At 36.4% G+C, this 144,179-nt stretch overlaps 1 protein-coding gene across 1 annotated transcript; it reads left to right on the forward strand.

Annotated features, from left to right (window-relative positions):
* The first annotated feature begins 16,800 nt into the window (after positions 1-16,800).
* On the forward strand, positions 16,801-102,410 carry LOC128864367 (lipase 3). The gene is made up of 6 exons (XM_054103989.1): positions 16,801-18,077; positions 87,350-87,527; positions 87,895-88,106; positions 88,200-88,349; positions 88,461-88,619; positions 100,411-102,410. Exons 1-6 carry the CDS (start codon positions 17,832-17,834, stop codon positions 101,527-101,529), a joined length of 2,064 nt encoding a protein of 687 aa, XP_053959964.1. The 5' UTR covers positions 16,801-17,831; the 3' UTR covers positions 101,530-102,410.
* The last annotated feature ends 41,769 nt before the right edge of the window (positions 102,411-144,179 follow it).

Here is a 144,179-nt window from a genome sequence, read left to right on the forward strand (position 1 = left end):
TAACCTTGACAGGAATGGCTGCTCAGGTGTGTGTGTGGTTGTGCTTGCAATTGTCGGTGCGTTTTTGTAGCTTTTGTGCGCTCTCAATAGCCGCTTTTGCTTTTACAGCTGCACTTTGAGGCGTTGTATGTAGCATCAAGCAACGTTTTTGCTGGTTCTCATTTCCTTTCCTGCTCACCTTCATCTTCTTCCCACCTTAACCGTTGTCTTAAGTAAATGCGCTTTTTAAATAATTTCTCAATGATGCATGGCTTTCAGCCACACACAAACACTCACACAATCGCACTCAGCCGCATACACATAAGCCGACGGTTAACTGTGTAGCTGCAGAATCCGTTATGTGGGAATTGCAACTGCAGCAGTTAATGCAGTGTTGCCGCAGTTGACACAATTCCGCTGCATAAAGCCAAGTTGGTGCAACGCGGAGCTGAGAAAAGTGTTACAAGGACTTTCGAATACTGCTTACTGCTGCAAACCTAAAAGCTGTGATTTAAGAGGCCTCTAGGAAATGCAATTCCCAGCAGCGGAAATAAATGCTGTGAAAGTTGTGAATGACTGGAGTTTTTGCTAAATGTGGCGCGATAAAACGCGAGCCTTGCGAAGCGATTCTATTTTCAAAGTGGTGTCTTTGAGCGAAACCCAAGGGGTTTAATCTGGAGGATTGCTTTTCAGCAACCCACTGGTAGAGTTAAGCTTGTCACACTTTTTCGGTTTGCACTTCTCGAATATCAAGTGGTATTTGGCGTTGCATCAACATTACCACAGGGTGGAACTGTTACGTGGAAGGCAGCTATTTTCAATAGCCTGCAACCCAGCGAGCCCAAAAAATGCATTTTACCTACGGAAAATTTAAAGTTAATCCCGCATACCTACATCCGGATCGAACAAGGCGCTGAAAAGTGTGATAAAATTAACTCTGATTTGCTGGATACTGTCGCAAAAGATGTTTAGAGCTAAGTCCGCTATTAAGCCTGCTGCATCCACATATGGACTCGAAATCTCAGGAATAGCTACGGGTTTTACATGGCTTTCTGGAGGTCAAAGACGTAGTAAAAGAAGAGGGAAACGCCTTTCCGGTATCTTTGCATTTGATCGGTTTTATCAAGAGCAAGTTGACGAACTGTCGGCATACCGTTCGTCAACAAAACGGAAGTAATTTTAAGATTGGAATTTAGGAATCTTCTTGTCGAAAATAGAGTAAAAAGAGCGACAATAGAACTCTACTCTTGTAAACAGCTGATAGGACTAAGTTGGGGTCTTTCCCCATCTATCGTATATTGGCTTTACACAGCAATTGTCAGACCAATCCTAACATACGATATACTACATAGTATGGTGGCCAGCTGTAGATAAGTTGTATATATATTAAAAGAACCATGGTACATGTACATTGAATGGCTAGTCTTTGCATCTGCCTGGCCCTTAGGACTACACCCACAGAGGCACTAAATATTATGCTTAACCTTTTACCAATAGAGCAATTCGGTAAGCAAACACCTGCCAAAGCAGCTCTCAAACTAAGAGAAATCGGCCTATTCAGAACGAACCAGAGAGGACACTCTTCCATTTTAGAAAAATTCCCCTGCATTCCTGGCACAATGGATTTCTGTAAGACCAAGGATATCAACTTAAATAAACCCTTCGTCACAGTATTTCCTTCCAAAGAGGAATGGGATAACGGGCTTATTGTTAAGAAAATTGATATAAACATCTATACAGATGACTCAAAACAAGACAACAAAGTAGGTGGAGGGGTTTACTCCGATAAACTTGGAGTTAGCCAATCATTTCGCCTACCAGATCGTTGCAGTGTATTTCAGGCGGAAGTAACTGCCCTAAAAGAGGGGCCTACGGTAATAAAAACGAGAGTATTATCCACAAGTAAAGTTTTCATATACTCGGACAGTCAAACGGCAATAAAAGCGCTTGAATTTAAAACACCCTCGTCAAAAACAGGTTTAGAATGTTTTAAACTTTTAAAAGACGTATCTAAGCGCTACAAAGTGCTCCCTATTTGAGTGCTAGGCCACAGGAATATAGCAGGGAACTACAAGGCGGATGAACTTGCTCGAACCGGTACAACGCTCGATCTCCAACCGGATAAGATGCTGATACCCAAGCCTATAGCCACTTGTAAATTACTTATAGATAGGGAAACCATCAAAAATATAAGTACAAGCAAAGTACGGCAAAACCTCACAACAAGCGAACTAAGCAGACAGACATGGCCGAATTGGAGCAGCGGTCGATCAAAAATCTTGTTAAGAGTTAAGAAAAATGATAGGTGTATCAACTGGTCATTGTTTAATAGGCAGCCACGCTAGAAGGTTAGGACTCCCGTACTTCGAATTCTGTAGAAGCTGTCTTAATACAGAAGACGCCGAAACCTTTTATGTGAGTGTGAAAGCTTAGCTATGAGGAGGCTGCGCACTCTTGATACATCATTTTTAACCAATGTAGCGGACATAGCGCATCTAAAACTAACGAGGCTCTCTGCTCGTTTATTAAAGCTACCGGATGGTTTGAAAAGCAGCACGTAGGGTAAGGATAAGCTCCAGTGGCATCACAATGGACTTGCGAAAGGTGTAAGTGTGTCGCTACGACAACCACCCAACCTACCTACCTAACTGGGAATGTTCTTATCTTTTTAGAGACAACGAAGTGTCTATATCCGAGGCTTGTATTTTTGTACTTTGAGCAATAATTACAATCAATCAGGTTCCTAGCCTCAATCGATTGGATTTTTTATTGACCTTTACTGGTAAGTTATTTTTCCGCCACCCGATTCGGGTACAGACGCGGTTAGAAGTCGCTCCATGTAAGAGAAACAGACACTTCGGATTTCGACATGATCACTTTAAATCAAGCACTTCTCTCTCTAGCATTGCCCGGGGTGAGCCTGCATCATTGGTATGATGCTTCGCGGAGGCCAAGATTGGGGTTTATATCCTACCAAATGTTATAAGGCCACAAGGCAGAAGATGGAACGAATTCTTGGCATCGAGCTCGCAAGATAATTTCACCTAAATGAAAACATAATAACAAAATCCAATTTTACTAGCGTCCTTTTGTAAAAAGGAAAAAATTCCAAATACAAGAAAAAGAAGAAGTGGCTTTAGAAAAGAGTACGCTTGAAAACCTAATCACCAAACCAGCACAGGATTGTGGTAATAAAACAATGCCAGACGCTCCCTGTTCAGGAATTACAGTTACTCAAATAACAACAACAAAAATATGAAAATACTAACTAAGCCTGTTGAATCAAAACCATTCATCTCATCTCAGGTAGAAATGGCGGTCGGTCTCTAAACCAACTCACTTAGACCGTGACCGATTCATTGCGATAAACATAGGTATCTGGCGAGAAGAATTGCGGTCTCAATATACACCACTCAGATGCTTCTTTTCTCAATATTTTTGAATTTTTCATCGCTTTCTATCAGAGCTCCACTCTACTGGCGAGCTGCACGGAGGCCTTTGCAGCTTTGGTATATAACAGGTGACGGCACTCTGAAGTGGTTCTGGGAAATCTAAAAGAAGAAATATAATTTCCGCTAAGAGTGGAAGAATAAACTAAAATCAGCTATTTCTCGACATCATCTGGGTATATAATACAAGAAGAAACTCATCACACTTGCCGAATTTTGAAATCATCCTTCTATGTTGCATACTACGAAGGCAACATCCCATCCGATTTTTGATATCCACTCTACTCAGAGCTCCACTCTACTGGCGAGCTGCTCGGAGGCCTTTGCAGCTTTGGTATATAACAGGTGACGGCACTCTGAAGTGGTGCTGGGAAATCTAAAAGAAGAAATACAATTTCCGCTAAGAGTGGAAGAATAAACTAAAATCAGCTATTTCTCGACATCATCTGGGTATATAATACAAGAAGAAACTCATCACACTTGCCGAATTTTGAAATCATCCTTCTATGTTGCATACTACGAAGGCAACATCCCATCCGATTTTTGATATCCAGATATGATGCACCATGGGATTAGACAATCAACCAGCTTCTGTGATAGAGTTTTTGCACCTCTGACCATTTCGATTGTATACAGGGACGATAATTCTAACAACTAGCGAGTCAGCAGGCCTGAGCCTGCGTCACCGGAACGATCCGTATTTATATCAAGCATAGGACTGTCACTTCGGCAGCATTTCCCAAACACTAATTGGGAATGTTTATATTGCTAAAATAGAAAGATACCAGAGGAACCACTGAGCGCAAAACTCAAGTAAAAACTGTGTAAACTCAATTTTACTTAACTTTGATAGCCAGTCCAACTAAGAAGGCAGCGGAGTTCGTAATGAAAGGTTGTGAATAAGAAACAAGTATTTTATTCTGATGTTAATCACCTGGCATCACCGATGTTTCTGCACCACAAACCTCAATTTTTCTCATATTCGAATATACAAGATTTTAAGGGCACAAATGGAGGGACCTACAGTTTTTTACCAGCTCCGATCGGCAGGTGGTGGTTTAAGCGAAACTTTTCCATAGCGGAAATACACTCGCCATTGTCCGCCGAGGACGACTGCTATTAGAACAACTTTTTCTATCATTTTGGTGTTTCATGCTCGGAGATTCAAATTTATGCACTCCCGAATGATAGTCACGCACCAACTCATTCGACTACAGCGACCGCTTATGAAGGGTTTCAGATATTTGCTTAACTTACCAAAGTCATGGAAATAAAGCTCCATAAATTATGACAAATACTCAAAGTTATTGAGAAAGTTGCGCTCAGAAATATATTCTGAATCCTTGAAGGGCGGGAGGCACAATAGATCTTTCAGATCGTAGTGCTAAATCGCATCATAAAAATAATATACCAAAGCCATCTGATGGGCTCAATTTTATTCCACATTTTCCAGCAGCCATAAGGGAAGATACGCCTCGAATTTCGTCTGCCAGGTACTCTCTAGCAGCTGGTTTAATAGTGTATGTAGAACAGTGGTATAATCCCTATAAGATCGTCTGAATGAAGTGATGTTTGCGTCATAGAATTCCTATGCGGTTCTTTCAGCTGAAATGGCGGTAAATCTCAGGGTAAGCAGCGCACATTAATATTCATGAAAACCCATAAATATGTAAATACACGAAAGGATAGAAATACTTAACCCTAGAAGGGTACTGTGAGTAAAATTTACTCACATAAGGAATAGATTTGTTCGTAAATCTGCAGGTTGGCCACACTGAAAGTCAAGCCACTAGCAGTGCTTGGCCCACTCTGTCATTAGTCGGCTGCCGCAAGCATTGAATGGTGTTGTTTGATTTATCGCGCTTGTGGACAATTTAAAAAAAGTTAGTGAGTAAAATTTACTCATCGGTACCCTTTACGTACTAAATTGTGTGAGTCAAATTTATTAATCAGTAACTTACTACGTGTCTAAAAAATATATTTTGTACTGAATTATGACAATTATGTTTCTGTTTTGTATTATGTTACCGTAAAGAAAACTACAGAGCATACAAATGGCAGGTCGCGGGCTATCAGAACAAAATATTTTGGATGCAATACTTGAACTAGAATCTGAGGAAGAAGACAATTGGAGTTGGAGCTTTGTAACTTTGATGAGGATTCTTGGGACAGTGTTGCAGATCCGGAATATCAACCAGAACCGGAAGAAGTATGGCATCAAAATTGTCATATCTTGTGATAGCGGATCAAAGTATATGTTGGATGCCATTGTTTACCTTGGAAAAGGAAGTGTTCCTCCTGCAATGGCTGCTGGTGAATATAATGTTCTTGAACTGCTGAAAAATGTAAAGGGCACCAATCGAAATGTCACGATAGGCAATTGGTTTATGAGTGTACCACTCATTCAACGTCTCCGTCATGAATACAAAATAACAACTGTTGGCACAATAAAAAAAATAAACCACAATTGCCTATAGAAGCTACAGATATAAAGTTTCAAAAACGAGCCGCATCCACTTCATTGTTTATATTTCATGAGGATTTGACAGTTGTATCATACAAGCCCAATAATAATAAACTTGTATTATTGGCGTCTAGTATGCACAGTACGGGTAGTATTCATGAGACCACTGGAAAACCAGAAATAGTGCATGTGTACAACTCAACAAAAGGAGGAGTTGACAGTTTTGACCAGATGTGCCAAAACATTAACCATGGCAGGAAAACCAGAAGGTGGCCTCTAGCATTTTTCCAAAATATGATGAACATAGCTGCAATAAACGCATACATCATTTACGCGCACAACATGTGCAGCCGTGGGCAAAAGCCAGAATCCCAACTTAATTTTATGTTATCTCTACACAAGGAGTTAACGGAAGGATTTCAAAGTAAAAGATTAGCAACTAATACAAACATGAGCCTGGCGTAGAAAAAATCCATTCAGAATATAGTAGGCGCAAGCCAAGAGGCCCATAGTGCCGGAGAAGACCTAAAGGTGCCAAGAAAGTACTGTAATTTTTAGAGTTATACCAAATGGAGATACACCACCACTTATTGCAATTGTGGATGAGCTATTTGCGGTGAACATGCACGAAAAAAGTGCCCTGAATGTGCTTGAAAAACAATTTTTATGTATTCATAATCGTCAAAAATCAATAATAAAGTATTATTTTTGCTTATTTTACATATTATAATAAAAAATTACACTTATATTATATGCTGGCCTTAAATTTTTTTCATTTAAAACTACTATTTTACAAAATAAATCAGATAATAAGGTAAAAATTCTGAAGTGAGTAAAATTTACTCATCTGTACCTATAAGCGCCTACAATTTAACCGTACCCTTCTAGGGTTAAGTATATTGTAGACACATACACGCATACATACACACACATACATATATGTAAATGTACATACATACATATGCATATTATGTTTCTGCCACTCAATGAGACAAAAGGGATAAAAGCAAGTTCTTGAAAATTGTGGCAGCAAAGTAGGGACTGAGAAAATAGTCGGCAGTATTACATTTTATTTTACGAAAGTACGATAAGCGGCAGCTTTTAAGCAGTACAAGACACAAGGCAAGTCAGATAATAAATTTTTAAATAAAACAAAGGATAGCATATTTCAAAACGTCAGCCTTATGCTTTTGGTGCACTTGAGAAAGTAAACTTGAAATGAGGAAATGAAGGAGAAGAATAATTCATAATAAATGACACAAATTTGCAAGGAACCCAAACGCTTTTAGAAACGCATTATGAGAGAAGAAAAGTTTATATGAACGTAAAAAATATGTGCCAGGGTCTCTCATAGAAATTTCGTTTGAAAAGAAGACTCAAGTGAAAGTAATTTGAACCACAAAAAAAAAAAAATATTTAAATAAAATTCATGCGGAAGATTTTACAAATTAATGGAGACGAATAGAAAAAGTTGCATACCAAAAACTTTTAACATTAAAAATATTATAATTCTTTTTACAAATGCACAATGAATAGAAATGTTTGCTTGCCAGTAATTCTCAACTGGCTTTTGAGATTCGAAACTCATTATTTCGGTGAGAGGAGCACGTTTGCATAAAAATTGTTTGGCAATCATTCCGCACTCAGCAGATTGGGCAGCTCACAACAACAAATTTGAATTCGAGTAAACGCTAATTGAAAAAATAATGGAACTATGCTCGTTATTCTCCTGCAATAGCGAGAGGAAGATTTGACTGCTGAAAGCAGAAGAACACCAACAACAACTTCAATCGCGGGGAATGCTACCAGATATTAAAAAAAGTAAAGCGAAATAAAACTGAGTGAATTACTGAACAAATTTTTAAAAAATGTATATTTTACAAAATTATAAACTTTACATTTTAATTAGAACAGGCCAGAAAAATTTCATGAAGAAAGAACTAAAACTCCGAGACTAAATAACAAAAAAAATGCTAAATAGGCCATATATATATATATAATTGGCACGTACATCCTTTTTAGGTATTTGGCCGAGCTCCTCCTTCTATTTGTGGTGTGCGTCTTGATGTTGTTCTACTAATGGAGGGACCTACAGTTTCAAGCCGACTCCGAACGGCAGATATTTTTATGAGGAGCTTTTTCATGGCAGAAATACACTCGTATTTTTCTTAATTTTGGTGTTTCACCGAGATTCGAACCTACGTTCTCTCTGTGAATTCCGAATGGTAGTCACGCACCAACCCATTCGGCTACGGTGGCCGCCATACTGGAGCTAAAACCACGTAACTCATTGTCAAATTCGCTGAGCGCAAAGTAACGGCACTACGATAGGTGTCATCTTTCCATCATGGATGGTATTTAGGTTGACACACCGCCGCAGGCAGTCGAAGAAAGGAGCACCTAATGACTTTAGTCGTCTAGCTGCCAAACCCGGACATTTACAGAGGAAGCGCTCAACAGGCTCCCCTTAGCTTCTGCAATGTGGGTTAAATGGTAGCCCTAGTTTCTCCGCGTGTGTCCCGATCATCCACTGACCAGCAAACACATCTACGAGTTTGGAAATTGAATGGCGTGGAGTCCCCAGTACTTTCTGAGTCTTGCGTCTTTTGTACTGGAGCCAAAAAGTTTTGGGAATAGCACATGAAGAAATGGAGCTCCACGTGAAGAAATGGTGATCTAGTTACCCAACTGAAGGAGTTCATTTAAGGCGCAGAGAAGGATGCTGATTACCAATTAAAGCATTATACCACGATAAACTTCCACTAGATTGAGTTAATTCAAATCGAAGTAATGCATTTTCCAACTCGAACTCTTCAAAGCCCGAAGAAGCTCGTTGCAAAATAAACTGTGCGAGGTTGCAATAGATTTGCTTTGGTCTAATTTGGTGCCTAGTGCAACATTGTCAGGCCCCTGCTTACTTGTGAAGCTACGCAGGGGCTCTCAATCTCCACTGCCGCCTCTAGGTTAGGTTACGTTATGGTGGTTGCCACTCTCCATGAGAATTTAGAAGAGGTCACTTAGGGCTGAATACCCATTTACACAACTACTTAATTACTTCCCTCCTCGTGGAGCATAGGGCATGTATCCCGACTAATGTCCGTTGGGGGGAAACCACTTCTCCTCTCTAATAAATGATGAAATTTTGTGGTTGCTTGCCAGATACCCAAAGAAGTAAGAGTTTAGTTAGGGATGTCGCGTTCTGGCCCGAGCGGGTCACTTTCACTTCTTGCGACAGAAGTTATTAGACATGTAACCAATTAATGAACGGCCGGTAAAAATTGTTTAGAGACCTAGTTCTATTTATATTCCTTCTAGACCAGACTTATCTAATAACCTTGTCAGTTGGCTTCATGGTCTATCTGCTATGAGCTTGCTTGATGTGGACCCACCTGATCTAGATCTTCTAGGAGAAAACGAGCCAGCAACTACTGGACCGAAAAGTATACAAACAAACGCTAAATGACATTCATCAGGTGACTCTTGCCACCTGCCTAAACTCCCGACTTCTGAATGCCGTCATCAGAGTCCAACCACCACCTATTGCAGATGAAGAGCATCAGCTACCCCGAGAGAGAAGCGTAATTTAGCACAATTACGTTCTAGAAACTGTTACAGACTAGACTCCTACCCATCCAGAATCAACCCCGACATACTCAATATATGCCTGGCATGTATGATGGTACCTCGCACGATACTAACCATCTTTTCACATGTCCCGTCAAACCTATTCACCTAATATCCCCTTCCCATTGGATCCAACCTGTTGAAACAGCAGGATTCCTGGGCCTGCCGTTGGATGAGTTAGACGAAGCCGGCCGGTAACTACTACTAACAGGGTTTAGTAAGCTGCTACAACAATAGCAGAGCTTCCTTCAGAATAAAGGGATGTCCACACACTGATCAGAATTTGATTCATGATTTAAAATCAGTTTTCAGTCAGAGCATTCACGATACTCTTTTCCAGGTGTGTGCCTATGTCCATGGATCCAGACCACGTTTTTAATCTGCATGGATCCGAGATGCTCAAGCTCCGTAAAGAAGATTCAAGTGAAAGTTGGATAGACCTTAGCAACGATGGTACCGGACAATGAAAGAACAGTGGCAGCGTATAGGAAAGCCCATGAATATCCAGTATTTACTGTAGTTAAAAAGCGATTGACATATCTACTGAATGTGAGTTGGGCTTTTAAGACTTGATAGCTTATTGACGGTCAAAGCTGGGGAGCAATTTAGGAACTGAACTCCGCATACCATCCTTGATCTACCATTGTAGAAAATTGTTTTTAAATAAGCTGGTTGTAAGCTAGTAAGGTGAAACTTGATGCATCTCTGAAGTCCTTGTCAGACTAAGTGGTGCTCATCGGCCTTCCATTTGCTCATATTTCAATGGCCTGGCGGGCGGACGTTGTTTTTACAAAATTTCACAATGATCACATTGGATGTTAACGAAAACCTTATTTTGCCGGAAAGATACAAAATAGCAGATAGTGCAAAAAAAAAAAAATTTTAAATTTTATAAAAAAAGAAAAGAAAAAATAGAAAATTTGAAAACCAATTTTTTTAGAACAAACTTTGTACTCTATGCTCTATTAAGTCACAAACACCAAATAACCTCGCGCCGCTGCTGCTCAGATAAGAACCAGATTAGCATGGACAGTAGCTAAGAAGAATGCGAAATGCAAACATAAAGACTTATATATAAAAAATCCCAATAATAGACTGAAGTCAATGTAATCACTGAACCAATCATCGAACCAAATAATCAAACTGACAAGCAACAAATAAACCAATCAAGCAAGCAACCAACCAACCAAACAGTGAATCAGCCACTCGACCAGAGCCACTCAAGAGCCTCTCAACCAAACATCTGCCGCATTACCGCATTCATGTAAACTACAAGCAACAACAACGTAAAGCAAGCGATATTCGCAAGAAAAAAATGCAAACAAAGGCGCGGCAATCATCAAAACAAACGTGAAAACTCAATATATTTTATAAACATATGAATGTATGTATGCCTGTATATATGTATGATTGACTGCATGTATGTATGAATGTATGTGAGTGCTTATGTATGTCTGTAAAGCAAAAGAAAATAGGTGAAAAAGGGGTGAATAGAAGAAAAATAAAATGCAAAGTAGTAAAGGAAAATAGCAAAGCAAAATAAATTGAAAGAAAAATGCTATAAAAAACCAAAAAATGCACAGCAAAGCAGTCAAACGAATGAAATGGAAAAGTTACTAATCGAGAAGAAGCAGAAAATGACAGAAAATAAAGAAGGATGCCATTCGTGGCCTAAGTGCATTTACGGCTACTTACCCGTGGCTAAGGAGACAGACATTTCAAGCTGCCAAGAAATATCTGCGAGCCAAGTGCTCAGTATGTAAATATATTTAGTGCTCATGTTTGTATGCCTGCATGTACTGTATTTGCTAGCTCACAAATACCATTCGTTTCTTTTGCACAATAAAGAGAATGTAGAGTCAGTAAACTGCTGAGATGCACTCAAGTCGACTCACTTATTCCTCCAAGTGTACAATCCTCCACAAACATTAACTATTGAACCCAACAATTTTGGTATGGGGCGGATAATATTTTTATGTGTAAGCTCCATGCTAGTTTTGTGGGTGCCCGGGCACAAACACACATACATACACCTATGTGGTCAATAATAGCAGCGCAGAGAAGCGAGATATTGCAAGGTTTTGACTATTTAATTAGTTTTTGTTTGATTTCTTTTATTTTCTATAAGAAAATAGTTCAAAAACTTTGTGTAAAATTAAAAAAAAAAATTTAAGAATGTTCATCAAACATTAAAACTATTTGGTAAGACTTTTTAGAAAAAAGTATGCAGTTTTATAGTCCCTTTTTATTTGACTTCTTTCATTTGTATAATATATAAAAATAGAGTTCATACTACAGCAAAAGTCTTACAAAACAAAACTTCAAACTTTGTATAAAATTCAAAATAATTCAAAAAAATTAAAACTTTTTAGCAAAAAATTTTACAAATTTCTGGGTATGCAGCTGTATAGTTCAATAAATCTTTTTTATAATATTGTGCAAATACAAAGTCACTAAAAGCTTCGTTGATTTATGAAAGTTTTTTTGTTTGTTTGTTAGTGATGGTCATTATATGGAAGAAAATGCAAAACACCATCAACAAAAAAAAAATTATAAAAAATCAGCGTAATTTTTGAGCCAGTTTAAGCGTACGCAAGATTCAACAGATTTGAATGGGCTATAAAACTGCGTACCCAGAATTTTTCTAAAAATTTTAAACAAAAAATTTTGACTCCTTGATACAAATTTATTAAATTTTTTTAATGTTATGCAAAGTTTGAAAGGTTAGGTTGCATGTTTTATATTGTAATATAAACTATATTTTTATAAAAATCAAAAATTGAATAATAAAAAAATATATAAAAATTAAGTAAATAATTAAAACCTTGCAATATGTCACACTGCTAATATTGTGAACTCAAGTGTACATACATACATACATACACACACACAACCGTACATTTGCACAAGCATATCAAGCAAATAATTACAACAACTGCATCGCTTTGGCACGAGTCAAAATCGCATTGTCATCAAAGCAGCCTCAAGCCAAAACGCCCAATCACCCGGCAGACTTACCTCCATTTCAGGCACACCAATGCACTCAAACCGCAAACGCGTAAGTGCACATGCACTCATACAAATGCTTGTGCGTCGGTAGGTTTTGTACGCCAAATTGGCGCTATGCACTGCGGAATGCCGTCGAACACCTGCTTGCGGCTCGTAAAGCAGGTAGCAGTTGAAGCATGTCGAGATTTCCTATCAGCTGATCGGAGAAAAACAGAAATCGATCGCTTCATACCGTTGGGTCAGACATGTTGCTGCAAGCGGTGTGCTGGAGATGCTGGTGATGTTTAGTAGGTTTTCTTCTTCTTTGCTTTGTAAAGTTTTCTTTGTAAATTTCACACAATTTTTTTTCTTTTTGGTTTTGATACTCACTTAGTTTTGTTGGTTGAAATAAAAACTATGTAGGTATTATACCAAATTGCAAATGAGTTTTGCCAGTATGCAGATAAGTACACAACCTCTACATACAAGCCGTGTGATATTATTGAGCAAGAATGAGTAAATGAAATGCTAAGCTGATTATAACCCTTCCGTCTTATGAACTTTTTATTGCTTCAAGTATAAAACCTAGAAATTCTGTGACATTTACCAACAAGTATTTGGTATACACAGAGTGGCTCTCATAGTCGATTGTGTTTGAGTGTAACCACTATTCGGTGCATCCTGAGCCTGAAGAACGAAGTCTATGATAGAAAAAATTATTTTTGAATAGCGATCGCCTCTCGGCAGGCAATGGCAAACCTCCGAGTGTATTTCTGCTCTAGAAAAGCTTAGAAAAAAATCCGAACTGTTTTTTAGGTTCAGCATAAAACTGTAGGTTCCGCGTAAAACTCTATATGTGCAAATAAATTAAGACACACATCACAAATTGGATGAAAGGCTCTGCCAAATAACTAACAAAGGATGTACGAACCAATAATACCATAAGCAAAGGGGATATTGGATGGGTGCATTGGGTGGCCCATGATGAACAAATCTTTTTGAACCTGCTCTTAGTATAAATTACGTAACTGGATGGCTGGGCCAACATGAAAATTGAAATTTGAAAGGGTCGAGCTAAGAAGCACCGAGAGATTTGGTAACTTCTAAAACACTCTGGCTAAAAAGTCCATTGTTTTTAAAGCTCTGGAAAGTAAAAAGGTAGATAGTGAAAAAGGTAAGGAGAGAACTAACAAAAAGAAAGAGGTAGGGTAGAATAGAGACAGAGACAAAGATAGCTAGTGCTGTGAGAATTTTTCAGAATCTTTGCCAAATCATGTAAATATCCTCCAATTTAACAGAACGAATATTACTCATTCTTATCGGAACCCAAAATTCGTAGCCTTGCTCTAGCAAAGGTAGGACACTCACAGAGAAACTATTCAGTGCTACCCGTCTCCTCTAAGCAAGACAGGCAAATCGGGTCCTCAATGATTCCAATCGTGGTCATGCGGTGACCCCATGGATTGTGTCCTGTAATAATACCGACCATCAACCGAACACCTTTTCTACCAAGTTTAAGAAGAAAGTTCGACAGTTTTCTGTTCGGGCTTGTCACAAACTCCTTACAGTTCTACAGGGCCAACATAAGATTGCACACAGCTTACCACACCGGTTATAGTCGAGAGGGAAATTCGACTATGTTTGGAGGCAGATGCTAACTGATAACATGAGACTTGGAAATACAGATGCCTGCAATCTCTTCCCAATTATAAAGGAGCTTAAAGGTGTCTTGGCTAATTGAGGTTAGAGATATAGCATCGCGTCAGTAAAGATCTTTTCGGCCGCAGTGCTTCTTCGTTACTATCATTAAAATACCTAACACTAAATATCTTATACGAGTATTATCTTAACAGCAAGTTTCAGCGGATCGAAATCAGAGTTCCATAGGTTAGATTGTGCGGTCGCCCTTAAAGAGGCGCACTTAGGCTCTTGGCTCTTTTCGATGCAGCAATGGTATTACAAGCTACTCCTGACTAAATTGTATCAGGTATCTAATATTTATCGAACTGAAATCTTCATGTTTCTTAAAAAAAGTACCTACCGAGCGTTTGAGCTTTTTGCTTAGATAGTGACTAATAGAGGCAGAAAAGGTCTTAAAATATGAAACCAGTCTCATACTCCTCAAAATATTTGCAATTCCTACATGAGCTTCTTATTTCAGGGAAGATCCAGAAGGAGAGGAAAGTTAGGTGAGTGGATTTGAGAAAGCAAGTGAATAGTTGGTTAGTACCGTGCGGCATACCTTTATATATATTTTATTGTATATATTGAGTAAGTCGATGCAGATTCCGATAAAGTAGAATTTTAACCTGCTCCAATTCCAGAACGTAATTGCGCGGGTTTCACGATGTAGCTGAAGCTGTTCGTCTGAAATAGGTGGTGGTTAGGCTCCGATAATGGCAATCGAGGGTCGAGAGCTTAGAAAGGTGGTTAGAGTCTTCCGGTGAGTGCCATTTAATATCTGTCTTATCCAATTGTTGCATTCGTGTTTCGTCTCGGAACTCGTCGGTGCAGCCGAAGAAATATCTCCTGACTCGCCTGGGAGGTGGCTCAGGCTCCAGCAAATGCCTGCAGGGGTAAATCCTACGGTTATCCAAGCACAAATTGTTTGTTAGGCATTTTACTGTGCTTCTTGACCGGCAGCATGGAAGCGCCGTTCGGTAGGTGTTGGAGGGAAGTCATTAGGAGGCATCTCGTGGCTGTCCTGATAGCAGTATGCTAACAAGTTTGGAGCTTTGTTCACTGCGAATAAATAGTACCAGGTGACTAGCAGCATAATTTACTACCGGCCGGCCAATTGTTTTAAATGTCGCCAGCGACATTTCTTTGTCTTTTCCCCAAGTGCGGGAGACTAGCGATTTGAGGATCTTGTCATGGTTTTGGACTTTAGTGACAATTGCCGTTGTATGCGCCGAGTAGGAGAGTGAACTGTCGAAGGTGATACCCAAAATTTTGGGTTTGTGAACGGTCGGTATTGGTATAAGACTTTACTTCATCGAGGCAATATATGCATTCCATTTTGTGGCTCTTTAAAGACATCTAGCGGGTAATGGTGAGAACCTTTAACTCACCTATTTTATTTACGTTAAGCTCTGAGCTGTCTAGTACAATTCAGGTAAAATCTTGTAATTTTCCAATTAAGGGTGATCAGATTGGAGGTACTTTTTCCAATATATCTCCACAACATTTGGTTCCAGCAAAACAGCGCTTCTTGCCCTACAGTCCGTGAAAAAATGGATTTACTACGTCGTTTGCTATCGTTTCGGTGAGCAATTTAACTCTCGTCTCGGACCAGTGGATTGGCCACCAAAATCGTGTGATATCACACCTTTGGACTTTTATTTTGGGGGGTATGTCGGCCGCCGTAGCCGAATGGGCTAGTGCCTGACTACCATTCGGATTTGAAAGAAAGAACGTTGATTCGAATCTCGGTGAAAGAGCAAAATCCAGGAAAAGTTTTTTCTAATAGCGGTCGCCCCTCGGCAGGCAATGGCAAACCTCCGAGTGTATTTCTGCCATGAAAAAGATCCTCATAAAAATATCTGCCGTTCGGAGTCGGCTTGAAACTATAGGTCCCTCCATTTGGTGGAACAAAATCAAGACGCACACCACAAATAGGAGGAGGATGTACGTGCCAATTATATATATATTTATATATATATATATATATATATATATGTAAGGTCTGAATGCTTTGTGGATCAACTAGTTTCGATTGAGGCATTGGAAGCCAGCATTAGTAAAGTTATTACCGAAATACCGACCGAAGTCCTCCAGCGACTCATTCAAAATTGGCCGAATTACGGCGCAGTTGCAGCCAACATTTGAGAGGGACTATCTTCAAAAATAAAATAAATGTCATTAGTGTTTCTACATAAAAAAGAAAGATTGCCCAATCAACTTGAATTTTCGTTGTTTTATTTCAATTTAAAATGCGATACCTCTCAATTAATCACCCCTTATTAAAATTGTGGACTACAAATAATATATTTTAATAGAAACAAACTTTTGTGCAAACAATATTGACAGAAATCAGTTGTTATGTGTCGAATATTTTCTTCTGTTTTATACTGCCACCACCTGTCAACCAAGCACATGCAGCCATCGGTTCGCTGTCGCCATCAAACAAGTTCGCTACTCTGTTGTTCGTGCAAAGCCCCACGAGTTGGAGCACAACAACGCCAATAACAAGAGTCGAGCAGGTGCTTAGGCGAACCAACAACGATCGCCGTCTCAAAACGAAAGCTTTGCTTGAAAAGGCGCTTAGCACCGCTGCAGTTTGTTTGCGAGGTTCGAGCCAAACGGTAGTGTGGGAAATAAATCGTAGAAGCCTTAGAAGAAAAGTTGTGAAAAAGCGCGAAAGGAAAATATTAAATAATCATTGCATTTTTACAACAACAAAGAATCAGTAAACGTAATGTGAATGTGCATTGTTTCGGTGCTGCAAAATTAATGGTATCTTTTTCTATGCTTTCAAATTTGTGGCCTAATTAACGGTAAAGCGAATGCAATAAGCTAATGTGAACGGGTTTGCTCGGCCATGAAGCGCGCGCGCGGAAACCAATTGAAATTAGTGCAAATAATTTGAATATTTGTTGCGTTGAAGCGCGGAAACTCGAAATAGAGAAATTCAACGGAAAACTGCATTTCCTACACCAAACACCAAAAATATCGAAAAATTATAGTGCGTGAAATTTTGAACTATAAAAATAGATTAGAAAAACATCAAATATTATTAAATATTCACATAACGGTAATTCAGTTAAAGCCACAAAGTCAGTAGGTAGTGCTTGGAAGGCGCAAATAAAAATAGGAAGTAGCCAAAACGCAGCAAGAAAATAAACAAAAATTTATAAATAACAAATTTTTTCACAAACAAAAATAAATCACTGAGCCAGCAGAAAAGTGGTGAAGGAAAGTAGCAGCCGTAGTCGCAAACATTCGCCCACTTTGCACAAACTGCACCACCGCCTGCCAACCCACTCTTCGTCTAGCGCGTGGATTGCGTGCCGCGCATGCGCAGCGCTCGTTTCAGTGATTTTGGTTTTGCAAAATTATTATTTCAAGAAAAATTTTTGCCACACTGCGTGCTAATTTTTCACTGTTTACGCGTGCTGTTTTTGTTGTTTTTATGTGTCTTCGAACAAATTTTCTATTTGTACGCACACACTCGCATCTTTGACTTGTGCAACAGCTGTGTACATTTTTGGGCGCGTTTGGCGCGTAGCAGATTCATTTTTTGCTTGTAATAAACTTTTTTCGCGTTACACACACACACACATACTGTAAATAACGAGCCAAAATAAGGCAACGACGACAAGACAACGATGCTGAAAAGTGAAAATACTTGTTACCGGATTTTTGGCCTATGGCCGTTAGCGTGCGCCTTTTTGTTGACACTACAGCTACTCGTCGGCACCGCAGAAGCCTTCACTATACTCTCGCCATTCAGCTACACCTCGTTGAGTTTTAAGAATCTATTAAATTCAGTGCTATTGGCGAGTAATGCGAATTTGGCTGGCGGTGGGCGAAATCTCAAATCAGACGTGCTGGAGGATGCGTCACTGATAACGGTATGTATAGAAACACAGTTGTAGAAACATGATGTGCTGAAAATAGACAAAGGTGGAAATTAAAACATGTTTTTTTTTTATGAGGAGCAAGCATCGAAAGCCTTACCCAGTCAGTGTGGGACTTTAACCCGAACTAAACCTCCTACCCTCAAAGTACCGATCCCCCCGGGCACTACCGGTATTTCGTCGGGAGGCGGTTTGAGCGTCAACGTCAGTTACTCTTCTGATGCAAAATGTCACAAGCTGCATCTGCCTATTACACCACTGTTAAGTCATATCTGAAGAGAACCACCCCTGTCAGATCTATGCGCCCCCTCGCCTCATGTCCCTGTTTCGTTACCATAGAAAAAGTTAGTTTCTGATAGTGGTATCGTCAGTTTACCTGCTTTTCCATCTCTGGATAGGTGTACTGATTCACGTTCTTATTTGGCGTTCGCGCATCCTCCTTGCCTGCTCGCTATGACGGATTTGCTGCTTTATTTCAGCAGCCATGTGTTGAGCTTTGGTCCAATTGTCCTGGCTCTTCAACATCAGTGGCACTAAATTCTCAGACGTGATACTGCTGCCAAGGCTGTCTTCCAGTTTAGCCCTTACTCTTCTGAAGCGGGGGCACGTGAGAAGCACATGTTCTGCGTACTCCTCAACTGCTGGTGTGCACTGCTCGCAGTATGGACTTTCTTCGTGCTTTCTCTGGAGTCAAGCTTCAACGTTGGGGATGGGACGGTGGGTCCACCTGCCTTTATTTGCACTGTCCCATCGCGTCTGCCACTGGTCCACGCAGCGGTGATTTACGAATTTTCTCAGTGCCAGCTGGTCGCATTGAGCTTGGTTGTTCCTCATACGTCTCATTTCGTCCATCTCCTGCGCTATCAAGTCGAGTTAGCATAGACCAGCTATGATGAGCGCCGCATTTTCTGAGACTGTCCTGAAAGCAGAGCAGACTCTAAGAGCACACAAGCGGTATGTGGAGTTACTACTTCGTACGTATGCAGCGTGTTGGAATGCATTGCGCCAAACTGTCGCGTCATATAAAAGGATAGACCTCACTACTGCAGCCAGAGCCTGTCTTGCCTGCTGTCTTGGTGCTCCAATGTTCGCCATTGTTCTAGCCAGGGCTGCTGTCGCAGTCGCAACTTTGTTGTAGCGTATTCCAAGTGGTCTCGGAAGCTAATTCGGTGAAGCAAAACGGTACATGCACCTTTGTGTGTGTGCTTGTCTACAACAATGAAGCTCGGTTTCGCCAATCAATTTAAAACGTAAAATTTTAAATAGAAAATTTAAATACCTGATACATTTTGGAATTGGTTCGTGAAACTTGGCAGAGATAATAAAATTTCCAAAAGGTTTCATATTACTAAAAAATAGACAAAAAAATATACTTTTTGTTCGAGCATAAACTACTTATAATGGAACTGCAAGTCATGGATTAGTCTGTGCATGGAAAATATTTAAAACACAGTTTGTGGAGAAAAGTTTGTACAAAAATAATAAGTAGGTACTTAATTGTTTGGGGTAAATCTTTTTTAATTTTATTTTTTGACATAGACTTCTTTTATGCTTATCCACTTCGTTTAACGCTGTTCTGGTTTGTTGATCGCTTCCGAATAAAATGATTTGTCCAAGTCTGAAAAATAGCCATTCGCTTCTGCAATCAGCTGCTCGTTTGAATAAAATCTTTTTCCCGCTAGCCATTTCTGCGAATTGGGGAACGATTAGAGGGATGCGGTTGAGCCAAGTCTGGAGAATAAAGGGGATATGAAATGAGTTGGAACCCTATTTCCATTCATTTTGCGTCAACATCTGCTGAGGTGTGCGATGGTGCGTTGTGAAATAATAATGAAACAGAAAAATCACTCGACTTTCTCGATTCAAACGAATGCCAAACACAAAGAAATAAACCGATCTCACTGAAACTTGGTGTGTGTTCTTCCACTGGCTATGCTGCTAACTAAACATGATCTCCCAGTAGTGCCATATATCTGACTTTGCACGGACTTTTCAAACGATCCTTGTAAAACTTGAACCAAGTTTCCGAATTTTGGACTTTGAGTAATAGATAAAAGAGTTTTTTGAGCAGGTTAGCGCCTATTTATATTAAAGTAATTTTTACCATTAAATTATTACTCTCCAGATAGAGATGGCGTCAAAATATTTTTAAAAGTCTATTTCCTGCTCCGATTCGCTCATATCCAAATCGAAATGTTCCATTTTAATGACCCAGCGGATGAGCCGATGGAGGATCATTTCTGGGAAGTAAGTCCATTAGTTTTGATATTATTCTTCATTCTAAAGGTATCCATTCTAAGCCGTTCATTCTGAATATCCTCTACCGGTGGAAGAGATCACTTTCAGTAAATCCAATGTGAACAATTACCATAGAATTTGTGTAATGTCTAATGGAAAAATATTTTTTCTCACGATATTTACGCTGTTAAAGTTTCGGCTTTTTGCCTAAAGGCATTTTTTTATTTTTTGCTACCAATTTGATTTTTCTCTCACATATCTCATTTTGCTCCTAAAATTAAGACTAAGTTTTTGATTTTATAAAGTTTTTTGTTAATTATTTTTATTTAGAAAATTTTTTAAAATTTTGAATTATTAGCTTTTAATTTTTTATTCTAAAATTTATTAATTAATAATGCAATAATTTTATATTTGCTTAAATTTTTTAGACCTTTTAGCATATCGATTAATCTGATCGATTAATTGAATATTTTTTCAGCTTTTTAACTTTTCTTGAATATATCTCATTCTGCTTTCAAAATAATTTTTAAGTTTTTAGAACTCAGTTTTTGATTTTTGTAATTTTTTTCCAATTTCTTTATAATTTTGAAAATTTTTTGGAAAAAGTTTTTTTTTCCTTTTTAGTTTTTTCTTTTTTATTCTTAAATTAGTTGATTAATTTTTCACTTCTTCTTCTTAATTGGCACTATAACAGCTCACGCGATTTTGGCCGAGTTTAACAAAGCGCGCCAGTCGTTTCTTTCTCGTGCTAACCGGCGCCAGTTGGACACACCAAGTGAAGCCAAGTCCTTCTCCACCTGATCTTTCCAACGCAGAGGAGGCCGCCCTCTTCCTCTGCTACCACCAGCTGGTACCGCATCGAATACTTTCAAAGCCGGAGCGTTAGTATCCATTCGGACGACATGACCCAGCCAACGAAGCCGCTGGATCCTTATTCGCTGCGCTATGTCTATGTCGTCATAAAGATCATTCAGCTCGTCGTTCCATCGCCTGCGATATTCGTCGCTGCCAACGTGCAAAGGTCCAAAAATCTTACACAGAATCTTTCTCTCGAACACTCCAAGCGTCGCTTCATCGGATGTTGTCATCATCCAAGCTTCTGCGCCATACGTCAGGACAGGCATGATGAGAGTCTTGTAGAGTGTTAGTCTTGTTCGTCGAGAGAGGACTTTACTGCTCAGTTGCCTACTTAGTCCAAAGTAGCACTTGTTGGCAAGAGAGATTCTACGTTGCATTTCAAGGCTGACATTGTTACCGCTGTTAATGCTGGTTCCTTAATAAACAAAGTCCTTTACAACATCGAAATTATAACTGTCAAATGTGACGAGGGTGCCGATACGCGAGTGTGCCGACTGTTTGTTGGAAGACAGGAGGTTCTTCGTTTTGTCCTCGTTCACCACCAAACCCATTCGCTTTGCCTCTTTATCCAGTTCGGAGAAGGCAGAACTAACAGCGCGGTTGTTAAGGCCGATGATGCCAATATCATCGGCATACGCCAGCAATTGTACGCTCTTATAAAAAATTGTGCCTGAGCGATTAAGTTCTGCGGCTCATACGATCCTCTCCAACATCAGGTTAAAGAAGTCACACGACAGCGAGTCACCCTGTCTGAAACCTCGTTTGGTATCAAATGGCTCGGAGAGGTCCTTCCCAATTCTGACGGCGCTGCTGGTGTTGAGCAACGTCATCTTGTGCATAGCCGTATTAGTTTTGTTGCGATACCAAATTCAGACATAGCGGCATACAAGTAACTCCTTTCCGTACTGTCGAATGCAGCTTTGAAATCGGCGAAAATATGGTGTGTGTCGATTCTCCTTTCATGGGTCTTTTCCAAGATTTGGCGTATTGTGCATTGAATATTCTGTCACCTTTTTTTGGAAACAAAATTTTTTTAAATTTTCAATTATTAGGTTTTGATTTTTAATTAATTAGTCCGTAATCTTTTTTGTTGTTGTTGTTTTTTCTGACTTTTTAGCATTTAGAACTTATTTTCTTTTGCCGGTTTGATTTTTGTTTGTTTTTTATTTACTTAAGGCTTTACTTTACTTCAGATTTTTTAAACCCCCTTTGAATATATTAATATTATTATTATATTAAAATATATTTATATTTAATACAATATATATATAAATTTTTTTATTTTAAATTAATTTTTTTGTTTATTTTTCTATAAATGTTACAATAAAATTAAAAAAAAAAGTTTTAAGCAAAAAAAAATATGCTTAACGATTCTTTGCTTAAAACTTTTGTTTCAAATTTTATTGTAACATTTTTTGCAACTCTTTCTTTCTACTTGGAAAAAAAATTAAGTTTTCAATCATTAGCTTTTACTTCTTTTAAATTATTTTTGTTTTCCTAAAAAAATTAATTAAAAATTTAAATTCTTAAAGCATTATAGCATTTCTAATTTTTTTCTTTGCTATGAAGTTAATTTCTTTATTTTTTTTTATTTAAAAATAATGTGTTTTCGATTTTTTAAACGCTAACTGCAAATAGCTTTTTCCTTTTTAAAACAGTTTTTGCAAATTTTTAACACTTTTACGCCTTTTGATTTTTTAGTATTTTTATTTTTGACGTTTTTTGTAACTCTTTCTTTCCAGTCTCATTTTTTAAGTTTTCAATTCTTATCTTTTATTTCTTTAAATTATTATTATTTTTTGTGCTTAAAAACACTTTTTTAGGTTTTTAAAGTTTTTTTGCATTTTTAATTCTTTTTATTTTAGTACGAAGTTTTCCTTCTAGTTTGGAAACAATTTGTTAAGCTTTCAATTATTACCTTTTATTTCTTTTAAACTATTTTTGCTTGCTTAAAAATACTTTGTTTAGGTTTTTAAGATTTTTTGCATTTCTAATTATTTTTATTTCGCTCCGAAGTTTTGTTTTTTATTCACTTAAAAATAGTGTACTTCAAATTGTTTAACTCTCATTGCAAATAGCTTTTTACTTTTCTTGCAAATTGTTTTGCTTTAATACAAATTTTTTAAGTTTTCAATTTCAGATTTAATTTTCTTTTTTTTTCTTTTTTTTTTTCATTGTTGTGCTTTCTCTATTTTTTTATTATATATAATATGTAATTGGAGCTACTTGAGGTTTTGCTTGATTTGTTAATTTTTTTCACGTCAGGCGTTTAGCAACATGAATCCTCCAAAAAGTATTGTAAGCGCATTTTCCAAGGGTGGATACTGCCAGCCGAGGAGCAATAGTTGTTGTTTTTCCTATATTCACTGATATTTCACTTATGTCCACAGGGATCTACTGAAAGCCTTGTATTCAGTGTTTTACGGATTTAGAATAAGAACAACCTGCGTTAAACTCACATTAAGTATCATAATTGAAAGCCCAAAAAATCTTATTAATAGCACATCGGTTAACAAGAAAAATGCACAAGAAAGATTTCTTGAAGCCATATTCCTTCACAGCCCTCGGTTTGAGGAACGACAACCGTTTTTTTTTTTAGATATTTTTAAGAAATTCATTCCATTCACTTTACATCTACCAGTACAGCTCAATCACTTTTCGGTGGACAAATCTCTAACCACTTCAAGTGTGAAAATTAAGTGACGCTTTCGTTAAGTGTCCACATTTGTCATTGAGCTGACAATTAAAGCCCAAAGTCACCAGAACAAAATGACTTTGACCTAATTTAGAGCCATTGTATGCATTTAAGTAGTTTTTAAATAAACTTACATTCAACTGATTTTCATACCAATTTTTATGTACTTACCTATACAATAAATATTCACAGCCATTATTTGATTCACACTGTAGAGCTAATGAGTTTTTCCAACAAGCTTCAGAATTTCAACAGCAGCAAGAAAACCTTCAAATACTAATGACCCATATCAGGTGCTCTTAAGTATGAATTGTCGCATCGGATTGTCGAAGCACCTACCCACACACACACACATATATACATACACATATACATACACATGCATGTACCTAAGCATTTCAAGAGTTTGTGAGTTAAGTAGCTTTGTTGCAAGCGATTCTACTGGTCATTAGCACAATTGTTATTCTTTGGCAGCAGCTAACAGTGGTGCAAGCAAACGAATGCATACATACAAACATGCATAGAAACTAAAAGTCATTCAACTTCATGCCAAGTCTGCGTAGATGGGATCCACACCATGTGACTTTTAGAGCTGTGCCATTTTAGTTTGTTGTTTTCTTCTCTTTTTCTTTTCTTTTAGCTTCACTTCGCTTTAAACCCACTGCAGTTGCGCTGTGAATTTTATTGGTATTATCATGTTTTGTTTTTGCTACACACTATTTTTTCTACAGCAAGTTTTTCGGTTGATTGCAAAGAGCAGTGAAAAGTGTGAATTATTTTTTTTGACATACATACACACACTCGCACACACACATACATACAAATACTTATAGAAAAGTAACGAGTAATAGGCAACAGATCTGGCTGCTAGACAGGCAAACATGGGTACATATTTACATACAATAATACGTAAAGTCGGACCGGCACACAGTGAAGAAGGGTCAGCAAACAGTAATTGCCAGTAAAAATCGTACAAATATTTTTGTGCATTGCTTGCAATTTTTGTCAAAATTGACTTTTTTCAATTTATTTTATTATAAGGATGGAGCTGACATTGTAATACAAATAGTATAAATTGCGGTTCCAAACCCTTTAAAATTAAATAAAATAAAAATCAGTTTAATATTTTTGTCATATTGGTCAAGAGAAACCAAACAGTTCAAGTTCATCTTTTTATGATATTTTATTATTCATTAATGTAGTTAGTAGAGTAAAGGCATCTCCGATCTAAAAAGAGAATATATGAAAGGGCATTTAAAGGTCTTAGAAGACTTCCGACACACTCCTATTCTTTATCGGGGTTGACACATTATTACCCAATTCAACTGACTTCAGGAACTACGGCCTGAAAAAATAATTTTATCACCTTCAAACCCAACACAGATATGATATTTCGTTGTTGTTGTTGAAGTGGTTGAATATTTCCACTGAAATAATCCTAATTAGTGACCAGCACCGGGTAGAAGGGTAGATTGGGTCTAGCTGCATGATCCCCTACTTCGTGAGATGTTTAACCGAGAACATCCTAACAGATCATTCGTCCTTTGGCTTTTGTATGGCGGTCAAGTGTTCCATCTTCTTTCGGCTAAGGCATGATAGTGTGAAGCAATGTATGCTTTTAATGTGTTGAGTGAGGTGGAGACTGCCCCCGCCTCTGCTATTTCTAGTGTCGAATCTTTCCTTGCCAGCTCATCCGCTACCTAACTACCCCGTGTGTTCCTGTGACCGGGAACCCATATCAGAGTTATTTCAAGCCAATGACTAAGAATTTCCAGCTCCTCTCTACACTGTAAGACTAGTTTGGATGAAAATGAGTTGGAGTCCAAGGCCTTTATAGCTGCCTGACTGTCTGAGAAGGTAGCTACTCTTGCACCAACTAAATTTCAATATCGTATCTTCCAATCACCTTCCCTTTGCTCCGTTCGGCTCTCGGTGGAAAACGTAAGCGTTAAACGTAAAGCCTTTCTTGAAGTTAAGGTCGGAGACTGTGTAGTCTGATCTGTTTTTGAGCAGTGACGGTCCGTGTAGGGGGATCTTACAGTGACCGTACGACCTTGTTGTCCAGCTTCCTATGTCTCTGAGTCTCACCGCGCTGTAAGTAGCTATTATTTTAATGTGGAAATCCAGATATGGTATACTGATGGTCCGAAATTAGAAGATCATAGAACAGGGACGGGAATCAATGGGCCTAAATACAAAAAATCGATTCCATGGGTCTCTGCACAATCTTTCAGGCAGAAATGCATGCCACTGCGATGCGTGTGAGGATATATCTCCGCAGAAAAATTAGAGAAACCTCATATTTACATACTTTTAGATAGTAAGGGCGGCTTTGAAAGCTCTTCTATCAACTACAATCACCTCAAAAATGATACATGCCTGCCTAAACCTTCTCTAGGGCTTAGGGAAATTCAACTCAGTATTATCAGGTTGAGTTTCTGGACATGAGGAATATGAGTGAATTGAAATAGCGGACCACTTAGCAAAAAAGGGGCGAACATGCCATTAATTGGTCCTGAGCCTTTCTATGGACAAACAAAGTGCCACATCAACGAACTTCTGAGGAGGTGGGAGGAGAAGAAATTCGTTGAACACTGGCGGAAGTCTATCGGTCAGCGACAAGCGAAACAATTGTTAACGCCGGACCGAGAAATCGAAATGAAAAGCTACTTTTGCTCAGCAGAGAAGACTTTTAGAGGTAGACTGTAGACTGTATCACTTAAAAAAATTGGTCTATCTGAGACCATCCAACTGCCGATTCTGTGAAATGGACACTGAAAATTCAGAAAACATCCTTTGTAAATGTCCTGCACTAGGCAGAAAACGGCTACACGACCCCAAAATGTGCTAAAATTTTGAAAAAGACTACCTCAGCAGGCTTTAGACAATAGATGTCTTTTGGTGGCAGTGCGCAGTAGCCTAATAATAATAATAATAATAATGGTAGAGCCATATGAAATAAACAGAAGAAAGAGTAAATTCAAACTTTTGTCAAAAAATACCTGAGCATGGATTTTGCATCCATCAAAAATTCAATCTTAGCACTTTTTTCAATTGGATAGGTTTTGTAGGTCAATTTTATATTTTGCCATCAGTTGTGTGAATTTTGTGACATAGTCAAATCGAGGAAATGGCTTCTGAAAAGCAACATGAAAGGAGTAATTTCTCCTCATAACTCCGGCAAACATCAGGTCGCACAGAGTCGACAAAAAACTGTAGGCCCTCCTTCTATAGAAAAACATCACGACGCACACCACAAATAGGAGGAGGAGTTTAAGCGTGCAAGCCACGGGAGCCGATGGATTGCCGTCTGAGCTATTCAAACATAGCGACAAGGAGCTGGTAAGGCGCATGCAGCTCCTTTGAAATATATGGTCAGAAGGAAGCATGCCTGCCGATTGGAATTTTAGTTTGCTTTGTTCAGTTCATATAAAAAGTCATATGTCCCAACTACCGCGGAATTAGTCTTCTATATATTACGCACAAGGTACTCGCGAGCGTATTTTTACGAAAGGCTGAAGCACACAATCAACTAACTGATTGACCCGTTTCAGTGTGGCTTTAGACCTGGAAAATGCACCATCGACTAGATATTCACAATACGCCTAGTCTTGGAAAATACCAACGAAAGGAGAATCGACACACACCATCTTTTCGTCGATTTCAAAGCTGCATTCGACAGCACAAAAAGGTGTTGCCTATATACCGCGAAGTCTGAATTTGGTAACCCCGTAAAACTAATACGGCTATGCAAAATGAGGCTGATCAATACCATTAACGCCATCATAATTAGGAAGGACTTCTTCGAGCCGTTTGATACCAAACGAGGTCTCAGACAGGGTGACTCGCTGTCGCGTGACTTCTTTAACCGATGCCTTAAAAGATGGTGTGAGACATAGAACTTAACCGCTCAGGTACAGTTTTTTATAAGAGCGTACAATTGTTGGCGTATGCCGATGATACTCACCTTCGCAACTGCGCTTTTAGTTCTGCCTTTTCCAAACTGCATAAAGAGGCAAAGCGAAAGCGTCTGGTGGTGAACGAGGACAAAAGGAGTTACCTCCTATCATCAAACAAACAGTCGGCACCCTCGTGTGTCGGCACCCACGTCACCGATAATAAAATCAACCTTAAAATCCAAAGGAGAATAACTCTTGCCAACAAGTGCTACTTCTTTGGACTAAATAGGTAATTAAGGGGGGTAAAGTCGTCTCATGACGAACAAAACTCATTTATCATGCCCGTTCTAACGTATGGCGCAGAAGCTTGGACAATGACATTCGATGAGGGGCTCCTAGGGGTATTTCAGGGAAAGATTCTGCTGAAAATGTTAAGCCCTTTGCATATTGGCAACGGCGAGTATAGCAATCGATGGAACAATGAGCTGTATGTGCTTTACAATGACATAGACATAGTGCGGCGAATAAAGATACCGAGGCCTCTCTGGCCAGTTCATGCCAGCCAATTGAATACAAACGCTCCGGCTCTGAAAGTATTCGATGTGGTACCAGCTGGTGTAAGTATAGGAAGAGGAAGGCCTCCTTTACGTTGGGCAGATTAGATGGAGAAGGACTTGGCTTCACTTGTTGTATCCAACTGGCGCCGGTTAGCACAAGAAAGAAACGATTGACGTGCTTTGTTAAACACGACCAAAACCGCTTCAGTATATATTGCGCCAACCCTGAAGAAGAGGAATACGCTTACGAATTCGATGCTAGTTTTTAATAACTACAAATGGCTATAATCAGCGACTCTAAATTTGATAATATTGAATCCGTCAATTTTGATTACGAAAAATTTGCATCGCATTTGTAATCAACGATACAAAAAAACGTCTGACTGATAATTTTTATGAGGTTAGCTGTTAATAATTTGCAGTTCGTTTGTAATCGTTGGAGCTTAAAAGGTTAACCACATTTTATTAAAAGTTCTTTATTTTGAGTTTTGCTTTTTGGAATTTGCATGTTTTGTATAGTGTAAGGTCTGAGTGTGAGTTGAAGTCCCTAACACGCAAGGTTTTAGTGAAAAGGAGAGGAAAATCCATCCAGAGACACATTTTTATAGGTTTTACCCCCAATTTTTTCAAAACCATAAAGAGTTGGCACTTTATGACCCCGGAATCATAATTTGCGCACAAAAATATAATATATCGGAAAACAGTCTCAAACAAACCATTTATAAAAACGTAAACTGAAAATTCCGTCTCGAAGTTTGTGTTGTTGAAGTAGTTGAGTATTTCTTTTGAAATAATCCTAGTCTCGAGGTACATAAGACCTCTTTTTATAACCATAAAAAATAAATTACTAACTTACTGAATTATTTCGATCGAACTTAATTTTCAATTCACCACTTTTGATATGGAACTCACTTTTCACCGAAATAAAAGACGAGGATTGGTAGTATCCTCTCTCAGTAAACTATTGACGACGGTGTACTTTTCAATTTTAATTAAATCGATGATTTTTTTCTTTAGAGCTCTATGACGTAGATATGAACGCTTATTGAAAACCATATAAAAAACCGAAATATTGAAAAAGTCCTATTTATATATAAAAACATTGCGTCTATATTGCATATTAAAAAAACAAACCTGAAAATATGGCGCATATCGTAAATGAAACAAGCGATGTACTAATTTAACTCCACTAGAATGCTGGTTTTGGCCCACCGTGTCGCAGTCAAGTGCGCTTTTATTATCTTTTATTATCCGGCTGTCCGAAATTTTGTGCTGATCGTCTGTCAATAGTTATTGCGTGTGTTGCAGTGCTGACCGCGTCGCCATTTTCATGGCCAATGTTGCGCGCGCGGGAAATCGGCGACTGTTTAGCATTGATGATGTTGCATTTGCGGTTGTGTGATTGTGCTACTGGTCGAGTTTTCATTGTTGTTGTTTATGATGCTTATTTTATTTCCAAGTAGGCGTCATTTTTATTTCTTATGTTTATTGCTCATTTTTGTGGTGGCTTCCGTGAGTGTCATTAACTGCTTAAATAACTGGCCATGGAAGTGGCACTGTATCAATTTTTTTTTTATTCAGTTTTTTTTATCAACTTTGTTTCCTCTGAACTAGTAGATTTAACCCGTTCGTGATTAGAACTCTAAATAATTCTGATTCCTTACGTCATATTAGCGTAGTTTTTCAAATAGCAGCAAGTCAATCAATCCAAGTACGTTGGACTAAGTATAATATTTAACAGCAAATTGGTCTGTCAAGTCTGATTATATGATATAATCTTGAGCAAAAGCTATTATCTCAGCAAAATGCATGCGTGCGTTTTATGGATATTCAAATTATAGATCGAAACATTTTCAAATATATATAATAACCAAAAATTGAACTAAGTTCAATGAGAGTCACAATTCAAGGCCAAAAATATATCTCCATGGCATTACATGATATAATTCTCCCCTATGCGAAACCCATTACATTTGTCTCTAAATTATCACAACACATCACATCACGTCACATCACATCACATCGCATCACATCATGTCACATCACATCACATCACATCTCAAAACATCACACCACGTCACAACACATCACACCACATCGCATCACATCACGGCACATCGTATCACATCACATCATATCAAATCACACCTTCAACCGTGCCATCACTAAGTTCGAAATCGCTAAATAGTTTTCCAGCCCAATTTAATGATGACAGACTGTGGCGGCCCTGTTGTTTTTGCAGCCTCAAATCTCTTCTTTATTATCCAGTGTCGAATATCAAATCAACATGCCAAATTTGGTAGACAGAAAACACACTTTTTTTATTATCAAGCTGAGTGTTGGTTAGTGGAAATCTTGCGCGATTTACTCCCATTTTAAAGTCCTTACTTTCGGTGAATGGATGGATTTGTTCACAAGCAATATTCCCGTGTATGGGACGACATCAACCATACGTGGCAATATATATTTAAAGAACGTTTGAGCTGGCGGCGTCTGCTCTTCTTCGAAAATCATTTAAGAGAAGGCATTAGATTCAGATGCCTCGGGGGCGCGTGGTGCGATTATTATGAATTATTGGTTAGAATATCTGTATTAAGCTGTAAGACAATTTGTATTTGTTGACTAATTTTATTTTAATGAATAAATGAAATAAAATAAAAAATTTGACCCATGCCTTGACAGATAAAAATGGCTGCTTGATAAAAATTTTCTTTCGTACTTCAACTCGTTACAAAAAAATTTTTTTCAAATTCTATGGAAGCCATTCTACAGATTTTTTTTTAAATAATAGATATGTCCTCTCTGCTCATGATGGAAAGAATAATGAGATGCCGCCTATCGTCGTCCCGTTACTTTGGTCTCAGCGAATTTGACAACGAGTTACGTGATTTTAGCACCAGTATGGCCAGATTAACATTTTCGTAACTTGATTTAGCATTTTTTGGTTTTGTTATTTAGTCTCGGAGTTTTAGTTCCTTCTTCATGAGATTTTTCTAGCCTGTTCTAATTAAAATGTAATGTTTATAATTTTCTAAAATATACATTTTTTAATAATTAGATAGCTAAATAAATCACTCAGTTTTATTTAGAGATACTTTTTTTAACATCTGGTGTCATTGCCCGCGATTGCAGGTGTTGTTGGAGTTCTTCTGCTTTCGGCAGCCAAATCTCTCTCTCGCTACTGCAGTGTTGTATAGTTTTGGATATAAAAACGCACTAAAATGCCCATTTAAAGAAAATAAAAGACCAAATTTTTATTGAATCACTTAAGGAACTTTGTATGCGTGGCAAAGTGTCTTTAGAATGTGCGTTTTTTTTTAATAAAAGTGTTATGCTTATGTACAATTTAATTTACGAGTTTTTTTCTGTTAAGCTAGACTATTTTGTTAAGGAAACTACTTTTTTGCTATATTTGAGGTTATGTAACGAAATAAGGTAGTCTTTTTGTAAAAATGTCAGTATGGTCTCTTTAGTATTTTCAGGTATTTTGTGGCTTATTTTTACAATAAATACACCTCTTGATGCCCTATGTCCCACTAAGGGTTGATGACCGTAAGAAACGATTACACCTCTGTGGTTTTAATCCGCATTCAGTAAATTCAAACGCCTTTTAAAATGTTTAAAAAGCTTTTCAATCTAAGGAAGAGTTGAGAGAGGGACATTTAATATTCTTGCATAACCTTAAAAGGAGCAAAAAATTAAATTTACACTTTCAAAATATCAAATTTTGTAAGAACCAACTAATTTTCATTAGCACTAAAATCTTCTCAGAGTGGCCCTTTTTAACCTTCTTTTGTATAATAATACAGTTTTTTTTAGCTTAAAGTTTCGGTAGCTTTAAATTAAAAAAAAGAAACAAACACGAAACTCCAGAATTTTCGCATTTTCGGTATAAAAAGGCACTAAATTTATTATGAAGAGCAAATGGTTGGCAATACTGCACAACTCGGAAAAACGTGACGTCACACACTCTCTGATGGGCGCAATCTTCTTTCTATCATTCTTGCTCTCTGCTATCCAAATGGAAGCTATTCTACAGATTTTTTAAAACAATAGTAGATATGTCCTTTTTCCATCCCAAGAGGCTTTCCGTGAATCCTGTATAACGATAAAGCCACTATGAAACCTTTTATTTTGATTTCATTTTATTTACTAACCATTGCTGCTGGTTACCAAATCGTATCTTTTGAGAAATATGTGTGTAGATATGTATTTTCGGTCATTCTAATCGTTCGACAGCGCCTGGAGGAAAAAAGTTAATCAAAATATTTTAATCGACGGACTTGATGCAGACCACAGATTGCAATATCGGACGTATTTAGAACATTTATTAGGATCCAACACCAGCTGCTAGTTGCCTTAGTCCTGTAATGTAATTTTGTATAATTTTGATTATTAATTACTTTTCATAGAAATAAATAAAGAAAACATTTGGCCCATTGGACTATTTTCTGTTAATTTTTATTTTGCTATCCCGATGCCTACGTACTGCTTTTATATTAAGTGGTTTGAAAATTAATGTCTTTGTTTGTTTACCTGTTTATTAGACAGCTGTAACTCACGCACGTAAAACATAAATATGTATGCCTTTATTTTGCCATGATCACAGCTCACTTTATAGTCACTGACCAGCACACCAGATACTCCTTCATTTCGTAGAAAAAAATCAAGATTGTCAAAGGTAAAATACCTTTTATAATGCTGGCAGCAAAATTTTCTACAACCACCTTTTGCAATTTTCACTTGAAGTTTGTGAGTTTACCCAATTTAACTGTGCCATTCAACTTCAAGTCGTCGATCAAATGACTTTGTTCGGTAATCAATGCGTGCTGAGTCTTACAATGCGCTCCGTTATACGAATTTACGTACATTCAAACACAATTATGAATTGGTAAGGTGAATATAATATATATAAATTCAGCCAATGTAAATTCATAACTAACAATCCCCATTAAAAAATTTGTTTATGAAACTAATGAAATACGACTTTAAAAGGTATTATACAGGTGTGGGAACCACCCTTGAGGGCATATCTGCAACATCTACAAGTAAGGAATTATCAATCGATTAATTATCAGTGTTTGCATTTGCATGCATATCTATGCTCGTACATAAATACATATCAAAGTACGAATCCACATGATTATGCACATCGTTTTGTCTGGGACGTGCCCACTGGTATTCACCTACTTTACTACGATACTTCCGATTCCCCACTTTGCTTCTTTCCATTGCGATTGCATAACACTGCTTTTGCGCATTGTTTTCTTTTCTTTTTTTTTGGCAAGCCACTGCTTTTGAATAAATAATTGGGTAAATGTCAAACACAAACATGCATAAACGCATGCCATGCATACATACAAAGTCCACTGGTCACGCAAAATGTATTTATATTTAAAAAGCAGTTTAAGTTATCACTCGGATATATCAACACTGATTGATTTGCATATGACTCGCAATCGTTTTGCTTCAGAGAAGTGAATAAAATAGGAACGTAATGAATGCGAAATGATAAAAATATATTTTAAATAACAATATTTCATTCAGGGTAAATTAATTACGTAAACTGCACTTTATGAGAGAAAAAGTTAAAAGCAATTAAAGTTGTTAAAGCTAGTAGATTTATAGAATAAATAGCATTTAGTAGAGTACATAATAGTAGAAGTTATGAACAAAATTTTGGCACAATAGGAAAAAGTTTTACTGTACCCAAAAATATCAATTTTGTATCAGTAATTGGTACGAGTGGTTCCCGTCCGTAACTGTAGTAGATGCTGGTAGGCCAAATGTCGTAACTGCCGCTCATGAAAATCCCGGATCATCGGTCGGACCAGCATGCGAGCACTCATTCCATTGCTCAGCAGATTAGTCAGAGAACCAATTGGAATTACTTGCATTACATGGCTGGTATCAAGAAAAAGCTCGAGGTATGGCTGACACACGAATAGACGCACAAAAACCCCATAGATTGAATTGAGGGCTGCGATTCTTTGGTGAGGCACAATGAAGTGGAAACATTTTTAAAGCTAATACTCGTAGTAGGTAGGTAGGTAGGTAGGTACAGTGGTTGTCGGTTGACACACCTAGGCCTGCTGTAGGCCCATTATGATACCACCAGGGCTGTCCCCTCTCCTCACTCTACATTGTTCTCATTGAACCAACCTGTGGCTGTAATAAATCTAACAAGACTTGTTGTTTTTATATTGGCTACTTCTGCCAAGTTATTCAGGGAACTTTTTTCTAAAATGTCGAACCTTCTTCTATCCAGAGCCATGTACCCCCGCATAGAAAGTGTTCTATGGTCTCTTCTTCTTCAATGTCGTTACAGCTTCTGCAATAGTTATTATAGGGCGCTCCCAGTCTGCTGGCATGCCTGCCAATCAGACAATGCCCGGTTAGGACCCCGAGAAGATTTCTCATATTTTTCCTGTTTAGTTTCAGCAGTCGGCTTGTGCGGCGCGTATTCTATTCCGGCCACGTCATTCTATTATTTAGTTGCACAGGTCAGGGACTGAGACCATAGCCTGTTGGCGGCACTGATAGTGTGTTTCTCTATAAGCATCTTACAAGCTGCTAAAGGTATAGGTATGTTCGCTTTGTCTGGTTGGATCGGTAATGTGGTACCCAATCTCGCTAGTTCATCTGCTTGGCAGTTGCCTTCTATGTCTCTATGACCCGGCACCCAGAGCAGGTTTATTACAAAGTACTATGATAGTTCTGTCAGAACGTCGATACATTATTTTACTTTTAGGGCCGATTGGCTATCTGAATATATGTTTATATCTCTTGTTGTGAGGACACTTTTGTTTAGGGCTAGCAGGCCTTCCCTGATAGCCAATATTTCAGCTTGAAATACACTGCAGTGATCGGGTAACCGGAATAAGATGTTGGCATTCATTCCTTCAGAATGCAGGCCTCCACCTACTTGATCATTCAGCTTGGAACCATCAGTATAGATGTTGATTCCGCTTCCATTGTCCATTACCCCATTGTCCCAATCTTCTCTCGTTGGGAAGGTTGTGGTAAAGGATGTGTTTAAATGCAACTCTACTGAGCTACAGAAGTCTGTCATTTGATGTAGGAAGGGGTATTCGTCTAGTATTCTTGAAGATTCTCTCAACTTAAGTGCCGATTTCGCCGCCAGCTGTTTGCTGTAGGCCTCAATCGGTAATAAGTGCAGCATGATATTCATCGCTGCCGTGGGCGTAGTCGTTAGTGCCCCGCTTATGCAGAGACTAGCACCCCTTTGAATACTTTCTAGGCATTCTACTGTTGTTCTTTTCTCGAGTGGTAGATTAGGGTTTGGCAGCCGCATCGCACATAGAGACAACGATGCCACTTAGACCACGAAATGGGTCCGTTGTGAGCTTTCTCGAGTGTTGGCTACTAGACTAAGACACCGTATGTCATGATAGGCCTTACCACTGCATATCCAGTCAACTATTTTTGGGGTTAGGCCCCATTTTGCTCCCACAATTCCTTTGGATGTATAGAGTGCTATAGCTGCTTTTTTTACTCTATCATTAATCGTATGTTTCTACGAGAGCTTCCTATCCAATACTAGTCCTATGTAGCTCGCCTCTTCTCTAATTGATAGTGTGATTCCCTCAAGGGTAGGGGGGTTTAGAACAGGTATCCTGTATTTTCTGGTGAACATGATTAGTTCTGTTTTGTTGGGACTTATCCCAAGACCACTCGATGCAGCCCACCGGCTTACATCGTTCAAAGCATTTTGCATTATGTTGCAAAGGGTATCTGGGAATTTCCCACTTATTAATGTTGCAACATCGTCTGCGTAGGCCACTACGTGTGTCCTCCTTTCCTCTAGATTCTTCAACAATTGATTCATTGCCAGAATCCACAGCAGAAGAGAAAGTACACCGCCCTGAGGGGTGCCCCTCTTGACGGATCTGCGTACCGTTGAGGGGCCCAACGTCGAAATTACGCACTTGCCTAGTAGCAACTGTTCTGTAAGTTTCACAAGGCCCTTGGCGACACCCAAATCAGCCATTGAGCTTGTTATGGCCTCCGGTAGGTATTATGCAATGCGTCGAAAAAAAGCATCGAGGCATCGAAAATTATTAAATTAAATTATTATTTTGGTAAACATAGGCCCAAAAGCGCTTTTCTGTTTGGATTTGTAAATAGTAATGAATTCGGTCAGAGCTTTCAGATTGTTTAACGTTGATCTCGCATTTTATTTTTGATGTACAAAATGAAATCACTCGGTACCAAATCAAAGCTGTAAGGCAGATTGTCCATTAATTCTATGTAAACTGCTCCCGTTTAGTGAACCATACGAATACTGACATGTACGAACTCCCATCAGCAGAAAGGGCAAACTCCAGGCGGCTCAAACGACCAACCCCAACTCAGCTGATAACTAGAATAATTTAAAGCTATGTACATACACTTGAAAATTCATACAAAAACTTAATCAAAAAAATGTAATATTGATAATGATTAATATTATGAAACCCAAGCTGTAGAAAGAATTTCTTAGTGCCACACCACCAGTGCAATTAATAAAGGACGCAAAAAAAAAACAACAACTCTCTTGTGTGAGCCGAGCGCGCATTGTGACGGTAAAGGATGATTCGTCTTTGGCGGTTGGTTTTGCAAACAAATGATTGTGTAAAAGTCAGACTATTTTAAGTTTCTTTGAATATTGGACTTCAGCTGATCAAGTAATTCAAAATGAAAATCGTAATAAAGCATCGGACGAAAATTTTCGCTAGGTAATTCCATATTTGGGCGAGACGAATTTTTCAACTCACTGAAAAAAGAGCAAATAAAGCTCGTAAGCGAAAACGTTATATGTAGTTTACGCTAGAAAATAGCAAATTTTTCGATCACTTGTAGTATTGCGAAGACTGCACCGCTCAAATTCAACCCTCGTATAGTTTCGCACGCAGAATACTGGCAGTCAAGGGGCAAGCGACGCATCAATGCTGCAGAAGCATTGGAGTAGGCTCCTTTTGAAGCAGTCCAATTTTTAAAGATTAACTTCCGTAAACTTGAATCTGAATCGATATGCAGCACAGGGTGCAATGTTCACCCACAAAGTAAATTCTATGTCCTACATAAGTATTCTTGTCCAATTTCAAAAGTGTTGCCCAGCGGGTTAATGTACATACATACACACATATGCAAGTACAATGAATGATGTGTCTTTTAAGACGTAGAAAATAAATTGTTGCAATTATTTGGTTAGTCTTAAAGCAAAACTCTCCATTCACTTGTATTTACATAAGCAAAAGAAGCTATAAAATTTAACCAACATAAAACACTAAAAGTTCAGTGTGCCAATAAAGACATGCATGTGAACAATCACATATATATTCATACACATTCACACATACATGATTGCTGGGACTGTATTGTTCCAGTATTACTTGAGCATTTGTGTGTCTGTGTGTTTCTGTGTGCGCGAATCGACGTCACTGTTGCATGCATGCAAATCATTCAACGCTTGACATTCTCCTTTCAATAAACCCATGTAATTTTACACAATTACTGCTTCCTAGTTGTCACTGTCAATTTAACAACGACAGCAGAGGTACCAGCAACAAAGCGAGAGAAGATGAAGAAAATGCTGCATTTTGTTGTAAATTAAAATCATTTAACTAACTGGCGATACAAATGAGCTGCGGTAAGGAGAGGGGGGGGAAAAAGATAGAAACTAAAAACGAAAGAGCAACGAATTGGGGAAAAGAAATTTGGCACAATTCTACGGCAGTTTAAGAATACAATAAAACCAAATTTAAATTGCTAAAAAACACAAAAATGTAAACAAAGCGATGTAAAAAGTGCGAATGGAGTACTTCTTTTCTTGGATACGTAGAGAAATGTACCTATAATTTTAATTTATTTTACGGGATAGGACATGGGCGTAAACACACATATACGGAGAGCCTGTAATGGCTCATTTTTCGCTATCTATTTATTTTTCTATAATCGATGCGAAATTATGTCTTGAAATTATTTTCCAAAAACTACTAGCTATTTTTGGGTAGGAAACACTAAATATACTCGAATAGGATAGATTTGGAGGATGATTGGATTTAGTGAATTGAGAAAGCACAGTAAATAGGTCATATCCTATCGAAGGTCCTACATTGAAGCAAGTCGAAAGTATTAAGCAAGAAAATTATTCAAATTATAAAAAATGGGCTATTGCGATGGCAATGCTGAAATGGAATCACGTTGAGCGGAATTAAAGTGATTAGTTAACATTACCGAATAAAGAACAAATGTAGGGGAAAACCAATTAGTGATTTACACAAATCCAGTAGTGATATGCGCTTGCTTTTGAGGTGCGTTTCATAATCATAAGACATCCCTAATTTAAAGTATTTTAATTTATAGATTTCAGAGGAAAATAAAAATATTACACCTCGATTAAAGTAACAAAAGTTATCTGTTTCATTAAAGAATTTAGAACCTTTTTCAATACATAAAGAAACATTTTAGCAAAGACGTATTTCCAGGCGCTTCAAAATGATAAGACACTGTTTAATTAAAGTGACAAAAGTATACTCTTTTCGAATTTTTTTTCAGTCGTCTAGAATATTTTAGTATTCTATGGAAGCACCATTTGCTTTAGCGATACAAAATAATCGTTTTTCATCGATTCCACTAGCTTTTTAAGTAAATTTACATCAAGAGAAGCCCATTCTGCCTTAATTGCCGCTTTAAACTCGTTGGTGTGGTCAAATTGGTGATTGCTGGCGTAAACTCTTCTGACTAATATACGCCAAATGCTTTCTATTGGGCTTAGATCCGGAGAACACGCCGGTCAGTCCATAGTTTATATGGAAAAATCGGTCAAATACTGCCTTGTTTCCCTGCTTACGTGGATTTGGTCGTTGCCTTGCTAAAAAACGAAGGGCACTTCCCGATTATCCCGAATAAAAGGAAGGAAACTATTTTTCAAAACGTTTATTTAGTCAACACTATTCATTCGTGATGATGTAAACTGTATATCAAGAGTTGCTTTCGATGTAAATGCACCCCAAACCATAACAGAACCTCCACCGAAGTTGCGCTTAGAAAGTAAGAGGGGACTCTCGCGCAAATCTCTCCAATAACTTAAAAAACCAACGAGTTCACTAAGGTTCCATTTTTTTTCATCCGAAAATATAACCTTTTTAAAACATAATATGAAATTGGGCAAAAATATTCTAAATATCTGTGTCCCAGTTGGTGTCTAGGTGTTTTTCTGCAAACTGAAGACGCGCCAACTTGTGCCGTGGCAAAAGATGGGGTCCTTTTCTTATTTTTGATAATTTTAAATGATTGCACTTCTGTAATGTGCGCGGAACTGCTGTTTTTGTTTTTTTGAAACCTTATTTTGAACAACAGCGGCCAAGTTGGCGGAAGGCTTAGTCGAGTTAGAAGCTTTTCTTATGATTGCTCGCTGTTCTCGACTTGATAATGATAATTTTCTTCCAACGGGCTTCAAAAAGTTGTAATTCTCAGGACTCCGTAAAAACTTCCGGATAACACAACGACTTCTGTTTGTTTTTTTGCAATTAATTTGATTGACACGACTGAATCCTTGTAGGTCAATATTTTCCCACGCTTCTCTTGTGATAATATTTAACCACTCGGCATTTTATGTTAAATTGAATAAAATTATAATTTAAGTCATCCAAAACAACAATCAGCACCTTCTGTCTCTTCAGAAGCTTATTTTCGACTAGTGTCCTATCATTATGAAACGCTGAAAAGACTAGTAAAAGTGCAGCTTCTTGGAAAAAGATAACTGTTCTACAAAATATAGTGAGCTTTCGCACCAGAAACAATTGGTGGAAGTCTTAAGTCTATAACTGTGAAAATGTTAACAAAAGTGGATTTTTCTACGTGAACAATAAAGAAAAATAAAAAAGTCTTCGTAAGCCTACCGGAAAAATATCCATGCCAGATGCATTGAACTCGGCTCCCCAAGCCACCTCATCGTTTGACAAAATAAGAATATTTTGGTTGCCATACGACCTAACGAGGGCCGTAAGATGTCGTACGAAGTTAACTCAAAGAGCAAAATAGTTTTTTGCAGCGCTATGTGACTGGTGATGAAAGATATACCCATTTCGATAAGCCAAAGCAAATCGAAACATAGCTCAAAGATGCGACGATTCATGGACGCGCTGAATACACGCAAAGTTTTTCAATACTAAATTCTTAAACTCCCCAAATGACGAAGTTCAGAATTTGGCAAATCTGGTGGCCAGAAAACTGGATACCAAACATTGGTTCTCACAGATGATGCAATAAGATCGCAATCAATATTGAAATCTGTGAGAGGAAGTGGACCTGGATCGGAAACACTCTTAGAAAATTAGCGCAAGAAATACCAGCGATGACCTTAGAGTGGAGCCGTCACGGTCACAGGATCGTCCTCTGCCTAAAGGGTCCTGGCGGCACAGCCTTCACCAGGAATTATCCAGCAACAATCACACCTGGATGCAAGCTTAACAAACGACCAACGAGAGAAGCAAATGGAAATCATTTAGGCGAGGCAAAGCAACGGAAATCATTTAGGCAAGTATTTCAAGCCTCATAATAGCCGCCTCGGCAAATAATAATAGTGATAACAATAAAAAAACAGTAAAAAAACTTTTTATAATTTGAAGTATATTGGCTTGATCAAGGCTTTACAAAGAAGTTCTACTCCAGCTTGTAGTGGCGCATTCGGTCAAAAAAAATACCAGAAGTTAATCCTATAAAAACCATCAATAAGTGAATACAGAATATTATCTGGGTGTTGAGCGGTATTTAAGACGGATTAAATTAGCCCAAAAAGCCCTGGCAAAAAACGGCAAAATATTTTGTTTTTGTGCAACGCAGAAGGCTTATATTATTAACGAATCTCTGTCTAAGAACTAAAGAAATATCATGGATAAATCACTGTATTCACTTGATATAGTTCCGGCTAACTTTTCTCTCTCCAGAGTTCGGAATGCACCCGTTGCTAATCGATAGAAAAAATATAAAAACATTTTCGATTTGAAAAATGTTTTGATGATTGAATTAATCACAGGCATTAGCGCTTTACAGCTGTTGGAGACGGACTACTTTAGGTAGGTAGGTAGATAAAATGGTTGAGGTGCCACTCTGGCACTCCCCAAGTAGTACTAAAGCGCCGTTTTGATGCCATTATGAGACCTCTAGTAGGAAGACATCTGCAGACAGCTGGAGTTGTAGTTGTGACGGAGTAGATTGATGGGGTTTAGCTTAGCGCACTGCACCAGGCTGTCGAAGAAAGGAACACTCAGTGACTTTAATCATCTAGTTGCCAAACCCAGATATTTACAAAGAAATTTCTCAACACTCTCCTTCCCTGAGAGGCCACTACGGTTTCTGCAGTTGGGATTAAACTTTAAACCAAGTTTTTCCGCATGTGTGTCGATCGACCAATGGAGTCCCCAAGATTTTCTGTGACCTTTGTCTATTGTACTGGGGCCTAATAGTTTTCGAAATAGCACACGAAGAAATGGAGCGCCATCTTTTCTGCGCTTTGCTGAGAAATAAGTTGTATAATTTGCCTTTAACAACAGTCAGTGGGATGTTGATGGCCGATTCGGAGGTCTCTAAGACCAATTCAGTCCTCTTGCTGGCAATCCCATCAGCAATTTCATGTGCTCCTATGTTACTATGTCCTAGAGCCCTGATCAAAGAAATGTTGTCGGAACACCTAAGAGATTTGATCTCCTCCTTACAGGAGTTAACTAGTTTTGATCGCAGCTTGACTATCGGAAAAAATATTGATATCTCTTTCGCTCCAACGTTCCCTAAGCAGTTTGTATGTCTGTAGGGGTGCCTACGTTGTATCTCCAAAGAACGACTTTTGGTTTGTGTCCCCAGATTTGCAGGAGTAGAAAGCTATACTGACCTTCTTTACCACATTTTTTTACCCCATACATATCTTTCAATGAAGTTTTGAGTCAAGTATCACTCCAAGATACCTAACTTTCGATGAAAGCGGAAGAAGGTTCTTTAATTTGGGAAGTCTTAAGTGTGGAGATTTATATTTTCTGGTAAATACCACCAGCTCCGCTTTGTCAAAGTTGACCTAGCGGCCGCAACTGGCAGTTCAGCGACCGAGTACAACCAGTGACCTTTATTTAATATTACTATGGACTGCTTTAATTGGTATACAATAAATTTGAACGTGTAATAAATATTTTGCGTTTCCGGCACTTTTTTGACAGTACGTATGTCTTGATACTCCGTTTCAATGCAGAACAAACTGTTTTCTCCATTTGTATGCCAGACCAATCTTCTATTTGTTGAAGGTTTTGTTCTTTTTAAATACTTAATAGATTTCTATATGTACATATACGTAATAAGGAAAGGTTCCCATGGTTCCTTTGAACCGAATATCATTTACTTTGTCATCGATGCCTCCTACAAAAGAGATGAATGCACTGCCTGACCTGGCACAAAACTTTTTTCATATTCAAATTCAATAACGGGAAGCTGCTAAACAAAACATTGAAAAAAGCAAATCCCGAAATTTTCGAGACCATGCAAACAATGGGATTCAAAAATTCCGGAATATCAGGCTTTACATCATTACTATCTAATCCCTAAAGCCAATTCGGAACTTTCGGGATACCGTTGTTAGTACGGTCACAAAAATTTCGGGACGTTCTTTACGGATTAGATGGTAGAGATGCAAAACCCGATACCCCGAAAAGTTTGGGATTAACATTACGTGTTAGGAGATTGGCCTTTGGAGACAACTTCCTGTAGGACATAGTAGCATCTTGAAGCAGATATCCCCTTCCTTCTCTGTTCCTCGCACTGACCTCTCCATACGCAAAATGTGCTTTGAGGGTTGTGCTAGGGCTATTTTTCCGAGCAGGCCAAACTGGAAAGAGGGGAAAGTCGGTACGGATATAGATACCTCTGTTTTCACTGACGGATCCACAATGGAATCTGGAGTAGGAGCGGGGGCTTACTCTAAGTCAGCCAGCATTTCGGTCTCCTTTAAACTGCCGGAAACGAGCAACGTTTTTCAAGCAGATGTCTTCGCGATTCTGCAAGCATGCAAAATACTTCGGGATCACTGTTGGGAGGGAGACATTAATATTTTTTCCGATAGTCAAGCTGCGATCAAGGCCCTGTCGTCGCCATATTGCAGCTCTCTTCTGGGCAGGAGTTCACCAGAAGGGAGGAGGAACTCAAACATCTCGAACGAGCAGAAAACATGTTCCTTATCTGGGTTCCTGGGCACAGGAACATAGAGGGAAATGAAATTGCCGATGAGCTTGCCAAGAAAGGGTCGACAGAACCGGTCTCAGTTGTCGCTTTCTCTGACATTGCTGTCCCCTTGACCGTTGTTAAAGGGAAACTACACAATTTCTTTCTAAGAAAAGCGCAAGACAGATGGAGGTCTGTCTCATCGTGCGCTATTTCGAAAACACTATGGCCTCAATACGATAGAAACAGAACGCTTAAGGTGATGGGAGTCCCCCGCCATTCAATTTCTAAACTCATTGCGGTGTTCACTGGTCACTGGGTGATTGGTACTCATGCGGAGAAGTTCCAAGGAGGAATTCCCTACAACCCCTATTGCAGAAGCTGTGGGGATGCTCCAGAGAAGGAGACTGTGGAAAACTTTCTGTGCAAATGTCCGGCTCGTGCGGCTAGGCGCTTGTAATTCGTTAGCGTGCCCTTTGGGGATGACTTGAAGAAATTCTCCAGCCTAGATCCCTTTTCTCTCCTCCACTACATTAACAGCACTGGATGGCTGTAGACGGGTTTTTCTCTTCCCTAAATCTTTTCATAGGTAGTGGTCCACATTATGGCTCGTAAGTGCTACTTGAAGTGTACCTGGGGTAGGTACTCTTGCCATCTTACCTACCTACTTACCTTACGTGTTAGATAGTAGGCATGTAAATACCGAAATTTCGTGATCCCGCTATTTTTCTGGTCACGAAAAATTTCAGGATTCCGGGACTAGTAGCCCTACTATATACATACATATCCAATATATACTTTACATAGATATACAAATACGTTGTTTTACTATTGAAGCAAATAAAACAATAAAATTTGGAATTGCTGATCACCGACAGAAAAAAAATTCAAGCAAAATTGTGCCAGGCTGCGCGCAAACAAACCAAGTAGTATCACCAAAAGTAAGAAAAAACTTAAATCCCATTCAAAGCTATGTAAAGTATAACCAGCACAAAATGCACACAAATATGTCTATAAATACAAATATTTCCTTATTTTGTTGCTGGTCTTTATTTCCAGTGCAAGTATCGAATTCACCTGTTTGGTTTTGGGCTGGTGGTGGCATTACTGTTATGTAAATGTGCAACTGGCGCTTTGTAGCGCAAGTGGATTTGCTGCGGGTGGATAAATACGTACCTGTAATCTTATGCAAATGTGGGTGCACACAAGCATACGTAAATATTTGTTTACAATAGTGGTTTACTTATCGCCATGGATGTATTCCAGTGGAGCAAAAAGACTATTTATATATATATAAGTATATGTGCATGTGTATGTATATTTGAGCGTAGTCACTTACAAAACAAAAAGAGCTGGCAGCTATTCTCGTAAATGACTGCTACTGATCATTTACAAAGTATGGGAAAAATTGGAGCAACTAGAACAAGCAATTCACGTACTAAATAGGAAGCTCAACTAGAGCCATGCGACTACATCAACATTTTGCATCACACCATCGATACTGGCGCACGTCGAGTGGCATACCAATTAAGTTTTGCAGGATAGCTAAATTAAGCAACTCCATTTCCTATATAATTCATCAGTGACTCTTCATTGAACTGCAGCTAGCGAAAGAAATAAGGCAAAGTTTCCCTTTAATGCACTGCTCAATTCGACTCGAGAAAAACATAGGGACAGGTTTCAAATATGCTCTGAAATGATGTATACTTAATTAAAGTAAAGGTATAAATAAGTTTTGCCCGGTAACGAATTCGAATTAAGGTTTAATTCTTCTTATTTACTCTGGGTTTCTGTTCAGATTCGAGGAAAGTATAAAGTGAGCTGCAGGAAGAGGACGGCATGGGAAATTAAATATGCATTTTTTATTTTTTATTTTATTTTTGAAGTGAAACTTCTTAGGCGTCGATGGACGAGTGAGAATGGAGAGTAAAATTTCAAGGCCATGCAACGTTTTGGGCATTTTCGTTCCGTGAGAGAGAAAAAGTATATAACGTAGAGGAAAAGGAGTGAGAGAGCTATACCTTAAATACCATATGTATATCTTAGATACACTTTAGGCTGTTGTTGCAGTTGTTGAAGTGGTTGAGTATTTCCACTGAAATAATCTTACTTAGTGACCAGCACCATTTTACTACCACCGTCCTCGTAGAATGATGTTTATTTTGTTTGTTTTTTTGTTCTAAGTCAAATCCATTTAGTGAGGTCCAAGTATAGAAGCAAATTCTTTATCTCGATGTCTGAGATCTCATTAATTTGCTGCAGGAAGGGGTTACCAAAGGAACGGAGTCGTGCCCTAGCTAGCCCTGGACATTCACATACGTAGTGGAAAAGACTTTCCTTCGCTCTTTCCGCTTGACAGCTTCTGCAGATAGGACACTTTAGGTTATTTTTCCTTGTGGTTGCTAATTTCTATTGAGAAATAACACTGCCTACTTTTTGGCGCTTGTTTGTTAGTGCAAACTTGCGGGAAATATATTTTTGGTGCCCACTTTTTGGCATTATATTTCCTTGGTGCCTACTGTTTGGGGCTTTTTTTGGTCCAAATTTTTTGGCGTTTGTTTTTTGGTGCCTACTTTTTGGCGATTTTTTCCATTTTATGGCTAGTGCTTGTGCGTACTATAAAGTGCTATCCATTCCGGCGTCGGATTTATTGGTATTGCCTTGTGGTAATTTGTATCGTTGCTGCGGTCCTAGAATTGCTGCGCTTGTGCGGGTGATAAACGCTCGGAGTATTTCGCGTTCTTGCCACGGTTTGTGTCCGGCGTTTACCTACACTGGTCGACCCTTCTCCGTTTTTTGTAAATTTTGTCTATTTGTATTCTCTGCAAATGTTGTGAATTTATTTAGATGTATATTCTTTTTCTCTCTCTCTCCCTCTCTCATTCTCTCTATCTCATTCTCTGTCTGGTCTTTCCCTCTTTCTTTGTCTGCATTGAAGGTTTCACTTCAGTTATGTGTACTACGCTACACCCACTTTTTTTGTGATAGCTCTAAGCCTAAATAACATCTTAGTTCTTCCACGAAGTTGACTTATGCCATCAAAGAAACAATTTTGCTCAGGCCTTGAAATAGGCAGTAATAACCGACTTCACCTAATCATCATAGGTAGGATTTTCCCTTCGAAGCAGTGATTTTCTGAAATAAATAATAGTCAGAAATGGCTAAATCTGGGCTGAGATGGAGTAGTTAAACATTTCAATGCCACCCATCGCATCATGACTCTTGTGAACGGCCGAATTGTGGAGCAAAAAAAGCATATCTCAATTTCATTTTTTTCTCCTTCTTTTTTTTCTTAATGACATCCTCTAACGGTTCCTATAAGACTGGCTCACTTTTCTTCATTATCGGTGAATACCTTGCCTTTGTATACCAGTTTGTAAAACAGTAGCCGTTCTGTTTTCAGTCAAGATCTTGAGTGTAATTATTTGAGCCGTTGCCGTTTCAATTTTTGAGCCGCTGCATAGACTTCGCCGCCTCACCTCTAATAAATAGTGATGCAACCAAGTTTCCTTCAAAGTAAGTAACCACTTCATAAAAGCAGCCTTGTTCTCACGACGCAGATTCAAAAACTCGTATGAATTTTGATTCCGATTTTCACATCTTGCGTTGACTTTAGATTTACCAAGAGGATCATGGAAGATACTCAAAATGGTCGTAGATAATACAGGGTCTTTGTTTTTTTGTGACGATGAGGTTGGGTTCAAATTCGCACCATATAGTAACCATCGTTACTACGTGTGTGGTGACTCCATTAAAAACATCCGTCCCCTTCTCTTCGATGTTTCCCTCAACCACGTGACTGCTTCCTCATTGTTTCGAGGTAGAGGTCTAAGACGGTGCCCTAAGAAGGACACATTCACTTACACTCACCTGCTGCTTCCAGAGTCGCCTGTTTTGAAAATCATATGCTTAATGATCTCCAGCATAATTTTCAATTTCACGCCTCTTTTTACCGATATATAGTCAGAGAAATTTGCGACAGCATTTCATTTTTATTCACCCATCATCATTTCCTCGATTAATTCTTCAGCTGTAAATATACACATAGCTGGTTGCAGAACAGTTCTCTCTGTGTTGCACCTCTCGCAATTGAAAGAGGTGTGCCACGCATTGCCACGTATTCAGTATCTCCATAAATGCAATTTGGTAGGTTCACTTTTCCCATTCGCCTCTTTGCGAAAGGACCTCTGTCCGGACAAAAGCTATGTGTGGTAATAGTTAACTTCACCGCGCTTTCTTTCCACCCATTTTTTTTAGATCGGATATTAGTCTTGCTGTCCATCTACCGTGCTGTTTAGAGTTCCATCTTGCCTGCCAAAGTTCGAGTGTTTGAATTCTCCCATCTCCATTTACGCTCTTGGGCTGGAAGGTCTATAGAGATGGTTTCGCTGATAACTAAAATCACTGCTTCTGATACTATTTCATATAAGAAAGCCACTCTGAGAGCGCAGATATGTGGAACAGATTGTAAAGTTTTCGCCGGCGTTTCACCCTTAGTGAAAAATTTTCGCTTACTCTGAGTTGGACACTCAGACAACAGTATGTCCATTGTACGGCACTCGGGTTCCCTTTTACCTTTCTTTAAATCTACACGACCTCTGAAGAAATCTGAGTAAATCTTGTGGTGCCAAGGATCCAAAGTGGTCGCTTCTTAACACATCAGGGCCAAACACATCGAGTCCGCCGACCGATCCTCCTCTCCACATGCAGAGTTCACTGTCTGAGATGCCCACCTTTTCCAGCTGCGCACAGTCCCTTCTCCTTAATGATAGGAGGATCTGCGATAGTCGGTCGGACATGACAGGTAACATCAGTTTTGTCCATCTGCAGCTTCTCTCAACCTGCCAAGCTCGCTTTCCTGTCGACAACATGCCGCTTATTTTGGAAACTCTTGTCGCAGCATGACTTATGTGCGCTTAGTAAATTAATCTTGAGTCGACTTGTACTCCATTTTGTCGATAAAGTCTCCTACATACAACATCTATGAGACACGTCTGCTGGTTAGAAAGATTAGCTCTGTTTTCTCTGTTGCCAGTTTTAATCCATGGTCCGTGGATTGACTTAGTTATCTGACGGTATTTCAAAGGTTAATAAACCATTTTGACTAAAATTTGTTATTTATTTGTAGGTGTACTCAATCACCTATTAGTGATTCAATTAATGTCAAGAAGGTTCTGATGATGGGTTATTGGCGTAAGTGTTTTACATATGTATGTCGGAAGTGGCCTACTTTCAGAACTGTGCCATAGATTTGACTGAATAACAAATATTTTGTGTTTTGTTACCCAATCCCCGCGCACTTTGTTGACAACATGTAATTGCATGTTTTTAATTTCTTCGCCCACATTTGCAGCATCGAAAATCCTGTCTGCTTCGATATTCACATCCAAAGCCAAATGACCAACTTTACGCTTGACCACCTGGCGTCTCTCATTTACCTGCCTTTTCTGCTGGCTCATTTGCTTATCAAAAACTCAAGCACATGTTTTTGGTATATTTGTCAACAATTCGCAAGTCATGTTTGTATGCGAACTTGATTTTGCTGTTGTTCATGTCGCTTTTGCAAATTTTTTTTCGACTCAACAAAATTTCCGTCAACTACGTATTTCTTGCGTATATGTATGTATGTATGTATGTGCGTATGTATGTATATATGTGTGTGTGTATGCATATATATGTATGTGCACTGCAAATACTTGTAGTAGGTTAAACTATTCCGAATTTTTGTGGCGCTTCCACTACATTTTGTGCATTTGTAATGATTACATAAAAACTCGCATTCGCAAATGTGACTGAATACAATTGCCAAAGTCATGCGCCAGCAACTTTTTTTAACAAATTCACTACAATTACATTTACATACTTTTATGATGTTTTTGGTTTTTTTTATATTTTTTCTTTCATTTTTTTTCTTCTTTTCAATTATTATTATAAAATATTCGCTGATGATTTTTCCTGGTTTTACTTGAATTTGAGGCCTCCTGTGACGGCTGTGTGCGGCAATGAGAACTTGGTCCTCTGCGGTGAATTTAATTGCATACACGTACATATGCAAATATGTGTGTATATATGACATAATTTAATTGTCACCGTGACTTTGACACTTGAATGCTAATTAATTTATCAAACGCATAATAAATGTTTAGGCAATAAAATATTCATCTAATTATTGATTAAATCCGCATTTGCTGGCGATAAAATAGTCTGCTATTTTTTTTTGTTTTTATATTTAAAACGGTTTAATATGCTATTTACTTATTTTTTGAAAAAGCGTATTTCCGCAGTTTTTTTTAATAACCTTAGCAAAAACTATTTTTTATTTTATTTTTTCATCTCGAAAACCTTTCACTCAATGCAACTTTTCAACTCAAACAACACGATATTTTGAAACACAATAACTGTCTTATCTATGGCAATATACATACCTACATATTTACATATAATAGGGTCTTAACGAGGTCTCTCACTCTGCACAAATTATCTCCTATTCTATGCTTTTCATCACTAGCTTTGATAGCTGGACTGAAAAACTCATTAAGGCAGGGTGAGACAAAATTTCTTCTCAAAATATCTGGTGCCCGTTTTGAATTTTGTCTAAAAATCTACAATCCACCTCACACACATTCGGAGCACTTTAAAATTGGTATATAGATATAAGTATAAGCACACCAAGTCTTTCTCCATCTAATCTTTCCAACGCAAAGGAGGCTTTCCTCTTCCTCTACTACAACCAGCTGATACCGCATCGAATACTTTCAGAGCCGGAGCGTTTGTATCCATTCGGATGACATGACCCAGCCAGCTTAATCGCTGCTCTATGTCTATGTCGTCGTAAAACTCATACTGTATTCCACAAATCTTCAACTTTAAGTTACCTATGAATGGTGAAATAAAGAAAAGAAAATATGGAAAGCCTTATGAGGAAATACCGCATGCCGCCTTGACTTGGAACCCACAAAGGAACGAGAAGAAGGGGCAGACCATTGATGACTTGCCAAAGGACAATCCGCAATGAAACTGGAAAATCGTTTAATGAACTGAGATTTATGGCTAGAAATAGAAATGCTTGGAAAACTTTTGTTGAATCCTTAAGCTCTTAAAAGAGTATGGATAATAATAATAAATGAATGACAGATTTTTTTTGGATTAATTGTCCGCGAGCGGGCCAAAATACCTGCAAGTCACATTCGGGCAGCTTGCGCTGCGTTTCTAGACCTTCTCTAGGCCGTAGTCAAGGCAAAAGGTGGTCATATCGAGCAAAAGTAAATTGATTCTAAATTTTGTATTATTTTCATACATTTTTTACATTGAATTGAATAAAAATAATTTCTTAAACGAAATTTATTGACTTTTTAATTGGTTCCACTTCAAGTGCCGGACTTGTATATTTTAGTTTGGGAAATAAATCCATTATTTTGGCGTAAAATTTTTGCGCAATTGGTTTCAAACTATTTGATGGTATATTTTTACCCCCTCGACGTTGCTATTACTACTAACCTGCCAATCATATTCGATTAATTCTGTGATTTTATCGACATTTTCAATATTTCACCATTTACTTCAACATCAAAAATGCCTGTATGGAATCGACGAAACTAAAATTGCACGTAATTAGCTGTTACAGAGTCTGCACCATAAACACCATTCACAATTTCGGCTTGCATTTTCGCCTTTGTCAAAGAAAAACTGTAAAATGTGCCGATTTTTCTTTTGTTGACATCCATTGTTCACACCCTGTAACTCACATCTGAATGCAACAAACAAAAAACGGCAAAAAATGTTTAGTATGTAATGTCACATTGACGACGAGCAACGAACTTTAAATTGTTTGATCGATGCTTTACGACATATCGATGACTACAGCCATTTACTGAGAAAATAATGGATATCTTCTGCCCATACTAATGTACGAGTATATCGGCGATTTGAAAGTTTACGTTTGAATTTCCATTCAGGTGGGTTTAAGTGTTCACTCTTTTGCTAAATCGGCATAGATCCTTAAATTTTAGATATATGAAGTGTTCACCGGTTTTATATAAAAAATAGCGATGAATATTTTTGTGGAAATTTTAACCCTCTAACTCCGCAATGAATGGGCTATTTTTGTCTCTTTTGTAGGAAAGAATGAGTTATAATTTACCACAGGAATATTTATCATTAAACTAGACTGAATTTCCAAAACACAAAACCCAACCATAAGTTAAAACTTCTATCCATTGGTACTTTTAAAAATGTTCCATACCCTTATGCAGTGTATTTAAACTCATTTTGGGTAGGAACTGAGTGGGCACATCTTCATTGCGTACTCCTAAAATGCCAGGGTAAATGCTCCGAATTGGAAATTTTCAATTACTCGTTTATGACTCAAATGTTTGCTGGGTACTACACAGCGAACGTGCCAGTAGCGTAACTGATTATAGTGATTCACATTAATTAGGGTCAAGTAGGTTTCCTAATAATGTCTAAATAATTAAAGTACTTTTTATTTTTTTTTTTTTTTTTCATTAAGAAGCAAGATAATCAATGCATTATTCACCAGAATTACACGGGTTGGTGATACTAGTGATTCGAATAAAAAAATAAAAATAAATAATTGGCGCGTACACCCTTTTTGGGTATTTGGCCGAGCTCCTTCTCCTATTTGTGGTCTTGATGTTGTTCCACAAATGGAGGGACCTACAGTTTCAAGCCGACTCCGAACGGCAGATATTTTTTTATGAGGAGCTTTTTCATGGCAGAAATACACTCGGAGGTTACCCATTGCCTGCCGAGGGGCGACCGCTATTAGAAAAATGTTTTTATTAATTTTGCTTTCACCGAGATTCGAACCAACGACCTCTCTGGGAATTCCGAATGGTAATCACGCACCAACCCATTCGGCTACGGCGGCCGACCGAATACTAATTGCAATTACAGATTGCAAAACTGCAATTAATTAATTCCTAAGCTTTTAAGGCAGATAGTAATTTTTTTTTGTTTAGTATAAATTTGATTATGCATATTTGCGAAATTCTCATTAATAAACAGAGATTACACCGAACAATTACTGATTATAATAATATTAAAATGCTGACGCTTCAACCATAGCTGGCTTAGGCTAAGCTTCTCCTTCAATTTACTTTGTGCTCCCTCTACTCTTGCTCTGAGTAGAAGCATCGCAGGGTGGTTGGGGAAGTTTATTTTCAATTACCACTGATCAGTGACTCCACATATGACTACCAAATTTGAGTCAGTTTATTAATCTTTGAGATATCGTCAGATAAACCAGTCACTTGGACTTACAGTAGAATCCGTTTATTATGGCTCCGCTTATAACAACCGCCTATTATGACGTAACTACACAACCAACTTTTGTTTTCATATAAAATTCTTTATAAAAAAAGTCGATTATAATGACTTTTCTTATAATGACATGTCGCTTTTAATAACCCATTTTTATTAAAGTATGTCCGGTTATAATGACCGACATAGTACTTAACATTGCAAAGTACATATCATGTTTACACCTTCGGTAATGTTCGTTGATTCCCGACGACGTTCGGCACGTGGCTCGTTTTTGTTTTGAATCTCAATGAGTAATTGACGCTTGAAGGTCACGCATTATACGAGTATCATAGTTTGTCGTTTGTGTTTATAACTACTATGAAAAGAATGTCATTTCCACGCCGTAAAGCATTTACGATTGAGAAGAAAGGTGCAATAATATGCAGATTAGAACATTGAAAATCGAACTCATCCCTTGCAGAGGAATCTGCGTTGGTCATTCGACAGTCTCAATGATTTTTAAAAACAAGAACCGCATTTTTTTTTGTCTCCTTTATTAATTACACCTGTCATATGACTCTACGTAAGGGACCGCATTAAGCAATCGTTCAATTCAAATATTTTGAAACCGAAGAGGCTTCGAAAATGTTGATGAAGCATTAATTCAGTGGCTTAAAACCATCAGAAACACAAGAATACCTATCAGCAGCCCAATGCTACAAGAAAAGGCAAACGTTTTTGCCGCGCATTTTGGTATTCTCGATTTCAATTGTTTTGCAAGCTGGATCAGTCGTTTTAAAGTTCGGCATAACATTGAGTGTTCGAAAACAAAGAACTAAGAAAGTCCAAAAGAAACTCTTGGAAAAACTTCTACGAGCATCTAAAAGATACTTCGGCAACAGCCAGAATTCAAAAATCACTATCCAAAGGTGACTCAAGTCTCATAGGCACACTAAAAGCTCCAAACGGAACTATTACCAACACATTCTCAGAAACACTAGAGCTTCTTCTAAAGACTCACTTCCCAGATTGTAAAAATCATGACTTATCAATCGACAATAGTCTAGGCATGGCCCGGATGAAATATTCCCAGCACTTCTATCCAAAGGCACTGTGGAACTGATCCGAGTCATGGTGAAAATCTTCAGAGCTAGCCTAATATTGGAATACATTCCAAAGATATGGAGGAAAGTGAAGGTAATATTTATTCCTAAGGGAGGTAACCAGCCCCCTGATTCTCCAAACTCTTACAGACCAATCAGTCTATCTCTGTTTCACAAACGCATACACAGTTACCTTTCCTGAGAGAAACGAGTGGAAAACAAAACCCAAATGGATGAATGATGATTCACAAAAATGGTACACTGATGGATCAAAAACACTTTATGGTGTAGGAGCAGGAGTAGTGGGGCCCAGAATCCACAAATCATTCACTCTCACCAGGGACACGACCATCTTCCAAGCGGAATTATACGCAATAATGGAAGCAGCAAACATCATGCAACGTAGAAATCACAAGAGAGTAAAGATCAAAATACTCTCGGACAGCCAATCAGTTCTAAAAACTTTAGATAGCTATACCTACAACTCAAAAACTCTCTTAGAATACCACAAGGCACTCAATAACCTGACATCCAAAAGCAATGTCTCATTAATTTGGGTACCAGGACATGAGGGATATGACGGCAACGAAAAGGCAGACTTTCAAGCCAAAAAAGGGGACGATGTAAATTTCATCGCACCTAGTCCCATGTTTGCATTTAACAAAAACAGCCTAAAACAAAAAGTAAAATACTGGGCCAAAACTACAATAAATCAGCATTGGAACAACGTAGAGGGTCTTAGACACTCCAAAAAGTTCCTAAGTTTCAATGCTAAAAGAGCTAACATGACCCTCACGTTAAACAAAAAGAGCATTCACACTGTCACAGGCGCCCTCACGGGTCACTTCACCGGCAACAAACACTTACATAAATTAGGCATAACTAACACCAGCTGCAGATTTCGCTGCGAAGATAAGGAGTCTATAGAACAACTCATCATCGAATGTCCGGGGCTGACGCATAGAAGGAAAAAGTTTTTAAACAAGTTCATGCTTATAGATGAAGACCTTCAATCACTCCCTCAGAAGGAGCTGGTACAATTCATAAGCATACTTAACAGTCAATAGACAGCATAGGGTGCACAATAGATCAATATGGTCGCAGTGCTAAAGGCCCATACCTTAACCCCTTACTACCATTAACCATTAATCACTGTGGCGGGAAAAATTGTCGGCGAATCGTCGTCTGTTGATCAAAGTTCAACAACAAACTGGTTAACAACTGTGTGGCCGGGGGGCAAATTATCGAAAGAAAGAATAACTGTCATGGTAGCAGCTAATATGAGTGGAACAAAAAAAAAAGAAATTGCTCATTATTGGAAAGTCACAAAAACCCAGATGGCTTAAAAGGGGTGAAATCATTACCTGTCGAGTATGCTAACAATCGTAAAGCTTAGATGACATCAGAACTTTTCGAAAAATGGTTTTGAGATTGGGATCGTGATCTGGTGAAGAAGAAGAAAAATATTTTATTGCTGGTTGATAATTGCCCGGCACATCCAAATGTTACTGATTTAAAATCTATAACACTTGCTTTTCTTCCGCCGGATACAACATCAGTACTACAGCCAATGGATCAGGGAATAATACGGACACTCAAAACGAATTTTAGAAAAAACTTTGTGCTCAAAATGATTAATAGTCTTGGTGCTAATGACAACAACACTTCTACAAAAATAACGTTGCTAGATGCAATTCCGATGGTTAATGATGCCTGGAATAAAACGTCACAAAGTACCATTCACAACTGTTTCAGACATGCAGGATTCATTGAAAGACACGACGGTTTACGTAATCAAATGTCAGAACATGAATTTGATGAAGAAGATGATGCCCCTTTATCTTTGTGGTCACGAAATCTAAATTCAGATTCTTTAGCAGCACCAGCAGTGTGGAAATATTATATTGACATCGATAGCGCTCTCCTCACATCCGAAGAACCCACCGATGTCGATATCGTACAGAACATTAATGCTAAGGAACAACTTGAAAGTGACGGTGAAGAGGATGTCGAGGAAGAACCTACCGCAGAAGAGGCATTAAAAGCTACAGAATTATTATCCCGATTTGTTAACAGCAATATTGAAAACTATAATTTGACCATGGCGATGTCTTCTATACACAATAGTATTGAGACTATTTTTACAATAAAATGGAAAACCAAAAGAAGACAAAGATTACAGATTATATTCATTAAAAAGTACACTTGTATGTGTATAAAGTGTGCGCAATAAACGTGAAATTTTGATTTCATTAGTTACATACTAGGTTTTTCTATTAAAATACATATGTACATACATATTTACGCAAAACTGTTTTTTTTCACAAGATGCTTTGTATGACGTCCGATTATTATGACCTGTTTGTCGATTCCCTTCGATGTCATTATAAACGGATTCCACTGAATTTTAATTTACATACATATGTATGTAGAAAATGGATCTTCCGTTGTTCCTTATGAAATTGAATGAACTCTAGAAACTGCGTACGCACAATTCTTTTCTAGAAATTTTGGCCAAACAGTTTGAAATGTCAATGAAAATTTGTTGGATTTTTTTCAAATATATACAAAGTGTAAAATCTTGATTCACGTACATATATGGCGTTTTTGTTGTATAAATGTATGCTTGCGTGTGTATGTATGTATGTATGTGCATGTATGTACCAACATTTATGCAAATATTTATCTAAATAAATGTAAATCTGAATTAACTATGTACGTAAGTAAGGCTCCAATGTAAATTTGTTATTTGAAATGCAAACATTTGAGAATTGAATACAAATAAATGTCAAAATCATAAGTGAATCTGAAGTGGCTGCAGTAAAGACGCAGAAAAATCAACAGCGACGCATACTAAACATTGCAATATTAGCATCCCAAACCAACAAATCTTCAACTAATAGCAAAAGTTTTGTCATTAAAACTGGAAAAACAAAGCCGAGGCATTTACGTAACAGGCAAATAAAAACGAAAATAATAACAACCACATCGGTCTTGATAACGCAGTAGCTGGCATTGCGATGACCAGTCGATCGAGGTGTGCATTCATTAATAAATGCATATGTATGTGTATGTACGCATGTAAATGCCTATGTATGAGTTCTCTTATATAAATGCGATTGTACAAAGATTGCACTAATATACTTACGTGTAATATTTACAGACATACAGACATACTTCTTTATATTTTCGCACAAGCAATTCTAATATTTATTAATTTGTACACATCTTCCTACATAAAAATCTATAAGTATGTACTCGTGTATGTGCACATGCAGACGCTTGCTTGTTTAACTACGTTTGTGTTTTACCTGATGCTCTTCTTATTTGTGTTAGCTGTTTGCAGGCTCGCTAAAAATGCCACTTCACCTCTGCTTCTTCTTTCACAATTGGCTGAAGTTAAGCAAATACAAGTTGTTATGTGCGTAAATACGTGCATTTGTACACTTGTCTGTACGTGTGAAAACATGAAGAGTATTTGCAAATAGATCATTTACTCAACTTACCGTCACCGCAAATGGGGACGCGCGTAATCTTTTGGAAATTGAAATCTTTTGCGATTTCTCACACTTTGCCGAAGAGGTGCCTTAAAATGTGGTATTAGATAAGCAATTTGTAGGTGGCGCAAAATTAATCATCCAATTTGGTTTTTAAATAACTTTTTTACTAAATACAAAAAAATTATTTTTAGTGATGCAAACCTTATTTGAAAAAAAATCATATTTAAATAAAAGGGGAAAATTATTTTCATGAACGGAAATCTTTATTTTAAAAATATAATATATTAATATATATTAAATAAAAAAATTAAAAAAAAAATATATTTAAATAACAACAAATTTTTTCAGTGATAGAAATCTTTATTTAAAAAAAAAAATTTAAGCAAAAAAAAATTGTTCCGTAGTGGAAATCTTTATTTAATAGGACTATGAATAAGTTCGTTTCGGTTTTACAACAGATGGCGTAACTTGATTATTATTCCATCGATCCACATTTCCAAACATTCATTGGAGAGCTACTGTCGTAAGGCACAAACGTCAGTATAAGTTTTTTATTTGAAGCGTAAACAACAATATTTTTACCACACTTGAAAATGTCGAATTTCGTGCCAAATAATGTGTTTTTGCGGGGAATTCTTCTTCATTATTTTAATATGAAGAAAAAAGCAGCCGAAAGTCATCGTATCTTGGTGGAAGTTTATGGGGAGCATGCTCTATCTGAGCGAACGTGCCAGAAGTGGTTTGCACGCTTTAAAAGTGGTGATTTTGGCTTGGAAGACGAAGAACGCGAGGGTGCGCCGCCAAAGTTCATGGATACCGAATTGGAGGAATTGCTCGATCAAGATCCGGCTCAAACGCAAGAAGAGGTTGCAAAAACTTTGGGAGTTGATCAATCAACCATTTCCAAACGTTTAAAAGCCATGGGAATGATCCGAAAGGTAGGCCATTGGGTGCCGTATGAATTGAAGCCAAGAGACGTTGAACGCCGTTTTATGGCATGCGAACAACTGCTTCAACGGCACAAAAGAAAGGGTTTTTTGCATCGAATTGTGACTGGCGATGAAAAGTGGGTCCATTACGACAATCCAAAACGTCGGGCAACGTATGGATACCCTGGCCATGCTTCAACATCGACGTCGGCGCAGAATATTCATGGCCTGAAGGTTATGCTGTGTATCTGGTGGGACCAGCTGGGTGTTGTGTATTATGAGCTACTGAAACCGAATGAAACGATTACGGGGGATGTCTACCGACGACAATTGATGCGTTTGAGCCGAGCACTGCGAGAAAAACGGCCGCAATACGCCGATAGACACGACAAAGTTATTTTGCAACACGACAATGCTCGGCCACATGTTGCACAAGTGGTCAAAACATACTTAGAAACGCTCAAATGGGATGTCCTACCCCACCCGCCGTATAGTCCAGACCTTGCGCCATCCGATTACTATCTCTTCCGATCGATGCAACATGGCCTGGCTGACCAGCACTTCCGTAATTACGATGAAGTCAAAAAATGGATCGATTCGTGGATTGCGGCAAAACCGACCGAATTTTTCACAAAGGGAATCCGTGAATTGCCAGAAAGATGGGAAAAAGTAGTAGTAAGCGATGGACAATATTTTGAATATTAAATTTGTAACCATTTTACGTCAATAAAGTTTCAAATTTCGAAAAAAACCCGCACGAACTTATTCATAGTCCTATTAAAAGAAGAAAAATATTTAAAAAGGATTTTGAATAATGGATATCTTTAATAAAAAAAATAAATAAATAAATTTAATTAAAAACAAATTTTTTCATTGAAAGAAATCTTTATTAAAAAAAAATATTTAAATAAAAAAAAAATATTTTCAGTAATGGAAATCTTTATTTAAAAACATATTTAAATAAAAGAAGTATTTTTTACAGTAATGGTTACCTTTATAAAAAAAATATATTTAATTTAAATAAAAACAAATTTTTTCATTGGTGGAAATCTTTATTTAAAAACATATATAAAAAAAAATATTTTGAATAATGGGTGTCTTTATTAAAAAAACCCCAAAAAATAAGAACCCTTTTTTTTCAGTGATGGAAATCTGTATTAAAGAAAAAAACGTATTAAAAAAGGAAAATTATTTTGAAGAATAGAAATAGAAATTAAAAAATATTAAAAAAAGGATTTTGAATAATGGATATCTTTATTAAAAAAAGTAAATAAATAAATTTAATTAAAAACAAATTTTTTCATTGAAAGAAATGTTTATTAAAAACAAATATTTAAATAAAAAAAAAAAATTTTCAGTGATGGAAATCTTTATTTAAAAACATATTTAAATAAAAAACGTATTTTTTACAGTAATGGTTACCTTTATAAAAAAATATATTTAATTTAAATAAAAACAAATTTTTTCAGTGATAGAAATTTTTATTAAAACAAAAAAAAAACATTTAAATAAAAACAATTTTTTCAGTGGTGGAAATCTTTATTTAAAAGAATAAAAAATTTATTTAAAAAAAGGAAAATTATTGGTAATAAAGGAAATCTTTATTTCAAAAAAATTTTTAACAAAAAAAGTATTTTAAAGATGGATATCTGTATTAAAAAAATTAATTAAATAAAAACAAATTTTTCCAGTGATAGAAATATTTGTTAAAAAAAAAAAATATTTAAATAAAAATAAATATTTTCAGTGGTGGAAATCTTTATTAAAGAAAAAACGTATTTTAAAAAGGGAAAATTATTTTGAATAATGGCAATCTTTATTTTTAAAAATATTTAAATACAATAAAAAAATTATTTTTCACTGATAGGGTAAGTTAGGTTAGCCTGGTTGGCAATAAGCCACGCATAGACCTTTTGGTCCCTAGCGATACCAGATGGAGTCCGACCACTATGAACACTGAAAGTAGACATCATGGAGGATGTCAGTGCTTTTGGCGAATCTAAGCAGAGCTGGGAGATCCGCTTTTGAGACGTCCTCCAGAACCTCAAACAATGGGCCTCCCAGGCATTTTAAACGCTGATAGAAATCTTAAAAAAAACATATTTAAATAAAAAAAAAATTTTTAGTGATGGAAATCTTTTTATACGAAGTGTGGAAACAAAATAACCAAAATACTTATATCTTTGTTTAAAAAAAATTTAAGAATTTTTTCAGTTTTTCTTTTAATATTTTTATTGGAAAGTTAATAAGGTAGATATAATTTTAATTTAAAAATTCCAAGTTTTCGTTTGAGCATAATTAAAAAAGGTGAAAAAAGGCATGGTTTCAAAGGAATTAAAAAACATTTTTTTTTGTTTATTTAAAAATTTGAAGGAATTGAAAACAAAATGTATCTCTTGTTAACATCTTCTAATCAGAAAGAAATAAAAAGTTAGTTATTATTATTAAGAAAATCCAAGTCTGGCGAATCTTGGAAAAAATTAAAAAAACATATTTTGATTTTAGTTTTAAAAAATTTCAAGAAACATTTTTTGAGTTTTGTTTCTTTACTTATTTGTATAGGAAGAATAAAAAAATATGCAAAAAGATAGATTATATTAGATTTAGATTTGTGGAGCGTTGAACAAGTCCAAGCACTCAGTCAGTAGAGCATTGTACTACACCCGGATAGATATCAGTAGAAAGAATAGAGATAGGAAAGATAAAAAGTGGATGGTAAAAACGGATAAATTAGTTTGAGGTCACTCTTCCACAAATCTTTTGGAATCATTGATGAATTTTAAGAGATCCGGAAGAGGAACAGTATGAACTTTGTCCATACTCAGTGTATCGCAACCCAATATCCTAAGTCTGATTCTGGAAAATGCAGGACACCTACAGAGAAAATGCGCTGCAGTGTCGTCATTCTCAAGACAGGATAGGCATATTGGGCTGTCCACGACCCCCATGGTAGCCATATGCTGACCACAAACGTTGTGTCCTGTGATTACACCCACCAGTACTCTCAGGTTCTTTCTGCTGGGTTTTAGGAGAAAGTTCGCTATTTTTCTGTTTGGTTCTTTCGTAAAGCACTTGGCTACTCTGCATGACTTCAACTCAGATCAACGACCTCTGTTGGTAGACCTCATGAAGTCGTCAATTCATAGTTGAATCGATGCGGAATTGACACCTAGAAAAGATTCAGGGCCTAGTGCCATACTTGCAGAGCCTTCATTTGCCAATTTATCAGCTAATTCGTTCCCTGTAATACCACAATATCCAGGCACCCAAATAAGACTGACTTTGTTGTGTTTTGCAACACCGTTCAGTTTTGTCTTCCATTCACCGACTAACTTCGAATAGCAGCGTGGGTTAGCACGGGCTTTTAGTGCAGCTTGACTGTCACTACAAATTCCAATATTGTTGCCCCGCCACTTTTTCTCAATTAGCCAGTACGCCACATTCAAGATGGCATAGACTTCTGTAAGGAATACCGTGGCCATCTGTCCTGTGGCATAGGAGTACTTAGTGTCTCCGTCTATGTACCATCCAGATCCGCTTCCACCACTGGTTTTTGATCCGTCGGTGTTGAAAGTGTGCTGATATCCCGTTAATAGCTTCTCTGGACTTAACCATTGATATCTATCTGGGATCAAAACATCATACTTCCTACCGAAGCTAACGACAGGCACCCGATTGTCCACCGGCATCGAGAACAGTGTGCACCGCTCTGACAATTGGTGGTACATCTGACTGTGACCAGTGCTTACTTCATTTCCCCAGACTCCGTTTAACTTGAGCCTGTACGCCGCCTTCATTGCTTCCATTCGAATTTGAAGATCTGGAGGTTGCAAGTTCAGAAAAGCATTAAGGGCATCACCAGATGTCATACTCATGGCACCTGTGATACCCAAGCACACATTCTGTAGCCTGTTTAGGGGTTTTACTCTGGAATTAACCATTGTGGCTTTCCACCAGACTACAGAGGTGTATGTAATAATGGATCTAATCAGGGTGATGTACAGCCAGTATATGTAAAAAGATAGGAAAAGAGTAAAAAATGTCGAAGTTCAACAAGATTCAAGGAAAAGTTAAAAAAATTTTAAGTTAAAAAATTAAAAAAAAGAAATTTTTTTTTAGTGTATAGAATTAAAAAAAAAAATTGGAAAAAATTGTATCAATTTTTAAACAATAATTTTATCAGTTTTTATACAAAAGCTGTATCAATTTTTATACAAAAATTTTATCAATTTTTATACAAAATTTTTTGTTTAATTTTTTGTTTTAATTTTGAATCCTTCTTGTTTTATTTTTATTTGATCAAACGAGTTTTTCGAATTTTGGTTTTTTTATTTTTATCGGAAAATACCAAAAAAATTCAATATGAAGCATTCATATGTTTTCTCTTAGACCAACAATTAATTGACTTACAAAAACTAAAAAAAATATACATAAAATTACTAACACATAAAACGTTCGAATTTTTAACCTCTATCCCGCGACAACCATTTAATATTGTCTCCCTCACCTTTTGCACATTTTATGCACCTATAAGTGGGACATCTTCTCTAATTCTCAACGAAATTGAAGCGAAGAAGGTTACAGATGGATACACATGGCATCTTTCCCCCATATTAGAATATTTAAATTTATTTCATTTGACCCCGCGGATCCGACAAAACGTCACCTTGTCATACCGATGGTTAATCATTCTTTTCGCACTTTTCGGATTTTAAATGCTTTCATTTATTAGTCGAATAATAATTTATATACCTGCATTGAATGGACTTATTTAGGATTCTAAGCTTCACAGTCGAATCAGCACAACTCCGCATATTTTCTCAGTTTTTTTGTATTTCCATGTTGCAAAGATAATCGACGGACCATTTAGTGTTGTATTGTTCATTAGCAGCATCTTGAAAATTTTTATTATTAAATCAAAGGCCAAAATCAGCGATAAACAAAAGATAGGTAAATTTACATAAATCACATTAACATTGGCATGCATACACACACGACCAAACCGATGTATGTCAATATGGTTAGGTGTAAGTGCGCTATTCACCTGCTATTCAGGTTGAATCGTCGCGTCACACCCATTTGTTTTACCTACAACAGCAACATTTGAACTTTTTTTACTGACTCTCTGAATGCCTAAGACTTGTTAATGCTTTTTGCTTTCCTTTTTGTGTTCATTTTTATTTGATATTTATTATTAAACATGTCAAACTTTTTCTCACCTTCATCAAACTTTTTTTTGTTTGGGCTCAGTTTTTACTTTACTAATACTTACAGGTCTTATTTACCGCCTTTCGCACTTCCAGCCAACTGAGCGATTCATATCACCACTCAAACGGCAACTAATGATCATAAAACTTTCAATGATTGCCGATTTCGAATGCTTTTTTTTTTTCTTGTTTCGGATGCTGCGAGCGGTACACATATAAATGTAGCCGGGCTTTTGTACAGGCCCTGTTGGGAAATCTATATTTTTAGTGAATTTACTATCGATAGTATTTCGAGTTATTATTTTTGCGTTAAGAGGTGAATTTTTCACTTCGACATCTTCCGTTAGGTTAGGTTATATGGTTCCTTTCAAGAGGACCCAGTTGGACGGTAAATATATTTCGTATGATACCATTGCATTAGGAAAAGGTGAAGAATAAAAGGAAAAAAAGAATACGGTGAGGGTATTTACATTAAGCGTTATGTTTTAGGAATTGTAAATTGTCCCACGGTGTATTAATTTTCAACATTTCACTGCTATTAATAATTTAATCTACATAAGCAAATGCTGGGTGAAAGTGAAATCTTTCTGGCCGCGTGTGAATCGGTAGCAGCAAAGGGAGCTTTAAGTCTAAGAAAGCCACAAATCTTCTTAGTGGTGAAAGCCTTAACTGGTCACTGACTGATGGAAATTCATGCTGTTAGGCAAGGTTTTCCAATAAGAGGAGTTGCTTTGATATTCTAAGGAAAATGTGTGGCACGTAGCGCCGCCTTGTTGAAAATAAGCGTTGTCCAGATCAATACCATCCAATTCTGGCCATAAAAAATTGTTATTCATCTCTCGATAGCGTAATCGATTCACCGTAACTGTTTCTCCAGCTTCGAAAAAGTAAGGTCCACTAAATCCGCCGGACCGTAAAGCGCACCAAACAGTGACACGTTGAGGATAGAGAGGCTTTCAACAATAACTCTAGGATTTTCTGAGCACCAGATTCGACAATTTTGCTTGTTGTTGAAGCCAACGAGGTGGAAATTGGCCTCATCACTCAAGATGCTTTTGCGATGGAACTCCGGATCATTTTCATGCATTTTAACGACCCAATCAGCAAAGACACGACGTTGTTGATGATCGGCCGGCTTGAGTTCTTGTGTTAATTGGACTTTATAAGCCTTACGACCCAAATCTTTATGCAAAATACGGTCTAATGACGTTTGTGGAATGGCTAAGTACAAAGAACGACGAGGAATGGACAAACCTGGGTTTTCTTCAACACTTTCGGCTACAACAGCAATATTTTCGGCTGTTCTTGAGCGGCGCGTCCTCGTCCCAACAGCTCGAATTATTTCTGTATTGTGGTCCGACAAGGTGCTTCACGATGACGCATGAATGATGATGTTCGAGTTTTACGAACCGTCTCTGCCAAATTTTCACCATTTTTATAGTGAATTTTAATAATTTCAATGCGTTGTTTAAGTGTGTCTCGTTCCATTTTTATTAATGGCGTAGTTTCTACTTGTCAAATATCAAAAAATTAGAGCTTCAAAAGTGACATCTATCGAAATAGCGGGCTATTCAAAATAACACCTGTTATTGGAAAACCCTTATTATAAAGTTGGTAAAATTTTTAGTTACATAAAATCTCTTCTGCGGAAGCTATCTTGCAAATGATGCGAAGAAATCAGCTCACCATATACTCTACATGCTTTGGCGAGGCTAAGGAACTATCAGGCACGCAGCGTTTTTCCATCCGAAATTCATGTTCGTTTTCGCTCTTTGTCACTTCCTTTTGCGCTCTACTGTAGTATGTTTGAAGGTACCATACTGGGTGGTTTACTTTTTATTGGTAAGAGTGAGACAATTTCTGTATCTTGTTTCTAACTTAGCGCAAAAGAAGAGGAAGAATAGTCAGAAAACTGTAGTCATTCCCTGGCGCCAACTTTTCTGATTTCACTTTTTGGCAACAGTGGGCAAGTGTTTTTCGCAATTGTTCAAACACCCTAGTGCATATTTTCCTACAGGGTATCCACTTATGTAGCAGTAGAGTAGTACCATTGTTTTTTTCATGTTACACTAATTTTGGGCCAATTGCAATTTTTGTTGATATTGTTTTGTTGTTTGCTTTGGTCTTGACTATCATAAAGCCGGTTCCACACACATTGAATTGGCTCAAATTCACAAGAGATTTTTGATATATTTAATAGTGTCAGTAGCGCATGTTTGTATATAATTATGTATGTATATGTATGTGGGTAGCAGTGAAATAAAAATAGTATCATTTAAATCGATTTTTCATTAAAAATAGAATAAGTGTGCCACTCTCTGTTTTCCGATATTGGAATTGCATTCGATTTGACCTTGATATTGACCTTTGAACAATAATTGTGTGATATTAAAAGCTTTTTTCTAAAGCGGCAATTAACATATTCCGGGCGTTCTCAATAAGTAATTATTGAAAGATTAAATTATTGAAAATTGCATAAAGTTTTTTTTTTTTTGTTTTGTTGCCTCCTTTATTGATTACGCCTGTCGTATGACACTAAGTAATTCTTTCTACAGATTGGATTTTATAACATTAATCATTACACTGCTTTACACACATTCTGTCCTATGAACCAAATATACTTTTTTGGAAAGGGGAGAAAAAATTAAAATACACGTGTATCGGCGATTTTCATGTACACGTCACAATTTTTTTTTCTTGTATTTTATATCTTTAAACGAGCAATTCTTGTATGCATATCTGTATAGCCACACGATCTCAGGATTAGCTTAACGGATTTGAATGAAATTGAGCACACAGACAGTATATCACATTTCTAGACTTTCCACCTAGGTATTGCCACTGACAATGTTTCGCAGGGTTGCCACCTGTTTGAAATTAAAAAAAAAATTGCATGAGATATGCCGATGTGGGTATCAAAAGGAAGGCATTTCACTCCGCATTACAATAGAGATATAAACCCCCGAATTGTTTTATTAATTTTATTATATTAAAATTAAAAATTGTTACACTAAAAATTTTAATGCTTTTAAAGAAACTTAGGCCTTTTATTTTTGCGTTTGTAAGCATTTGTTATTTTAAAATCAGCCGCCACTATATTCCACTGCTTAAAGCGTGATGCAAAGAGTTTGGCTGTTCTCTTTGACAAATTTCCTTCTCGTACAAGGTCATTGAAGTCGGCTTCCGTTACTAAATGCGGCACTGCAGTCCCAAGTTCACTGGGTGTTGGTACAAATTCCGATACTTCTGGTTCCCCGCATCTCGCATTCGATGCAAGAAATGTTGATAGCATTGTTGGTGCTACTGTTGGTTCTCCATCCCTTAATTCGGGAACATCATCAAAAATCTCCATTGAAGCCGCTATACGTTCTTCTGGTGAGTACAGAACCGCTGGAATAACCGATTCTACATTAGCGTAGCGAATTTTGTTGCGGCGAAAGTATTGGTACTCTTTAGTTTGAGTAAAAGTTACACAAAAGTAGCACAGTTCACTGCTGTGCTCCGTACGTGATAGCCAAATTGTTGGTACAGAGTACTTAATTGTTGACCTTCCATCAGTAGACTTGCATAAATTTCTATAGCAATAGTCGCACACGACTTCCCGAGTATACCACAAGTAAGGAACATAAACAGTCTTGAATATTTTCTGAAACGAATTAACCACTGTTTTCGTAATATTTTTAAAATTTTTACTTGGTGCGAATAAGCCACAAACGTAACAAAAGTTATTTCGAGTCGGGCACTGCATTTTTCGTAAGATGAAATATACAGAAAGACGTTTTCGCGGAACAGAACTTAAAACAATTGTCAAAGTATACGTCTCCTAGTAGCGCAACTGTCAGATGATCGGAACTTCCGGAACTGTAACAAACACACAAACGGCACAGAGTGTGTTGTATGAAACAGTAAAGGTGAATAAGTTGTTTATAAATTTGAAGTCCCTTCAAGTTATGCCGAAAATTTAGAAACAAGTTTTTTTAGAAAAAAAAAATTTAAGAAAATCTGAGAATTGATACAATTTTTGTTTTAATTTTACATAATAAAAACATTTCCACGAGTCTGCCTGCAGAAATTCAGCGCGATTGGATCACGGCAAAAGGGTTAAAAATTGATCCAAAGTTTTTCACACAGGCGGACTACGAGCTCTATATTTTATACATAAAAAAAAAAATTCTGACGTGTACATGAAAATCGCCGATACACGTGTATTTTTAGTTTTTCTCCCCTTTCCGAAAAAGTATATTTGGTTCATAGGACAGAAAAAAATGTCGTTTTTGTAACGCAGTGTTATCAATAATACATTTTGGTTAAGTTTTTGGGTGAGTTTACAAGTGTATGTACATAGCTTTAAATTATTCTAGTTATCAGTTGAGTTGGGGTTGGTCGTTTGAGCCGCCTGGAGTTTGCCCTTTTTGTTGATGGGAGTTGCCGCATGCCAGTATTTGTATGGTTCATTAAACGGACAATATGATTTGTGCTGCGTTTGCGGATGATTTCTGCTACTGTATCGATGTTGAGGTCGCGATGAATATCTTCGTTTGGGACGTACCAAGGTGCATTTGTTATAATTCTGAGTATTTTTGATTGTGGTAGTTGAATAATGTTAATGTTACTTTTACTTGCAGTTCCCCAGATTTCTATGCCGTATGCCCAGATTGGCACAATCACAGTTTTGTATATAAGGGTTTTATTCAGCAATGGCAGTTTCGAGCGCCTGCCAAGTAGCCAGTACTGTTGTCGGAATCTGTTTTTTACCTCATTTCTTTTCAACGTGATATGTTCTTTCCAAAGAAGTTTGGAATCAATAGTCATTCCAAGGTATCTTGCTTTGGTGTCTATTGGGATTTGTGAGTGGTTTATTATCAGATTCTTGTGTCTTACTTTCTTGTTAGAATAAACTACATACATGAATTGTTTTGCCACTATTGGTTTGTATACCTCAAGCATTAAACCATGTTAGTGTTTTGTTCAAAATTTGTTGTAACTTGTTTGTTGCTGCTTCTAAGGTTTTATGAGTTGCCAATAGGACGGTGTCATCTGCAAAAGTTGCTATCATGTCGATACTTGCAGGCAAGGGAATATCAGCTGTTTACAGCACATATAGTACAGGCCCTAGTACCCTGCCCTGAGGTACACCGGCTTCCATGAGTTGAATGTTAGAGTATTTGTCTCTATATTTCACATAAAAGTATCTGTTTGCTAAATAGCGTTTCATTAACAAATAGTAGTCGAGTGGAAGATACTGTTTAAGTTTAAGTATTAAAGTATCGAAAGCTTTCGCTACGTACCTGTTCTATTGTTGAATGTTTTCTACGAAATCGGAATTGGTGTGAAGGAAATAAGTTTCGCGCCTGTAGTATGGGGTCAAGGCGGTCAAGTATAAGCTTCTCAAAAAGTTTAGATAATAATGGTAATAAACTTATGAAGAAGCTTCAGAGAAAGACGTTATTTGGTTTGGGTATTGCGATGATTTTAGCAACCTTCCAAGGCAGTGGAAAATACTTCGTAAAGTTGTCATTTTCTTTTGAGCAATAATTTATTGTATTAAATTTTATTTTCCTTATTATTATTATTCTTTTTTTTTTTTTTGATATTTAAGCACCAAAGCCTAATTGAACTCTGAAGGGCTAAACTAAATAGTTATCAGGCGAATGTTGTTGAGAGTCCGCTATAAATGCAATCTGTTGTAAGGTAATATTAATTCCCACCTTAGACCAAAAAGAATTATTTTTAATATAACAAATTCGAAAATAAACGAAAATTCACACTTTAATTTAGCATAATTCAAAAATAAAATCAAAAGTGTCGAAGTTTGGAAACAACTTCATTAAATTTTTTTTAATTTAATAAGTTTAAAAAAATGTTAGAATTTTTATTCAAAATATTTTCATCGGTGAAAACAAGCAGTTAGGCATCATTTTAAAGAGAAAATTTCATGAAAATATACAAAAACATTGTTCAAATTGGCCAAATTTGGAAAAATTAAAAGAAGGATTTATTTTTAACATAAAATAAAATTATATATATAGGGTGGGCCAAGTAAAATTTGCTTTTTGAATCGGCTATAAAAAAAAAAACGAATCAATATTTTTTCAAACTTTTTCTTTTATTTTGAGGATTGAGCATTGCCATTTATGAATGAAAAATAATATCGTTCAAATAACTGCCACGACTGGCTTTACAGCAGGCCATTCGATCAACCCAATTTTTAAGCACATTTTCGATTGTTTGGGCTCCAATTTCATGAATGGCAACTTCGATTTCGTGTTTTAAAGCATCAACCACCTCTGGATGGTTCGCATAGCATTTGTCCTTAACGGCTCCCCACAAAAAATAGTACAACGGGCTTAAATCACAGCTCCGAGGCGACCAATTGATATCGGAATTTCGGCTGATTATTCGGTTTTCAAAAACGGTAGCCAAAGGTTCGAGTGTAACTTTGGCAGTGTGACAAGTTGCGCCGTTCTGTTAAAACCAAATGTCGTCCATGTCATCCTCTTCAATTTTTGAAAACAACTCGTTGAGCATGTCACGGTAACGCTCGCCATTTACTGTAACCGCGGCTCCTCGCTCATTTTCGAAAAAAAAAATTGCCCGATGATGCCGCCAGACCAAAAACCGCACCAAACAGTGACTCGTTGTGGATGCATTTGCCTCTCTACAGTAACGTGTGGATTTTTTGAGCCCCAAATCCGACAATTTTGCTTATTGACGTAGCCACCGATGTAATTCTGAAAAGAAGAAGAAGACTCACCACTTTGGAAATAGGTTTTCAATATTTCCCAATTTTGTTCAAACGTATAGCGTCCCATTTCGTAAATGTCAAACCTTTAAGTAAATTATGAACACATTTGAAATGTCATTTGTGTTACCATTCTCAAAAAATAGGTCATTCAAAAAGCAAACGCTATTTGGCCCACCCTGTATTATATTAAAAAAAAAAAAAATAAACGTTTTTTGAGATTTTGTTTACATATTTTTATTGGAAAAATGGATATAAGAAATCCAAAATTTCGTTTGAGCATAACTGGTGGCCGTTGTGCCGAATGGGTTGGTGCGTGACTACCATTCCGAGTTCAGAGAGTACGTAGGTTCGAATCTCGGTGAAACACCAAAATGAAGAAAAAGTTTTTTCTAACAGCCGTCGTCTCCCGGCAGGCAATGGAAAGCCTCCGAGTGTATTTCTGCCATGCAAAAGCTCCTCATAAAAAAATATCTGGCATTCGGAGCCGGCTTGAAACTGTAGGTCCCTCCATTTGTGTGGAACAACATCAAGACGCATGCCATCAATAGGAGGAGGAGCTCGACCAAACACCCAGAAAGGGTGTACGCGAAAATTTTATATATACGAGGTGTGTTCAAAAAGTATCGCGAATTTTGAATTTTCGCAGGTTACGTATATCGAATTTCAATTTTTTTGTGGCGCTATGTTGTTATTCATGTCTCTCCTTAATGTCGACGAGTTCGGCCATTTTGAATGTTCAGTTAGTTGTTGACAGCTGCTTTGTTTGCACGTGTTTCGGCTCATCTTCGATTTTTACCTATTCAAAAAGGTCAAAGAACCTGTATCAAATTTTGTGTGAAAAACGAAATTAAGTGCTCGAACACCTTCCGAATGTTGAGTGTGTCATACGGAGAAGCTACCTTGGACCAAAGCAACGTTTATCGGTGGTGCAAAATGTTCTCAGAAGGCCGAGAAGATGTGAACGACGAATAGCGTGCCGGACGCCCGAGCACTTCAACAACAGACGAAAAAATTGATGAAGTGAAGAAAATGGTATTGGCCAATCGTCGAATCACCGTTAGAGAACTTCTGAGGACCTAGATATATCGATTGGCTTGTGCCATTCGATTTTTTTAATGATTTGGGCATGAGACGGGTCGCCGCTAAATTCCTACCAAAACTGCTCAATTCCGACCAAAAGCAGCATCGCATGAACATTGCTAATGGATGCTGGACTCTGTCCGCGTCGACCCAAATTTGCTCCAGAGGACTATAACTGGTGAGGAATCGTGGGTTTATGGTTATGACGTGGAAACCAAAGTCAATAATCAAAAGCGCGCCAAGTTCGGTTGAATGTAAAAGTTTTGCTTACCGTTTTCTTCGATTGCAGGGGCATTGTGCATCATGAGTTCTTGCCACAGGGTAAAACGGTCCATAAGGAATGGTATTACCTGCAAGTTATGCGCAACGCAACCAAAAACGCCCGGATTTTGGAAGAACAAAAATTGGTTCCTGCATCACGATAATGCCCCTGCTCACACAACGTTGCTTGTGCGCGACTTTTTGGCTAAAAACAACACACTAATGAGGCCACAGCCTCCGTATTCCCCAGATCTGGCCCCCTGTTACTTTTTCTTGTTCCCGAAACTGAAGAGGCCCATGAAAGGACGACGCGATCGAAGGAGGAGCTGAATAAGATCCAAAAAATTACTTTTTGAAGTACTTCGAAGATTGGAATGATCGTTGGCACAAGTGCATAATATCTCATGGGGATTACTTTGAAGGGACGAAATAGAAAATAATGAATAAATAAATAATTTTTTAAAAACACAAAATCTGCGATACTTTTCTAACACACCTCGTATAAATATATATAATTGAAAGTCGAGAATGTCGAGACTTAAAATTAATTAAAAAAACGCTTTGCGTTAATTTAAAAAAATTTAAAAAAATATGAAAAAATTTAAAAAGTTAAAAAAAAAATCTCAGCACTTTTTCAAAACTCATGCGACTGTTGACTGTTAATTTTTTTTATTAATTTCTTAAAACTAATATTTACCTATGTATATGTTTATCTCGTGTTTTTGAGTTTCTCAAAATAAATTGTTTTTAATAAAGGTTGTCAAAAAAGTCTTGCGGTATTTCCGCAAGCTTGTCTTTGCAAGCGTGTAGTTCTAGTTGTATTCGTCGCATCGGTTCACGCTAGAGCTTTTTGGAAAGCTCTTTTCACGTGCTAACACGTTTTTGATTAATTGTTGTTTGCTTTTAGTCGTTCGTGAGTTATAGCGTCGCAAACATGGGGCAAAATAAAGAGAAAATACGGCATATCTTACAGTACTACTACGATAAAGGCAAAAATGCATCTCATGCTGCCAATAAAATTTGTGCAGTTTATGGACCCGAAACAGTTTCCATTTCCTCCGCACAATGATGGTTTCAACGTTTTCGTTCTGGTGCAGAGGTGATCGAAGATCTTTGATCAACAGAGGCCGAATTGTCTTCCATCAGGACAACGCCAGGCCACACACATCTTTGGTGACGCGCCAGAAGCTCCGGGAGCTCGGATGGGCGGTTCTTTTGCATCCACCGTATAGTCCGGATCTCGCAGCAAGTGATTACCACCTATTTCTGTCCAGGGCGAACGAGCTTGGTAGTCGGAAGTTGCCACAAGAGAGTCCTGTGAAAATTGGCTCTCCAAGTTTTTTGACAATAGGGAAGCGAGCTTCTATAAGAGGGGCATTATGAAGTTGGCATCTCGTTGGGAACTCGTCATCGAACAAAACGGCGCATATTTTATTTAAATCGCATTATTATAACCTTAACTTAACCTTTAACTGTAATCCTTGATTTCTCGAAAATGAATAAAAACGCAAAATAAAAAAATTAAAAAATAAAAATAGTTCTAAATTCGCATAAGTAGTTTTACTTTGTAAGAAATATAGTATTTATATTCATATCAACTAGAGAACGACCGAACATCACTGAAATCGAGACGAACTTTGGCCAATATTTTCAAATTTCTGCCGAAACCGGCTTTTTCTGTGTAGAAGCTACTGGACTATAAAATTTTTGTATAGCTGAAATGGTAAAGTTACTTAAAAGCAATACGTATTATGGTATCAGAGTTCAAATAGTGTATAATTTTCGGTTAAACATCTACTAGAATAATCTACCAAATTTTCGTTTGCATGAACAGTCGCAAAAACGTACAGACGTGCGAAACTAATTTATACACCACCTGCCGCTCAAGTTGTTTAAGAGTCAGAATCAGCTGCTAGAATGAAAGTTGTGGAAACACAAAACTAAATACCCAGTACTTTTTTCTTTAAAAAAATAAAATAATTCAGCAACACAAACAAAAAAAAAAAAAAACACACAAAAAAAAACAAAAAACAAAACCCAAACAATAAAAAATAAATATGCTAATTTACATATACATATATGTGAACCACCGCAACTACAAAAACTGCAGCTATAAAATTATATATAATCACGTTAGAAATGCCAACGCTCAGACATATTGCCACACATCCATCTATCAATCGGTCAACAAGCGAGCGAACGCAAAGAAATTACGCTTGCCGATTCAGGTGTAGGTGGAGGAGGAAGGCTTGTCTGGCGAGCAAAAATCAAACCTAAATAAATATTAAATGCAAAAAAAAATCAGTACAAAAAACACAAAACTAAAATGAAAATAAAATAGAAATTAAAGAAAACAAAAAATAAAAATCCAACAATAAAACACTCGAGACGCCAATTATGGTCAAATAGGCCTTAAATATGCAAAAAAAATTGTCTGAGCGGCACCCGAAGCAGACGGTTAATGGTCGCTAAGTGGCTGACGGCGGTTGATGACTGATGCCCGGCAGTTGGTGGCATGCAACGACCGAATTTTGTGACGTATTCATAGGCATTTACGCTCCATTACCAACACACGTGCATTTATATTTCATATGATTTATGGGTGTATGTGCTATCTGTATGTATGTATATGATTTATGTGTATGTGCAAATGTATTTATTTACGTTGCGCCTCTGATATGTATTTCTTTTTTTTTGCGGTTCGTGAACTTTCGGTTTAGCGCATCCATTTAGTTGAGAAATACTTTTAGTAAATAAAACGCACATAAATGCCTATGCGACCCGCATGCCAATTAACCTTGGCAAAGAAAATGAGGAAATGCATTAAAAATATGACGATTGTGATTTGCTTACAGGTACATATTTTATGGTTGTGTGCGCTTTTTTGGTGCGCGCGGATTAACACAAATTTAATGAACTAGTAAGCAATATTTTTTGTTTATTTAAATCATATAAGTGTAGATTTATTTACAATAATAATGCACGATACATGTCTGCCTGTGCTCAGAATAATAGCAGCGCGACATATTGCAAAGTTTTGACTATTCACTTAATTTTTATTTTTTTTATAAAAATACCAGACTTCGTTCTGTCAAAGAGATTTTGAATGTGGCAGTTTATATTTCGACCATAAGATTTTTTTTACTCTGCTGACCCTCACACACCGCCCTATCATTGTGGTGACGGTTCTGTTCAGGAGAATTAAAGAAAAGAGTCAGCTCAAGAGACCTAAGTATGTTCGCTTTCTCGAAATTCGGCCACCCTTTTGGGACCCACTAAAAACCCCGACTAGGATGCCTGCCAAAAGGCTTCAAACTAAGAGGGGAACTTAAGGTTCAAACGTGATTGAAAAATAATCTAAAGGGATAGTGGGGACCTAAAGGTGAAAAATATTTATAAAGTACGTACGTATTTCAGTAATCGCTTTATTGTATATTAAATCAAGTGAATCATAATTATTAACCAAAATCTGTTTTATTTTTATTGTAGCGCTTTATGATATACGATGTTTTTTGCTTGATTACCTGGTGAATATACGATCAAATCTGAGGGTTTTCCTACACGGGAACAGGCAACATACAATTGACCATGTGAGAAACAGGGGTTTTCTAGACTAATACCACAAACACCCAATGATTGTCCCTGAGACTTATTTATGGGCATAGCAAAAGCAAGCCGCACTGGAAACTGTAGTAGTTTAAATTCAAATGGCACATCAGTCGGAATCATTGGGATGCGTGGTATCAAAACGTCTTCTCCTTTATACTTTCCTTTCAGTATAGTTGCTTTTATCACGTTATTCAATAATTTTTTTATCCCTAACCGTGTGCCGTTGCAAAGTCGCGGTTAGTTGATATTTCTCATCATTATAACTACCGATCCAACCTTTAATTGAAGATTTTGAGGTGACAATCCTGGTAAATCCAGCGAGTTTAAAAATTCAGGCGTATAGGTGACGACATCATCTTGGTTTGTAGTCGAATTAACTGGTTTATATATCCTCAATTCGCCTGTAATTTGTTCTTGAATTTTGAAATTTAATTCGTTTACATCTATGTTTTTTGCAGCCAATATTGCCCGTTCGCTCAACCAATCATGGTTTCTGTTATTTTGAGCAACATCCGAAAACACCTTTTGAATAAGTTCATATTTTGATCGAGTTAACATACAAAAACTTTGAGGAAAGTTAATGCAACCAGTCAAGGTGTCTATAGGAAACTCGCCATTACCAATGTCAATGAGTTGCTTAGAAAATATGTCTCCATATTGGTCATTTTGCAACTCGACACGCATATTCTTGCTTAAGCGTAATACCTTGACATGTTTCCACAAATTGGAGGACTTTAAACATGCATTGAGTTCATCAGCTGACGTTGATATTGGAATCACTGGCAATGTTTGACGAAAATCTCCTGCTAATAAAATCATTGCACCACCAAATGGGTTATGATTGCTCCGTAGATCATGCAAAATATGTTTACCTTTTGGTATTCTTAAAATATGTTTGGTTTTGTTCAGCCCTGCATGATTATTCTTAGATTTCATTTAACTATTTGTGAATGAAATCATTCCTTAACTCGTTCTTAAACTAAACCAAAAGAAAGAGTATTGCGAAGCCAATCAAATCTATAGCTCTTACATTTTTTAACTTTACAATTTGGTCGGGTTCACGATATTATCACTTTTGTGTGAACGCATTAGATCCTTCAACGCGAACACGCACATACACGAACGCGCAATATTTGTATGGGAAAAAGAAAATTGTCGATCAAAGCTAAAATTTTACATTTTTCTTCACTATGCAAAGATATTCTTGACAAACTGTATGTTTCGAAGAAGAATGATGAGTACGCCAATTTTCAATATAAGAACGTGCGGCGGCATGCCTGGCAAATAAAGCGAATCCAAGAATTCAGTTGGATAGTTGACAACTTCGTCTTGATCCTCCACAGTATCGATGGACTTATATGTTGTCGTTTCACTGGGTATTCCATGCTGAATGGTGAAGTTGATGGTATTGACATCGATGTTTTTGGCTGTTAATATAGCACGCGTACTGAGCCACTGATGGTTTTTGTAGTTTTGTGCAATGTTTCGGAAAACTTTTTGCACCAATTCGTCGATGCTTTCTGTGATCTTACAGAAGTTTGCTGGCAGGGTGATACATTGTGTAGATTCATCAATTTCCATTCGCCCATTTCCTATATCCAATAATTGTTTTGCACAATTTTCAGCCGATGCATCTGCAGCGCCACCTGGTAGCGAGTGGCATCAATGAGCATATTCTTCCACCTTCTCCGTGAAAAAATACAATACAATACCAATTTTTGTAATAATGGGCTCAGTAGTTTTTGAGTTCTTCGATGACATACAGACAAACATTCATTTTTATATAAAGGGTGGTTCAGTTTCAAGGGCCGATATTGATTTAAAATAAAATAGAACTTTTTCAGGAAATTGTTGTAATTTCTCCTTACTATGATAATATTGGTATAGCTCAATTACGTGTAGGATAAAACATTGGCCAAATAGCCGCCGCGACCTCGGCGGCACACCTCCATCCGATGGTCCAAATTTTCGATGACGCTGAGGCATAGTTGAGGTTCTATGCCGTTAATGTGCGGAGTTATCTCATCTTTGATTGAATTGTTGCTGGCTTATCGACGTACACTTTTTCTTTCAAATAACCCCAAAGAAAGAAGTCCAACGGTGTCAACTTACATGATCTTGGCGGCTAATTGACATCACCGCGACGTGAGATTATTCGGCCATCAAATTTTGCACGCAAAAGAGCCATTGTTTCGTTAGCTGTGTGACAAGTGGCACCGTCCTTTTGAAACCACATATCGTCCACATCCATATCTTCCAATTCGGGCCATAAAAAGTTCGTTATCATCTCACAATAGCGAACACTATTCACAGTAACTGCCGGACCGGCCTCATTTTGGAAAAAATTCGGCCCAATGATGCCTCCGGCCCATAAATCGCACCAAACAGTCACTCTTTGTGGGTGCATTGGTTTTTCGGCAATCACTCCTGGATTATCATTCGTCCAAATGGGGCAATTCAGCTTATTGACGAACCCACTGAGGTGAAAATGTGCCTCATCACTGAAGATGATTTACTTCGAAAATTGGTCATTCACTGTTGCCATTTCCTGCCACCTTTCTGACCATTGACGACGCTTGAAATGGTCAAAAAGCTTTCCGCAGCTCAAATTCAGTTAATCTGCAATTGAAAAATGTCAAATGAAATGCAGAAAAAGCTTAACGTTTGGGTGTGGTTCACGTTCAACATCGGCCCCTGAAATTTAACCACCCTTTATGATAAACTGCCAATTTATAGTACATCGGAAATGCTCGCTCGATATTACCATTTTTTCCTTCTTCACTCCTCTCAGGAGCATAGGGCCTCAACTGGGTTTGGTTTCGTTAATCAATTTTGATTTCTGACAGGTGATCAACCTGCCGCTACCAGTCCTAAGTAGTGGGAATGCCTACCTGCCGTTCCTTAGGAACAACGCCTTCTTACTGCGCCATCTGTGTTTAACATTTTTCTGCCAGAAGGATCGCAGATGGTTGAAGACTAGATTTGGTATATCTGCGCTATTACCGCGGTTGCCCACTTCATCTTGCTGGCGCCACTTTCGAATTCGAATAGAGGTCGCTGAAGGTTATCATCATTTAAGGTAATATCATGTTTCCTTGACTTGCTCACAGGAAAACGCTCGATGTATGAGTGCCACACGCATTGATTCACAAAAAACTTTTGGATTTAATTAACGCTTGCATTTTTTTATTGAACGAATTATAAAGTGAACTCACATTTGGAGCGGAGAAGAACTGATGATGGAAAACTGATTACATACAAGAACACTAGCCTGGGAAAATAGTGGTTAAGCCGCGGTATACTGGTCATCATTAGCGCCAAGCCCAAAATAATGATCACAAAGATTTTGTGGTATGTTTTTTTTTATGGAAGTGAAAGCGAATCACTCACTATGAGCTGCCATAGAACTCAATTTGGCTCTTTACTGTTAATAGCTAATCAGATTGAAGCAGGTAATCGAGCAGAATTTACCAGATTTATGGAATAGTAGTTGTGTTATGTTACCTCAAGACAGCGCCTGGCCGCACACAGTTTTAAGAACGCGGCAAAAGGTTCGAGAGCTTGGATGTGAGACTCTATCGCACTCTGCCACCAAGCCATTATCATCTTTTCAGGTGTTTGCAATATTTTTTTTCATGTTAGAAAACTGGCTTCAAGAGAGTTTTCAGAAAATGAGCTAGTCAAGTTGTTTTCCAATGCAAGCGGAGTCTTCTTCATTCGCGAAGCTCTAAAATACCTTAAAAATATACGTACAAAATATATGCAAAAGTGGCTGAATAAAAGTATGCATATTTGACTTCAATTTGATTATCTTAATTGTGTAAATTTCATCATCGCAATAAAGCGAAAAAATGCTCAGAAATTTTTACTTGGCCTAACAAAAAGTTTACATTTTCACACAGTAAAAATTTAATTACTTTTATTCGAGTTTCATGAAAACTACCACAAAGCCTGCTACTTAGTACCATTCACTAGCATTTCATATGCATAGAAACGTAAATGCTAGGCCGTACAATAAGTAACAGATTCATTGCTTGCGAAAAACAGCGCAGAAATCATTGATTAACCGCTCAGTAGCTGGCAGAAGCTGGTCTTGGCGAGCAGCAGCATTTGTTTGTGTGTGGCCATCTCTGATTTTTTTTCTTCTTATTACTTTTTGCATTAACACTTCCCTGACACACTTTGTGTTACCATGAAAATGGCACATCGGTAGACAACAAGAAAACCACACACACACTCATGCATACATACATACATACATAGTAAATGCTTAGCAAAAGTTATGAGTAACCCAGCGCTGCTTCACCATTTTTTTTTCTGTTTCTTTACTTTTAGTAGTTTCTGCTGCTTCGGCCTGCATTCTCATGCACGCGCAATAGAGGCAAGCGTCCTTACATGCACCCAAATGTTTGTACAAATGTATGTGTGCATATGTAAATGTGTACATATTTATTTAGTATAGTATTTTGGCAAATGTTTACCGGCCTATTGAGTGCTGGCACTTATTGCCAAAAATGTGCAAAATTGCCCAAAGTGGTTACGTTTATTAGCTTAATTGTAGGGAAACAAAAGTATGTCATAACATTTAAAAATTATGCAAAACAGTTAGCACTGTTTTCTAGTTACTACATCTTAGTTTACTTATTTATTTAGAGAGCTATTGGATTGTTCGCGCTTTAATGTTTTGAAACTATTTATAAAAAAGTGGCAATTCAAGGGTTGATAACTTGGCTAGCCTTGTTGAAGGACAGCCACCATTAAAATATGACTTTTAAAATTGTGGAGAAGTTAGCCAGCCTACAGTTCTGTATTTACAAAATGAGGGACCAGCAATGTTAAGTTGTGGGGTTTTTTTTGTGTCTTTTTTTTGTATTTTTGCATGACTGGCATAAGCCAGCGGTACTTATTTTCATGAACTGGAAATGAAAATGGCCCATGTAACAATAGTGCTACTAATAAAACAGCTTTAGAAATAGCTCCAGTATACAAATATTTTCTTAAAGAATGGTAACTCGGTGGAGGTGATTGCAGAAACGTATGGCTATTTTTTAGACCTGGGCAAACTAGAACAGCGTTGGACGAAGTGTATAAGCCTAAAAGAGATTATGTCGAAAAATTAAAGAAAGGTTTACTCCAATTACATAGTTTTTATTTTTGCGCGGATTTTTTAAACGACCCTCGCAAATGGAAGTTTCTGGACTCCAAAACTAGTTTGATTTATTTTTATCAAGAAACTTTTCCGAGAGACAGACAGAAAATCTATTTTCATTATTTTCAGTTATTACCAAACAAATTTCAAAAAAAATCGCCTTTCCTTTTTTCTCCCCTCTTTGCATTAAAATATTTTTCCGTCAATCGAGTTATACATTTTTGAGTTACGGGCATTTGAATTCAAAACATTATGACATTTTCAAGCTCTTTCGGAAATTTCTAAGTTTTATTCACTCAAAAAGTTTATAAATTTTGTAAAAAAATTTTTTTAAATGTTATTTTAACTTATTCAAGTTTTTTTCAAAACTTTCCGTTTTCATTCTGTTTTTATGAGTAAGTAAACTTTGTAAAAATAAAAAAATGTTTAACATTTTAAAATGAAGGACAATTTTATTGCGAAAATGTGCAGTTTAAGAGCGTCCAAATTCAACAGAAAATATAAAATTTATGACAAAAAAGAGGATGTGTGTAAAGTCGGTTTACTGCCGATAGTTTAACGTGAGAACGTCGTAAGAAAATACTGATGTAATAATTGCAGATTTCAAAACAAAATTTTAATTTTATTTGTTTGAAAGATATTTTGTATGGATATAGAGAAGGAGTTAAATGGTGTACGAAAACGTGTAGTTTAAAAGCGCCCAAATTGAACTCATTTTCGTGTTCAACGAGCCCAAATTAGACTAAAAAAAACACATTTTGAACAAAGTAAATTTTCTTTGTAGACTAGTGTAATTAAAGATTTTCCTTACTCAAGAACATACTTTCTTTCTACCACATAGTTTTCGAGCTAACAGATAACAAATAACAGTTTTGGATTAAAGAAAAAGAGGAGGATCATAAAAATTCCGAAAAAACATTCAATTCCTTCAAAATCATAGGCAATTTTATTGCGAAAGCTTACGGTCCCAAACCACCCAAATTGAACGGAAAATGTAAAATTCATAGCAAATTGATTTCATTTTCGTGTTCAGCGACCTTTCCTTGTAGACTAGTGTAGTTCATGATTTTTTTACCCATAGTATCCCTATAAATTTTCTATAAAAAATCGATCGCTGAGTCCGAAAATTTACATATTTTTTTCTTTTTCCGTCACTCAGTTTTCGATATATGTATTACCGAATAACGGTTTTGGATTAAAAAAAAGGTAGATTGCAAAGATTTCTAAAATCGGGAGATTGAGTTCATTAACTAAAACAGGTCACACATCAAATTAAAGTTGCTTAAGTTTTGTTATCCTTCATTTATGCTTAATTTTTCCTTCCTTTATGCTTAATTTTTCCAATAAAAATATAAGATTAGATAAGTTAGATTTTCAACTCAAAAAAAGTTGAAGCTCAAAAAAAGCTTTTTCAAATACATGACAATACTGAATTTTTTTTACAAATTTCTCATATATTTCTTTTTTTATTTATCTACGATGCGTGGTTGTGCATGTAAGACTTTAAGTCTTTTATAAAACATCAACAGGATGGCCTAACAGTCAAATATTTTTTCACAGGCAGTAAATACGTATAGCTTCTTATAATTAAAGTGAAATAGATACAGAACGATTTTGATGAAAATGTAAGCAAAAAAAAAACATGTACACCTGTGTTTCGCCTTTCAGTCCGGCAAGTTTGGCGAGCACACCAGAACATCTAAACGTATTCCTTAACCCTAGAATATCATACTTATTTTTAATACGTTAACATCACACTTCGTCGAATCGACTACGATAATATTTAAAAGGTCACAACGGATGTCTCCTGTTTAAAAAAGTGATTTAAATTTTATTAATAAATTTTGTTTAATGTATTTTCATTAAAATATAAATAAGACAAAAAAAGTTTAGTTTTTCAATATTATTTATTAAAAAAAAAAGAGGTTGTCTGTAAAGTCGGTTTACTGACGATAGTTTAACGTGATAACGTCATAAGAAAATACTGATTGAATGGTTGCATTTTTCAAAAGAAAATTTTAATTTTATTTGTTTGATAGATATTTTGTATGGATATAGAGAATGAGTTAACATTAACATAACATAATATACTTTAACATAACATAACATAACATAACATAACATAACATAACATAACATAACATAACATAACATAACATAACATAACATAACATAACATAACATAACATAACATAACATAACATAACATAACATAACATAACATAACATATCATAAAGCATTCACCAACAGCTTTCATTTGATACCCATATTGTACATACACAACCAAAGGTTACCCGGGTCCACGTTTTGTTCTATATCTCGAGACCCCAGTCACGGAGCGGCATGAAAAATACTCTGTACTAAAGCATTCACCAACAGCTTCAATTTGATATCCATATTGTACAAACACATTCTAGGGTCCCCGTTTTGGTCTCTATCTCGAGACCCTAGTCACGGAGCGGCATGAAAAATACTCTGGACTAAAGCATTCGCCAACAGCTTCCATTTGATACCCATATTGTACATACACATCCGAAGGTTACCCGGGTCCACGTTGTGACCTTTATCTCGAGCCCTATTTCCAAAATAAAATATAATCCATGTTACTCGTGGATGATGTAGCTTTCGAATGGTGAAAGAATTTTTAAAATTGGTCCAGTAGTTTTGAGCCTATTCATTACAAACAAACAAAGTTTTCCTCTTTATAATATTAGTATAGACAACATATCTTATAAGGTATATGGTAAATATTAAAATACATTTTTTCCTTGATATATAATAAAAAAATTAATAATTATAACATTAAAACAACAGGTATTATTAACAAACTTGGTTTTATTTTAAATTCTTCAAGTAAATCAAATTAATAATAATCAATAAGAAGGCATATGCAAATACAAATACGTGAATTTATATATGTACATATGCGCATATACATACATATATACGCTCACTTAAGTAGGAGAGAGCAAGATGTCGAACGTTGCCGTTCGTTTGCTTTGTTTGCTTTGTCGTTCGTTCCGCGCTTTCGTTTGCAGTTCATGCAATGCAATGAGCAAGGTAACGACAAATGAGCAAGGTAACGGCAATGAGCAAGGTAACTACATATGAGCAAGGTAACACTAATGAGCAAGGTAACACTAATGAGCAAGGTAACACTAAAGAGCAAGGTAACACTAAAGAGCAAGGTAACACTAATGAGCAAGGTAACGACACATTTTTTCGTGCGTGCAGCCTGTTAAATCGAATTATAAGACGTTATCACGTCAAAAATATTTCACATCACTATTTCATTTGCTTTATGTATAAAACAGAACAAAAACAAAACATTAAAAAAATAACAAAAAAATAAAAAATTCATTTATCTTTCTTTTCTTTCTTAAAGCTAATGTATTGAATTAAAAAAAATATATATTTTTGGAATATTCAGACTTTAATTTGTACAAGAGGCACAAAGTTCAACTTTGTGCTCCCCACACAGGCTTTTTCTACAAACTGACTTTGCGCAAACTGACTTAGTCATTCGTCGTTTAAACGAAGGGCAAAATGCACACATTTTTCGTTTCTCGTTTTTTCGTTGTTGACGCATATCGGCATTGATTCCTGTATCAGCCGGCAATATATTTGCAATATTATGGCGAACCGATCTTCTCAACGTTGGCGTATCAAGAAGTCTCTCAGTTACATGTGGTTGAATAAGCGAAAAATGTAATTTTTTCATAAACTCAAGGCAGTCTAGAGGCTTAAGATTTGCTTGAAACATATTATAAGTATAGATGACGTAACTATTTATAAAAGCCACATTCAATTCCACGAGCAATTCCTAGTAGCGCACATTTGGTCAAAAGTGTCCACACCACCTTTTGTTTTATTGTAAAATTCTACCATACATGGCTTATTAGAATTTGGATTTGTTGCTCCTCCTTCATTGCATGATGATAACAAATAAACCATTTTGTTGGGCTTTGGCTTGTAAGAAAGTAGCGTTAATGCATTGCTGTTGCAGAACATTGATGTGCCACATTTACGTCCTTTAGAATTCTTTAGTTCTGTGGGTATTTCTTTTTTATTTGAACGTAGAGTACCGATTAACGTTAGTTTATATGGTTCACATAAAAGAGACTTTGCAAGGAGAATTGATGTGCACCATTTATCCATTGTTATATTTCTGTTTGACCCATAAGCGGTTCTTGTTAATTCCTTCACAATAATACTCACCAAGTGGCATTTTTGTTTTGTTTATGGGGAAGCATCAATCATATACTTCGTGCCGCTGTCACAAATCATTACCATTTTTAGGCCATACTTTGCTGGTTTGTTAGGTATGTAGATACATTCGAAAACTACATTTGCCTCCGAATGCCAGCAGCTGTTCGTCAATTGTAAGGTACAGTTCGGGAGTATAATTGTCACGACATTTTTGAATAAATATCTCCCACACTTTTCTAATTGGGGCAAATTTGTCACCAACTTGCAGAGTGCGTACAGCTTTATCATCAAATCGAAGGCAAGATGAAAGAAATCTATACCTAGCTTTAGTCATTCTGGATAAGTATTGAGCACCTGAATAGGCTCGATCAAACATCTGCTGATAGATGTTGGTCCTCTTAAAAGCAGTTAAAACTAATATTCCTATAAGAGATGATATTTCCTGTTGTGAAGTTGAAGAAAAGTTTCCTTTGTGGCTCATCGGTAATGGCAAGTGAAATTGATTTTCGATTAGCTATCTCCACATTTGTCCATCGAATTATTTCGTTGATAATTTCATTAGTTATGGACATCTGAAAACACTGCACAACTGCGTCCGTGATGTTATTACACTGTCGCGTAGGTCCTCGTACTTGATGCACGATATTCAATCCATTATGGTGAGACTAAGGTTTTATAGTCGACCATTTGTGTCTAACTTTTCCATGTAACATCGATTTTGACAACGGCAGTATATTAAAGTGTTCAAAGACACATCGTCGTCATCTGAATCGATTGGTTCATCTGATGAACTATATTCATCTTCTTCTAACAGCTCATCATCTGATATATTGCTATCCTCCAAATTTTGATCTTGATCATCGTCCAATTCGATTTCGGCATCGCAAATTGCAAAAATTTCAATTTTTTATCAGTTAATCGTGTACCAGTTGCCATTTTAATCCTTAAAGTAAATACTAAAAAACTACATAAAAAATAAACACTATTAAAGCACATGCCAAGTCACTAAAAATTACACAAACATCATACTTCGTCATTTCGACGACGCAAGCACAAAAACTTAGCCAAACAGAACTTGCTGTACATGCAGAGTACAAGAGAGTTCAGCAAACACTGGTGCTATACAAAAAATCAGCAAAAAAACATAAAAAGTAAAGAGAAACACCAAAAACAAAAACCTGCGTCGTCGTTTCGACGAAGTATGATATTCCAGGGTTAATTGACTAAAAAGCTGCCTTACCTTGCGAGGAAGTAACTTAGAATCGCTCATTATTGCAATTTTACAGTTCCTAATCATCACAAAAGGCGAAAATTTTCCTCTTGGTAAAACATAATTTCACTTTCTTTCTAAGCTTTCGTTCTTCCATTCCATTCTCCACTGCATGCCAAATGGGGCCGGGTTCGATGATTCGATTATGTCAACATGAACCCAAATGATAGAAACAACTTTTCCCTAATAGCAATTTCCCCTTGGCAGTCAATGGATAATTTTCAAGTCTAAATTAATATAAAAGCAACCAACGTCCCGATGCAGCGTAGCGCTCTCTATTTGTAAAACAAAATCAAGAAACAAGTACACTTTGAAGGAAAACTTCAGTCAAGCGCCGCCTAACACAAAATCAGATGGCAAATTGTTACTCGAAATGGCCTCAGGTCTACGACGCAGATACCAGCAGCGTCCAAATAAAGTGCAAAACACAGATTGTTATTTAATTTATTTATTATTTAATTTCAATTATTTCTTTATAAAAGTATAGTTAAATACAACAAAAACTTGTTAAAGCAAAGTTCCGAACTTTGTATAAAATTTTTAAAAATTGGGCATATTTTTATCATAACATAAACTTTTTATTTAAAATTTCTAGAAAAATTTCTGGTACGCAGTTTTATAGATAATTGAATTTTGGTTTAACAGAGTGCAAGTTTTAAGTGGGTCAGACATTGCATTGATTTTTGACAATTTTTTCTGTTGATGGTGTTGGGTGTACTCTTCCATATAAAAAATATGTGGAGTGGGTGTTAAATGACATGAATGAGAAAATGCACAAGACAGCGTCCGAAAAAAAATTCTCAAAAATCAGTGAAATTTTTGATGTAATATACTTAAAACTTGCATTTTATTACACTAAAGTTCAATGATCTTCAAAACTACGTACCAGAAATGTTTCTAAAAAAAACTGGGTGTTTTCTTCCACATAAAAAATTAGCAGTAGACATTAAATGGAGAAAATTCACAAGAGCGCGCCCGAAAACAAATTCTCAAAAATCCATGCGTTTTTTGATCTACTTCAGACTTGCACTTTATTAGACTAAAACTAAATGATATACAAAACTGCATACCAGAAAATTTTCTACAAATTCTGAATAAGAAGTTTGAAATTTAGTTGAAAGTTGGTCGAATGTTTCAAATTAGATACAAAGTTTGAAACTTTGCTTTGCTGTAGTCTGAACTATATTTTTATAAAAAAATAATTCAAATTACAAAATCAATAAATAAATACTCAAAACCTGTCAATATGTGATGTACACTTAATTTTGAGGCTGCCTGATGTGGGAACAAAAATAAATCAAGACATTTAAGGTGTCGTGGGCGTTTGCTCCCTTATAACTGAAAACAACTAGAAATTGTCAAAAGCAGGAAACTCCTTAAAGTCCTTAATTCCAAAATATAAATCACTACACTCCCAATTATCTACAAACTCACATCTAAAAACTCACTCATTGTTTTTTCTTGTTTCCTCCCCTCTCTTTGCAGCCGAAATTAATACGCAAGTACGGTTACCCATCGGAGACGCATACCGTTGTGACAAAAGATGGCTACATACTGGAGATGCATCGCATACCGAAACGAGGCGCGCAGCCAGTGCTGCTGATGCACGGAATATTGGACACATCGGCCACATGGGTGCTAATGGGGCCCAAGTCGGGGTTGGGTGAGTTGTCGTCGCAAAAATTCACTTTCCGCCCAACTTGGCAGGGCAAATTTTTTATTTTGCATTTGAAACTTCTATACCATTCTCTCTACATGGCGCACTCTTTATGCCTACTTGTATATTTTCCAAATACATGCATTCACATTTTCCATATACAGTCAGTTCTTTTGCACGCCATCGTCAACTTTGCAGCATTCAGCCCTATGGGGATTTTTTAATTAACTTTCTGTGTTTTTGCCATCCTCGCGTGTATCTTGTATGCATATGAGTGTTTGAGTTGTTGTATTAACCACCATCATCCTACTTCAGAGCCTTCCATCATTTCATTCACCATGCCTTCTCTTTGAATTTTACCACTGGCCAACAGGTTACATGCTCTCCGATCTGGGCTATGATGTTTGGATGGGCAATGCGCGTGGCAATCGCTATTCGAAAAATCACACCAGCCTCAATAGCGATTACCAGGAATTCTGGGATTTTACCTTTCACGAAATGGGCAAATACGATTTGCCTGCCAACATTGATTACATCCTCAGTAAAACCGGTTACGAGCAATTGCACTACGTGGGACACTCGCAGGTGAGTTGCATAGCCGCCCACAGCATAATTCTCTGCTTTGTGGTGAGTTTTTTCTTTTCCTTTTGCCTTACAAGCTTTAATTCTTTTCCATAGGGCACCGCTGTCTTTTGGGTTCTCTGTTCGGAGCAGCCTGCGTATACGCAAAAAATTCTATCCATGCACGCTTTGGCGCCGATAGCATTCATTTCGGACATGAAGAGTCCACTGTTTCGTACTTTGGTTGTGTTTTTAGATTTCCTTACGGTGCGTACGCTCTGTCACATTGACAGCGACGGTGATAGATTACTAACCGCCAGCAATATTTTTTCTGTTTGTGTTTACAACTCTTTGTTACATTGTAATGTCTGCTTTTAGGCGGCGACACGCATGCTGCGCATTACTGAATTTATGCCCAATACAAAGTTGTTTGTGGACCACAGCCAGGTGGTGTGCCATGATAATGCAATGACACAGGATGTCTGTTCGAACATTCTATTCCTGGTAGCCGGCTACAATTCGGAGCAGTTAAATAAGGTATGTATGTGTGTATGTGTGTGCTATAAGAGAGTTGACCATTTTTGCAGAGCGCGTATCTATAGGCACTTTTCTGCATTTTTATTTTTCTAAGAAATGAAAAATTATGAAATAGCAAAGAAGGGAGCCAGCGAAACACTATTTTACTTTTCAAGTAAATGTCAAAGCTTATTTGCTTGTAATTAATTAACTTCTAAACCAGTCACCCGCTTACAATGAAATTTTAGTGAGTTATTTTGAGTACGTCTGGAAAGGTTCACGAGTTCGTTTAGGCCCGCTAGATGGCGCTGTGGTCGAGATATTCTGAAAAATTGCACTACAATCGAACTTAGCCGTCGGGCACCCGGGTCTGGACAGACTTCTTTGATTTTGGACGTGAATTTAACATATTTCTGTTATAGCTAAGGAGTTGAGCTTCCAAGTGGCTTCGTAGAATTTAATTTTCTATCGATTCATGGATATAATCTTTTGAAAAGTATCCTCGAACAAGACGAAGAATGGCCAGACCGGGGTGTTCAACCGAGGGGTCCAACGGAGGGTTAAAAGTACTTAAAATAACTGTTTGTAGAAAAATTGTGCCGATTTTGGTTCTATATATACAGTGCGTTTCATAAGCATGGCACCGGCACAATTTGACAATTCAGTTGTTTTTCATTTACTTTTAATAATTTTCTTATTGGAAGTTGGTTCGTTATTCTATAAAAGCTATGTATGTACATACATAAAGCCAAGAGCCAAACTTTGTGCAGATAAAAATAAAATAAAAATTCCCAAAATTTCAAATTTTTTCAAAAATTTCAGAATGGCATTTCATATATATTTATACATTTACTGATCTGGAAATATGGTATTAAAGTTTGGGGTGCTGCTAAAAAAAGTTATTTAAGTATACTACAAGGAATGCAGTCTAAAATAGTTAGGTTAGGTTAGGATAAATGGCTGCCCTTGCGAAAGGCGCACTTGGACGAATATTCAAAACTTGTCGTTCTGATACCACACAGGGGAAAAGAGAAGGAAAGCAACCAGATAGGACAAAAAAAAGAAGAAGGATCCTTGGAATTAGAGAATGACGACCAACAGTGGGTAATTTACGTTCGTTATTAGCCACTTTAAGCCACTGATGAAATTCACCAGGTGTGTAATATTTAAAGCCGCAACATCTGCAGATCCGCCAAAAAAGTAAGAGCCCAGATGTCTAAATCTTTTCCCCACCAGAGCAGGCCAGCTGAGAAGAAGGTGCTGAGATGATTCCATTTCGTCCTCCAGACAGCTTCTGCAGAAAGGATTTGAAGCAATCCCGAGACTCACCACATGGAGACCTAACGAACAATGTCCGGTAAGGACCATGACTGATTCACCTTGGCACATACCTAACGCAGACATGCATCGCGACCTTGACATCGATACTATTTATTAACGAGACAATGCAAAGCGTTAGCGGAAGACACAGAAGCAGATTATTTACGCACTCAAATCCTCTGATGAGAAGGCTCCCAAATATCGAGAAATCTACCTAAAGTCGGCTTACCCGTCAAACATCAACAGATCTTTCAAAATCTTTGTAGTTTATTATCAACTAATCGTATATATCGTTGTTCGTTAATCAATCCTTGTAAATGCTACGGATATTTCTTCTAATGAGCTTGAGGGCATTGGCCCTTCAATATCACTCCCATTCCATCTCGTTGTAAGTTAAATTACTCATTGCTAAACGATAGGTGCAATATTTTATGAAAATACATAAGACGGCCTGCAAAAAAAGTGTCAAAAATCAAGGACTCTTTAAACATGCCCCGTATTACAGCGGAGTTAAACTGGCACTTATTATGAAAATTTATAACGCTCCACATTTTACGAAGATAATTTTCTCACCTAACTAGCAAACGTCCTCAAATGCGAAAGTAAATGCGATTATTCGAAAGAAATGTATCAAATGCCTCTAAAGTAATGGAATCCCTTTTTCTCAAAAGAATGATGACTTTAATTGAATACCGAAACATAATCCCGAATTACCAGTTCGGCTTCAGGAAAAAATACAGTACCATCGAACAAGTCCCGTCACTCATAAACAGCATACAAAAATCGATATTCCCTTGTCAAACAAGGCGAGCAACAGTCTCAACTATGTGAAAGTTCAGCTGGTGTACCCCAAGGCAGTATTATGGGTCGCATCCTATACACATACGATCTTCTTCTTCTTAATTGGCGCTATAACCGCTTACGCGATTTTGGCCGAGCTTAACAAAGCGCGCCAGTCGTTCCTTTCTCGTGCTAACCGGCGCCAATTGGACACACCAAGTGAAGCTAAGTCCTTCTCCGCCTGATCTTTCCAACGCAGATGAGGCCGCCCTCTTCCTCTGCTACCACCAGCTGGTACCGCATCGAATACTTGCAGAGCCGGAGCGTTTGAATGCATTCAGACGACATGACCCAGCCAACGTAGCCGCTGGATCTTTATTCGCTGCGCTATGTCTATGTCGTCGTAAAGCTCATACAGCTCATCGCTCCATCGCCTACGATATTCGCCGTTGCCAACGTGCAAAGGTTCAAAAATCTTACGCAGAATCTTTCTCTCAAACACTCCAAGCGTCGCTTCATCGGATGTTGTCATCGTCCAGGCTTCTGCGCAATACGTTAGGACGGACATGATGAGAGTCTTGTAGAGTGTTAGTTTTGTTCGTCGAGAGAGGACTTTACTGCTCAGTTGCCTACTTAGTCCAAAGTAGCACTTGTGGGCAAGAGAGATTCTGCGTTGGATTTCAAGCCTGACATTGTTATCGGTGTTAATGCTGGTTCCTAAATAAACGAAGTCTTTTACAACCTCGAAATTATAACTGTCTACAGTGACGTGGGTGCCGATACGCGAGTGCGCCGACACGTACGATCTACTCGATAAAAATATTGCTTAATATTTAAAAAACACATCGCAATAAAAAAATGGATTAAAAAAAAAAATAAAATAAAAGAAAATAAAAGTAGTATGCCAATTTAGTTAACTATGTAGAACCTTTTCGAATCTTATATAAAAGTTTTGTAAATATTTCGTACATCGTGCCAACTCGGCGATCCAAGCACCATAATGTGCGCCCTACTATTCTCCAATATTTCCACGTAAATATATTTCGTACAGAACTAATATAAAGAAGAAGAAGATAAAGTCATTTGACCCTATTTAATAATAAAATTATGCTTTCAATTTATATGAGCCCAAATTAGCATACTCACGTTAAGAGAAAATTAGAAATGAGCGTACGCTAAATTTAATTTCATTTTAAGCTGCCATCAGACACGACAATGAACTTTCAACTAATTTCGCTTTCAAAAATTTCCAATTTTTCAACATCCCGTAACCCCTTGATCGTGAAAATGAAAAAAATGACATATCTATTGGTGGTGCATGGTGTGAACTTACAAAATAATGAATAACTAAATAGCAAGACTAATTCCGTGATCCCGAAATATAATATCGGATTCCGGAATATCCCGGGGTCGTAAAAATGGAAATAATTTACAACCCTTTTGTTTGTTGATGTTTGGTGCAGACTTTCTAAACCAACAATTTCCCAAAATGCCGGGATCATAAAAATGCTAAAATGCAATATAGAGATCTCGAACATATCGGGGTTTTTAAGCTAAAAAATATGTATCGCAGTTGGTGCAAAATCGTGTGAATTTTCTAAAGCAAACATTTTTCACAATCCCGTCATCTCGGGATTGCAATATAGACATCCCGAAAATTTCGGGACAGTACACATCTAAAAAATAAACATCCCTGCTGGTGAAATATGATATAGATTTTCTAAGCCAACAATTTTTCGCAGTCCCGTAAGCCCAGAATTGTAATATCGAGATCCCGAAAATATTAGTTTTTTTTTATCTAAAATATATACATCTCTCTTGGTGAAATATGGCGTAGATTTTCTAAACCAGCAATTTTCATAGTCCCGTAATTCCGGGATTGCAATATCGAGATACCCAAAATCTTGCAAAAATTGACAAAATTACAAAAAAAAAAATGCATCCCTATTGGTGATGTATGGCATGGCTTTATTCAACCAAAGTTATTTTCACGACACTTTCCTTCGTACTACCAATTTTTTGTTTAGTAAAAAAAAGTTGGGTTGGTGCGTGATTACCATTCGGAATTCACAGAAAGAACGTTGGTTCGAATCTCGGTGAAACCAAAATTAATAAAAACATTTTTTCTAATAGCGGTCGCCCCTCGGCAGGCAATGGCAAACCTCCGAGTGTATTTCTGCCATGAAAAAGCTCCTCATAAAAATATCTGCCGTTCGGAGTCGGCTTGAAACTGTAGGTCCCTCCATTTGTGGAACAACATCAAGACACACGCGACAAATAGGAGGAGGAGCTCGGCCAAACTCCCAAAAAGCGTGCACGCGCCAATTATATATATATATATATATATATATACAGGGTTGCCCATATTTTACGGGCCCATCTGGCAACCCTGTATCTTTTGACAGAGACGTCAGATCGCTTAATGACATACCGCGTTGGAAGCGTCAGTCCAAGCAGATTTTTACCATGGAACAGTACAAGTCACGCGGGTGCTCCCAAATTGTTGAAATTTACATTCAACAAAAAAAGTCAATTGTGAAAACTCAACGTGTGTATAAAAAATTAAATAATGTGAAAAGTGCGCCTTCTAAGAACACCATTAAACGTTTGTACGAAAGGTATCACCAAGGTTTGTAGGACCAAGGTGATCGGATGAGAATATTGCTCTTGTACGGGTCAGTGTTGAGACGTCGCCAAGGACATCCCAAAATCGCCGTTCTCAGCATTTGGGCATTGCTCGGACCACTTTACAACGAATTATCCGCATTGATTTGCATTTATTCCCGTATAAGATTCAATTGACGCAAAGATTGTTGCCTGCGGACAAGCCTCGTCGATTGGAATGGACCCAAAGAGTCATCGAAATGGCTGAAGATGAGGGGCAATTTTGGAACAAAATCATCATGTCCGATGAGGCTCATTTCTTATTGAATGGGACGGTAAACAAGCAAAATTGCCGTATTTACGCCACTGAAAATCCTCGCGAAATTCAACGACGAAAAAGTCACTGTTTGGTGCGGCGTTAGTGCGATAACGATTATTGGGCCGTTTTTCTTCGAAAATGAAGTCAAGCTGTTACCGTCAATCAGGAGCGTTATCGCGATATGATAACCACTTTTGTGATGCCAATTACTCATCAAAAGCGTATGAGGCAGTTCTGGTTTCAACAAGATGGCGCTCCACCACACACAGCTCGCACCACAATCGATTTTTTGAAGAATAGGTATGTTTCCTCGTCGTTTGATTTTGACTGGCCATCGCGTTAGCCCGATTTAACGCCACCTGACTTCTTCTTGTGGGGATATTTAAAATCAAAGGTTTATATTAATAAGCTAAAGACCATAGAAGAGCTCAAGAACAACATCCGTGAGGAAATAGCCGCTATTCCAGCCGAAATGTTAGCTAAAACTATGGAAAATGCTGCAAAACGGGCACAATACGCCGTACAGCCTCAAGGCGGCCATTTGAGAGATATCATATCCAAAAGGTGATGCCAACAAATCTGCTTGAACCAAATAAAATGATTATTATCGTCAACATCAAAAAAATTGTGATTTTTTTATTAAAAAAAAAAACACATGGGTCCGTCGAATATGGGCAACCCAGTATAAAAAAACGTTATAGATATACTCGTATATTTTCGTGTTATAAATATTCTTTTTGCAGGTGAGCAATAACAAACGCTACAATCACGCGCTACCAATTTGATTTCAAAAAATACTAAAAAAAGATTTATGGAAAGTGTGAAACAGCCGAAAAGTGATTTCAGAAAGTTATGATGCAAGTCACCTTTTAGAACAAAAATAGAAAGTTATGTTCATGCATCGTGCAACCTTTTACTTTCCACTTCACTTCTCAAAATTCTTCTATAAGACAGACTTTTATTTAAGGATCCTTGTCTGCCACGTCTGACATGCCCCGCGTAATCTCTCATGCAATTACTTCTCGAAATCCTGCAATTAGGCAGGCTTGCAAATGAGCGCCTTCACCTGCCAGCTGTCTGGCGGCACCTTTAGCTCAATCGTCATACGATAATCGTGCCATTTCCCTGCTTATGAATAATTTGTTTTTATCAAAGCAAGCCATCACAAATTACGACCATATGTCAAAGACCTCTCACTGCGGTGACATAATTTCGTTATAAACAATTTCTTTGCACGTACAAAAGTCCACACACACAAGCACACATACGTGAGCATACGAGTGTGTATGTACATATATTTAAATAATGCATAAAGCACTTAGTACACACCCCAACAATTTTGTCACTTAAAATTCCTAAATATCATTAAATTAACTTTCGCTGATGGGTGTGCGAGCGTACAGTGTTACCAACATATAATTGTTTTTTATTTTTGTTTTTGTTTTAGTTTCTGCTCTGCCTCAATGTATGATAGTAAAATAAACAAATAATCGGCGACCACGAGACCGTGGATTATTCGAAAGCAGACATTCATATGTGCAAGTAGGCGGCAGCAAATTTAGTTGTTTGCCTGTAGTACATAGAAATTAGTATTTTGCTTGTGTTGACTGTTGCGTAATTTACACGCAGAGCGCACTTACATAGATTTATGACCAAGCAAAGCATAGCAATTTTCGCATAACTGAAAGAACAAATGAATCCACATAATCGCGAGCTATAGTGGGGGGTCACCTCGAACCTCCCTTCTATTGTATCATCTATAAGCTGCTGCTCTACTGCTATGGAAATTACACGCGTACTCGTATATTAGTACGTCTGATGGTCATCAGCAGTGAAGTGATCCATTGGCTTTTTCTCCTCCTACTACAGCAGTCACATTGCGCAATCTACCAGCACTCGTACTTTCATGCCTGCGGCAGAAGTGATGGATCTTTGTGCCTACATAAGGACAAACATTCATATGAGTATTTGCTATTTGCACTATTGAGTCTATTGTGAGTTTGGGTCATTGCATATTTCGCTCAGCATCAAGCTTTGCATTTTCGAATTTTGCCCATGGCATCAACGCATTTGCATGCAAGCGCTCAATCTCCAGTTTTCAATTTAGGACATCCGGCAGTTGGTGGTGTCGTGCGTCGGTGTTTGCTCCGTTATTGGTGTGTCAATTATGTTGCATTCAGCGCGGCCGTAAATAGAGCAACAATGCCACTTGACTGTTTATGCATCCAAATTACTGTAGGAAATGTCAGAAATGACAGGGGGCGAGCGCGCCTATGAAGCTCTGCCACCATTAAGACCTACAAATTTTGCTAGTATTCAACATTTGCTCGTGCGCTCATTTGTGCAAAATTTTGTGCATAACATTTGAAGTGGTTGACTTAAAAATAAAAAATAAATAAATAATTGGCGCGTACGCTTCTGTTAGGTGATTGGCCGAGCTCTTCCTCCTATTTGTGGCGTGCGTCTTGATGTTGTTCCACAAATGGAGGGACCTACAGTTCTACACCGCCTCAAACGAGAGGAGGTTTGTTTTTGAAGAGGAGCTTTTTCATGGCAGAAATACACTCGGAGGTTTGCCATTGCCTGCCGAGGGGCGATCGCTATTAGAAAAATGTTTTTATTAAATGTTACCTCTCTGTGAATTCCGAATGGTAATCACGCACCAACCCATTCGGCTACGGCGGCGATGGTTGACTTAGTATTCGAAATTAATGATGTAGTTGTAGGTTGTATAAAAACTTGTATCATAGAATTAGCAATTCGCAAAATGAAAGCAAAATATTCAACCTGCAAGCGTTACTTAGATTAAAAAAAAGGTTTATGGAAATCAAAAATGAATTTTAATTTCAGATAATAAAAAATTAATAAAATAAATTGGCACGTACGAGTACACTTCTGTTAGGTGCTTGGCTGAGCTCCACCTCCTATTTGTGGCGTGCGTCTTGTTGCTGTTCCACAAATGGAGGGACCTACAATTTTAAGGCGACTCCGAACGGCAGCTAGTTTTTATGGGGCGTTTTTAATTATCGCTATTCAAAAAACTTTTCTATCATTTAGTGTTTCATGCCCGTAATTTCCAACCTGTGCACCCCATTCAGCTGTGGCGGCGAATCACTTAATAATTTCCTAAAATATATTTTTCATGGAGTCAAAATTCTGTGAAAGATTTATTATAAACACAATTTTATGATTTGAAATACGCTTTATTATTCTGTATAGTCTCCCGGGAGATCTAACGAGATTCCAATTTATGAATTCCATCCCTGAAGTGAGAATCTGGAAGGGCTGCAAAATACGCCTCCACAGCTGTTATGACCTCATCATTTGATGAAAGCGCTTTCCACGCAAGACTTTTTTTACGTCTGGAAACAAATGAAAGCCGCTAGGGATTAAATCTGGTCCACATGGTGGATGTTCCAACAATTCGAGCTTTAATTTATGGATTTTAGTCATTGCCAAACGGCGCATTACCCGGATGAAAACGAATTTTTTCTTTTGTTTTCACAAATTTTTTCTTTTAGCTGGTCTAAAAGGTTACAAGGAGTATCCAAAATTTATTGTTTTATCAGTTTGCAAGTAGTCCACAAACAAAATTTCTTTCATATTCCAAAAAATCGATGCTACCACCTTCTTGGCCGATTTCTGGACACGAACTCATTTCGGAGCCGAAGTAATTGTTCACTCGACTCTTTAGCCTCTTATTTCAATTAAGGATCATGGTGATAGACCCAAGTCTCATCCATAGCGATGAATCAATGCTCAAAATCCACTTTATCCTTTTGAAAATGCTCTAAATTTAGCTGAGAAAGTCGCATTAGAACATGTTTTTATTCTATTGTTAGCGAATGCGGCACCCATTGTTAGCACAGCTTTCTGAAAACGAATACTTCAGTCAAAATATTGCAAGGGCTTCTACTAAATCTCTTTCAGTGAGTGGACGATTTTCCAATTCCTGTATTTTTTCTATGATTTCTGTAGTTGTTGCTGTTTTTAGACGTCCTAGACCTAAATTGTCTTCAAGGCTTGTATGACTACGTTTGAATTCAGCAAGAAAATATGGGTTTCTTCTGTACTAATTGATGGCGAAAAGTCTTTATACACTTTCCACATTCGTTCATAAATTTCCAATTTTAAGATATATTTTGCTTACATCGTTATTCTATTTATGGTTACGACCAATCATAGAAACAAAGCTCGAATAGTTTCTCATAAACACAGAAGGAGTGAGATTTAGGTGTATAAAAATAGTCTGGAGGTACAAAATTTTAAGTGACCATAAAAAAATTCTTAGTAGTTCTTACAAGACCAGCTGGTGTTATACTCTTAGATAGTTGTACTTTCAGAAAATGTTAATGAGTTCCGATCCGTCATCAGCTGCGCTTAATTTGGCGCACAATGTAATGGGTCTACAATTGAGGGGAGAATCATTATGCTCAACAAGTTTGCTGCGATCTGAGTAAGCAATGGATCGTGGCATGCCGCTAGATACTTAGGCTCATCGCTCCTGAATGAAACTGATGACTTTAGGGATATAAGTGTCAGCCAGGTCAATGGATTTGCACTTAAAACAAAGTGGTTTAACGGGTGCAGCAGGTGAACTACTACTGTGGTATCACAATGTATCCGCAATGGTCCCAGTGAGTTGGTTTAACGTCCAACAGCCACTTTTAGCTACCTACCTACCCAAGCAATGGTTCAGTGTGCACAATAAAAAAATACACAAAAGAAGTATTTTTAGCGAGTTAATTTTGTATAAAGAGCAGAAGATCAATCGGAAGCATTACGGCATGCAAAAGTCTATAGAAAGATAGTAAAAATAGCATAGTTTATTATGCAGGATCAAAAATAAAGATAATATTTAGCTCCGTGAAACAAGACTTTGTAAACTCCCAAACATCTTGCGCTTAGCATAAGAATCGCTATTGGTGGCATATGAAACCGAGGACTTCTTCTTCCTTGGAGAAACAAAGTTGAGCAACATTTGACTACACTCGCTACTTCACTAGCTTGACATAAATATTCAGTCACGATTTCAGCTTGTGAAAATGGGTTTGAGAATAATAAAAATCTTGCTACGCCTTTCTTAGCATGGTAACTCACAATCTAGTCATGCGAACGTTTTCGAGTTTGTGCCTTAAGTCTTTTGCCTTCAAATGTAATTTGGCTGATCTGCAAAATAATTTTTTTCTCAACAAAATTTCTTCTTGTTTATATTATATATATACATAATTGGCGCATACACCCTTTTTGGGTGTTTGGCCAAGCTCCTCCTAATGTTTGTGGCGTGCGTCTTGATGTTGTTCCACAAATGGAGGGACCTACAGTTTCAAACCGACTCCGAACGGCAGATATTTTTATGAGGAGCTTTTTCATGGCAGAAATACACTCGGAGGTTTGCCATTGCCTGGCAAGGGGCGACCGCTGTTAGAAAAATGTTTTTCTTAATTTTGGTGTTTCACCGAGATTCGAATCCACGATCTCTCTGTGAACTCCGAATGGTAGTTTATATTAGTTTAGGGAAAAAGGAATCCATTATTTTTGCGTAAAAGCTTTGCGCAAATGGTTTAAGTTGTTTTATGGTCGATCCGTAGCTCCTGGGCGCTGCACAGTGCGGCCGATTCCCAAAAAGCTGGCCAAAAGTCGAAAAAAAAAGTTTCTAGATAGAGTTTTTTTGTCTTTGGGTTGGCTACAGTAATGCCTTGAGTAGTGAAAACCGTTCATAGCAACGTCCTGCACCCTAAGTATCCTCTGTATTTTCAGTCGCAACGTGGCATTCGTTTGAGCATCGTATTACAGTCGATGAATAGTGAAAGTTGTGCACATTTGAAAGATTTTGTAATGGAGTAAATTGAACAAAACCAAATGGAATCATCTTCGGAAGGTTAGTAAAATACGAGAAATCTTTAGTACAAATCAATACCTCGACACAAAATTTTTAGCTGCAGCAATACGTAGATACATTTTTTGCAATTTTTTTATAAAATTTGAGTTTTCAAACTGTATAGTAATACAACGCCGTCATATGCTGCTTTGAAACCTATTAAAGGTTACTCAGAAAAGTAATGGTTACTGAATAAAACAAGATTCAGCTGCTACCACTTGCTACCTTGCGACCCCGAAAACATATAAATTTACATGCATCTTGATTATGTTCTAGAATATACGCTATTTCACGTGAGGGGGTGGCCAATAGGGGTGGAAGGGGGTGGATTTTCAAAATTTTAAGATCAAGTTCGTAATCAGCGACCCCGACAACCCCCGAGTAAGAAATTTTGAATCAATTACTTAATTTTTTGAGTTTTGGCCAGCTTTTCGGGAATCGGCCGCACTGTGCGCTGCTACGACTACCAACATCCCGGTCAACTTCGATTATTTTGTGATTTTATCGACATTTTTATATTTTTGCTCAAACTAATATGTATTGTGAATTATTATTAAAGATGTTACTTCTTACTCTATTGCTATGACCGAGGTGTGGTTCATCTGTGGCCGTGAATTTTATTCCAATATTTGTTGAAATGTAAAGTACCTTTTTAACATAATGTTTTTTTTAATTAGGAGCCTTTACCCACCTGCCTGGTTGCGTTTATTTTTTTTCTAATATTGTAGTTACGCTTGAAAATCATATTTCAATAATGAATTTAGACTCCCGAAACTTAAAAAAATTACTGTGGCCTAAAATTAATTTTATAAATATTTGTAAAAAATATTTTATTGACTAAATCAAAATCTCTTTCATTCTAAATTTTACTTACAACAACTTCATTCTTCTAATATATTAACTTTCAGACAATGCTGCCCGTCATGCTTAGCCACACACCTTCGGGTGCATCCATAAAACAACTCGAGCATTTCGGACAACTCATGAAATCGGGCCATTTTCGTAAATTCGATCGCGGCTACTTACGCAATCAACTCGAATACAATCGCATCACGCCGCCCGATTACGATCTGTCCAAGGTGAAGGTGCCGGTAGCGCTCTACTATTCGATGAACGATATGCTGGTGTCGACGACGGGCGTCGATCGTTTGGCACGCGAATTGCCCAATGTGATTGACAAATATTTGGTGCCCATGGAGAAGTTCAATCATTTGGACTTTTTATGGGCGATCGATGTCAAGTCGCTCGTGTACAATCGCCTTGTAAGGAATATTCGACGCGTGGAGAATTATAAGCAAAAGCAAACGCAACAAATCAATGCGAGCATACAACAGTTGAGTGCGCAGTTGCAGCAACAGCAAATACAACAACAGCAACAGCTTCAACAATTACAACAACAACAGCAGCAAGTACAAGAGCAACATGAACAACAACAGCAGCAATTGGAGGCAAAACTTCAACAAAGGAGCTCAAATATGCAGTCGCGCCTAAATATGAACTTCCATTCGATTTCGAATGCGAATTTAAATTCGAACACAATTGGCAGCGCCAGTCAGCGTGTAAATGTAAATGTGCGCCCATATAGTGCGCTACATTCTGTCTATGCGGCGTTGCCAAATTTCATGCCGACGCCAGCCACTGCGACCGTGGCAATGCCAACGCCGGCGCCGCCACCTTCAGCACCAGCACAGCCAAATGTCGATACGATTTTGATACCAAATTTTCACACGAATCCGCCGATTAGCACGAATTCGAATGTGAATCAAGATTCATCTGTGATAATTACGAATATACATCCGGTTTATAAACCTGAAGGGGACGGGGTTGGCGACGGGGGTGTACATGAGAATGTAAGTGCAGTTGAAGATGTGAATGGGAATGCGAATACGGATGTGGATTCCATGTCTCATTGGTATATGAATTCGAATTCAAATTCGAATACCGAAGTGAATATGGAGGACACTACAACTGTGCCCCTGCCCGAGCATACGACTGTGCCAGCGAATGCTGAAGAAGTGAATGCGTGAAAGGCAAAGCGATTTCCCATAGTTTTAACTACACCTTAGTTATCTGTAAATGTTTTTTAAGTTTATTTTTAGTTTTAGTGCTTTTTATTTATATCTTCAAAACTTTTTCTCATTTTTTAATTACTATTTTTAATTCATACAATTTTTATTTTGAATTTTTTTGTTTTATAAGATTTATGTAAATAATTTTCACAAATTCCACATAAGTTTTAAAACTAGTTTCAGGCCGATTTTTAATAAGTATATAAAATAGGTTTCAAAAGCCACGGAATGAATGTTTTAAAAACCTTTAAAAATTAAACATTTTTTTAATAACTTTTTATTTGGTTATATTGTTTTTTCATTATTCTTTAATACTTTTAATTCTTCTAAATAGTATAAAAATTAAGTAAATGCTAAAAACTTTAACTGGAATTAGCAAAAACTGCATGGAAGGTTACAGAGGATACTGAGATAGGCACCACTAACCTGTTGCACAACATCAGTAGCATCCCAGCACCCAATTTGGAGCTCCTAATTAACGATTTTTAGCTGCCACTGGGTAAGCAGCCATTGCAGCTGTTCCTGGGATTTCTATTATTTAATCTCAATTATATAAAATATTCTAAATTTCAAACCTCGACTCGTCAATGGCGCCTTTTTTAATAAACAAAAATCTACTTCGGAGTGTGGAGCTGTAAAAAAGATTAAGAAATATTCTTTGTACATCTTTTTTCCACATTCTCAATTCTCTTTTTTAATTTTTGAATAACAAAACTATGCAGTTAGAATTTTTTGCATTTATCTCCTTTTTTTTCTTGTTAATTCGAGTTTTCTGCACTTTCTTTAAATAGTCAAGGTAGATACCAATGAAGTGAAACTTTTTTCAATTTAATTTCAAACTTTTATTAATATAACAAAAAATGGTTACGAATTTAATCTTCAAAATAATAGCCGTCGCTAGTGACACTTTTTTCCCATCTCTCAGGCAATTTGGATGCCGCGCCAAAAAAATTGGCCGAGTTTGGCCGCAAACCTATCATCGTGCCATTTTTTGGCTTCTTCATGAGAATTGAAGCGCTGCTCGGAAAGTGTGTGGACCATCGATGCAAACAAATGATAAACGGAAGGCGCCAAGTCTGGTGAGTAAGCCGCATGCACCAGCGGTTCCCAATCGTACGTCTCCACCAATTCCCGGATCGCTCTTGTTCGATGTGGCGGTGCATTGTCATCAAGAACAATTACTTTGTGGTGCCGATCGGCATACTCTGGGCATTTTCGGTGTATAGCGCTGTTAAAATCGGCCAATTGTCGTTGGTAGCGCGCACCGTCAACTGTTTCACCTGGTTTTAATAGCTCGTACCAAATCATACCACGCTGATCCCAGAAAATACACAGCATTGCCTTGCGACCGAAGCCATTTGGTTTGGCCATTGTTTTTGGCTTGTGGCTGGACGGACCATACGATCGTTTACGCTTGGGATTGGAGAAATACACCCATTTTCCATCACCCGTAACGATTCGATGCAAAAAACACTTCCTTCTGAAAAGGGAGAGCAGCATTTCACAAGTGGTTTTTCGGTTCTTTTGCTGCCTTTCACTCAGTTCATGCGACACCCATCTGCCGACCTTTAAAATCATGCCCATGTCTTTCAAACGTTTGGAAATGATTTTTTCGGTCACTCCCAACTGCTCTGCCATTATTTCTTGCGTTTGACCATCATCTTCATCCAACAATGCTTGCAATTCGGCGTCCTCAAACGTTTTCGGTGGCCGGCCACGGTCCTCGTTCTCCACGCTAAAATCACCACTTCAGAATTTTTCAAACCACCTGAAGCACTGTGCTCTACTTAGAGCATGTCCACCATAAGTTTCTATAAGCATTTGATGAGCTTGAGAAACGTTTTTCCTCAATTGATAACAGAAAATCAACGATGTCCGCAAATCGTAGTTTGAAGGCACGAAATTCGACACTTTTAAGAGCGACAAAAATGCATTGCTGTATGAAACGTAACAAACAATGAACTGAATATTGTTGACAGATGACAGACGAAAAAGACAAGACATTTGGGAAGGTTTAAAAATACTGCTAGCGGCATCTGTGGAGTCATAGCTGAAAGTCTCATTTCATAGGTATCTTCCGTCATCTATCTATTTGAATTAAAATTCAATTTTTGCAGTTTTGAATAATACCTTGAAATTTTAGTACTCAATTTTATTTGTTTTTTTGTATTTTAATTTTAACTTTCTTTACAATTTTTTTAATTTTCTCGTGTATTTTAATTTTGAATTTTTTTATTTTTGGTTTTATTTTGGATTCTAATTTTTTATTTTGTATTTTTATCTCCTTTATGTTTTTGTTTTACTTCCATAACTTTTTTTTTTTTCTTTTAAGGGGCTATATACCTTGAGAGCCCGAAAAAATGGACGATTGTCATAATTTTTTTTAAATATGTTTTAGAACTTTTATTCAATAGAGGGATAAATCATACTGCAGGGTAACTCTCGAAGAATACATTTTGGTGTATTTATTTTAAAAATTGTTTTTATTCATTGTTGATATCGCCCCTCCCCCGAAACGCTGTTTTTTAGAAGAGCGCATGACAAGCTCAACTGAAATCAAAAAAATTAACTGAGTATTGGAGAAAAATGTTTTTAGTGAACCTGAATGGTTCATTTACCCAAAAAAAAAATTTTCTCGATATAAAAACCGCTTTGCACCAAAATAAACGATTCTTGAGGGTTAGAAATATTAAAAAAAAAATTAATTCCAGCGAACTATGCAAATATTTATAAAAACTGAACCGTGCAGATTCACGAGGTTGTAACTTCGAATAATTAAAAAAAAAAGTTTATGCAAATCGGTCAAATAGTTTTTGATGAATAATGCTCAACGCGACGGTAATTTTCAAAAAACACTACTTCGAGATAATCGCGTCTAAAGTTTTGCGTGCACTTCATTTATGGATAAGGTCGCGCGCTTCCAGGGTTTGTAACTTTCGTTCTAGTACTCCGATCTTTATGATTTTTTGAATTTATATTTTTAAGATGATAAAGAATATCATGCCATAAAAAAATTTAGATTTTTTAGTCCAACATAAGGTATATAATCCCGTAAATAAGTACTTTAATTTTGTATATTCACTTTTATTATCCGTTACTTGCATTAAATCTTTTGGTTTTTGTAAGTAAGTATTTTTTCGATTTCATTTTTTCATTTTTTTATTTTGTATTTTAATTTTTATTTTTATTTATTTATTTCGTTTTTCGTTTCAATCTTTTTCTTACTTATTATTTTTATTATTTATTATTATATTTTATACTTCGACTTCCTTTTAATTTTTTTTACTTTTATAAATTTATTTATTAATTTTGTTTATTATTTATTTGAATCTCGCTTATTCATTTCTGATTTTATTCCTTATTTTTATTCAGTTTTTAATTTAGTTTTTGTTTTTGTTATTGTAGAGTTTTTTTAAATTTTGGTTTTGTAATATATTTTAATTTTTTTTTATTTATTATTTTCATTTTGTATAGTGATTAAAATTTTTACTATTGCTTTAATTTTAGTTGTTTCACTCTCATTTTTTTCGTCTTTTTATTTTTTTATTGTTTGATTTTTTTTTTTATTTTGCTTATGGTTTAAATTTGTTTCAATATTTTGTATATCCATGTTTTTATTTATTTTATTTTTTAAATAATTTGTTTAATTTTGCATTGCTTGCATTGCTTTTACTGTTAAGTTAGTATTCTTATTTTTTGGCTTTCCATTTATTTTGTTTGTACCAGTTTTCTCTTTTATTTTTAGTTAAATTTTTGGTTTGGATTCTAATTTTGTAGTTTTATTCATTTTTATTGTTTTCGTTTTTGTGTTTGGTATTAAATTTTAATTTTTATTTTTACTTTTGTTTTTTAGTTCCATATATTAATTAATTAATCTCTTTCTTTTCAATAAATTATTTTGATATTTTTATTCTTCTCTTTTATTTTGGGATTTATTTAAGTTTTTGTTTTGATTATTGTTTTTTTTTTTGCCTTAAATTTTTATATTTTTATTTTTACTTATACTTTTATTTATTTTTATTTTAGTTTAATATTTTTTATTCATTTTTTTCTTGTATTTTTATAACTAATTTTATTTTAAATTTAATTTTTTTTATCTTTATTTAATTTAATTTGTTTCATAGATGTTTTTTTTTAATTTTATAATGCACAAATATTGACTGTGATGACAAACAAACAAAAAAAATCCCTCTACCAATCGTCGATTAGTGTATGCCCGCGTAATAATACACATAGCCACATAGATATATGTATATATACATACATACAAAGATATATGCATACATAAATAGTGTACAACAAAAAATAAATACCGAGAAAATAAAAATGCAGTGATTGACATTCGAACATAAATATGAATAAGTACCTACAAGCGTAAAATAATAATCGTCGCTGCTTCGTTATCAATATGACATATAAACTCATGCACACACACACATGCACAATAGTTAGGTTATTCATAAATTTAACAAAACGAATTAGGCTCATCGCCTAAAACTCGATTTATACGCAACTCTCGTCTCTTCCGCCTTTTGATGTCTCTTCTTTCCACTTCCGCCCGCGTTGTGCGATGTATCTCAATGCCGATTTTCTATAAAATAACCGCTTTTGCGTCATCTTTAATATTCATATTTTTATGGCTTCTAATTTCTGCTGAATTTATATTCATGTGGCGTTTTTTTTTATGGAAATGCGAGCAAACAGAAATGCGCATATTATTTCTTGGATACGCCGTAAATCATATCACAATACATGCGCACTCGACAAACTTACCTATGCTTATATACTTACTTCAATTTATTTCTAAAAATTTCTTTGCAATTTATAAATTTTTCTATTATTTTCCAGTTTGATTAGTTTGTAAATACGAGTAGATAAGTTAATTATTGTAGAGCTTGATTATTTACTTTTGTATATTTTTTCATAAGCAATCGAATAAAATGCCGCTGAAGATGCAAACGAATTTTGTAAAAAAAAAAAAGCGCGAATGTTTTATTTGAAAGAAAGGGAGAAAAGGGGTTTATAAAAAGGATATGAGGAAGTTGAAATTAAAGGAGATTTAGTACAGAAAATCTTATTTTTTTTTTATAAATATTTAATTACTGCAATGTTCAATACAAAAGGGTAAAATATATATTTTTTTACCAGTTTATCGCTGTATAGCAGCACCATGAGGCATGCGATATGGATTAGGATTTCTTCGTTGCAGCCGATAACTTGGGAATTGTGAACTTCAAAGCACAAGTAAATACTTTACCGCAAGCAATCTAACCGCGGCCGTCGTAGCCGAATGGATTGGTGCGTGACTACCATTCGGAACTCGGAAGACGTTGGTTCGAATCTCCGTGAAACACCAAACGAAGTTTACGAATATACATATATTTCTGCCATGAAAAAACTCCTCATAAAATATATCTGCCGTTCGAAGTCGGCTCAAAACTGTAGGTCCCTCCATTTATGGAAGAATATCAAGACGCACACCACAATTAGGAGGAGAAGATCGGCCAAAAATTCCCAAAAAGGGTGTAAGCGCTAATTATATATATATATATAATTCCAGATCTAATTCAGTTGCCTGTAATGGATTCACACATCTATCACCATGAGATTTATTTTTAAATTTATCACAATCGAGTTTACAAGTCGACATAATTATAAATACCAATAGGAAAAGAGATTTAATCAAAACCACCCAACTCAATTTAAAAACCTGATCAGGTTTTAAGAATATATCATCATCAACTTTATTTCACGTAGCAGAATAAAATAATAATCAATTGCTAAGACGAGAAAAACAAAACACGTATAATTACAGCAATGAAATAAAAACAAATTTTGGGACCACCAATTTTATTTTCTTATTTTATTTTTTTTTATTTTTTATTTTTTATTTTATAACGTTATTTATTTTTCTCATCATGCCCGTCCTAACGTATGGCGCAGAAGCTTGGACGATGACAACATCCGATGAAGCGACGCTTGGAGTGTTCGAGAGAAAGATTCTGCGTAAGATTTTTGGACCTTTGCACGTTGGCAACGGCGAATATCGCAGACGATGGAACGATGAGCTGTATGAGCTTTACGACGACATAGACATAGCGCGGCGAATAAAGATCCAGTGGCTTCGTTGGCTGGGTCATGTCGTCCGAATGGATACAAACGCTCCGGCTTTGAAAGTATTCGATGCGGTACCAGCTGGTGGTAGCAGAGGAAGAGGGCGGCCTCCTCTGCGTTGGAAAGATCAGGTGGAGAAGGACTTGGCTTCACTTGGTGTGTCCAACTGGCGCCGGTTAGCACGAGAAAGAAACGACTGGCGCGCTTTGTTAAACTCGGCCAAAATCGCGTAAGCGGTTATCGCGCCAATTAAGAAGAAGAATTTATTTTTGGCCGCCATATTGGATCCGCTATTTTGAATTCTTGAAATATGACTCCAGGATCGCAATCAGCGACCCCAGAATCCCTTTTAAAACAGGTTTCAAAAAAATCGAAATAATTTTTTTATTTTTGACCGCCATATTGGAGCCGCCATTTTGAATTTAAAAAATCTGACTTCAGATTCGTAATCAGCGACCCCAAAAACCCCTTAGAAATACATTTTAAACAAATCGAAATAAATTAATATTTTCGGCCGCCATATTGGATCCGCCATTTTGAATTTTGGAAATCTCCTTCCGAAATCGTAATCTGCGATCCTAAGAACATAAAGAATCAGTATTACTTTTTTTTCATTGCTCCTGGTTTTCTTAGGAGCACACAAGATTTTAAATAAACTCTAATTTTTAGTCAGCTTAGACGCCATAATTTGGACGCCATATTGAATTTCTCAATGGGCCAGACGGCTTTCAATAGTGGACATTCAGACGATCATTTTGAGACCTTGGACTTCAAAATCGGCCAAATAGAATTTTGGACCGGCTAGCGTACCGGTTGACGTGGAACGTCCCATATATATATATTATAATCTAACCTATTCGATTAAAAGATTAACTGAAGTATTCAGTGTTCCACCAAAGCTTGCAACTACTAATCGTTATCTGTCAAGAATCAAGTATTTTCTGATACTTAGCTGTATCACATTTCCTGTTTTTTTTTCTTCTAGGTAAAATATGAAACCGAGTTTTTCTGAAAGCCTGAGTTGCATAAGGTGGCGCAAAATTAATCACCCTGTTGGAAGTCTTATAATTTTGGACACTTGTGAACTGAACAGCTGCCATATACAATCAGATAACCAATGGATGGAGTAAAGATTAAATTAAAGATTTCTATAACTCAAAATCATTTTTTTTATTATTCACAAACAAAATTGGATGATTAATTTTGCGCCTTAAGAAAGGTCAAACTAAAAATTCACTTCAAGTCATTTTTGTTTTATTTAGTAAAAAAATTATAGCAAAAAAAATTGGGTGATTAATTTTGCGCCATAGAAAGGTCAAATTTTTTTTTATTTAGTAAAAAAATTATTCGAAAAAAAATTGGATGATTAATTTTGCGCCATAGAAAGGTCAATTTTTTTTTATTTAGTAAAAGAATTATTCAAAACAAAATTGGATGATTAATTTTGCACCACCTTGTGTATAAGAATGTAATTTTTCAGTTTTCCCAAGTTTACGATTTAAAGTGTTTTTTTACAAACTAATTAGGCAAAACATCATCATAAAATGAATAATCTGTCATGTTTTTTTTTCATCATTCGCACCGTAGCGACCATTTTTAATACCAAAACAATTTGCAGACTCAGATTATCGTACCCGAAAACCGCGGTAAAGACCTTTTGATGGAACTTGTATATAAAATTATATAATTTTTTTAAACATGGTACTTCTCTTATAATGAGCCTCGATCTGCACCAAGTTGTCTTAGCTAAATTCTTTCGGTCAAAGTCTTATAACTCCCTCTTTTTTTTCTGATTTTCTCGAAGTTTTAACACAGATGTACGGAAACGTTAACTTTTTTAAATATGTAAAAAAAAAAAAAAATCAGTTTAAAAATAAAAATCAGGCAAATGATCTTAAAAACTCACTAGAGCCAAGTTGCTTTCACTTAACTCTTAGTTAGATCAATTCCCCAGCCATCTACCGAACTGTGTTATTGTAAGTATTACTTTACTAAGATTGAATCTCGTTGCTTAACATATTTGGAACTCCAAAAGAAGCTAAGTAAAAAAATCAAATGGCGCTATATTTTTCTAATGTGGTGTTATTTATTAGAATCCTTCTGCGCCCACTCTTACGTATTAGGTTTCAGGACCCTCCAGTGTAGGCAGCTTCTCTCCATCAGTAGCTGTGTATTCGCGGCATCTATGAAGAAATCATCTACCGATTTCCTTATCCAAAAGTTATTTCAGCTGCTGTTAAACGTCGAGATCTGAAACTGTACATCTAGAAGAAGAATACATCACCTGGATAAAAAATAAGGGGTATTTATTTATTTATTTAGTAAATCTAATACAGCGTTTTTTACAGCCTATATGGAACGAACGGTGTTTGTAAAAATTACATATGTATGTTTCGACTTATAATAAGATACTTGAGAGCTTTTCTTAATATTTAGTTAACGTAGATGCTTATCACTCCAAGCCACGACGTTGTTGAGATTTCATTGAAGATTGTATGAGTCAGACAGTCTTAGTACAGTGTTAGAAATTGTTATGCCATCTGCATATAAAAGAAACTCAGAGAAATGGTCATTGATAAAAATAACAAAGAACCCAAAATGCTGCCCTTAGAGACAGCGGAAGAGGTAATAAAAGGGTAAGGAGGTACAACAACTACACATTCACGATTGAAGGGTATCATTTAAGTAAAATTGAGTGAAACCCAAAACTTATAAGTTTTGGTATTAAGGTTGAGTGGCAGACTTTTTCGAAAGCCTTGGAAATTATCCATATAAGCCGCATTCACTTGAGGGCTATTATTGAAAGCCAATGTGCAAACATCGGAAAAAAAGATTAGTGACAGTTGACCTACCAGTCAGAAAACCATGCTGATTAGTAGAAATTTTACGTTTTAGAGCGAAGTATAATTTTTGGTTTTACAATATACTCAAAGGGCTTTGATACCGTTGGGAAATAGGCCTACAGTTCGCGATGTTGTGTTTATTTCAGCTTCGAATATGGATGTGATAGAAGAGATTTTCCAAGCATCTGTGAATTGTTGACAAGTTAAGGGGGGAAGTACCTTTAGACGTTTCAAAAAATCGATTTTTTTTTTATTGTCTTAACCGATAGGTATATGCTCTAAGAATATTATTGCAAAATTTCAAAAGCCGATCTTGAAAATTATGGAAGATATGCCATTTGAAAGTGGCGCGCGCCGAGCCGACCGAGCGCGCCTGGCGTCAAGGATCCCAGTTGCGCGCGTAATCCGGAATACCGTGTTGTTTTATTTTCCAAGAATTTAGTGTAAAGAACTTTTTCGCATTCTTTACACTAAACTTACATTCTTAAAATACTCTTCTCCCTTCCCTTTCTTCTTCACGCATCTTTTTCGTCAGTTTCTCGGGCTAGTTTCAGTGTTGCCTCGACTCTTGGCGAGTAAAGATGTATCCCAAAGGCACAAAAGACTCCGTGACGCGTAGTTCGATTTCGAGAAAAAGTAAATTTTATGGAAATCGATTTACGAAAAACGTTAAGGACGATCCGAATGCAAGTTCTGCTCGAAAAAAAATTACAAGTTCAAGTGCAGAATCTGTGATTGTGAATGTGCTTCACACGTACAGAATAATCGAATTTTTGACAGTTTTTGGCGCGCTCTCGGACATTCTTATCTGCGCAAATTGTAAAAAAGAAGTGAAATTCGCGGAATGTGGACAAAGATGTTTGGGTTTTAAGATTGTTGTTTCATGTTCATGTGGTCGGAGAGAAATAAATTCGGAGCCAACTCTACGGACGACGTTAGACTGGCGCGCGCAGACCGACGTCACAGCGACTGCACGAAGGAGGCCCGCAGTGCTCGTAGGGAGGCACAACTCGCCGAAAACGAATATTTTGAGGAAGCTGAGGGTTTGCTCTATGAGCCTGGTGGGGCTGATTAGCGTCCAACTTCGGTAAGTTTCTTTTTCCTTGACCGCGAACTTTAAACGGCGTTTTCTCGAAACCATGTTTTTCAAATTGGCGTAAGTGATTACGGAAAAAGTATTGAACCAATTTTCTTCATCAAGGTTTCATTTTAAAGGGCATAAAAAGCTACTCTGGGTAGACTACGGATGAAAAGAAAAAATTATTTTTAGATACTTTTTAACACAAAAATGTTTGAAAATTTTTGCAAGAAATACCAAAAGTTTTTTTTGGAGCCTCATTTTAATGGTTAATCTTCGAATTTGCTAGAGATTGTAGTCTATCTAGGATAAAAAACCCTCCTGAGTAAAATAATGTTTGATTTTATGATTTCAGATGAAAGTTGCGGTCAGGATCGCTTTCGCCGAATTCGATGTCAGCGGCGACACGATTTACGTGAACCGCCATAACTCAATTAATTGCTTATTTATAATAATGTTAAATACGCTTTTTTCTTCTTGGAGCATTGCCCTAAATATATATCATATTAATTTCATGTGCACTGTTTTCATTTTCCCAAAAATAAATCACGAAAAACTGGTTTTCTTCGGCCCTCTAAAGGTACTTCCGCCCTTAACGATCTATTAAAAATTAGCGGAAGTAGATAGCCGAACATACACTTCCACTTTCCATTAACTTTTTATGTGCTGAACACCATCCCAATCAACATCAACAATTGACAGGAGCGAACCGAAATTAACAGGGGAGGCAGATTCCGCTCTGCCAATTGAAATTGATTCTAATGAAGGTTTAAAAGTGGGACAGAGAAATTGCGCAAAAAGGGCAGCAGACTCCTGGGTAGATAAAGCGTAGTTTCCATTGAACAACACATCCAAGGGAAGGATATATCAAACGTGCTACAATGAGTGTTAAATTCTTGGTATTAGTTACTTAAGTTAGTCTTTTTTTTCTTTTACATGGTTTTAAGGAAAGATGACTAAAGGGCCTTGTTGCTCGTTATGAAACATTGACGTTTAGATTTCACCAGAGAAATGAGATGAAAATCGACCGTGCGAGCAGCTTTACTATAAATAAAGGTTCTTTCAAAAGTGACGCGTAAACGTCAATAGTGAATAATTCCTAGATGATGCCTATTTTTAATTACAATAATTTTGGATATTTGTCAAATAGACGGATGTACAATTTTATACGATGTTATAATTATTGAAATCTTATAAAAAAAAAATTATTGAAAATTTTCAAACACTATTATGAAAGTGATCGATCTCTAAGAAGCACATATCGCAAATTTCGTGATTTTTCTTGGTGGAAATTCAACCGAATGGGTGAAAAATTCAAAGATTGGCAAACAAATTTCAAGAAACTGGTTCGATCGAGAATAGAAAAGAATAAAAAAAGGACTGGCAGACCAAAAACTTGACATTCCGTTGAGAATACTGCTGCTGCAGTGCAAAGTGTTGCTGAACAACCTTCACCATCGACATCACAACGTTCTCAACAATTAGGCATCCGTGAAGCGACTATTTTTTTTACTTGTAGATCTGGTGCTCACATTTAAATGATGTCATTTTTCACATATAATTCACAATATAACCTTATATTGAAAAAAGGAAATATGGAAGCCTGAAAAAATCTTAGTTTTTACATATTTTACTTTAAGACAAAATCTGGGCGCGTCTTTTAAAAAACTCTTTATTACTGCTAGCATATTTCCACGAACGCCAAGCGCGAGATTATATTTAAACGACTTTTATCAGGAGGAAACCACATAGTGACTCCCATTGAAAATATCTTAAGGAGAAAAGTAAAAACTGCTTTCGAATATATTCCAGACTTTTTATGAAAATTTGGTAATGCAGGTTGCAGGCTATTGAACCATATGTCAGTATCGGTCTTAGTAAAGATGTGAAAGTTGGACCACTAAGAAAATTTTTTAATGCGAATTTTACACCATCGAACTATATACAAAAATCAGTATTAGTAAAGTTTTAAAAAGCGTAAAGTTGAAAAACTTGGATTATTTGAGTGCCGCTTGATAAGTTTATACAAAAATAAGTTTGGTTTTAAAGATGAAGATTGAAATCGGCTTTAGTATCCCCTGTAACACGTAACTCAACTGAGTTTTAACCTTCTTCCAGAATTTATTCACGTATTTCATACGAAGCCAGCTCAACAGTTCTACAATTTTTCGTTTCCTAAGATTTAATGCCATGGCATATCATTTGCGGCTCAGCCTAAAAACTGGCAACAAAATTGCAACATTCACACCTTTGCCGAATTACACTTTTCTTATTTTTATTTTAAGCGAAAACCCAATCAGCCTAATGAATTTGAGCTTTGCTATGGTGCATTAAAAGCTTAACGCGCTCACGCTTCACTAATAAAGAATGACAGTAAAATGAAGAAGAAATTATTTACTTACTCGAAGTTTGCAACTCACCAACTAACACAAACAAGCAATAAATTAAGTGCACATAGACAAGCGATTCGCGTGCAGAGCAGATGAATGCAGCCACAACATCGACGCACCACTCAATTCTCGATTCATTAAACTTGAGCTTTTAATTGGAAACTTAAGAAATTTACTATGTTGCGCATTCACTCTTACTACGCGTGAAGAGGAAGCGCCAGTTTATGGTGTAGTTGTTGTTTGTTGCAGTTTGTCGAAGTTTGCCAATCGTTTGCGCAGTTCATCTTCACGGCAATTTTTTATCATTTGCTGCAACTTCGGATATTGTTTGGGTAGGTAGCGTCTGCGGCAAGAGCAGCCATTGTGGCCGCAATAACGTCTGCGGCTATTTCTTGGATGCCATCGAACGGGTGTTGGCGCATAAGTGTGTGTGTGCATATGTATGAAAAAAGCAGGTAATGAATCCTAGTAACATCAGGCGCGAACTAGAGACGATAGTGACCGAATCTTCAAGAGCAACAAAAATGAGTCAACTTTGAATTGAATACTTTTGATTTTTTTTTGTAATTTTTTATTTTTTATTGTTAAACTTTTTTTTATTTTGTATTTTTTCCCCCTTTTAATTTTTGCTTTTTTGTATTTATTTATTTTTTTCGAATTATTTGTTTTATTTATTTATTTTTTTTTTTAATATTTTATTTTAATTTTTTTTATTATTTTTTTATTTCTTTTCTTTAGTTTTATTTATTCATAATTTTTTTTTTAATTTTTCTTTATTTATTGTTTTTTTCTTCAAATTTTTTTTGTTAATTTTTTTATTTAGTTTTATTTATTTACCTATGAAATAAGACTTTCAGCAATTAGTCCATAGATGTCGCTAAGAGTGTTTTTAAACCTTCCCAAATGTCTAGTTCTTTTCATCTGTTATCTGCCAATAATATTCAGTTCATTGTTTGTTACGTTTCATACAACAATGCATTTTTGTCGCTCTTAAAAGTGTCGAATTTCGAAGATGATGGTCAAACGCTAGAAATGATGGCAGAGCAGTTGGGAGTGACCAAAAAACTATTTCCAAACCTTTGAAAGACATGGGCATGATTTTAAAGGTCGGCAGATGGGTGTTGCATGAACTGAGTGAAAGGCAGCAAAAGAACCGAAAAATCACTTGTGAAATGCTGCTCTCCCGGTTCAAAAGGAAGTCTTTTTTGCATCGAATCGTTACGGGTGATGAAAAATGGGTGTATTTCTCCAATCCTAAGCGTAAACGATCATATGGTCCGCCCAGCTGTGTTTCCTGGGATCAGCGTGGTATGATTTGGTACGAGCTATTAAAACTGTTTCACCTGGTTGACGGTGGACGTTACCAACGACAATTGGCCGATTTGGCCAGCGCTATATACCGAAAACGCCCAGAATATGTCGATCGGCACCACAAAGTAATTGTTCTTGATGACAATGCACCGCCACATCGCACGAGAGTGACCCGGGAATTAGTGGATACGTACGATTGGGAACCGCTGGTGCATGCGGCTTACTCAACAGACTTGGCGCCTTCCGTTTATCATTTGTTTGCATCGATGGTCCACGCACTTTCCGAGCCGCGCTTCAATTCTCATGAAGAAGCCAAAAAATGACTCGATGATTGGTTTGCGGCCAAAGACGGCCAATTTTTTTGGCGCGGCATCCACAAATTGCGTAAGAGATGGTAAAAATGTGTCACTAGCGATGGCTATTATTTTGAAGATTATATTTGTAACCACTTTTTGTTAATAAATGTTTGAAATTGAAAAAAAAAGTTTCATTTCTACCTGTTTTAAATTTTTTTTTTTTTTTTATTTATTTTTTTTTAATTTTGTATTTGGTTTCTATTATTATTCTATTCTATTAAATTTTTTAATTTTTTTTTTGTTTTATTTATTTCTATTTTATTTTTAATTTTGATGAAAAAAAGTTTTTATTTTAAATTTTGTTTGGTTTATTTTGTTTTATTTATTTGATTTTTTAATTTTTTATTTCTAATTTTTTTTGCTAATTTTTTTATTTCTTTTTCTTAGTTTCAATTATTTATTTATATATTTCTTTTTAATATTTTTTTTTTAATTTGTATTTTTAAAGTTTTTTTTATTTTTTTCCTTTTCATTTTTTTGTTATTTTTTTCGTTTATATTGTTTTATTTATTTTTTTTTAACTTTTTATTTTTATTTTTTTGGTACTTTTTTTATTTCGTTTATTTTAGTTTTATTTATTTATTTATTTATTTTTTGTCTTGCTAAGATATTTCAAATTTGAGAAAGCAAGCAAACTTCATCTCAAATTTCACTTTTTGTATTCGAAGACATGAATCCCAAATCCAAATAACCATACACAAACTAGTTCGGTACCAGTCGACTTTCCGGCCAGGTTTGAACAAAACTACAAGCCACTACATACTACGCCACGATGCTCCTTCCCGTTGCTACAAAAACTTTGCTTCCGCCGTTCTATGAATTGCCTTCATTTGTCGCCGCAGCGCCGTCAATTGTGTCTACCATGCAGTATTCTCTTGTTTGCCTCTGCATTGCATAGTTTCTTTTCAATTTTTGTTAACAACTTTCACCACAATTCACAGCTGGCGCTATTTCGTGTCATTTCGCTTCATTAGAAAGCGGCGGCAAGGCGTCTTGTGGTAGATTTCGCATGGGCATCATTGGAGTATTGAACTGAACAGCTGAAAGCAAAGTGCACGGAAAAGCTCGGAGATACAATAAATATTAAATTCAAGCCATGCCCGTTAAAATATTTGGTGTTGAATAGCTCGAATGGGTCTACATAGTAAAAATTTAAACAGTGGATAAAAATTTAGGTTTTGAAAGCTTTGCATTTTAAAAGTAAAATTTTTAACTTTACTGTTATGAAATGGTATAAATCTGTGAAAATATTAAAACTGTGAACTGTGGGCACTGGCTTTTCGATACTCACAGAGGTCATATGAAAATATCAATCAACCCGATTATGCGCAAAAAACCGAAGTTAAACGTTTTAGATATTTTGTTTACATGGCAGGGGTCAGGCGTAGGCGGAATAGCAAATAAAATTAAGATATTCATTTTCTCTGTTAGTTGATTTAAATGTAGTATTTATTTAATTATATTATTTAGCAAAAATATATTTAAGAATGAAAGGCGCTAATAGCTAAGGCTAAAATATATTTGAAATTAGAACTTAAGCTCAGGTGAAAGGTGGTCTCTATTTTGGTCTCTAAGATTTTGAAAGTATCCAGCTTTACCTTCTTTCTATGCTACTAATGAGAAAATTGCCCAAAGCACCTGCAGTACTCCATTGGAGACTGGAAGATTCATTCAAGTAGTAAAGAAATACCACGGAAAACTATCACCGACAGTCGACAGTGATTAGTTCCAAGTTCAGTTTATTTGATTTTATTTGACCAAGACCCACGTAACTTTTTCTCTTAATCACAAGCAAAACACTAAAACTGGCTACTCTATTTCTGATATCCACAAGCTGACCTTTGAGTGCAACTTTCTTGACTTTTTAGATGTTTTTTGTCAGTCGCAGGATCGGATATATGAGTTAGAGACCTGAAAAGAAATGATGTGTAAATAGCTGAAGCGAGGTAAATTTCAATGAGAAATATTCTGGATGAGTTACATTCAAATACCTACAGCGAATCAGTGATTAACCTTCGGAAATATATAGTCTGGTTTCTGGGTCTGAATGTTGGTTAAATTTTGTCGGCCTGTGTAATTAACGCTCTAGTGAAGGACGAGCATAAAACTTTATGCATATTTTACGACTACTCCGATATTCATTTCGCTGATTCACTGATACGCTTCGCTAAGGCGGTATTTCTCGCTGATTCGCATTATGTATTTGGGAAGTTAAGAGAAACCCATTACGAAACTTGAAGAGATTACTGAGCACCATCTACAGTATTGTGAAAGCAAAATAAGAAAAACATCCGAGTGTAGCGTTTTCAAGTGATCAGAAAAATGTTTTCCAAAATTTTTGAAAACTCATTTTTTTTAACTTTTTGCAAAAAAATATAAGGAGAAAAAATATTGTTTACAAAAAACTTAAAAATAAATATTTTTTTTAAGTTTTTTTTTAATTTTTATTTAATTTTTAATTAAAAAAAAAATTAAACCAATTCATATAATTAAAAATATTCTTTTTTAATATTTTTACGCACATTTTGTTTTGAAACATTAAACTTCGTAAAGTATTGTATTTTAAAAAACTAAAAAAATTCTAAACGTACTTTACCTAACAAAATAAAAGAAAAATTATTATTAAACGTATTTTATTTGAAATATTAAAAAAAACTTCTTTAATGCATTTTATTTTAAAAAGCAGCATCTAGGTTATTGTGAAAGCAAAATGAGAAAAAAATCTGCGTACAGTATTTTCGGAGGCGACCAAAAAAAATTTTTTCTCTAAACATTTCGAAACAAAAATAAATGTTTATTATTTTTTTTTTATTAAATGTGTATTATTTTTTTCCGTCAGAAAAAAAATTTTAAATGTGTTTTATTTCAAACAATATTTTTTTATTTTTTTAAAAATTGTGAAATATTGCATAAAAAAAGTCTGAGGCGTTTTTCAAAAGTGTCCACAAAAATTGTTTTTCTAAACACATCGAAAAATGACACTTCTTTTTCGAACTTTTTTACGTATGATTTGTTCTAATTTTTTTTTTTGAATTTGTTAATGCATTTTAATTAAAAAAAAAGTTAAAAATAACTTTTTTAAGTGTACTTTATTTAAAAAAAATTAAGTCTATCTCATTTTTAATAGTTAAGCCAAAATGCTTTTTTCAGTATATTTTATTTCAAAAAATTAAAAGAATATTGAAGTGTACAATTAAAAAAAAATGATTTATTAAAAAAAAAGTGTGTAAGCAAATTAAAAAAAATTAACTACCTCATAACTTTTTTATGTATCCATTTCGTTTAAAAAAATTAAAAAAAAGTAAGCAAGTTCGTGTGGATTTAATTTAAAAAAATTTAATTATTTACTAATTAAAAAAATTAAAAATTTTTTAGTTTTAATTCTTTTTAATAAAACAAATGATTTTAAGCGGGTTTTAATTTAAAAACTTGTGAAAGAAATATAAGAAAAAAATCTTAGGTAGTGTTCTTCAAAAGTGATAAAAACAATGTTTTTCTAAACATTTAACTAGGTAGCACCGACGAGCCGTTTTGATACCATAATGTGGACCACCAACTACGCAAAGAAACATTTTTTGTGAAGAGAAACTTTCTACAATCATCCAGTGCTGTTGATGTAGTGAAGGAGAGAAAAGGGATCTAGGCTGGAGAATTTCTTCAAGTCATCCCCAAAGGGCACGATAAGGAATTACAAGCGCCTAGCCGCCAGAGCCGGACATTTGCAGATAAAGTTTTCCACAGTCCTTTTCTCTGCAGGATCCCCACAGCTTCTGCAATAGGGGTTGTATGCAATTGCAAGCTGCTCCGCATGAGTACCGATCACCCAGTGAGCAGTGAACACCGCAATGAGTTTGGAAATTGAGTCGCGAGGGATTCCCATCAGCTTAAGCTTTCTGTTTATATCGTATTCGGCCATAGTGTTTTCGAAATAGCACACGATGAAACAGACCTCCATCTTTCTTGCGCTTTTTTAGAAAGAAATTGTGTAGTTTCCCTTTAACAACGGTCAAAGGGACACCGATATCTGAGAGGGGGACAACTGAAACCGGTTCTGCCGACGCCTTCCTGAGCCCAGGAACCCAGATAACGGAAATGTTTCCAGCTCCTTCGAGATGTTTGAGTTCCTCCTCACAGGAGTTCACCAGAAGCGAGCTGCAATACGGCGATGACAGGGCCTTGATCGCAGTTTGACTATCGGAAAAAATATTAATGTCTCCCACCCAACAGCGATCCCAAAGCATTTTGGAAGCTTGCAGGATCGCGAAGACCTATGCTTGAAAAACGCTGCTTGTTTCCGGTAGCTTAAAGGAGACCGAAATGCTGGCTGATTTAGAGTAAACCCCCGTTCCCACTCTAGATTCCATCTTGGATCCGTCAGTGAAAACAGAGGTATCTAAATCCGTGACGACTCTCCCCTCTTTGCAGGCTTGCCTGCTCGGAAAGATAGCCCTAGCACAACCCTCAAAGCACAGTTTGCGGATGGAGAGGTCAGTGCGAAGAACAGACATTTAGAAAAGAAAATGTTCATAACTTTTTTACGCATACGTTTCGCTAAAAAAATTAGAAAAGAACTTCTTTAGGTGGATTTAATAAAAAAAAAAACAAAAACCAAAAAAAAATTATTTGTATTTCATTTTAAAAAATAAAAAAACAATCTTAAAATTTGTTTTAATAAAAAAAAATTTAAGTATGTTTTATTTAAAAAAATTGAAAATAAATGTTTTAGGTGCTTTAAAAAAAAAATTAATTTTAAGTGTGTTTTATTAAAAACACAAAAAATATGAATAAAAGAAACTTTAAGTGTCTTTCATTTGAAAAAATTAAAAAAAAAATTTTTAATGAATTTTATTTAAAAAAACGTGAAAAAAAATTTAAGTATGGTTTCTTCTACAAAATTAAACTCATTTTTTTAAGTGTATTTTATTAAGAAATTGAAAGAAAAATTTGAGTATTTTATTTTATTAATTAAAAAAAAAATTTAAGCATATTTTATTTTAAAATATTAAAAAATACAAATTAAGTATATTTACTTTAAACAGTGAAAGAATAAAAGAAATATTTTAAAACTTTGTTTAAAAAAATTACTTATATCTTATTTTAAAAAGTTAAACAAAAATAATTTTTTCAGTGTATTTTTTTAAAAAAATTAAAAAAATATTGAAGTGTGTATATTAAAACACAAGTGTTTAAGCACGTTTTATTTTAAGAAATTGTGAAAGCGAAATAAGAAAGAAATCTTAGGGCTGAGCTTTTCCAAAGTAACAAAAAAAAGTTGTTCATAGCTTTTTACGTTTACGTTTCGTTAAACAAATCTATACTAATATTATAAAGAGGAAAACTTTGTTTGTTTGTTTGTTTGTTTGTTTGTAGCGAATAGGCTCAAAAACTACTGGACCGATTTTAAAAATTCTTTCACCATTCGAAAACTACATTATCCAAGAGTACATGGATTACATTTTATTTTGGAAAAAAATTGGGCTCCGTAAGATATTTGGATTTTTCGGACACAAACTGAAAAAAATCTTATATATAAAATAAAGTCAACTTTTTGTGTGTGTTCGCTAACCGGCCGTGTCTGCACCGAATTAAACCAAACTTACACACATTGTTAAGAAGATATCGAAGATGGTTTCCGTATAGTTTGGATACCTATTGGTGGATAGGGCTCGAGATATAGGTCAAAACGTGGACCCGGGTAACCTTCGGATGTGTATGTACAATATGGGTATCAAATGGAAGCTGTTGGTGAATGCTTTAGTACAGGATATTTTTCATGCCGCTCCGTGACTAGGGTCTCGAGATAGAGACCAAAACGTGGAGCCTAGAATGTGTTTGTACAATATGGATATCAAATGGAAGCTGTTGGTGAATGCCTTAGTACAGAGTATTTTTCATGCCGCTACGTGACTGGGGTCTCGAGATATAGGTCAAAACGTGGACCCGGGTAACCTTTGGTTGTGTATGTACAATATGGGTATCAAATGGAAGCTGTTGGTGAATGCTTTAGTTCAGAGTATTTCCATCCGCTCAGTGACTAGGGTCCCGAGATAGAGACCAAAACGTGGACCCAGGTAACCTTCGGACGTGTATGTACAATATGGGTATCAAATGGAAGCTGTTGGTGAATGCTTTAGTTCAGAGTATTTTTCATGCCGCTCCGTGACTAGGGTCTCGAGATAGAGACCAAAACGTGGAGCCTAGAATGTGTTTGTACAATATGGATATCAAATGGAAGCTGTTGATAAGTGCTTTAATACGGGGTAATTTTCATACCTATTGATGACTAGGGTCTGGAAATATATGCCAAAACGTGGACCCGCCGAGTCCTTGCACCGAATTAAACCAAACTTACACACATTGTTAAGGAGGTATTGAAGATGGTTTCCGTATAGTTTGGATACCTATTGGTGGATAGGGCTCGAGATATAGGTCAAAACGTGGACCCGGGTAACCTTCGGACGTGTATGTACAATATGGATATCAAATTGAAGCTGTTGGTGAATGCCTTAGTACAGAGTATTTTTCATGCCGCTACGTGACTGGGGTCTCGAGATATAGGTCAAAACGTGGACCCGGGTAACCTTTGGTTGAGTATGTACAATATGGGTATCAAATGAAAGCTGTTGATAAGTGCTTTAATACGGGGTAATTTTCATACCTATTGATGACTAGGGTCTCGAAATATATGCCAAAACGTGGACCCGCCGTGTCTTTGCACCGAATTAAACCAAACTTACGCACATTGTTAAGTAAGTATTGAAAATGGGTTTCGTAAAGTTTGGTTGTAATTCGGAGCACTGGCAACGGGTACAGCGTTCTTTTGAGCCAGCAATAATGTCGCTTTCTTTTTTAACGCTTGGGGCGGAACTGAACTGTCAAATAGACAGTGTGAGTTACAATGTGTCAATATTTCTTTCTGATTTGGATGCCATAAGGAAAAAACGTAAGTGCAACATGTAAAAATTGTTTGTGAATTTTTTTGGAGTGGATTTTGGAACAGTGAATAATTTCTTACGAAATTTGAGAATTTAATGTGAAATCCGAATGAAATTATGTGTTCGTGGAAGAAACAATTTTTTTCGTGTTTTTTTTTTTGAAAAATATAAATGGATAATGGTTAAAAAAGCTCCAATGCTTAATAAAACATATAAATTAAAACGAAAAATTCATGGATGATCAGGAAAAAAGACGATTGTTTATTCATATGCGTTGATTTCAAATTTAAAAACAATCTTCTTTTTTCCTGATTTTCAATTTATATTTTATATTTACTCAAAAACAAATAGAAAAACAAAAAATATTGCTTATGCCAAAGCGCTTGAATAAAGAATAAAGAAATAAATAATATGAAAACCATATATTTTCTGTTCTAAACCATATCTATTCTATTTTAGTGTGCCCAGCGAAGGAGGCCGGGTTTGCTAGTATTACAATATAATATTTATGTTCCAAAATTCAAAAAAAAAATATTTTAAATTTCTTTTAATAAAAAAAATTTTAAATCTTTTATTTCACAAAATTGAAAAAACAACAAATATTTTTAAATGTATTTTATTTGAAATAGCTGCAAGAAAATAGTTTAAATGCATTTGGTAAAGTTGTACTTATCACTATATATTATAAAACAAAGCCGCTTTTTCTGTCCCTATGTCCACGTAATCGCTTAAATCTTTAAAACTACGCAACGGATTTTGATGCGGTTTTTTTTAAAGATAGATTGATGGAAGAGGAAGGTTTATATCTATATAATGTGAAGAAATATATAAAGGGGGCGTGGCAATCGGTCAAAATGTGGCAAAAAAACATAATTTTTTTGTTTTCACGGCCATAAATCATAAACGAATCAACCAATTAAAATGAAACTTTCTTAGAGTTTAACTTTGAAATATTTACTTTCGTTCTGCATCAAAAAAAAAATTGATATATTTGTTATTTAACCAAAATTGTTTAAACAAAAGCAGCTCTTTTTCCAAAAAAAGCTGTTTGTGTGTTTGTTCGCTGTCAACCGAATGAAGCAACAGGCGTTAAGCGATAATCTCACCACACCTCATTAATGTTGAATTACATCGTATGGTGACGTATGTATGTATGTATTTACGAATCGCTCGCATTATTTCATTTCGGACGTATGTACATATGTATCTATGTATGTACTGAATTCCATGTAATTATATGCACATACAATTTTACAGCGAAATAAAACGCTATTTTCACGTTCTATATTAGTAATTCCCACATAATTAACACGTTCCCTGTCTGCTGAGCCACATATGGTTCAGGAAACGTGCGCCTGATAAGCACTGATACGTTCCTGAGCCATATGTTCGTCAGGGGGTATATAAACCACATGTGTTTCATGAACGTGCAGAAGCAAAAATGTCCCTCTACGCTCATGGACCATATGTGTTTCAGGTAGAAATACCCTACATCCGTTTTTTTTAATTATTAGTATTATATAAAGCTATGACTACAAAAAAACTAATTATTCAAAAAACGCTGTTGGACGTGTCGGTCAATTTTGCATTTTTGTATTGGGACAGGGAACGTGTTAAAATACAGTTTTTGAATAGTTTTTATTGATTCGGAGCGCGTTTAGTTTGCTATCGATTCCATACAATAACATTTTTTGTCATTTACTTTTTACGACAACTAATAGCTTATTTTCGAAGTGATTTCAGCAAATAGGTACATCATTAATCCTTAACCAATTAAATACCTTAAATACATTGTTATTTTTATATAGATCTATGTATATGACTCTTTACAGCATATAATTGAAAAAAATATTTTTCAAGATATTACATCAGTAATTATCTTTTGTTTCTAAATGGTAAGTATTTACATATTTTTAACTGCGGCACATACTAATAATATGACAATTTGTGGATAGGTAATCATACATATAGAACTGAGTAAATTTTCACAAAAATTATAAAGTCATGGCTGGAAGACGTCGTCGTTCGAACATAGGTCGTAGTACAGTGGATGCCAGAAGACTACGTTCAGCAAGAGATGAAAAATCGTCAACGGAACGTGAGGCTCGCCGCAGTCAGATGCGGGATAGATATAGAGCTGAGAGAGAGAGGGAATCTTCAGTAGAGCGTCAGGTTCGTTGCAGGCGGGATCGAGATAGGCATACGGTTCAGAGGGACAGAGAATCGTCAGCAGAGCGTGAGGCTCGACTCAGTCAGCTTCGGGATAGATATAGAGCTCAGAGAGAGGGAGAATCTTCAAGAGAGCGTGAGCTTCGCCGCACCCGAGATAAGGACAGACATCGAATAAAGAGAGCCAGAGAATCATCAGCACGAGTTACTAATTCATGGGTGAGTAAAGAAAATTCGGCCATGAATTATGATCCTTCGATTTCTTACAAGGACGACCGAATAGTATCAATAGGTACTATGTCAGTAGTGTGTGAACATTGCTTCGCATTGAAATTCAAGGACGAATCGAAAGGTATGTGTTGTTTACAAGGAAAAGTCAAATTAGAAGAAATTCTCCCTCCACCTGAACCACTTCACTCTCTTCTTACGGGTGATCATCAGAAATCTAATCATTTCATGCGCTATATACGCCATTACAATAACGCATTTCAAATGACCTCTTTTAAGAGTAAGCAAGTCGTTGAGCGTGGCTTCATGCCTACATTTAAAATTCAAGGGCAAGTATACCACTTAGCTGGGAGCTTGCTACCACTTCGACCCGATGATCACAAATTCCTGCAAATATATTTTATTGCAGATCCAGATACACAAGCATCTACGAGGTGTTCAAGTGTTGCACGGCCAATTGATAGAGATTTGATTAGATCTCTCCAAGATATGTTACATTCTCATAATTGCTACATACAGTCTTTCAAAACTGCGATTGAGAGTGTTCCAGCAGATACTCCTGACTTTAATGTCGTAATCCATGCAAATAAAGTTCCTGTTGGAGAACACAGAGGACGATACAATGCGCCTTCCACGAGTGAAGTAGCAGTGGTGATAGCCGGACAGCAATTTGACAAAAGAGATATTGTATTGCATAGTCGTGATGATAATTTGCAAAAAATTTCAGAGTTACACAGATCTTATGACAGCTTACAATATCCTTTGATGCTATGTCGTGGAGAAAATGGTTATGCTATTAATATTTCTCAAGTTGACCCAATCGGTGGTACACCTCTGCGTAAAACAGTGTCATGTATGAACTACTATTGCTACCGTATAATGACAAGACGTAATGATTTCAACACTTTGCTTAGATATGGAATGTTAACAAACCAATACTTGGTAGATCAATATGCTAAAATTGAATCTGAGAGATTGGCCTACATCCGTAATAATCAAACTAAATTGAGAGCCGAAAATTACGTTCATCTTCAGGATGCTTTACAGGCGAATGAACACCACAACGGCATTGGGCAGTTGGTTATACTACCTTCATCATTCACAGGTGGACCTCGATATTTACACGAAAAATCGCAAGACGCCATGGCTTACGTCAGAAAGTACAGCAAACCTGATTTATTTATAACTGCAACATGTAACCCAAATTGGTCGGAAATCAGAGAAAATATTAACACCAATTCACCACAAGACAGATACGATATAGTTAACAGAGTCTTCCATTTAAAAGTACAGAAAATTCTGCACCTCATTAACAAGTCTCATATATTCGGTCCGCCGCACTGTCATATGCACACAATAGAATGGCAGAAGCGTGGCTTGCCACATGTACACCTGCTGGTGTGGTTAGTGAACAAAATTAGACCAAACCAAATTGACAGGGTTATTTCAGCTGAATTACCGGATAAAGATGAAGATCCTATCTGTTAGCTATTAAGCACGTTGTTTAGCGTTAGGCGGTTCAAGATTTATTAAAATGTAATATAATGTTACAGTATCATATTGGAAAGTGATAACGGAAAAACCTAGTGGAGAATTAGGGTTGTACTTAACATAGTATATAATCTTACATATACATTAGGGTCGCTCTTAACATATTATAGTATATGATCTTACATACTCCGGCTCAACCATAATTCACACCATTTTTGAAAAAAATGTATAACTAAACAATTTCATTGAATTCTATATCTATACTGGTCAATAACTTTTTACAAAATTTTTCATGTTTGATTTTACTTAAACTTTTCGTAAAACCATCTGCTACATTATCTGTAGTGGAAACATATTCAATTTTTAATTCTTTTAGACTACATTGTTCTCTAATATAGTGAAACTTAATATCTATATGTTTGCTCCTTTTCTTAGTTGACTCGTTCTTCGCCAGAAACGCAGCTCCTTGATTGTCACAGTAGATGACCGTTGGAAACTCGACGTACCGCTTGAATCCTATTTCTCTTAGCAAATTTCGTTGAAACATAACTTCTTTCGCCGCTTGACACATAGAAATGTATTCAGCTTCAGTTGAGCTTAAGGCTATTACATTTTGCTTCTTTGATTCCCATTGTATCGGTCCATTTCCAAACATAAACACAAAACCACTGCATGACTTTCTATCTGAAGTATCAGATGCCCAATCGGAATCTGAGTAACATACAAACTCATCAGAATTAGAATATCGCAAACTCATGTTAACAGTGTGTTTTAAATAACGTAAAATATGCTTCGCCACAAGAAAGTGTTCGTGGTGAGCATGGCTGCAAAATTGCGACAGCTTCGAAACAGCAAACGAAATATCAGGCCTTGAAATAATTGACAAATAAGTTAAGGCACCCATTAACGACTGGAACTTTTTAGTATAGTCTCCGACACAGTTAAGATTCGTGCATTTCTGTAATACACACCCACTAGGAATCGGTGTAACTGCAGATTTACAATCTGACATACCCCATTCATCGAGCAGTTTTTCGATGTACATTTTTTGATGAATTTTAATTTCACCCCGATTTCCATCTCTTTCGATTTGCATTCCAAGGTAGTGCTGTATTGGACCTCTATCTACAGCTTGTACGATTTCATTCAATTTATTTAAAATATTCTTAATTGATTTTCTCGAACTACTTGCAACTATTAAATCATCGACGTAGACGCCTATTATATTGATATCTTTTAGACTTATTTTATAAAAAACGCAGCAGTCTGACTTCGACCGATTAAATCCCATTTTCATTAATATATCATTTATTTTTTCTGACCAATCTCTGCCGGCCTGCTTTAAGCCATAAATCGACTTTTTCAAGCGACAAACGCTTTGCGGATTTTCTTGGTCTTCAAACATTATCGGTTGGCGCATATATATTTCTTCTTTTAGCTCACCATTCAAATAGGCTGCAGTTATATCAAAGTGGTGAACCAAAAGCTGATGTTTAACTGAGAGAGCTAATATTAATCGAATAGTAGCATGTCTCACAACAGGTGAGTACGTATCAAAATAATCTATATTTTCTCGCTGAGAACAACCTTGCGCAACAAGACGGGCTTTATACTTCTCAACACTCCCATCAGTGTTTCTCTTTGTTGTGAAAACCCATTTGCAACCTATAACATTTTTGTTCTCTGGTAGGTCTACTAAATCCCATGTATTATTTTTCATTAAAGTTGACATTTCCGATTCCATAGCATTTTTCCAATGTAATGCATTTTCACAGCTTAAAGCTTGTTTTGTGGTAATCGGATCATTCTTTACGCAAGAAACTGAATTTAAAACATTCACACATGGATCAATTGCAAATACTTTACGTGGTCTTCCAACAGTACCATTTCTTAAAAACTTCGGCCTTCCTCTTTTGATACGCCCTTGAGGATTCACAATTTGTTCTGGATCAGAATCACCATCTTCATTTTGTTCAGATGGTACAACCTCATCTTCCTTATCATGACCACTAAAGGTAGGAACCTCACTTACATTATCTTTGTCTTGCTGATTAAACAATAGTAATGTATCATTGTACGATAATTCGTCATTTTTAACAGTAGTAAACGTCTGCTCAAAAAATATAACGTCTCTTGCCACGATAATAGATTTCGTACGAACATCATAAAGTCTGTATGCCTTACAGTCTCGTGCATACCCTACGAATTTAACAATATCACCTTTTCGTTCAAATTTCGATTTGCCAAGTTTCTTATTTAATGCGACCGCATCGCAACCGAACACCTTCATGTAACCAACGTAAGGCTTTCGACCTGTCCAACGTTCAAACGGAGTGGTATTTTTCAAAACTTTCGTTGGAGAACGATTTCTAACGTAAGTAGCCGTGTTGACTGCTTCTGACCATAAACTGTGTGATAACTTAGATTGCTCTAGCAGGCACCGTGCCATTTCAACAACGGTTCTATTGTAACGCTCTGCTATGCCGTTCTGCTGCGGTGTGTACGGAATCGTTTTTTGGTGAATTATACCTTTAAAGTTTAAATATTTCAACATGTCTTCATTTACGTATTCCCGGCCGTTATCAGTTCTCAAAACTTTTATCTTCTTCCCGGTTTGATTCTCAACATTAGCAACAAAATTTTTAAAACATTCAAGTGCCTCTGACTTTTGCTTTAAAAAATAAACATGTGCATATCTCGTATAATCATCAATGAAAGACATAAAATAAAGGGAACCACTTTGCGACTTAACTCTCATCGGGCCACATAAATCTGAGTGGATAATTTCTAATGGTTGTTTTGACAAAACCCTTTTATAACTCAAAAAACTTGTTTTCTTTATTTTACAAGTGGCGCAAATCTCACAATTGAAAAACTCTGATTTAATTAGCTTCTCTTTATCTTTAGTCATATTCTCATTAAAGAGCTTAAGCAAATCGCAACAGTTAATGTGACCAAATCTCTGATGCCAGATTCTTAATTTATCATTTAATATTCCCCCTATTTGCATGGCTGAATTCTCTTTAGGCTTGTATAATTTAGCTTCATATATATTGCTTTTCAATGGCGCATTAAACAATATTTCATTATACTTATTTTTAACAACAGCCTTGCCATTCATAAATAATACTTTATGACCTCTCTGAATAATTTTTGCCACAGACAAAAAATTTGAATGTAATTGTGGAACATAAAACACGTCTATTAAAGTAATGCCAGAGAACTCTGATTTTAATTTTACATTACCAATAGCTTCAACTCTTACTTTCTCACCAGTCGCCAGCATAACTTCATCACTGCATTTTCTTAATTTAACGAAGAAATGTTTCTCACAACACATGTGACTGGATGCACCGCTATCGAGTATGAATTTATCTCTTTTGTCACTTTTCGCACTGCCTATCCCCAATACTGCATTACCTGAATTGTCTTTCCTTTTGCTTTTGCTTTTGCATTGAGTGCTTATGTGACCTTGCATACCGCATATGTAACACCGACGCCTCTCTTGACCTCTATGTGACTTCTGCTTCGCTGCATTAACGGACAACACGCGCTCTGCTTCTAGGTTGATGTTGTGTTCAGCTACACCGTTTGATGCACGACGATGCTCTTCTTCCAGCAGCTTAGATTTTAACTGTACCAATGTTGGAAGTTCGTCCCTCGCCTCGATCGCAACAACAAAATTTTCCATCTCCTCAGGTAGCGCACACAGCAACAAAATAGACAAGAGGTCGTCTGGAATCGATATTTGAAGCTCACGTAGGCTTTCAGCGATTGAACAAAAATTGTTGATTTGTGGGCTTAACTTTTCACAACGTCGAATTTGGAAACGAACCAGATTTTTAAATAATGACACCTTTCTTGCTGGTCCACGTGCGTTGTAAATTTCATCGAGCCTCTCCCAAGCCGTCTTAGAATTTTCACAGTCCTTAATATAAATGAGCTCTGAACTTTTCACATTTAACGTTATTAAGGCTAACGCCTTTTTATCGAATTTACTGAAATTGGCCTTATCGAGTGCGGTCCAACTTTCTACGCAGATAGTCTCAACCGGATACCAGCAGTCTAGCGTAATTAGCAGACTTTTCATTTGGACGCACCAAACGGAATAATTTTCACCGTCTAACTTTTCAATGTTTATACCGTTCATTTTAATTCACACAGAATTTATTTGTTCACTCAAAAATTTTTATTGTTCACCAAATGTTTTTTGTTCACACAGAACTTATTGTTCACACAGAACGTATTTCTTTTCTTTTTTGATTCCACAAATATTTTTAGCGACACACTCTGGGCCCATAACCCTGTTAGCTATTAAGCACGTTGTTTAGCGTTAGGCGGTTCAAGATTTATTAAAATGTAATATAATGTTACAGTATCATATTGGAAAGTGATAACGGAAAAACCTAGTGGAGAATTAGGGTTGTACTTAACATAGTATATAATCTTACATATACATTAGGGTCGCTCTTAACATATTATAGTATATGATCTTACACTATCCTATACGAAATCGTAAAGAAACATATGGTACACGGCCCTTGCGGGACTTTAAACCCGAATTCTCCATGTATGCGAGATTCTAAATGCACCAAAAAATTTCCGAAGTTGTTCCAAACTCAAACAATTACTAGCGATGATGGATACCCCAAATATCGTCGACGATCGCCAGAAGGGGGTGGGCAAATTGCTACCGTCCGAAACATTGATATTGACAACCGATGGATCGTTCCCTATAATCCGCTCCTTTTGAAAATTTTTGATGCCCACATCAACGTGGAGTTGTGCAATTCAATAAAGTCAATCCAATATGTTACTAAGTACATTAATAAAGGCAGTGATCAAGCCACTTTCAGCATACAATCACCAAATGAAGTGGAAATATATCAGTCTGGACGTTACATCTGCAGCTCTGAAGCTGTATGGAGGATTTTATCATTCGAAGTGCACGACCGGTCTCCCACAATTGTCCACCTTGCAGTTCATTTAGAAAATGGACAAAGGGTATATTTTACTGAGAACAATATACAAGAAGTTATTAATAACCCGCCGGATACAACATTGACAGCATTCTTCAAGTTATGTGCTCAAGATGATTTCGCGAAAACACTGACATATGACAGAGTTCCAAATTACTATACATGGAACCAGAGTTCTAAAGCTTTTCAACGGCGAAAAAAAGGTACTGCGGTTGATGGTTTCCCCGGAGTAAAAAAAACGGATGCTCTTGGCAGAGTCTATGTGATTCATCCCAACAACAGCGAATGCTTTTATCTGAGAATGTTACTTCATATTGTAAAAGGCCCGACATCCTTTGCTCACCTAAGAACTTTACAAGGTGTTGTTTACAATACTTATCAAGCAGCATGCAAAGCTATGGGGCTCTTGGAAGACGATTCTCACTGGGAAAATACATTATCAGAAGCAGCTGTTTGTATATTAGTTCAGCTACATCATTAAGATATGTATTTGCCGTCATAGTAGTGTTTTGTCAAGTAACTGATTCTGTTAGTCTATGCAATAAATTTCAAGAAAATATGGCCAGTGATATTCTGATTCGGCGACGGCAAGAGTCAAACTCTGTTGATGTACAATATGACCAAAACATATTTGACGAAGCATTATTTGAATTAAACAAAATAGTGCAATTACTTTCGGGTAAAACGATCAAGGATTTTGGGCTGCCGATGCCAGCTAATACTACTAACTCTGATTTAACTAATAGTGCCGAGTACACAAGAGAAACATCATACGATCAAACGAGACTTTTACAAAATATAGCTCAAGATGAGCCACGATTAAACATCGATCAGAAAAAAGTATTCACTGCATTACTATCAACAATTGATAACAATGAAGGGAAATTGTTTTTCCTTGATGCCCCAGGAGGCACAGGAAAAACATTTTTAATCAATCTGCTTTTAAAAAAAGTGAGATCTACCGGAAAAATTGCGTTAGCTGTTGCGTCATCCGGCATTGCCGCTACTCTTTTGGAAGGAGGCCGAACCGCGCACTCTACATTCAAGCTCCCGCTGAAAATCGCAACCGATGATGATAACAGCGTCTGTAGTGTTTCTAGACAGAGCAATACAGGAAAATTGATGCGTGACTGCTCATTAATAGTCTGGGACGAAGCTACCATGTCAAACAAGACGTCTGTGGAAGCACTGGATAGGACAATGCGCGATTTGCGCAACAAAAATGCACCTATGGGTGGATGTACAATTCTGTTCTCAGGAGATTTCCGTCAAATCCTACCAGTTGTGACTCGAGGAACACGTGATGACGAAATAAATGCTTCGCTAAAAAGATCCCACCTTTAGTCGTATGTCAATAAATTAGAGCTTAAAACTAATATGAGGATTTCGTCATCTTCACGTGAGAACAGGCTATTTCCAGAGATGCTGCTAAAAGTTGGCAATGGAGAATTAACACAAAGTGAGGGAAGGATTAACCTAGAAAACCTTTGTGTTTTGATAGACAACATCCAAGAGTTAGTCAACAATGTCTATCCTGACATTGATAACATAAGTTATAAGACAATATCTTGGTTTAAAGAAAGAGCTATTCTGTCACCAACTAACGAACAAGTAGATAAAGTAAATAACTTGATTATTTCAAAGATTGATGCGCCGACGAAAATATACTACTCGGTCGATACTGTTCTCGATTTGGAAGAAGCTGTTCAATTTCCTACAGAATTTCTAAATTCTTTGAACCCATCTGGACTCCCTCCTCACAAAATGGAGCTGAAAATAGGTTGTCCTGTTATTTTATTAAGAAACCTAAGTCCACCTAAACTTTGCAATGGCACGCGTTTGCTGGTAAAATCACTGAAAACTTTCATAATAGAGTGCACAATACTCACAGGATGTGGTACCGGAGAAGATGTATTGATTCCCCGAATCCCTCTGATACCATCGGATCTACCATTCCAATTTAAACGCTTACAATTTCCGGTAAAGACATCTTTTGCAATGACCATTAATAAATCACAGGGTCAAACCTTCAACGTTGCAGGCTTAGATTTGAGTGTTGACTGTTTTTCACATGGCCAACTGTATGTCGCTCTTTCAAGAGTAACCTCTAGAGAAAACATGTTTGTATTGTCTAATGACAAGAAGGCTATGAACGTTGTATATAAAGACATTCTGTAATATAGTAATTGTTGTAAAAATAAAATAAATACATACATATGTAAAAATGCAAAAAGTTAATATGCAAAAATGTAGGGTATGAATTTAGATATCCCAAAGATAGCAGGAAATCTTCATGCTATAAAGAAAGGGGAATTGTTTTACTCCAAATTTAACGCGTGCGGGCCACGGGCAGTAATGAATAAGCCACAACTACTGGATCGATTTTAATAATTTTTTCAGTGAGTGACATAGGGTATATATTTTATACCCGTGCGAAGCTGGGCGGGTTGCTAGTCTATATATATATAAAGAAGTTACATTTCCTTGGTAATCTTATAACTCAAGAACGGGCTTACCTATTAAAACCAAATTTTTAGGCTTTGTTTGGACTATTCAGTAGATGGTTTGTGTTTTGAAATTTTAAGAATCGGATACCAGGGTCTCGAGAAATAGGCCAAAACGTGAACCCGGGTAACCCTAGGATGTGTTTGTACAATATGGGTAGCAAATGGAAGCTGCTGATGATTCTATAGTATAGAGTATTTTTGATGCCGCTCCGTGACTAGGGTCTCGAGATATCGGCCAAAATGTGGACCCCGATAACTTAAGGATGTGTTCGTACAATATGGGTAGCAAATGGGAGCTGTTGATGATTGCTATAATGAGAGTATTTTTAATGCCCCTCCGTAACTAGGGTCTCGAGATATAGACCAAAACGTGGACCTGGATAACTCTAGGATGTGTTTGAACCACATGAGTATCCATTGTAAGTTGTTGATGAATGCTAATGAAAAGAGGACTTTTCTTTTCGCTGGGTAACTAAGGACTCCAGATATAGACCAATTGGGAACTCGCCTTCAGGTTAAGATATTGCATTCTTATGTACTACAACCAGTTAAAATGTTTTTAAAAATTCAGATCCGTTATCTACATATATTTCTCGAACTTTACAGATTCAAGGTCAAATATACCATAGAGCTGGGTCTTTGCTACCATTCCCAGATGGTGACCATCAATTTTTGCAAATATATTTTATTGGTGATGAGAATCGTGAATTAGATCAGCGCTGTGCAATTTCGACGAATACGAGAAGATCAATCGTGAATGAATTGCAAACAATGTTCCATCAACACAATGAATTGGTGAAATTGTTCAAAGTGGCACTCGATCTGATGCCCACCGATGGCCACAAAATCATAATAAAAGCCGATAAAACACCAATTGGGAGCACGCCAGACGATTCAATGTACCAACGATTGATGAAGTAGCTATTGTTGTTACAGTTTCAGCCACGAAATATTGTTTTGTATCGTAGAAATGAGCAATAACAACGTATTTCAGAACTCCATCGCTGTTATGATGCATTGCAATACCCCGTTTTGTTTTGGAGAGGGGACGATGGCTATCATATCAACATACCAATGATAAATCCAACAACTGGTACATACACATTTTATTTTTGTTTAAATATGATTTTTAAATAATTTTCATAGGCTAATTAATTTTTGCATCGCAGGTCAAAAATCAACGAAAACCGTCAGTGCGATGAATTTTTATTCGTATCGATTGATGATTCACCCTCAAGAAAACAATTTTATTTTGCGATGCAATCAACTTTCCCATCAATTTTTTATCGAATTGCAAGTCATTTTGGACGCAAATATAATAAAAAATTGAATGCTCCTGGAGGAACTGGAAAAACATTTTTAACTTTATTTATTTTAGCATAGTTTATTTAGCGTAAAAAATTGAAATGGAAATTAAAGAATCAAAGTTTAATTACAAGTTTTTATCGGCTCTTCCACCTTACCTGTATATATGTAGGTGACCACCACAATCAAATTTTAAAAAAGTACAGAAAAGGCTAATGTGACATCTTTAGAAAGTATGTTGAATGAAAAAAATTATATTAACTAATTCAACTGTTTAAACATTTTACGAGTTCTATAAAGAAAACTTAATATGAACAATTTCTTGCGATATAAAAAAACATTTTATGTATGGTGGTGCGAAGCCCACTGGGAAATGGCATTGAGCGGCTCATATTGCAGTACTTCCGGCTGTAGTAGAGAGACAAACTTAGTGACATGGTATTGTCTATGATTTTACCCAGTGGGCTTCGCACCACCATACATAAAATGTTTTTTTATATCGCAAGAAATTGTTCATATTAAGTTTTCTTTATAGAACTCGTAAAATGTTTAAACAGTTGAATTAGTTAATTTTTTTCATTCAACATACTTTCTAAAGATGTCACATTAGCCTTTTCTGTACTTTTTTAAAATTTGATTGTGGTGGTCACCTACATATATACAGGTAAGGTGGAAGAGCCGATAAAAACTTGTAATTAAACTTTGATTCTTTAATTTCCATTTCAATTTTTTACGCTAAATAAATTATGCTAAAATAAATAAAGCTAAAAATGTTTTTCCAGTTCTTCCTGGAGCATTCAATTTTTTATTATATTTTGCCACTTTGAACAATTTCACCAATTCATTGTGTTGATGGAACATTGTTTGCAATTCATTCACGATTGATCTTCTCGTATTCGTCGAAATTGCACAGCGCTGATCTAATTCACGATTCTCATCACCAATAAAATATATTTGCAAAAATTGATGGTCACCATCTGGGAATGGTAGCAAAGACCCAGCTCTATGGTATATTTGACCTTGAATTTGTAAAGTTCGAGAAATATATGTAGATAACGGATCGGAATTTTTAAAAACATCGAACACAGGGACGGCACATAAATTAAATATGATATTGTTTATTCCAAACGAAGTAATAACCTTAAACGTCGGCATAAATCCATCTCTTATAATATTTGTAGCTCCGAAAGATGTCATTTGAAAGCATGAATTGTATTTTTTAATGTTTAAGAGGAAATGCCTCGACATTGGTGAATTGCCAAAAACCAATGAATGCAAAGGTTCTGGCGGAAGTTTTAGCACCGGCAATTTGACTTTCCCACCAGCACAGCACATACCAGGCGTTTCGTTTCTGAATTCAATTGCTTTGCAATGTATACATTCTATATTCATTTGGCCAATGTAGGCATGCATGCTGTAATCAATGGTGGCATCGTAATTGAAAGCCGCGCGTTCCATTTGACGTATATCATAAACGGACGTACGCCCACGACGGTTTCTTGGTGCTTCACTATTAACCGACTGATTTCTCAGTCTGTGTCGTTGTGCTACCACTTCATTTCGTCGAACACGATCTTCTTCACTTTGTGATCTTCGATTTAACACTGTAGCATTTGATTGACGTGAACGTCTGCCAATGTTTGCTCGTCTTGCACGTGGCATTCTTTCAGTACAGTATATTACTAATTGAATGTAAAAGCAAAACATTGAAAATTATTTCAACTCATTTTGGACGAAAATATATTAAAATAAATTTAATTCAAAGTTCAATGTATGTACGTGGTTAAAACAAACACATGGTTAACACTCACCAAAAGTATGTCTGTTCGCAATGAGAGCACGATATAAAAGAACTTCAAAGCACATAAGAGAACTGTCAACTGAATTCCAACGATAGCAAATTAATATTAACATAATACACTTACAACCACAATAGTACAACAGAAATGCTCATAAGCGGCTGTGTATTTGTTGTTGTTTTTCCCATACAGTCATTTCGTATGAGAGGAAACCATTACTCACATAAAATGTCATAACTCAGGAACGGCTGCACCGATTTCAATCAAACTTCACACAAACCACCTCCTCAAAGATAGAAAAGAACTCTAAAAATTTTGTGTGAATCGGTTTGGTAATTCTTGAGTTATAAGATTACCAAGGAAATGTAACTTCTTTTTATATATATAGATAACTCTTGTATTTTTAACCGTAATATAAACTCCGGTAAACAATTGCGTTTAGTAAGCTAAGCTGCGCGAGCAAGAGCAACACCTGTTTTGCAACGGCCAGCCAACGCTGTCCACTCTACAAAGGTAGTCATTGGCAAGCACCTAAGCTCTGCTCACCGCCGATTACCAAACGGAATGTCCCCTTTCCAAGAGCGCGCAGGCTTTCTATAGGCAACGGCAATCCTATTATAAAATTCAAATTTAGAGTTTGAAAAAATACATCTAGTAGTCATTACAATTTTAGGGCATTGCCATATAAGAAAACTTTAAATTAAATCTTAATATGTAGAAGGTATTGCAATATAGAAATAAATACATTAATAATTTATAAAATATAAGTATGCTACAAATTATTTAAAAAAAAACTTAAAAAAAAAGATTTCTTTTACAAAACTAAATACGTTTTTAAGTGTATTTTATTTTATAAAATTAAAAGAAAAATACGTCTGTTTTTAATTTACAAAATTAAAAAAAAAAAATTAAATGTATTTTATTATAAAATATTTAAAAATACAAATTAAGTGTATTTTCTTTTAAAAAATTAAAAAAAACCGTTCATACTTTTTTTACAAAATTAAAAAAAAAATGTTTTTAAGTGTATTTTGTTTAAAAAATTAAAGAAAAAGTTCATAAAAATTTTGAAAAGAACCAGAGTTATTTTCTAAACACTTTAAACCCTAATTTTCAATTTCGTTCTTGTTATACTCAAATCTACAAGTAAACCAATTTTTTGTAGAATGAACGACATGGCAAAAGTTCTTGGATCACTTGACACAGAAACGCTCATTTGAGTGAAATTAAAATGAAGTTTAACTTACGTTTAATATAATTGTATGTTTTATATGCCTAATACCAAATAGAGTAGCAATAATACCAAGACTAGCAAATGCAGTTGCAATAAGAATTTTAAATTTTTCACTTACCTTGTTTGAGCGCAAAGTTCGTCCACTGAAAACTTAGTAAAAATAGTTCAAATTAAACAGTTTGAATCTTTACAACCATTCACTAGTTCTTTTACATCATTTTAGCAGACTGATTTGCGAGTCGTGCAATTTCGCATCCAAACTAAGATACTTTCTTGAACTTAAGTACAACTTAAATATACGACAATTTATGTTATAATTTTTTACTGCCAAAGTTGCGCATCAACTTCATTACTCTAATGCCAAGCAAACTCCTCCACCAACTCGAATTCACACAAAAACTTCTGCGCGTTGTCATTACATCACACCGTCCAGCAGCCACACAGGCCCACAGCCCCACCAGCTCATCGCTGGCTGGTCATCAACTTTCCATGTCAATTTATCTCCGCTGTGCTGCTAAGGCGCGCTGTAAACTGTATCTCATTATTATGCATCAACGTTTATGTTATGAAAATTCATGAAAGCTCATCGCTCCAAGCCCCTCAACTTTTGCACACCGTCACACGCGTACGATATACAACAAAATTAGATTTGATGAAGGCGACAGCTATTCAGGAGCGTTGGCAGCACAGATTTTGGTGGAGCACAAACGGAAAACGAAAAGGAATAAATATTGTTTAAAAGCAATTTAAAATATTTATGAGCAGTGATAAAGGTGAACTCGACTGTTATGCAGTAATAAAGAGGCAAACAAGTAATATAGCAAAAACAAAAACAGCGCTGAAAATTTGGAAAGAAAAACATCCTGCACGGGCAGCTAATAAATGGATATTTCAGTCTGATTGCAGCTGCGCCAAAAATTTAACTTTGCGCTTCGAACTTCAACAACTTTTGTTCAGCGAAAGCCAATTTTACGTTGTTTTGTTTCTGTATATTTGTTTATATTCCTTTTTTGTTTTTCATGCTTTCTGATTTTGTTTTCTTTATTATTGTTTTTGTTGTGCCTTGTTTCTTTTTCTTTGCATATTTGTTCGTGTCACTTTAAATAAATGCAAAATTATCTTCGCTGTTATTAGTTTTGCTCAACACTTGCTAATGAATGCCGCCTTCCGCTTTGTCCTCACGTTTTTGATGAAAATTTTATGGAAATATTGAAAGCTGCTTATTGCAAAGTGCCAGCGTTTTTAGCAGTAAGGCTATTAATATTACTTAACTATGGCTTAATAACATTTCAATAAGTTTTAAGTGGCCTTCGAGTGGCATAGAAGCGAAAAATGAAGTGCAAAAAAAATTATGTAATTTTGGAACTGTTACTTTCATGCTATTAATGGTCTTAAATGCCAAAGAATTTGGGAAAATTTTGACAACGAAGCGCTACGGTGCCATATTCATCATTCATTCACAGCATTACAACGCGGGGTGCGTCAAAGCTTCCTTAACTAAACTCCTCCAAAGTGTTCTATCGCTTGCTTTTCCTTCGTAGTTGCGAACTCCCATTGCTGTGAGATCGCTTCCTACTGCGTCTATCCATCGGTTTCTTGGTCTTCCCGTCGCCTTCGCACCAATTATGGTGCCATATTCACTACTTCTAAAACTACTACAATGTTACTCATACGCACCTACCAACGACGCGTCCATATGGGGCTGACCAAACTGTGCAATGCAAACTGTGCCAAGAAAAATATTATTATTTATTGCGATCTTTAAATAATTTAGTACTACTCTTTGATAGTGGGGAATTTTATGAAAGCTTGTAGTTTAAAAAGCTTTGGAACTTAATTACTTTTAAAGCTTTCTTAAAGTTTTCACTTAAAAAAGTACCGAGGAATCAGTTTGAAAATGAAAAAAGCTGTGACTGATATGGGTTTTGAAAGAAATTAATCAAGCTTTGTGAATATTTGAATTATTTTCCACTATAAAGCCGCTACGCTTTCTGTTTAATGAAGCTTACATTAAAAAGAGCATCTATAACTCAGCTAGAAAATTATAAAAATTGTGTCAAATAATATTTTTGAAATAAATCCATAAAGCTTCATCAGAGTTTGAAAGATTTCAACTATGAAACTTTTATACTTTACGATTAGAGAAGCTTTCACTTAAAACAACGCCGAGCAATCAGATTGAAAATTTAAAATATTGTAAAACTTGTTATTTATTTAAATTCATAAAGCTTTCAGAGAATTTGGAAAAATTTCAACCACAAAACTTTTCAGGTTTGCGATTATTAGAGTTTTCAATTAAAAACACCTATCAATCAGCCCGAAAACTCCAAAAGGTTTCCAAATATTTTTATTAGAATAATTCATAAAGCTTCATGAGAGATTGAAATAATTTCAACTATAAAGCCTTCAAAGCCTTTTTCGGCCGCCGTAGCCGAGTGGGTTGGAGCGTAACTACCATTGGGAATTCACAGAGAACGTAGGTTCGAATCTCGGTGAAACGCCAAAATTAAAAAAAGTTTTTTTTTAATAGCGGTCGCCCCTCGGCCAGCAATGGCAAATCTCCGAGTGTACTTCTGTCATGAAAAAGCTCCTCGTAAAAATATCTACCGTTCGGAGTCGGCTTAAACCTGTAAGTCCCTCCATTTTGTGGAACAACATCGAGAAGCACACCACAAATAGGAGGAGGAGCTCGGCTAAACACCCAAAAAGGGTGTACGCACCAATTATATATATATATAAAGCCTTCAAACCCAAAAAGGTTTCAAAATATTTTTATTAGAATAAATCCATAAAGCTTCAAACTGCATATTGAAACTTAAAACTTTTTAAAGCTTTCATTTAAAGAAGCACCGAGCAATCACAAAACTTGTGACAAATATTACTGTTAAAACAAATTCAAACATGGGCGTTTGGAATAATTTGACCTCTAAAGCTTTTAAGCTTTACAATTATTATCACTTGAAAAGTACCGAAAAATCATATTGACAACTACAAAATTGTGTATAATATCCAATACGAATAAATTTTTACAGCTTTACGAAAGTTTGAAATTGTTTCAGCCATAGAGCTTTCAAGGTCTACTATTAATAAAGCTTTTAGTTAAAAACACGATTCCAATCCAACCAACTTGAAAAATTAAGAGGTTTTCAAATATTATTATTTATAGAAATTTATAAAGCTTTAAGAGAGTTAAAAAACATTTCAATTTGTGAATACTTGGAATAATTTCTACTGCTAAGTTTTCAAACTTAAGACCTAATAAAGCTTTCATTCAAAAAAGCACTTTGCAGTTAGCTTGAAAATTAAACAGTTAAAAAAAATTCATAAAGCTACTTGAAAGTTTGAAATAACTTCACCTTTAAAGCTTTTAAGCTTTACGACTATTAAAGCTTTCATTCAATAAAGCACTAAGCGATCAGCTTCAAAATTAGAAAATGGTGACAAAAACTTTAAAAACTAAAATATTGTGAGTCACTCAATCATTTTAGATTAAAAACATAAATGATGACCAACAGGCATATTTTCCAAAAACAATTCGGACAATCATAAATCTTAAAACAAAGAACGCGATTCATCCGTAATCCAATTAGCGCTTCCGCACCATTTTGTTGCCACATCCTTGTTACCAACTTATTTAACAGTTATTTAGAGCAAGACTATATCCAGTCTGTGCGGTTTAGGAACCTTATTAGGCTGTTGACGTCTAAGCCAGACAGTTACTCGGGACTCTCGAACAGCGGTTTGCGCAGGATTAACATTCTGCCCTTCCATAGGGCAGGACATTCACAAAGGAAATGGAAGATTGTCTCCTTTTTCTCCGGTTGTTTGCACCTGTGACAGTATGTGTTGTGAGGGATGCCCATTTTGACGGCTTGTTCTCCGATAGACCATAAGCCAGTTATGACTGGTGTTAGTCTATAGGCGTCCCGTCGTTTCATGTTTATCAATGACGACGATTGCTTGAGGTTGTAGGTGGGTCATAACGTCCTGCTGATTTTGCATTTCGTCTGGTCTCTCCATCTACAAATCTGCGATTCGAAGGTATTTTAGGGAACTCGCATTCTTGACTGCACCTAATGGTGTGAGTACCGATTCTGCAAGAGCGTTATTCATGGCAGATCCACCTCTTGCCAGTTCATCTGCTTTTTCGTTACCTTCAACGCTCCGATGTCCCAGGACCCAAATTAAGGTTAATTTATGGTTTTCACTCAAGGTGGTAAGACTATTCCTACTTTGCTCCACCACTTTAGAGGTTGTTGTAGCCGAATCTAGTGCTTGGATTGCAGCTTGGCTATCCGAAAGAATAGCGATATTGCCATTAAAAGAGATATCTGCGATTAGTAACCTGCAAGCTTCCCCAATTGCCAGTACTTCCGCCTGGAAGACACTGCTGGTATTAGGGAGACGCACAGATTTTTCAATTCCAAGTCTATGAGAATACATGCCAGCTCCAACACCACAATCCATTTTAGAGCCGTCTGTGCAGACTGCAGTGTCGAAATTGTTTAGTGAAAATCCCTTTTTGCATTCTTCCTTAGATGGGAAGAGGGCGGCAAAATTCCAATTGAATGTTACCATCGGGACGATGTAGTCAGCCCTCACCGAGGTTGGTTTTACTCCCTTCTAAAAAGTTCAGTTTACCATGAAATGTATCTTACCTACAGGGAAAATTAAAGAGAAAATAAATAAATATTTAACATTTTTTGTTGCGCTACTATTATAGTGCACACAAGTGTATGTAAATCAGAAGACCAAACATTTCTTAAAAAAAAATCAAAAAAAGTTATTCACACGGCATTCGGTTCTACTTTAGCGGAATGACCCGGATTTATAGCCGTCCAACGACTTTTCCCTCCAGCAGCTTTCCCCGTGCTTGTATGGGTATCTATGTATTGCTACAACAACAGCAACAACATTGCGTATTTTTCTAAATTTAAATTTCCAATATTCTTTCAAATTTCACCCAATCGCAATGGGCTATGAACCAGAGTGTGAGTCCTAGTATTCCACCGCTACCCATTCTTCTATAAGCAAACTCGAATGCTAAAGCTTTGATACTCACTTACAAATACAATAATAAGCAGAATAATAATCGAAGAATAACAATGAAAAGTGGAGCACAAAGTTGGGAAATAATGTAAAAAGCAATAACATGGCTAATAAGCAAATAGTAGGAACAAAGACAGAGAATAAAGAAAGAGGACAAACACAGAGACAAAGAAACAAAGACACAAAAATTAGCAGTAACACAAAAGCGCAACTGAAGATGTTTTGGCTTCTTCAAGAGTGGCAAAACAATGTAAACAAGCGCATTTCTGTGACATCAAAGCCGCTGCAACATAAAGAAACTAACAGGATGAGTGAAACGGCGGGTAGTAGTGCCTAAGCGAATGTTCGGTTTTGGGAATGGATTTCGGATTCGGCTACAAAAAGCTAAATTAAGTCATAAATAACAGAATTTAATAAAGTGGGCTGGTTGTAAATCTTAACTGCAGTTTGAATGCTTCTGAATTTGCATTTTTTTTTTTCTTATCAATTTCTCAAGGCTGTTGAGAATTTTCGGGTGGTGAAAGAAATTATTTGAATTTGCAAAGACATCTGGTAAATGAGGCTAAACCTTCTATAGACATCATTCTCTACATCTCATTTATGCAGTCATTTAGTTAAGCTGCAATTTTAATAATAACATAAATTAGGATTAACCAACTTTCTTTAGCCATCAAAAAATGTTAGTCGAGTTACTTTTTCCAAAATTCCTATTGTCTTTCATACTTCTTATAGCACATCTAAAATTTTACTTCAATATGTTAAAGAATCTAAAGATTTGGTTGTAATTTTTGACAATCCTTTTTCATTTCATAGTCACATT

The sequence above is a fragment of the Anastrepha ludens genome, chromosome 5, assembly GCF_028408465.1.
Source record: "Anastrepha ludens isolate Willacy chromosome 5, idAnaLude1.1, whole genome shotgun sequence".
NCBI lineage: Eukaryota > Metazoa > Arthropoda > Insecta > Diptera > Tephritidae > Anastrepha > Anastrepha ludens.

Bases quoted from the DNA above. Each gene is read 5' to 3' on its own strand.
- LOC128864367 (XM_054103989.1), top strand. From the start codon at position 17,832: ATGCTGAAAAGTGAAAATACTTGTTACCGGATTTTTGGCCTATGGCCG. The intron at 87,528-87,894 runs GTGAGTTGTCGT...ACTGGCCAACAG, and splicing joins GGGGCCCAAGTCGGGGTTGG to GTTACATGCTCTCCGATCTG. The intron at 88,350-88,460 runs GTGCGTACGCTC...GTCTGCTTTTAG, and splicing joins TGTTTTTAGATTTCCTTACG to GCGGCGACACGCATGCTGCG.